Source organism: Saccopteryx leptura, chromosome 9 (assembly GCF_036850995.1).
Source record: "Saccopteryx leptura isolate mSacLep1 chromosome 9, mSacLep1_pri_phased_curated, whole genome shotgun sequence".
Taxonomy (NCBI): Eukaryota; Metazoa; Chordata; class Mammalia; order Chiroptera; family Emballonuridae; genus Saccopteryx; species Saccopteryx leptura.
In genome coordinates, this window is record NC_089511.1 from 23,647,900 (window position 1) to 23,762,826 (window position 114,927).

At 45.1% G+C, this 114,927-nt stretch overlaps 3 protein-coding genes and 2 non-coding genes across 5 annotated transcripts; 1 reads left to right on the forward strand and 4 right to left on the reverse strand.

Moving 5' to 3' along the window:
* Positions 1-2,878: 2,878 nt before the first annotated feature.
* On the reverse strand, positions 2,879-51,547 carry SF3B3 (splicing factor 3b subunit 3). Its single transcript, XM_066349756.1, has 26 exons — positions 51,429-51,547; positions 49,413-49,550; positions 46,625-46,951; positions 45,742-45,914; positions 45,126-45,267; positions 42,612-42,724; positions 40,343-40,480; positions 40,093-40,196; positions 35,116-35,281; positions 32,131-32,226; positions 27,275-27,347; positions 21,247-21,398; positions 20,897-21,052; positions 20,058-20,213; positions 19,037-19,180; positions 15,782-15,904; positions 14,915-15,069; positions 13,285-13,459; positions 11,969-12,174; positions 11,724-11,880; positions 10,587-10,712; positions 7,157-7,369; positions 6,025-6,123; positions 5,287-5,430; positions 3,773-3,877; positions 2,879-3,288 (listed from the first exon to the last, which is right to left on the reverse strand). The coding sequence occupies exons 2-26, from the start codon at positions 49,480-49,482 to the stop codon at positions 3,148-3,150; spliced, it is 3,654 nt and encodes a 1,217-aa protein (XP_066205853.1). The 5' UTR covers positions 49,483-49,550; positions 51,429-51,547; the 3' UTR covers positions 2,879-3,147.
* On the reverse strand, positions 40,718-40,806 carry LOC136381680 (small nucleolar RNA SNORD111). Its single transcript, XR_010747156.1, has one exon. It is a non-coding gene; the product is annotated as a small nucleolar RNA SNORD111 (small nucleolar RNA).
* On the reverse strand, positions 46,258-46,337 carry LOC136381679 (small nucleolar RNA SNORD111). Its single transcript, XR_010747155.1, has one exon. It is a non-coding gene; the product is annotated as a small nucleolar RNA SNORD111 (small nucleolar RNA).
* Positions 51,548-51,820: 273 nt separating the features above from the next.
* On the forward strand, positions 51,821-84,690 carry COG4 (component of oligomeric golgi complex 4). Its single transcript, XM_066349758.1, has 19 exons — positions 51,821-51,991; positions 53,939-54,021; positions 54,713-54,827; positions 57,559-57,733; positions 60,111-60,304; positions 63,271-63,376; positions 63,884-64,041; positions 64,722-64,777; positions 68,859-68,992; positions 69,922-70,040; positions 70,603-70,769; positions 72,776-72,941; positions 78,123-78,185; positions 81,488-81,604; positions 82,208-82,300; positions 83,118-83,201; positions 83,416-83,517; positions 83,788-83,916; positions 84,126-84,690. Exons 1-19 carry the CDS (start codon positions 51,821-51,823, stop codon positions 84,258-84,260), a joined length of 2,367 nt encoding a protein of 788 aa, XP_066205855.1. The 3' UTR covers positions 84,261-84,690.
* Positions 84,691-86,174: 1,484 nt separating this feature from the next.
* On the reverse strand, positions 86,175-104,186 carry FCSK (fucose kinase). Its single transcript, XM_066349757.1, has 24 exons — positions 104,030-104,186; positions 100,334-100,438; positions 99,865-100,016; positions 99,684-99,734; positions 98,791-98,916; positions 98,433-98,505; positions 97,631-97,728; positions 97,174-97,254; positions 96,302-96,421; positions 95,966-96,137; positions 95,090-95,202; positions 94,321-94,422; positions 94,033-94,203; positions 92,981-93,045; positions 92,215-92,585; positions 91,089-91,299; positions 90,689-90,855; positions 90,379-90,600; positions 89,883-90,026; positions 89,629-89,748; positions 87,453-87,640; positions 87,270-87,369; positions 86,577-86,800; positions 86,175-86,401 (listed from the first exon to the last, which is right to left on the reverse strand). Exons 1-24 carry the CDS (start codon positions 104,049-104,051, stop codon positions 86,315-86,317), a joined length of 3,285 nt encoding a protein of 1,094 aa, XP_066205854.1. The 5' UTR covers positions 104,052-104,186; the 3' UTR covers positions 86,175-86,314.
* Between the last annotated feature and the right edge of the window lie 10,741 nt (positions 104,187-114,927).

The following is a 114,927-nucleotide window of genomic DNA, read 5'->3' on the forward strand; positions in this document are numbered from 1 at the left end:
ATACAGAGAACCCAGGTTCGAAACCCCGAGGTCACCAGCTTGAGCATGGGTTCTTCTGGTTTGAGCAGTTCATCAGTTTGAGCCCAAGGTCGCTGGCTTGAGCAAGGGGTCACTTGGTCTGCAGTAGCCCCCCCCTCCCCCGTCAAGGCACATATGAAAAAGCAATCAATGAACAACTAAGGTGCCACAACAAAGAATTGATGCTTCTCATCTCTCTCCCTTCCTGTCTGTCCCCCCCCCCAATCTCTCTCTCTCTCTCACACACACACACCAGTATTATATGCTATAAAATTAAAAGGGCTTCAAATGGACTAAATGCAAGTTTTCCTCCCAACTCTTGTGGATAACGTTTCCCAAACAACCCTTATCAAAGGACGAGGCATAGTTCCTACTTATCTCAGTTTCCCATCAGTCTGTGGATTTACTCAAATAAACCTATCACATCCTTCCACAGGAACAGGGGGCATCCATCCTCTTTGGCACTAAGCCTGCCTCCCACAGCCTAGTTGTTGACTGGTTTCCTGAGTGCAATACCACAGGCATGTGGTGATCTCCCCACACCTAAGCCATGATTACTGAGTTTATAAACTAGTCTGTACCATTAAAAAAAAAAGTGCCTGATCTGTGGTGGTGCAGTGTATAAAGCATCAACCTGGAATGCTGAGGTTGCCGGTTAGAAACCCTGGGCTTGCCTGGTCAAGACACATTCAAGAAGCAATTACCAGTTGATGCCTCCCGCTACTCATCCTCAAGTTTCTCTAAAATCGATAAAATCTTACCAACAACAAAAAATGTCAATTCCTGATTCCAGAGATTGAGTTTTCCTTTTTTTTTTAATCTTTTTTTTTTTTGTATTTTTCTGAAGCTGGAAACGGGGAGAGACAGTCAGACAGACTCCCACATGCGCTCGACCGGGATCCACCCGGCACGCTCACCAGGGGCGATGCTCTGCCCCTCCGGGGCGTCGCTCTGCCGCGACCAGAGCCACTCTAGCGCCTGGGGCAGAGGCCAAGGAGCCATCCCCAGCGCCCGGGCCATCTTTGCTCCAATGGAGCCTTGGCTGCGGGAGGGGAAGAGAGAGACAGAGAGGAAGGAGGGGGTGGGGTGGAGAAGCAAATGGGCGCTTCTCCTATGTGCCCTGGCCGGGAATTGAACCCGGGTCCCCCGCACTCCAGGCCGACGCTCTACCGCTGAGCCAACCTGCCAAGGCCGAGTTTTCCTTTTTTAAAATATATTCCCCCACTATGACAGAAAGCAGAGGGTTGCAACAAGCTGCTGCTTCTCAAACACCTATGCTGTTTCTCAGACTACTGCATGTCAACACTACACAATCTTAACAGACTAAATGCATCAGGCTGTGCAAATGTCATTTAACAGTACTGAGTCCTATGTAAACCCATGAGCTGAGAAAAAAAAATGTTATTTAGGGAATCAATTCCTAGCAAAATCTAAGTCTCTATTAAATGATCTGAAACCAAGTTATGATTAAAGGCACACAGCACACAGGAGATAGCACCAGGAACCCTCTGTGCACTGGACTATGGGCTGTTCAGGGTCAAGATTATATCTAATCACCTCCATTCCTGATTTTAACCCAGTGCTAAGCAAGAAAGAATCTACTCAATGGTAGTGGCTGAGTGCATCCTCATGAAAGAACCACTGAGTTAGGCCTTGGCCAGATGGTCAGTGGCAGAGTGTCAGCCCAGCATGTGGATGTCCCAGGTTTGATTCCCAGTCAGAGCACACGGAAGTGAGCATCTGCTTCTCCACCCCACCCCCTCTGACTCCTCTCTCTTCCCTTCCCACAGCCATGGCACCAGTGAGTTGGCCCTCTGTGATGAGGATAGCTCTGGCCTCTGCGTCAGGTGCTAAGGAAAGCTGTTGCTCAGCAACAGAGAAACACCCCAGATGAGCAGAGCACTGCCCCCTAGTGGGCTTGCTGGTGTCTCTGCCTCCCAGTCTCTCACTTAATAAAAGAAAAAATTTTTGCTCTGTGAAGTACTAATAGCAGTGAGCTCAGATTTTTTCAGGTTCAATGAAGCTGAGGAGACTGCCTAGAAGATTAAGGCTTCCCACAGAGCTGGGCAGGAGGAAGAAGGTTGAACTCTTACATGTGGGCTAGAAAATTTCCTAAACTGGGTCACTTCAAATTTACAGGCTACCAGGGCAACTTCCTCATACCACAAAGGCCCTCCAGAACCTGCCAAAGATGTCAGCTGCTGACAGGCCACCCTCATTATCCATGTGCCTTTAACCAGGTTCTACACATACTGACTTGATTCCCAGGGGCAGGTTCCTATTTGGGTACTTTGGTAGTTACTGATCTTCCCTAGCAGTCATATGGCAAAAAAATCATTGCAGAGGCTGTAGAAGTAAAGAGAGCACCTGATAAGACTACCCAACTGGAATTTATGCCAGATTCTTCCCTCTAGACTCTAGACCTCAAAGCAGAAGGAAGCTTAAACAGGGGAGGAAAAATCAGCTACCCTTCCTCAAAATACAATGGGAAGAGGCGTGGATCACCACACGGTTATTACTAAGATCAAGTTCATCTGCATTGCGAAAGGACTAGAGATAACCAAAATAACCATAATGCTGGAAGCAGGAAGCCACAGGGTGCCAGAAATCCACGTAGAAAGCTGGAAGGAACTCGGTTCTTCTTGCTCCAACTTGGACTCAATTCTCCCACCTACATTCTCATCCCTAGAAAAGACACATGGACACCAGCTACCTTAAAAACAAGGTTTGTATTTCTGGTTAGTTCCAGAGCAGCAGAACTCAGGAGTTACGCTACATCCAACCTGGTCTCCACCTCAGCTTGCCTCCCTCCCTTCCACAGATGTACCATTGTACAAAACTTTATTTACAAGAAAACTAATTAAAAATTAAGGTCGTGTTCAAAAGTAGACATGACAGCCAGAAATATCAATGCAAGGGAAGCTTTGGGGACTAGGGAGCACTGTATTCCACACTGGGCCTGGGGCAACACATTATGTACCAGGCAGGGAGAAGCACAGCGAACCTCAGTGCCAATTTCAGGGAAAACCAGTCACTCTATGAGGAGTCTACTTATCCAGACACCCTTCTTCTGACATATGGGGAGCACAAAACAGAGTCTCTGACAAGCCCCAGAGGAAAAAGAATGGCTCAGAACGCATAACGGGTCCGGATGTCCTCAAGCTTCTTGGACACCTCAGGAGGTGTTCGGTCCAGTTCTTCAGAGACATTCTTTTGTTTGTTGGGCTCCATGGAGTTGAACTGCTCACAGAGGTCTCCATCAATCACATTCTAGAACACGGAAAAATGAGAGCAACAGAAAAAGGTTAGGCCTGACCAGGTGGTGGACGCAGAGGATCCAGGTTTGAAAACCCGAGGTCGCTGTCTTGAGCAAGGGTAGTTACTAGTCTGCTGCAGCCCCCTGGTCAAGGCACATTATGAAAAAGCAATCAATAAACAGCTAACGTGCCAAAATAAAGAACTGATGCTTCTCACCTCTCTCTCTCTCCCTTCCTGTCTGTCCCTATCTCTGTCACAAACACACAAAAAGAAAAAGGTTTAGGGTCAGGCTGAGGGTGGAGCCTGTAGGCTAGCAGGTCCTGGATGGGGAAGAACCAGGCAACACTGAAGGACAGGCTGGGTAAGAAGCTGGAAGCCAGCGGGAGCCATGCAGGTAAGAAGTGGACAATTCTGACTTAAGGGAGGGAGTAAAAAGACCAAAGGAATATGGGCTGAGGATTCCCCCTTTCAACCCACATGTCTAACAAAGACCTACCTTAACAGGGAAATAATAAGAACGAAAGCTGAGGTGGTCTCGTCCACAAAGTGGGGGATGCTCAGACCGCAGGTGCATTTCTACATGCTGGAAGAAGTCATGGTCCTGATGGATGAAACAAAGAATTTGTTACTAAAAGAAAAAATTTCCCCTGGCCAGTTGGCTCAGTGGTAGAGTGTCAGCCTGGCGTGCGGGGGACCCGGGTTCAATTCCCGGCCAGGGCACACAGGAGAAGCGCCCATTTGCTTCTCCACCCCTCCCCCTCTCCTTCCTCTCTGTCTCTCTCTTCCCCTCCCGCAGCCAAGGCTCCATTGGAGCAAAGATGGCCCGGGCACTGGGGATGGCTCCTTGGCCTCTGCCCCAGGCGCTAGAGTGGCTCTGGTCCCAGCAGAGCGACGCCCCGGAGGGGCAGAGCATCGCCCCCTGGTGGGCAGAGTGTCGCCCCTGGTGGGCGTGCCGGGTGGATCCCGGTTGGGCGCATGCGGGAGTCTGTCTGACTGTCTCTCCCCGTTTCCAGCTTCAGAAAAATACAAAAATACAAACAAACAAACAAAAAAAACAAAAAAAAAGAAAAAATTTAACTACTAGTCTATGGTTTCCAGAAGCACAATGAACAGAGAAGCCATTGATTTTTACCATGTAAACAGATGTTCATTTATCTAAATCACTCCTATGATGACCACAGGTTTTCCTATGACAAAATAGCTAAAACCTGAAAGAAAATCTCCCTGTATTGATAGAACACACAAGAACACTGTATGTAAAGAGTGGTTTGTGAAGTCAGATTCTTGATCCCAGCTTCCTTGGCTAGAATGACATAAACCAAATTTAGCCAATCCTACAATCGACTCTAGGAGGCTGTAAGTATCCCAGTTTTTACCATCCCATCTTTCCTAGTCTGTGGAATTTGGTTCTGGTACTTTGACTTCTGATTAACCCTATACCCACATCAGCCATAAAAACAAATGGAGCCCTGGCCAGTTGGCTCAGTGGTAGAGCGTCGGCCTGGCGTGCGGAAGTCCCGGGTTCGATTCCCGGCCAGGGCACACAGGAGAGGCGCCCATCTGCTTCTCCACCCCTCCCCCTCTCCTTCCTCTCTGTCTCTCTCTTCCCCTCCCGCAGCCAAGGCTCCATTGGAGCAAAAGATGGCCCAGGCACTGGGGATGGCTCCTTGGCCTCTGCCCCAGGCACTAGAGTGACTCTCTGGTCCTGACAGAGCGATGCCCCGGATGGGCAGAGCATCGCCCCCTGGTGGGCGTGCCGGGTGGATACCGGTCAGGCGCATGCAGGAGTCTGTCTGACTGCCTCCCCGTTTCCAGCTTCGGGGAAAAAAAAGAAAACAAACAAAACACAAAAGAAACAAATGGCTTTCGATAGGGAACAAAATCTAATCAAAACAAAACACCCCACCAGGATTCCCATGTCCCCAAGCACAAACTGATTTGCCCTCTTAGATTTAGCACAGAGAAACCACCTTGGGAAGGCAAAAGCTGGAGCAGTGTGGGAGAGTTCACCTCATGAGATGTGAAAGGAACAAGGATGCCAATTCCTCCCGACAAGGTGGTATAGACAAGTGATTCTGAGCCTCCTGGGATCAACGTGGTCTTCTGTAAGGACAGCACTGTTTCCCCTACGTGATAGTTCATGATCACCTCTGCCTACAAGTCAAAAACAGACCAGTAACTGTGTGGGCCCTCAGGAGCCTGTTCTAGCTTCCTAAGGGCAAGAAGTGCCTGCAAAGGGCAGATTTCCTCACCTTTCAAAATTCAGAATCCATAAATTACTATAATTTATTTTAAAATGTTCTTAACGTTTAGAGCTTAATGCACTAACAAACATGCTGACATTAGGTCGTTTTGGATAAACAATTACAATGGAAAATTTTGTTAAATTATCAAGTCTGCAATTAAGAAAAAGGGAAACCATAAAAAATGATAAAAATAAAACAGCAAGCACTAGGCTTGCTCTCCAAACTTAACCTATTTTTATAAGTTCAGATATACTCTACTAGAGAAGTACATCCCTATAAGAGAGTCAGGCCCAAGACCCACTCAGAGAAGAGCTGGATAATATCAAGAATGAACCTGTAAAATCATCTTTTTCAAGGAACTTACTATTATTGTCCAAGGAGATTTTATGCTGCTAAAATGTCTCAGGAAAATTTTTAATCCTCAGTCATAAATATGGGATAGTGAGTGACATGTCATAAAATGAACCTGATGCCTCTGCTTTGGGTCCCCTTGGAATCTTACCTTCTGAGAGGCCCCATTGAGCAAGCCTCGGTCCCACAGGGCTTTGTTTCCTGTGGGATCCTCATCCACTTCATCATTGGTATTAGGTGGGAGCCTCACCTACAAGGAAAGGACAAATCACAGAGCTGAGTCGTGCACCTACTCACTTGGAATACCAAACAACATGTCTGCCCCAGGTCCTTGCAAGCAAGGCTAGGGACATCAGCTTTGGCAAAGGCCTGAGTCCAAGTCTCCTGTACCTGTGTCCAAACAATGAGAAACTCAAAACACCCAAGAGCAAAGGTCTAACATAGGAAGAGCAAAAACAAAGACCACAGAATATAAACAAGAAGTCACCAGCCTTAAAAACTTTAGAAAAATGTGAAAAATATTAAATATTAGCTTAAACTAGCCTATTATTATTAAATCATGCCCCACAGGGAAGAGGAACGTGAAAAAAGGGCAGAAATCTAAAAAACTAACATGGCTGCTTGACCAGTGGTGGCGCAGTAGATAGTCAACCTGGGACATAAGGCCCCAGGTTTGAACAACCGAGGTCACTGACTTGAGCACAGGCTCATTCAGCTTGAGCGCAGGGCTGCTGGTTTGAGCAAAGGGTCATTGGCTTGGCCTGAGCCCCCCTGGTCAAGGCACATATGAGAAGCAATCAATGAACAACTCAAGTGCCACAACTACAAGTTGATGCTTTTCATCTCTCTCCCTTCATCTCTCTATCTCGCTTAAAAACAAAACAGAAAACAACTGATAAGGCTGCCTGGTCTTGGTAGTGCAGTGGACAGAGCATAAAACTAGAATGCTGAGGTCACTGGTTCGAAACCCTGTGCTTGCCAGGTCAAGGCACATACAAGCAATAAATGAAAAACCAAAGTGAAACAACTATGAATTGATACTTCCGACTTTCCGTCCTTCTCTCATCTCTCTCTCTCTGTAAAATCAGTAAATAAAATCTTTAGAAAAAACTGGTAAGGCTTAGAGAACACAAAGTTTTCTTTTTAGAGCCAGGCTTAGTAGGACTGAATTTTATACTTGTTTTTACTTTCCACATCAGAGATCATAGTCCTGTGTCTTTGGCTTAACCACACTGAGCCAGCATTTGTACACATCATTATAACCCAAGTGAATATAAACTCACCACACAAATGTTGCCAAACTTGTCTGCCCCGGCTACAGTATCATAATCGAGAAGGCTAGCTGTAGTGACCCACCGGGGGTAGGTGTCATCGGCAAAGATGATGAGCTGGTTCTCATTACGCTTGTAGCGAACCCAGATGAAACTTTCTTGGACATCAGACACAATTACCCTGTTCCCAATAGTCTGGATCCCAGAGATGTAATTGGCGATATGCTGGAAAAAAACAAGAACAATGGGTATAACCTTTAGGTTCAGAACCCATAAACTCTAAGCTTTCCTTGAATGCAACACATATAGGGTCTGTAGAACGGCATTCATTGAAGAACAGCAGTCATCAATGAATTTCTAGATGAGGAAAACAGCTACATGGTTTAATGTAGTATCACATAAAAATTTCCCCCAATGCATATGTTTACACTATACTATAGACTATTAAATATACAATATGTCTAATAAATGATGTATATACCTTCATTTAAAAAATACTTTATTAGTAAAAACTGCTAACCATCTGAGCCTTCAGCAAGTCATAATCTTTTTGCTAGTGGAGAGGGTCTTACCTTGATGTTGATGGCTGCTAAGAGTGGTGGTTGCTTAAGGGTGGGTGGCTGTGGCGATTCTTAAATAATACAAGGAAGTCTGCCTCATTGATTAACTCTTCCTTTCACAAACAATTTTTCTGTAGCATGTTTGACAGCTTTCTGCTCACAGAACTTTTCAAAATCAGAGTCAATTCTCTGAAACCCTGCCACTGCTTTAACAACTAAATTTATGTAATATTCTAAAATCCTTTGATGTCATCTCAACAATCTTCAGTGTCTTCACCAGGACTAGATTCCATCTCAAAAAACCCACTTTCTTTGCTCATCCATAAAGACGTAACTCTATGCATTAAAATTTTATCCTGAAATTACAGCAATGCAGACACATCTTCAGGCTCCACTTCTAATTCTAGTTCTTTTGCTATTTCCACATCTGTAGTTACTTCCTTAACTGAAATCTTAAACCCCTCAAAGTCATCTAGGAGGGCTGGAATCATCTTCCAAACTACCCTTAATGTTGATATTTTGACCTCTTTCCTTTAAATAATAGCATCAAGAATGGTGAAGCCTTACCAGAAGGTTTTTAATTTACTTTGCCCAAATCCATCAGAGAAATCAGTATCTATGGTAGCTATAGCCTTACAAAATATATTTCTTAAATAATAAGATTTGAAATTAAAAAGAATCTTTTAAAAAGACTCAAAAGTTGAAATTACTCCTTGATCCATGGCTGGAGAATGGATGTTGTACTAGCAAGCATGAAAACAATATTAACCTAAAATAAATAAATAAATAAATAAATAGATAAAAATTCTTGTACATCTCCATCAGGGCTTTTAGATCAATGAAGAATATTATTTTGAAAGAAATCTTTATTTTCCGAGCACTAGATCTCAAGGTGAGCTTAATAGGTTCAGTAAACCATGTTATATATAAACAGATGTGCTATCATCCAGGCCTTGTTGTTCCATTTAAAGAGGCAGAGCAGATGTAGCATTATACTGAAAGGACCTAGGTCAGTGGTGTCAACCTGGTCCCTATCGCCCACTAGTGGGCGTTCAGCTTTTATTTTCATGGTGGGCGGTAGCAGAGCAACCAAAGTATAAATAAAAAGATAGATTTAACTACAGTAAATTGTTTTATAAAGATTGATTCTGCCAAACAGTGAAAATCCGACATAAAGTACTTGGTAAGTAATTATTATTATATGCTTTAACTTGCTGTAACTCTGCTTTATAAATTTTAAAAAGCAAAGTTACTTCCCTACTTTATAAATCACCATTACTAAAGCAGGCAGTAGGTATAAAAAGGTTGACTACCCCTGACCTAGGGTCAATGAACACTGGCTTCAATTTATATAGTTGGCAGCTGTATTAGCCTCTAACAAGACAGCCAGCTTGTCCTGTGAAGTCTGACCCCAGGCATTGACTTCTACCACACAATGAAACTCTAGCAGGTATTTTCTTCCAGTCTAAGGCAGTTTCACCTACACTGACAATGTGTTTTGTGATAACCACCTTCATTAATTATCTTAATTAGATCTTGATAACTTGCTGTACTTTCCCCATTAGCATTTTTATGTTATGGAGACAGCTTCTTTCCTTAAACCTCATAACCAACCTCTGCTAGCTTCAAATTTTCCTTTTGCAGTTTCCTTACCTCAGCTTTCAGTGAATTGAAAAGTTAGGGCCTTGCTCTAGATTAGGCTTTGGTTTAAGGCAGCGGTTGGAAAACTCATTGGTCAACAGAGCCAAATATCAACAGTACAACGATTAAAATTTCTTTAAACTTAAACTATATAGGTCAAATTTTTTAAACTTAACTATATAGGTAGATACATTCCTTATCGAGGTAGCGCCTGCACGTGGTATTTTGTGTAAGAGCCACACTCAAGAGGCCAAAGAGCCGCATGTAGCTCACGAGCTAAGGTTTGCCGACCAGGAGTTTAAGGGAAGATTATGGCTGGTTTGGTCTTCTATCCAGACTCTAGAACTTTCTCTGTATCAACAATAAGGCTGTTTTGCTTTCTTAACATTTGTTCACTGGAGCGGCATTTTAAATTTCCTTCAAGAGCTTTTCCTTTACATTTACAATCTAGCTATGTGGCACAAGAAGCCTAGCTTTTGTCTTGTCTCTGCTTTTGACATGCCTTCCCTGCTAAGCTTACTCATTTTTAGCTCTTGATTTAAAGTGAGACATGTAACTCTTCCTTTCACTTGAACACTTAAGTGGTTATTGTAGGGTTATTAATTGGCCTAGTATCAGTATTGTTGTCTCAGCGAATAGGGTGGCCTGATAAAGAGGGAGAGATACAGAGGAACGAGCAGTCAGGGGAGCCATCAGAACACCCACATCTATCAAGTTAGCTGTCTTATATGGGCATGGTTCATGGGGCCCCAAAAGTTACTATAGTAACACCAAAGATCACTTATCACAGATTATCATTAATAAATATAACAATAAAAAAGTTTGAAACATTCCAAGAATTACCAATATGTGACACTGAATCAAAAGTGAGCAAATGCCGTTGGAAAAATGGCATGGATAGACTCACTCAACACGGGGTTGCTATAAACGTTCAACTTGTAAAACATGCAATATATGTAAAGAGCAATAAACAAGGTATGACTATAGAGGAAATATATACCCAAATCTCAGTTAAATTCCTTATAAAAGCAAGCAGGACAGAAATCTGGTTCTTGGTCTGAAGAAGGCAAGAAACCCATCTACTCATGCCCTTCTCAAACCTCAAAGGTCTAATTATGAACCTAGAACTGGATGATTACAAGAGCTTCATAAAGACCTATTTTAACAGTAACTGCCTACTACCCTGCCAATGCCTCCCACTTCCTCACCAGAGATCTGGGGCTCTCTACCTTTATATTTACCTTGTTCTCACATTTTCGGAGTAACTTCTTCTTTCCCAGGTCATAGACTCGCAGAAGCTTTCCCACACCAATTAATACTCTACCCTGGAATGGGGCAATGGCAGCTGGGACCTCTTCCACCGGAGTCTACAGAGGAAAAGCAGGTAATGCAGCTATTACAACATATACTAGTCCCACCCTCCTCGATCCAAAATGCTGTTATACAGGCATCTGCCAGGAAGACACACACAAGTGATCATCTTTTGCGCATCAGGAAAACAAACCAAATATAAAACTGTTTATAAAACAGGATGTTTAGATAAACAAGTCCTCACATATCACACTTCACCCAAAAAGTGGGTCAATGCCACAATGTAAAAGAGGTCCTGGTGCCTGATAAACGCTGACTCACAGACCATGCTAATTCACTGGCACCATTAACTAAGAGCGAAACCTCAGTATCCGAGAAGGGACTACAGTTTGTGGAGGGATGGGAAAGAGCTAGTGAATCTTAATTGTAGGGAAGACACAAGTTTAGCACAAAGACGGGTCTATGAAATAGTTACTTCCTAAAAAATACTCCCCTTGTGGGAAGGCTGGAGGAGCCACATTCAGGTACTGATAATGTGGAGGAGACAACAGGAATTTTTTCTTTTGTTTTGAACTTGTGGTAAAATATACAAAATATAAAATTTACCATTTTAACCAGTTTTAAGTATAAAGTGCAGTGGCATTAAGTACATTCACATTGTTGTGCAACCATCACCGTCATCCAATCCCAGAACATTTTTTATCTTTCCAAAGGGAAACTTAATTATTAAATAGTAACTCCCCAGAGAACACTGACTCTTTAAACTACTGAATTTTGATCATAAATTGCTGCCTGCTTAGTAAGACTAGTAAACAAGGAGCCAATTCAGTGGGCATCTATATCCCCACTGTGGATGGTTAGCACACAGGCTTACTGTGGGACTCACAGGCAGCAAAGCTTCACTGGAGTATAAAATCCCCAGGAGCATTTTCACGTGCTACCAAGAGATGGACTGGAATCAATGAATTGGCTCCCAAAATGGTCAAAAGACCTGACTCACAACTTAAGCAAAAGTGGGAGAGTCTAGTAGGACATGAGATCCAAAAGAACCACTGGACGGTTCCTACCTTGTGTAAAAACTCCAGTTTTTCCCCATTGTTCACAAGCTTGTAGGTATAGACAAAGCCTCCTGCTACAGAACGGGGGTTCAGTATCAGGTCTTTGGCCACGCCCACCAGCACATACCAATCATCACCAGTGTTGGAGAACCTGCAAACAGCCACACTGCACAGAGAAAGCAGGAAGTCGTTAGTCACAGCCCAGAGAATTCCCACTCCAGCCTCCAAAATCCTGGATGTTCTAGACTCCTTACCTGAAAGCAGCCTCATTCTGTTCCAGCTGGACAAGGTCCAGTGTGTTGCCCTGAATAGGATTCATCACTCGAATCACAGAGGCCCACTGCCCATTGCCAGCCTTGGGAGCTCCAAAGATAGACTCAGGGAGGTTTTCATTGAGGAATGCTGCTGCCATCTCTGCAGCTAGCTCCCGCTCATCCTCTCCTGCTGCTTCCACCATTTCCTAAATCCAAAAAACCAAAGAGGAGTTGGTGTGTTCAGAGGTGGGTGCTGAGTGAAAGTGAGGAAGTACCAAGCACAGCTCCAGAGGCAGTCCATAAAGTAGCACAGTCTAATGACCGAATCAGAATTTCCCCAGATGAAAGCATTAAAGGGAGAGGCATACAACAAGAAGAGGAAGGAAGATCACCAAAGGGGAAACTAGTACTTTATTTATTAATGCCAAAAAACAACTAATATCAGCTGTGGCGAATAGCTGACTACTTGTCTGAGAAACATACAAATGAAAACACCATTTTTCTACCTAACCCATCCTACTTCCCCTGCTAAATCTACTTGTCACCTCTCTTCCAGACCAGCTCCAGTTATACATGGTTGGGGATACTTGTCTTTTGCTAGAAAATGATTTCTCAAAGGAACTAATGCTGTGGGGAATTTGAAAGATACCTCCCTTGGGCCTGAAACCAGAAAACATAACACACTGTTTTGGAAACTTACAGACTAAAGAAGTCTATTCCAGAGAGGGGGGCTAAATATGGAACAAACCCAGGTCAGTGTGTTAGTCCTAAGTCACAAGAAAACCTCTAGCCTGACCAGGTGGTGGCGCAGTTGATAGAGCGTTGGACTGGGATGCGGAAGACCCAGGTTCGAGACCCCGAGGTCCCCAGCTTGAGCGCAGGCTCATCTGGTTTGAGCAAAAAGCCCACCAGCTTGAACCCAAGGTCACTGGCCTCAGCAAGGGATTACTTGGTCTGCTGAAGGCCCGTGGTCAAGGCACATATGAGAAAGCAATCAATGAACAACTAAGGTGTTGCAATGCGCAACGAAAAACTAATGATTGATGCTTCTCATCTCTCCGTTCCTGTCTGTCTGTCCCTGTCTATCCCTCCCTCTCTCTGACTCACTGTCTCTGTAAAAAATAAATTAAAAAAAAAAAAAGAAAAAAAAAAAGAAAACCTCTAGAACAAAGAACTTTAACAAAGGACTCTGCCTTAAGGACCCAAAAAGAGCCTGAATATAACAAAAAATAATCAACGATTACAGGGGTTTACACTTTTCAACATAATTTCACATAAACTTCTTTTAATTAAACCCTGAAGGTCAGTCTCATTACCTCTGCCATCTGCTGCTTCCGCTGAGCTTTAGTAGCCTCAGTGTAAGCATTGTGATCAGTCTCAATGATGATAAGGTTGTTACTCTCAGGGTGAATGACAAATTTCCTGGGTGTGTACTGCAGTGGAAAGGCTACTTGATTAAAGACAGCGCCTAGCTTCTCCAACGCCAAAATCCTATGTTAAAAGGAAAGGGTGTTAATAGGTTACTTATTCAAAACCTAAAAACTGAAGTTGAAATGGTCCACGAATGTCATAGGAAACATATCAACCTGTAAAGCTCTAATGTTGGCATTAGGCAACGTGAAACAATAGACTCCTAACCTAGAAGATTCTGCAAAGGAGACAAGACAGGGAAGGGCTCTCCACTTTGGCAATAGCCCCCCACTGTTTCATGGCAATTCTAGTTTTCACCAGTAAAACCCACATTAGAACCCTCAAAGGAATTTTTATCATTCAAATAATAATGTGATAGTAAAGTTAAAATTTCTACTTTATTACTGACAAACCATAAAATGAAAACAATGAATTCCAAAATTGTGAAGCACTGTAATTACCTGAAGATATGTGGTATTTGTGCTGATGGTGCTTTATAAAATTAAAGTAAATGGCCCCCTGAACAAAAATCACCTAAGCTTCATGAAATCCATGACTCCATTCTGAACAGCCAATAGTTATGACCAGAACATCAACAACATGGGTGGCATTAAAAGGTTAAATGAGCCTAACTGGTGGTGGCACAGTGGATAGAATTTGTCAACCTGGGACACTGAGGTCCCAGATTCCAAACCCAAAGGTTACTGGCTCAGCTGAAGCCCCGCTACCAGCTGTCATGGCACATATGAGAAGCAGTCAATGAACCAGCAAAGCGCCACAACTATGAGTTTACGCTTCTCATCTAAATAAATAAATAAGAAAACAACCCCCAAAACTTGAGAACGGCAAACTAAAGAGGTTTTCTTTTACCAACTTGCAATAAAAATAATGCTCATTCCAATATTATCAGTGTAAACTATAGTCTGTCAACTTGCAAAGGCCTAAATAATTTATATTGTGGTTAAAATTTAAGATTTAACAAGATATCTTAAATTTAAAATGCAAATCACAAGACAGAGTTATGAGTGATTGTGCTCTAAAACTAATTCAATGGCATTGCCTGGAAAACAAGAACCTTACATCCTCAGAAGACTGAACTGTACTAATTTTTAAAACTTGACCCTAGCCAGGCCTGTGGTGACACAGTGGATAGAGGTTCAATCAACCTTGAATGCTGAGGTTGCCAATTGGAAAACCCTGAACTTGCCTGGTCAAGGCACACAGAACAAGCAAGCACATAGACCAAACAACTCAAGTGAGGCAATGAGCTAATACTTCTCGTCCCCCACCCATAAAAATCAATTTAAAACAACAACAAAAACACTTGACCCTAAAAATCTAATTAGGAGCTAAAACTCCAAACACCGAAACTTGGCTACCAGGTACTTAAATTCTGAGCCAAATAAAGGTTTCAATTTCAACATACTAGTCGGCTCTTTTCCATCTCTTTATAACTTTTTCCAACACTCGGGCAAAACCACAGTCCAAGGCCTTGGCAGAAGGCTTCCCAATGGACTTTAACCATAGAACACTTACCTCAAGGTATTGGTGGAGATAGCTACAATGCCCTCAGGACACTGTTCAGAGGCAAAGCCAGATGCAAATTCCAGGGTCTCATAAGACAGTGGGGTGAGATGGAAACGAGATTGGTAAGAATAACTCAACCACGAGCGGCTTGACATGGCCAACACCTAAGGAAAGAAAAATCACCTCCAATAAGCTGAAAAATACTCAAATGTAGTATGCTGAGCAAAGACCCTATCCCCAAATTTCGGACTGCAGAATATCCCAATGAATTTTAGAAACATAAGGTCACCTTAAGAAAGAGGCCTAGAGAATAAGAATAGGCAGTATGGCTTACTATTGCTGAAAGTATATAATCACTCAGTCCCTTGAGCCTGTTTCCATGTGTGCAAAATAAGAATACTATCACAAGGCTGGACAGTTGCAAGGATTAAACACGGTAATGAGTAAAGAACTAGCACAGTATCCAGAAACACTAACATCCTTAGCTTTATAAAGGACGTCTCTCACATTACACAGAAAACCAGGATACTGACACAAAGTTGATCATGGGGAACTGGTACCCTAGATGGAAGGTCTTCATCCAGCTAATTCTCAATCTGCTCTATTTGCCCAGTTTGAGGGCTGAAGGGACCAATATCCCAACTTACCTATAGCCAAATCATTAAACAGCGCTGTGAAACCCCAGATAAGCAGCTCTGGATTAAGGGCCCCAAAATTTTCAACATAAATGAAATAAAACTACCAAGATAGAGCTAATGTCAATCTAACTACATACTGGTGAATTAATGAAAGTAAAGCTTATACCAAGGAGATTTAATTTATCTGATGCTACTAACATCCAAACATACTGTCTGCCTGCCCCCTTTCATTACTTACTGCCTCCTGGCCTTGCATCCGAACACGAAAGAGTTTCACAGGACGGGAGCCCAGGTACCTAGTGCGGGTGTCAGACAAATCCCCAGTGACAGGGTCCAGGACAGTTCTCAGCAGCACACCATTCTAACAAAAAAGAGAGGGGTGGATTAAGCTTACCCATGATGGAGGTTCCCTTGGCCACTTTATAATTTCAGAGAATATGGAAGAAAATGACTTGGTTTAAAGAATATCCTACTAATCAGCCAGCAATTTACTCATTCTCTAAGTCACTTGCTCAAATTGTTATCAAGCATACATTAAATGAAAAAACACTTATTTTTTACTGTATATCCTTAAAACATTTTTTTTTACCATGTATATTAAATTCTTTATAATTAAAAAATATATGCAGTTAAAAATAACCAGAACCTATTGTGGTCTCTAAATACCATTTTCCCTAAAAATAATAAAACTCATAAAGGAAACAGCTAATTCAGGTTTGGGGCAAGAATATTCCAGATGTACGTGGGGTACTTTATTGTGCCTGAAGAAAAGGTAGCCCCCAAAGACAGTGGGGTCATGTTAAAAGGACAAAAGACCCAACTTCAAATGGGAACTCCCACTCATCTAAAATGAGTTATTGAATATACAACAAAAAAGGAAAAAGACTGCAGTAGTAAATAAGTAAAAATATGCAAGTTCACATTATTTAAATAATTCCATGCCTGACCTATGGTGGTGCAGTGGATAAAGCATCAACCTGGAATACTTAGGTCACTGGTTCGAAACCCCGTTTTGACTGGTCAAGGAACATATGGGAGTTGATGCTTCCTGCCCCCCCACCACCCTCCACTAAAATGAGTGAATGAATGAATGAATGAATGAAATAATACAGCTCTACTTCACCAGTCTTCGTTGAATACCGCTATGGCATCAACTCCTTATTCTGAAAATAGGTGAGCTAAAGAAAAAAATTAAAACCCGGTCAGATAGCCTGGTTGGTTACAGCATTATTCCGATGTACAGGGGTTGCCAGTTTGATCTCGGTTCAGGGCACGCAGAGGAATACATTGATGTTCCTGTCTTTCTCTCCCTTTTTCTCTCTAAAAATCTTAAAAAAAAAAAAAAAAAAGATTTATCCTTTCCCTATATGAACTGTATTTCAAGGTGAGCAAAGATATGAAGCAAGTTTTGTCTTTAGAGGAAAGTTCCAGCTAATAAAATAAAGTATGAAACAGAAAATCATCATTTCCCATTTCCCTAATGAAACACTGAATGTAGGCAATGTGTATCAATGGCTATTGATGGGGAGCTTCTAAACAAATCATTTAAAATAGAAACATTTTTTTTTAAGAGGGAGGGAGGGAGGGAGGGAGGGAGGGAGGGAGGGAGGAAGAGAAGCATCAATTCGTAGTTGCAGCATGTTAGTTGTTCACTGATTGCTTCCTCATGAGTGCCTTGACCGGGGGACTCAGGCTAATACAGATTTTGCTCAAGCCAGTGACCTTGGAATCATGCCCACGATCCCACACTCAAGCCAGCAACCCCGGGCTCAAGTGGATGAGCCCACACTCAAGCTAGCGACCTTACTGTTTTGAACCTGGGTCCTCAGTGTCCCAGGTTGATACGCTATCCACTGTGCCACCACCTGGTTAGGTTAGAAACATTAGTATCACTGAAAGTGGGATTAGATGTTATATGCCTCTTGATATAATATAATAGAAATAGATAGCACCGCCTATGGGGAAAAAATAATTAAATCCAAATCTAATCAACATATAGATCTGTGTTGTCCAATACTATAGTCAGCAAGCCACATGAGGCTAGTCAGACTTAAGATGTCCTGTTAAGGGTAAAGTACAAAATAACAGAATCCCAACTTAGCCCAAAATAAAACAAAATCTTACTAATTTTTATATTGATTAAATAATTATTTCAGATATACTGGATTAAATAAAGCATTTAAATTACACATGGGGCTTACATTATATTTTTAATAAATAGCATGGTTTAAAATCTACCCATTAGTTTGTAGAAAATAAAGAGGACAGAAGAACACTAGCCACACAAAAGAAATGACTGCCAAATTCAAGTGGGAATTTCTATAAGAAATGATCTGGCTTCTCAAAAACTAAAAATGCCCTGACCGGTTGGCTCAGCGGTAGAGCGTCGGCCTAGCGTGCGGAGGACCCGGGTTCGATTCCCGGCCAGGGCACACAGGAGAAGCACCCATTTGCTTCTCCACCCCTCCGCCGCGCTTTCCTCTCTGTCTCTCTCTTCCCCTCCCGCAGCCAAGGCTCCATTGGAGCAAAGATGGCCCGGGCGCTGGGGATGGCTCTGTGGCCTCTGCCTCAGGCGCTAGAGTGGCGTTGGTCGCAACATGGCGACGCCCAGGATGGGCAGAGCATCGCCCCCTGGTGGGCAGAGCGTCGCCCCTGGTGGGCGTGCCGGGTGGATCCCGGTCGGGCACATGCGGGAGTCTGTCTGACTGTCTCTCCCTGTTTCCAGCTTCAGAAAAATAAAAAATAAAAAAAAATAAAAAAACCTAAAAATAAACCCAAACTTTGCACAGCTTTATGTAAATGCTGAGTAGAAACAAATAAAAAGACATTTTTGGGTAAAAAAAGAAAAACTGGAACATGGACAAAGCAGCAGATGATACCAAAGAATTACTATTGGATTTGCTTTAAAATACTCCGGAAAAGAGAGGGCGGATAGATAAAACAAGAGCAAAACTGATAACTATTAATGAAAACTGGTAATGGGTACATGGAAGTTCACTACATAAGTCTAACTCTGTGCATGTTTATGACAATTTCTAAATTAGGAAGTAAAATTAAAAAGCAAAAAGTACCAGGGCTAGGTTATTTATGTTTGAGTAAATAATCATTAAAAAAAGAAATGAAATCCCGACATTATCTGATCCTTAAGTTCATGCTTTCCACGCCACGGAGAGCTCAGCTGCTTTGATAACAGGGAACACGTAGGCGTCCCTTATTGCTAATGGAGCCCATTATGAACTGTGAGGTATATGTTTCAAAAGCTGCATATCATTAGAACTACAGGTGACTCAAAGACCCCATCTAGTTCTGACCCAGAGTAGTGAAGGCAAAGCATTTTTATCAGACTCTTTATGAAAATGCTTTCTGCTAATCCTAGTATGCTCCAATTAGAGCTGAGAAAAGGGTAACACAGAAAATGCCTATACTGAACAGAGGAGTGCATGAAGCCTAAATGAGGCATGATATCAACAACATGCACCCCTGGATATCTTACCTGTAGTCCAATATTCAAGTACAGGAAGCCAATAGAGCCCCTCTCACCCAGCTCATCCTGCTTTTCAGTCCCACCCATTTCTACGATACACAAGGATTCAGGCTGGGCTGGGAGAGCCTGCATGCTCAGAGGTTGTAAACAGTCCTAGGGGAGAAAGACAAAATAAAACATGAGAAATAGCTAATTTTGGAAAAAACCTACCCAGAGAAATCTACTTCGAGGAGTAAAGAACTTTCTTGTGCACAGGGAAAACCCGAGGAGTGAGTTCTAAATAGGTAGAGGGTCCTAGCTAAACTGAATTTTAAAATAAGCTCTGCAGAGGATGGACAAAGTGGATAATGGGATAAAAGTACGTAAGCAAAGGGCACCTCTCCCAAAAGTCATCTAAGGCCCTGGAGCCTGTCCAAGCCCTTTAATTTATTTTTAAATATAAATGAGAATCAAGACTTAAGCCAAAGAGGCCCTGGCCGGTTGGCTCAGTGGTAGAGCGTCGGCCTGGCGTGCAGAAGTCCCGGGTTTGATTCCCGACCAGGGCACACAGGAGAAGCGCCCATCTGCTTCTCCACCCCTCCCCCTCTCCTTCCTCTCTGTCTCTCTCCTCCCCTCCCGCAACGAGGCTCCATTGGAGCAAAGATGGCCCGGGCGCTGGGGATGGCTCCTTGGCCTCTGCCCCAGGCGCTAGAGTGGCTCTGGTCGCAACAGAGCGTCGCCCCCTGGTGGGCGTGCCGGGTGGATCCCGGTCGGGCGCATGCGGGAGTCTGTCTGTCTCTCCCCATTTCCAGCTTCAGAAAAATACAAAAAAAAAAAAAAAAAAGACTTAAGCCAAAGAAATATTTTGTAGCCTCAGATCATCAGCACTAAAACCACTGCAGAAGAGTTCTGAAACATGCTGCTACAATATCCAAAAACGACAGGTTTAGATTTCAGGGACCAGCCCAGCTGATCTCAGAGACAGACATCAGGAGTGGCCAGGTGCTCAGGGTCCAACTGGAAGATCCTTGAAATAGAAGTTGACACTCACTGAGGGGTCCAGAGAGATGATTCTGACAGTGTTGTCTACCAGTCCCACAGCCAGGAAGCGAGACCGCTGCTCTCCAGGAGGTACATTGGCCAGACTCATGCACACCACATCTGCTGACATCTCCTTCCGCTCTGTGTACTCGTTTAGCTGTCCTGACTATAGGAGTAAAGACAAGTGAAGTAACAAACCGTTTGAACTCACCCCCAAACCATGGTTCTAGGGAATGAAGGGGGAGTTCCTTTTTGCTTCCTCTCACCCTTCTTACTATAATCAATGACCAAGAATTTCTCTACTTGAGATCCCAAGAATGAACTCTACAGGGTAACAGGAAGCAAATTACTGACAAGAGAATCAAGAGAACTTTGACAAGTACCACAAATTCCTAAACCAACATATCTCCCAGGAAACAAAAAAATATAGTATGTAAAACTGTTATCTGTTCATGAAAATACTTTGAATGAAAGAGAATTCAAACATCGAAGTTAAATACAAATCTCAATCACAGGTGTAAATAGACTATATAAAAAAAGTGAAATAAAATATCTGAAATGGATTCAGATTTCAGAAATTAAAATGTCAAATATTTGGTGGAAAAATAGTTTGTGAAGAGCAGGAGAAACAAGTGCTTCAGTGCTAAGATGGAATTTCATTACTCCAATTAGAATTAAGACACAAACTTACCCACCCCCTACTCTCCTGTAAAGGGCCAAAATGGCTTGTGGACACTTACCCTTCTCAATTCTCTTTCTTGTAAATATAATCTAGATACCTGCACTAAAACTCCCATCTTTACCTCTGGATCCTACACAAGTCCCATAGTAAATGATAAAATAACATACGGGATCCATCTCAAAATAGACCAGCTCTCCTCCGGTCAGCGCAATCACCACTTGTCGCTGGTTCACTGCACATTTCACAATGGTTTTCTTCCCAGGGGTCTTCCACTCATTGACTCTCTTGTCTGCTCGTATGTGCCGAATGCCATCAGGATACACCTACATAACACAAAGAAATGTCACTTTAGCAATTTGAGCATTTCTGAGCACTGAGCCTCACATCTATCAGATTTGTCATTCCTGTCTGATCTAGAATCAATGCACTTGCAACACCAGTTGGGTCAATGATAAGAGTTAATAAGACCCAGGCAAAGAAAACTTAAGGTGAGCCAGTAAGATCTGAGAATCCTCACCTGCACCAAGGCATCATCTCCTAACAAGGAGCAGGACAGGGTTGGAGTGGTGCCCAGGAACCCAGAGTCAGTCACTTCCTCCACAGTCTCTCCGATAGACAACACAAGCGTGGCATTCACGAAAGACACAATGATGTAGGCATCAAACTCATCTGAAAAAGGAAAGGAAAGGAGCTGGTCAGTTAAGAACTCATTAGTTACAAAGCTAAACGAGACACACAAAGTTTTCTCTTCAGAAACCTTCCAAGCACCGCTATGTAGTCACCACAGTGTTGTGACAAACAGCACAGGATGATCCAAAAGATAATTGAGGGTCATATGAGCCTACAGATATACTCTGCTTCCTTAAATGCCTGAATACATTGATTAGATATTCTCACCTATAATACCTCTGAAAACTAGTATTTTCTTGAGACATTAGCAAGAAAAATGCAGGGACAAAGCAAGGGAATAGAGGCGTGAAGAAATTTTGACTACCTTTATATATATTCAAGCTAAATTTATTTGTGCCAGATGCCAATCATAAGCTATTCTAAAGATACTCCTTATAACCAGAAAAGGTGCCTAGCTTCTTCCCAATGAAACTTATGTGGAAACACAAGACCTAATGAATAAAACAGATTACTTAAGCCTCCATGAGACTAAGTCATCCTAGGGTTAGAAAGTGAGAATCTTAGGATGTCCCAATAGAAATAATTAAGAGCACTAGATAACCAGGAAGCAGGATGGAAAAACTGTTTATATTGTCAGTCCTTGACCTCTCCAGTTTTCCACTATTTAAAAATATAACTATTTAGTGTCATAAGCAATCGTATCAGGATTTGCTTTTCATTTAATGAAATATAGTTGGATAAACAAACACTAATGAGCTTCTCAAGAAGTCAGAGGACCTGAATTTTTCAAGCAACCTCAAGTTTCTCACGCAGATCCCATCATTAAAGGCCATCCATTTCCCATACATTCCACCCTACAACACAAAACAGCTTTTGTGCATCTCCCACATTTGGCAAAATGTCTAGCATCAAGTTTAATAAACACTAAATAAAGGAACACACATATTTTTTTAAAGAGTCAAGATCTTCATACTTTTACATTGGACCTTTCTGTTATCAGTTCATCTTTTTGCCCCTCACACAGAAACCAGGTAAATAACAAAAAGAATGACAGGCAAACAAGGTACTAAACTTGGGAGTGGCTACCTTACTCTTAGCAAAAGCAGCTGTAGAACCTTGTTTGCCTGAGCCAAGCCTTTGTCAGAGCTCGATGACATAAAATTGATCCAATCCACCCACAAACAAGACAGTTTGGGTTTGAATAATCCCAAAATGGTTCAGCTGAACTAAAATTACTGAATTACTTCAGCAGAATCAGTGTTATTTCTTTAAGAAAAAAAATACACGCACACACACATTAAAAAAACACATAAAAAATGCATTCCCCTGGCCGGTTGGCTCAGCGGTAGTGCGTTGGCCTGGCGTGTGGAAGTCCAGGGTTCAATTCCCGGTCAGGGAACATAGGAGAAGCACCCATTTGCTCCTCCACACTTCCCCCTCTCCTTTCGCTCTCTCTCTTCCCCTTCCACAGCCAAGGCTCCAATGGAGTAAAGTTGTCCCTGGCACTAAGGATGGCTCCACGGCCTCCACCTTAGGTGCTAGAATGGCTCCTGTGAAAATGGAGCAACGCCCCAGATGGGCAGAGCATCGCCCCCTAGTGGGCATGCTGGGTGGATCCTGGTTGGGCACATGCGGAAGTCTGTCTGACTGCCTCCTCACTTCTAACCTCAGAAAAAAAAACCACGCTTCAGAACTTGATCAGGCAGTGGTATAGTGGATAGCAAGTCAGCCTGGGACACTGAGGACCCAGGTTTGAAACTCCAAGGTCACTGGCTTGAGTGCAGGCTCACCAGCTTGAACATGAGATCATAGACATGACCCCAAGATCGCTGGCTTGGCTGGAGATCGCCAGTCAAGGTACTTATGAGAAAGCAATCAATGAACAACTAAGGTGCTGCAACTATGAGTTGATGCTTCTCACCTTTCTCCCTTCCTGTCTGTCTCTTAAAAAAAAAAGAAAAGCTTCAAAGTAAGACTCCTGTCTCGTAAAACTTTTTGTTTCAGTTAATAATACATGTGTGGGCCGTGGATGGTTGGCTCAGTGTTAGAGTGTTGGCCAGGCATGTGGAAGTCCCAAGTTCAATTCCCGGTCAGGGGACACAGGAGAAGCAACCATCTGCTTCTCCACCCCACCCCCACCCCAATCTCCCTCACTCTCTCTTCCCCTTCCACAAGCAGCCATGGCTCGAATGGTTCGAACAGAATTGGCCCTGGGTGCTGAGGATGGCTCCATGGCCTTGAGACCTTATGTGCTAAAATAGCTCGGTCAGCGGAGCTGGAGCTGCAGCCTACCTGGGCAGAACATCACCTGAGAGGGGGCTTGTTGGGTGGATCTTGGTCACAGCACATGCAGGAGTCTGTCTCTGCCTCCCCAACTCTCACTTAATAAAATAATAATAATAATAACAAATGTGGGTACTGACTGGTAGGTAGCTGAAAAGTAAGGATTTGAGATCTTTCCCAATAGGTATAATCTAATGGCTAAACAAAGAATCCAGAGTAAGGATTCAATTTCCAAATCACAAGGCATTCCAGTGGATAAGCAGATAACTGGTTTTAGATTATTTTGTTGTAACTGTCAGTATGTATCAAATGCTTTGGGGACACCTTATAAAATGAAATTGTAAGACAGTACTGTTCATATTCATAATGAGTCATGACAGTTGTCCCTAAAATGAGTATCTTAATAACATACAGCAAGTCCATAATCAGTTTCCACACTACACCAAACTTGGAAACTTTATGTCAGCTCTCAGTTTCCGAACTAGAAATTTCCAGTGTGTAAAAATAACAGTAATTGCTTCATTTTAACAATACATAAATATTATGTCCTTTCCCATGTTCTCATTATTGAAACTTAATACAGTAAATGTGCCAGAGTAAATTAAAACCAAACAACAAAGGGCTCTAACTAGCAAGAACTTCTGGCCTCTTCCTTCAATCATGAAGAAAAGGGGGCTTCTAGAGAAGAGACCCTACACAATGTTTAACTTATATGTAAGAGAATGGGGGGAGGGTGGATGGGGATTACCTGGGTCCTTATCTTCCTTTTGACCGAAGGCCCCACGGCTCAGATATAAAACAGAATTGCTCAGTGGGCTTAAACAGGGCAATTCAACAAGCAGTAGAATGAGGACTAACATATGAAAGCTGCTAACATCACAGATTTTCTCAAAATATCCATTACCCAGTGAATACCAAGCACACTGTAACCTCTACCTTTTCGTTTTATGGCAAGGAGGACCTGCAGGAGATTAGTTCTTGTGTTTTGAGGAGGTTATAGGTTAAAAGTTGGATATTAGAACAAAATTAAGCTTTAGTCAAGGTAGATAACTACAAACTATAAATATCCTTATTGCCTTTATTCAGGGATTACAAGCTTCATAAGAGAACATCAGTTCATACCACAGTGAAGAATTTATTAGGGTATGAGAATGCATCTTTGCCTCAGTGAACTAGACCTTCTACATGTCTCAGTACTGGTGAAGCACCCCAACAGAGTAGATGCTTTCTTCTGCCCGCTCCTATAGAAAGTGGCTGAATAAGCAGCCCATTCAAAAGGATAACATGAGTGACCATCCTGATGATTTAAAATCCCTCATTCTCGTTTTATATTCAGACTACTCATTACTTGTCTTGCCTCATCTTATATTCAAAAAAGGGTAGGGAGCTTTCTTCAGGGCCTGGTCTTTCCATTAGTATACCTGGAACATACAAAACTCCAAGGGAGTATGAAGTTAAGGTTAGCTACAGGCTCTTTCAGCTTAAAGACAAACATATTTTCCACATTCTGTGGGAGAAAATAAGACAAGTTGATTCCTGCCTCTACCCATTTAACATACAGGCAGATGGGTGTGCATCATTATAATGCACAAAGGCATCCAACTCCAAGTTACCCTTCAGAAGATGCCATCAGGGCAGCCTCAATACTTTGTGTTGGTCCCTCTCCCTGGGTAAACTATAAGAACCCATGGCAGACCCTAGCAGTAGGTACACACCTGTGGTGATCAGCACCTTCACCAGCCACCTGTGGAAGAGAAAAAAAGGCTTGGTATTGGTAGTGTGCATCACCAAGTACCAGCCAAGGTTAGTAATTGCCTGCAAGACTGCAGCATGTGTAGACATGTGGGACGTTCACTCGAAAGTAACCTAGGGTATCTGGAAACAGACTGAACACAGAGAACCTGACCTGTTTTCATGGGTGATAGCCCAAATGACGGTTTCTAAAGAGTACATTTTATTGAGATGGAGTCTTTTCCTAGATTTTGGTACTCAGAGGAGAAAATTTTTCAGCTACAATCCACCATGCACCACACTTCACTAATTTACCAAACACTGTCCAAAAAGCCTTCCCTGATTCTCAAACACATTCCCATTCCTCTCCTCCAATCTCTCCTTGGCAACATGTTTGTGCCTTCCAGCACATCAGAAGACATAGTAGTATTGTATACTTGTCTTCTTTAGACAGCAAGTGCTCTGAAAGTAGGGACCTATCTTAATTACTCTGAGTACATGGTGGGCACTCAAAAGACTGCAGGATGAGACTACAGAACTCATCCTAACAAATCAGCAAGAACCAGACTTCTACTGCAGGGTCAGTCAAGTGAGCACTGGATTGGAATTCAGGAGACAGGGCCTTCTATTTCTATTACTTTGGTGAACTAAATTGGGACAGTCAACCTGTGATTCCCTGCCTTCATAAAAGTGAAGATAACTTTTCTGTAAAACTAAATCTATTTTAAAATAGTTTAAGTAAAACAAACAAGTTAAGGGGGGGAGCACACTACTTTTTATCTCAAAGGATCTTTCTAATTCAAACACTCTAGCCAATGTTTTCAAGAGTCATAAAGTCAATCAGCCACCAAGATAAAGGTGATTATCAACACTGACCAGTTTCTTTATAACATTACATGTAAAGAGGAACTCTTTCAAGATAATCTTGGCTAAAATGCACCTACTAATTTCCTATTAACCTTTTTCCTTCTCAACTAAGACTTGATTCCAATGCCTACATGAAAAAAAATTCAACAAAATGTGTTTTCTGAGATTTCCCTCCCACACATTTCCCAGTTCCCTTAAATTTGTTCCACACAACCAGAACATCTCAATATCAGGAATAAAACCAGCTGCTTTTTTGGAAAAGCTTTGTATACTGGCCAGGGTGATCTTACTCACCCGTCCTACACTCCTAAGGGAACACAAGAAAAATGAGGTCAGGAACAGAACTGACCCACAGATCCAAAGTAAATTAAAGGGAAAATGGGAACTGAGTTTTATTTCTAAGGAACTGAAATTCAATTGTCATAAGACTTTCCTGCTGTTACACTGCTATGCATTTTCATACAACTTTCAATATTTTAGGATGAGGTGACCATTTTTATCTAGGAGCTCAGACTCCCTCCTTCCTCTGACCCTTTTCTACTCATTCTAAAATTCTGATCCCAATCAATCTCTGCTTTCCCTAAGCGCAACTATACCCACTGATCAGGACTAATTAACAAGCTTTACCAAATCTCCTAATGTCTAGAATAGCTGTCAATTTTACTAAGAACACAGTTGAATAAAAATGAGGCAAAAATGTTCCCTCATACCATACCTCTTACACAGACTGAACCAGTGTCTTACAAGTGAATACTGTATAGTCAAAGAACATAACACATGAAAACTCTATGACACCAAGGGTATATATACTGAATATTAACAACCTCCCTATGTATCTCTTACCCATGTGTATAAAAATAGGTGAAAGCATCCAGAGTGGGAGTGCCTCAAAACATGGTATCAAGCCAAAAAAAGTTTCTAGTGTATGGTGCTAGATAAAGTGATATAGAAATATTATGAATGCAGCCTCTTACGCCTCCTATTGCCAATAGCACCCAGACCTTCATTTTGACGCCTGGGAAAGGGTCGCTTACCTTCAATGTGACGGCGCACTGTCCAGACAGCATTGGGGTTACCGGGTAGTTCAGAGACAGCCATTTCTGACACCTGACAGGAGAAGAGATAAATCACAGATCCAGTGAGCATGGAACTCAGCTCCCTGCTTACAACTACACTAGATAATAAAGTACCAAAGGCAGTGCTCACAGTGTATGCTGGATTTAAAAAATGAAGCCATCTAGTCAAAAAAGAACATAAAAATGAAAGAGGGCCTGACTAGGTGGTGGTGCAGCGGATTGGGCGTCGGACTGGGACACGGAGGACCCAGGTTCGAAACCCCAAAGTCACCAGCTTGAGCCCCAGGTCGCTAGCTTGTGCAAGGGGTCACTTGGTCTACTGTAGCCCCCCAGTCAAGGCACCATATGAGGAAGCAATCAATGAACAAGTAAGGAGCTGCAACAAAGAATTTATGCTTCTCATCTCTCTCTCTTCCTGTCTGTCCCTATCTTTCCCTCTCTTTCTCTGTTACAAAAAAAAGAAAAAAAGAGGGTGGAAGTATTGGCAATACCCATGCCAGACTTTAGCAAGAATTGATGAAATGCCTGGGAGGGTAGTTGTTGCATCCAAAACTAAATGCTTCCTTTGGGTGTGGCATGCCTGTATCCTACTCCAAGAGAGCATGTAGAAATGAATCACGCCATCTGAGTCAGCATTCCATTTCTTTCCCTAGATCCCAAAAGCCAAATCTCATCCCTCTTCATGGACCAATTTAAATGTTACATCCTTTAGGAAAAAATCTTCCCTTATCCTCTTGGCTGACAGTCATCTCTCCCTCCTATAAGCTCTCACAGAAATCACAATCACACCTCTTAGGACACTTTTCTAAAAAATGATGAGGAAATGTCCTTCCCACTACATTTTTATGCTCCTTAAGGTCAGAGTCAAGAATCTTGTCAATGTCCTACAGGTTCTCAAACATTAGAGTAGACAAATTTTTTTCTGTAAATCTACAACTATTATAAAATAAAAATGTTAATACTTTTAAATGACCAAGAGACCATAAATTAGCTTACTATACTGTACTGTGTAACTACATTTTGAAAATAGAACTAAAATATATTCATCAAAGATGTTACTATTTCCTTAGTTTACTAATATAATAGCAGGAATACCTGATCATATGGCAGAATCCTGGAAATCTTCATCATCAATAAAGTATAACTATAGACATGCTACATCAGTGGTAGTCAACCTGGTCCCTACCACCCACTAATGGGCGTTCCAGCTTTCATGGTGGGCAGTAGCGGAGTAACCAAAGTATAAATAAAAAGATAGATTTAACTATAGTAAGTTGTTTTATAAAGATTGATTCTGCCAAACTCAGCAAAAATCCGACATAAAGTACTTGGTAAGTAATTATTATTATATGCTTTAACTTGCTGTAACTCTGCTTTATAAATTTTTTTTTAATTAAAGATTTTTTTTTATTTTATTTATTCGTTATAGAGAGGGAAGAGAGAGAGAGAGAGAGAGAGAGAGAGAGAGAGGAGAGCAGGAAGCATCAACTCCCGTATATGCCTTGACCAGGCAAGCCCAGGGTTTTGAACCGGCAACCTCAGCGTTTCCAGGTTGACGCTTTATCCACTGCGCCACCACAGGTCAGGCTGCTTTATAAATTTTATAAAGTAAAGTTACTTCCCTACTTTATAAATCACCATTACTGTGGAACCGGTGGGCAGTTAGAAAATGTTATTACTAACAAAGATACAAAAGTGGGCGGTAGGTATAAAAAGGTTGACTACCCCTGCGCTACATTCTACACCAAATGTAGTACCTGGCATGACCCTGTTTAATGGAGATCACAATTTAGCCAGACAAAATATGATTATATATAAAAGATTTAAAAAAAAATTCAATTAGTTTACATTCAATATTATTTTTATTAGTTTCAGGTGTACATTATAACAAAGACTGCAGAACTGGAAAAAGTGGCAGTAGCAAGGAACCCCAAAACAATTTTTAATATTTTTAAGTTTTTAGGTGCGAGGGGAGATAGTGAGACTAGACTCCCAAATGCGCCCCAGCCAAGATACACCTGGCAACCTGTCTGGGGCTCATGCTCTAATTAACTGAGCTATCCTCAGCACCCTGGGCTGACACTCAAACCAATCAAGCCACTGGCTGTGAGAGAGGAAGAAAGGGGTAGAGGGAGGAGGAGAAAAGCAGATGGTCACTCTCATGTGTGCCCTGACCTGGAATCAAACCAAAGACATCCATACACTGGGCCAAAGCTCTCTATCCACTGACCAGGGCCTCAAAAACAATTCTTGAGTTCTTTATTTCTTACACTGTACTCAAAATTTTCTGTAAATGCATATATGCACTTTTGGAGGAGTGCTAGCTTTCATCAGAAGCTCAAAGGAATCCAGTAAATCATAACTAATCAAGAACTATTATTGGTCTAGCCTCATCAGTGGTGGCACAATGGGCAGAGCATCAACCTGGGACCCTGAGGTCTGAGGTTCAAAACCCTAAGGTCGTCCCCTTGAGTGCAAGCTCACCAGCTTGAGCACAGGATCACTGGCTAGAGCAAGGGATCATTGACATGACCCCATGGTCGCTGGCTGGAGCCCTTCTGTCTACCGACAAAGCACATGAGAAGCAATCAATGAAAAATTAAAGTGCCACAACTACAAGTTGATGCTTCTCATCCCCCTCCCTTCCTGTTGCTAATTAAAAACAAAAATAACATCGACAACTATTAGTCTAAATTTGGTTTGGATCACTGAAAATTTGGTAGTTGATGAGTATTTTGACAGTCTAAAATTTGAATTTCCTGAAGAGCAATATTATAGCTAACATTTACTGTTATGCCAGATCTTGAGCTAAGTGCTTTATGTGCAATATCTTAAGAAATTCACACATCAATCCTTTAAGGCAGGTGCCATTAAGCCCATTTTTCCAAGAGGAAACAAAAGCTTAGTAATAGCTATTAATTGCTTGAGTCAGAATTCAAAACCAAGGTCGTCTTGGCTGTACCCCAATAAAAATCTATAAAAACAGGTAATAAGGTTTATAGTTTGTCAAACCCAAGCTCTGAAAGCAAACTGCATAAAGATTTTCATCTACTTCCGCCTGGAGTTCAAGTAAATGCCCACAGGGGGCGCTCGACACAGACAGGGCAAGACCATTTCCTGGGCAAGACCCATAAGGCCTGCCTCTCTGGAGACCCTGAGAGCCCCACAGTGCTAGCTCTTCCCTATGTGGTTACATTATGGTCCCCTTTATGTGGCTCGTGAACACAACTTTCTCTAGTCTCCTTTTCTAAAAACCCTTTATTATGCCATAATCTTGCTCTAGTTAGTGAATGTTCTTAATGTTGCTGTTTCAAGATTGGAATTTTTTTAAATTTATGAAACACACAAATATTCTTAAAAAATCAAAACACACACACACATCCACATAGACACACACGCTTTGCTATGTGGCTTCTGATGTTTAAATTCTGAAAATAAAAATTAAAACTTCAAAAAAATAAATAAGATATCTTTAACTACTATAAAAAAAATAAATTCCAAGGCATCTGCTAAAGGGTCAACTCTAAAATCAAAAGGAGGCCCTGGCTGGTTGGCTCGGTGGTAGAGCGTCGGCCTGGCGTGCGGGGGTCCCAGGTTCGATTCCCGGCCAGGGCACACAGGAGAGGTGCCCATCTGCTTCTCCACTCCTTCCCCTCTCCTTCCTCTCTGTCTCTCTCTTCCCCTCCCGCAGCCAAGGCTCCACTGGAACAAAGATGGCCCCGGTGCTGGGGATGACTCCTTGGCCTCTGCCCCAGGCGCTGGAGTGGCTCTGGTCGCGACAGAGCGACGCCCCCGAGGGGCAGAGCATCGCCCCTGGTGGGCATGCCGGGTGGATCCCAGTCAGGCGCATAGGGGAGTCTGTCTGGCTGTCTCTCCCCATTTCCAGCTTCAGAAAAATACAAAAGAAAAAAAAATCAAAAGGATAAGAACTTGAGAGGGTAATTTTGAATTTTGAATGTTGATGTCACCTAAAAAGTCCAACAGGCCCTGGCCGGTTGGCTCAGCGGTAGAGCGTCGGCCTGGCGTGCGGGGGACCCAGGGTTCGATTCCCGGCCAGGGCACATAGGGGAAGCACCCATTTGCTTCTCCACCCCTACCCCCTCCTTCCTCTCTGTCTCTCTCTTCCCCTCCCGCAGCCGAAGCTCTATTGGAGCAAGGATGGCCCGGGCACTGGGGATGGCTCCTTGGCCTCTGCCCCAGGCGCTAGAGTGGCTCTGGTCGCGACAGAGCGACACCCCGGAGGGGCAGAGCGTTGCCCCTGGTGGGCGTGCCGGGTGGATCCCAGTCAGGCGCATGCGGGAGTCGGTCTGACTGTCTCTCCCCGTTTCCAGCTTCAGAAAAATACAAAAATAAAAATAAAAAAATAAAAATAAATAAAAAGTCCAACAAATGAAGGGTTCATTAAATATACTCTGATCCATCCCTGGTGGAAAAGTATAAAAAATTAAGTATGATGGAACTTAAGAGCACATAGCAATAAGAAATAAATATAATAAGATATAAAAATATATACCCAGTATTAAAAGTTAAAAATGTTAATTAAGTATCTGAAAACTTTGAAGACCAAGACAGAAGGAAATGGAGCAAAATGTTCCATGCAGATTTCCTAATTTCCATGTTAAGCGTTGTCAGCCTGGAACTAGCAGACATGTTTTCCACCTTTTACCCCCATTTGCCAGTTTTAAAAAATGTTGTGCTAACTCGTTAAGAAATAGGAAGTTTAAACTCTATATAAACTTTATAGTAAAGCCACAGGCTGCTTTATCAATGCTTCCTTCCAAACTCTAAAGATGATCTAGAAATTCCAATTTTACCTCAAGTCCATGCCTCAAGACTCTCAGAGATGACCGGGGTCCTCTACCACAGGCCACATACAGCTGTGGAGTGTCTTCATTCGCCAGATCAGCTATCTGCAGGGGAAAAAAAGTTTACTTGTGCCACGTTTTCACTGATCCCTGATTATTCTCAGGGAGCAAACCACTTTTTAGTTTATAAAGCTTGTATGTTGGCTACTGGCCTGGAGGGCATGAAGAAAAAGCCTGAATGTTCCAAAAAACAAACCAGTTGGAAGGCTGGTTTTACCAAGTAACAAAAAGCTGTACTAGTTAAGTTAGTGAAGCTTTTTTTTTTTTTAGTTAGTGATTAAAAATGTTATATAACCTCCAACTGAAATTTAGCATTTCCTTCCAAATATAAACTATAATCTTATCAATATCTGTGACTTGACCAGTAAAACTGCATTTATTCCTATAATTTTAAAATTCACAAATACTTCAATTACTTCCCACATCACTACTATAAAACTATTTATTGGCCCTGACAGTGGTGCAGTGAGTATAGATAGCGTTGACCCAGAACATCAAGGATGCTAATTCGAAACCAAAGGTCACCAGCTTGAGGCACCAGTCAAGGCACATAAAAGCAATCAATGCACAAGTAAATGGAGCAACAAGTTGATGCTTCTCTCTCTCTCAAAAAAAAAAAATGGTATTAATTAGGTCTGTGACTGCACATGATCACAGATGTCCCTATGATATAGCTGACCTAAACAATTTAATGGGCTATGCACCTGGCTGTTTGCTTCCAAACCCCGAAGATGACCTAGACCAAATGGAGGAGGTATGTTCTCGTACTGGCATCCCAAACATCTAGTTGCTGGTTTCGGTACTATTTATTTGTTGATCAATATATTAAAACTGACCAGTCATTTGTATTATAGTTTTGTCAAACTGGACAGTTAAATGAAAACTTTTGACTGCCTAGAAGGCACTGCACCCTATTTTAAGATGAGGGAGCATGTTAGCTGAGCTTATATGACCTTAAAACAGTGATCTCTTAAAAATTTAGCTCATCTATTTTATTTATTTTTTATTTGCTTTTTTAAAAAGCAAAAGAGAGACAGAGGGACAGAAAGGGAGATAAGAAGCATTAGTTCATAGTTGCAGCACCTTATTTGTTCATTGACTGCTTTCTCACGTGTGCTTTAACCAGGAGGCTCCAGCCAAGCCAGTGACCCCTTACTCAAGCCAGCCCCCTCAGGATTTTGAATCTGGGTCCTCAGCACCGCAGGCCGATGCTCTATCCTCTGCGCCACCACCTGGTCAGGCTAGCTCACCTATTTTAAATATACTATCTTATTTAAAGCCTTAATAAAAAAGCACATACATTCACTTTTTTCATAACTTAGTATTTTGCTAAGATAGAAAATTTAGAGAGGGGATCCAGATACCTCAACTGGCTAAGAAATCCACAGCACAAAAAAAATGCATATAGCCCTGCTGCTAATACCTCAATTCCCTCTTAATTTTATTCTTAAACTACCAACTATCTACACAATTATTTCCTCAAATTCCAATGAAAGAGGAAGAGAAGCCAAATTAGAAAATACTTATTTTCTATTGTCCTGAAGACTGATCCTTTCTCAAAAATAAAAACAGGCCCTGGCCGGTTGGCTCAGTGGTAGAGCATCGGCTGGGCACGTGAATGTCCCAGGGTCATTTCCAGTCAATGCACACAGGAGAAGCTAGCATCTGCTTCTCTACCCCTCCCCCTCTCATTTTTCTCTCTCTTCCTCTCCTGAAGCCATGGCTCAATTGGAGCAAGTTGACCCTGGGTGCTGAGGATGGCTCCTCGGTCTCTGCCTCAGGCACTAAGAAAAGCTTGGTTGCTGAGCAAAAGAGTATCTGCCCAGATGGGCAGAGCATCACCCTCTAGGGGGCTTGCCAGGTGGATCCTGGTTGGGGAACGTGCAGGAGTCTGTCTCTGCCTCCCCTCTTCCCACTGAATAAAAATAAATAAATAAATAAATAAATAACAGTAGTAGTTAATTTCAGAATGATCAATTTCACCAGGAAAAGTACCTGAATGCCAACTTGTTCCCCCAGCACTCACTAAACAAACCTCTGTCCCACTAGAAGTGTGATCAAGTAGACAAGGTAGGAGATCCCTTATGGTCACTCACACCCCAGTAATCTAGGACACAGAGGCATGGTAAAATTCCTGCTCAACTGAGCACCAGTAGTAGGGGATGCAACCCCCAGCCACCCGTTTCCTTCTTGAGGATATGATTAAAAATTCCTGCTACTGCCCGATTCCAGTATCTAGAGTATTTTGAGGAAATGAATGTTAAAAATATGACAAATACAGGTATTCATAGACTGTTAAGTGATAAAAGGCCAATTTCTGAATACTATAAAGTATATGTGCCCATTCACATAAAAAAGAAAAATATGCCTGATAAAGAATCAACCTGGAATGCTGAGGTTGCCAGTTCGAAACCCTGGGCTTGTCTAGTCAAGGCACATACAAGTAATCAATGAACAACTAAAGTGAAGCAACTATGAGTTACTATTTCTTGCTTCACCCCTCATACTCCCATAAAAATCAATAAATAAAGTCTAGAAAAAAAACGTATTATACATGTTTGTTTGTCAGATGTGTATGCTTATATGTACAGAGACAACGCCTGGAAGCAGTCACAAGTTGTCAACAGGAGCAAGCTCAGTGGAGTGGGCGGTTGAAAAGATTAGGAATAAGACTTTTAACCTTTTGTATGATTTCAATTTTTACCCTAAATATGAATTTTATAATTAACAGCAAAAAAATAACCCCAAGAATTTATGTAATGTTTTTTAGTTCCCCAACTTCTACTTTACAACTCTGGTGATTCTAGACATGCTGACAAACCTGACGCTTAGACTAGACCTTAATTTAACTGGATTTAAAACTTTAAATTCGTTCAACTCAAAAACAATTGGCTGGCACTGCTCATTTTGGAGGTAACTGGAAAGGACCCACACCTGGCAAAACAAAATGGGAGAGAGGCTGTCCAACTCATCGACCAGCACTAGGTTTTTGAGTGGTCTTGGCTGAAAGAAGAATGTGTCTCCTTCTTCTAGAGGCATGGCAGATGAAAACTCGGGTTCTTCGTCATCATCTCCAAGATGTGCAATTTGATATAAGTAACTGTGGAGAAGCAAGCACGACATTAGTTAAAACATTTCTGTCTGAAGGTAATGATTGGCATCGATATTAATGCTCATAAAAGCACTTTATAAGTATCTAATACAAATTACAGCATGCATTTTTTAAAATAACATGCATTTTTTAGCCAGCATCTATAGTTTAAAATCTCTGCTTATCTGAGTAAAGTTTTCCCTTTCTTTTTTAAGAGTATAAAGCATGAAAAAAGCCTGACCAGGCGGTGGCGCAGTGGATAGAGTGTCGAGCTGGGATGTAGAGGACCCAGGTTCAAGAACCCAAGATTGCCAGCTTGAGCCCAAGGTCGCTGGCTCGAGCAAGGGGTCACTCGGTCTGCTGTAGCCCCCCAGTCAAGGCACATATGAGAAATTAATCAATGAACAACTAAGGAGCCGCAATGAAGAATTAATGTTTCTCATCTAATCTCTCTCCCTTCCCGTCTGACTCTCCCTATCTATCCCTCTCTGACTCTCTCTCTCTGCCAAAAAAAAAAAAAAAAAAACATGTAAAAAATAAGACTAACTGAATTCAAACTGGTATAATGAAAAAACCCTTAGCATCGTAGTGGTTAAAAGCACTGGGCTTCCACTGAAGTGCTTGGGTTTGAAGCCCGTCTCTTCCTCTTATTAGTAGCCACATTACTTTTAGGCTTATTCAGCTCTCTGTACCTCACTTGCCTCATTTATAAAATGAAATAATAGTACCTTCTTACAGAATTCTGAGTACTTATAAACAGTGCATGGCACCTAATAAGTAACATGTTAGTCAAATACGATAAAATACAAATAGAAGAAATCCAAAGAAAATTTATAACCATTTCCGATTTTAATAAAAAACCAGGCATATCTGTCAAAAAACAAAAATTGATGGTGACTTTACAGAAAAAAGTATGCAGACATTATTATTCTCCAAACAAAACATAAACATGTCCAAAGACAATAAACAATAAAATCTGTCCTCTGGCTAATAATGCTTATTAATGAAACGATTCAAAATCAAACCATAAAAAAGAAAGCAATTTGAGAATATTCTATAACAATGTCATCATAACTTGAACAATGAACTTTAGGGAAGCAGCTCAATTAAAATAAAACATCAAACAACTGATCATGTTTATTCTTTAAGTATTGTATCAGACCCTCAATACAGAGCACTTTGAACAATATCCAATACAGCTTTTTAGAAGCAGAATGACTAAATCAGTGTCTGAAATACAGAAGATATTCAATAAACCTCAGCATTTAACACTTTTGGTAAACATATCAAATTCTATACTAAACTATGAAAAAGCAAAAAGTTATTATCCTTGAAAATTTTACAAAAAGCAGTAAGAAGAGAGGACACACATAAAAAATATGGGGGCCCTGGCCAGTTGGCTCAGTGGTAGAGCGTTGGCTTGGCATGCAGGAGTCCCGGGTTAGATTCCCGGCAGGGCACACAGGAGAAGCGCCCATCTGCCTCTCCACCCCTCCCCCTCTCCTTCCTCTCTCTCTCTCTTCCCCTCTGGCAGCCAAGGCTCCACTGGAGCAAAGTTGGCCCGGGCACTGAGGATGGCTCTATGGCCTCTGCCTCAGGCACTAGAATGGCTCTGATTGCAGCAGAGTGATGCTCCAGATGGGCAGAGCATCGCTCCCTGGTGGGCATGCCGGGTGGATCCCGGTTGGGTGCATGCAGGAGTCTGTCTGACTGCCTCCCCGTTTCCAACTTCAGAAAAATACAAAAAAAAAAAAAAATTTAATATGAACTCCTTATTTAGGCCCGGTGCCTATACGTAGATAATAAAGAGCACCTGTCAAAGATACTTTCAGTGTGGCCCTGGCTGGTTGGCTCAGCAGTAGAGTCAACCCGGCACGTGGAAGTCCCAGGTTCAATTCCCAGCCAGGGCACATAGGAGAAGCGTCCATCTGCTTCTCCACCCTTCCCCCTCTCCTTTCTCTCTGTCTCTCTCTTCCCCTACTGCAGCCAAGGCTCCATTGGAGCCAAGTTGGCCAGGGCGCTGAGGATGGCTCCATGGCCTCCACCTCAGAAGCTAGAATAGCTCTGGTGATAACAGCAATGCCCCAGATGGGCAGAGCATTGCTCCCTGGTGGGCATGCTAGGTGGATCCCAGTCAGGTGCGTGTGGGAGTCTGTCTGCTGCCCCCCCACTTCTCACTTCAGAAAAATACAAAAAAGATACTTTCAGTGTCTAGTAACAAAATAATAGAGGCTATCTTCAACACAGAAAAGGTTGCTTTGGCTAAAATCTCAGTAAAACAATTTGAGACTACTGTGTAGAGTTGTGTTTTAGAGCAGTGGTCCCCAACCCCTGGGCTGCGGACCGGTACCGGTCCGTGGGCCATTTGGTACCGGTCTGCAGAGAAAGAATAAATAACTTACATTATTTCCATTTTATTTATATTTAAGTCTGAATGATGTTTTATTTTTTTAAAATGACCAAATTCCGTTACATCCGTCTAAGACTCACTCTTTTTCTTTTTCTTTTTTTTTTTTCATTTTTCCGAAGCTGGACACGGGGAGGCAGTCAGACAGACTCCCGCATGCACCCGACCAGGATCCACCCGGCATGCCCACCAGGGGGTGATGCTCTGCCCATCTGGGGTGTTGCTCTGTTGCATCCAGAGTCATTCTAGCGCCTGAGGCAGAGGCCACAGAGCCATCCCCAGCACCCGGGCCATCTCTGCTCCAATGGAGCCTCGGCTGCGGGAGGGGAAGGAGAGGGGGAGGGGTGGAGAGGCAGATGGGCGCTTCTCTTGTGTGCCCTGGCTGGGAATTGAACCTGGGACTCCTGCATGCCAGGCCAACGCTCTACTGCTGAGCCAACCAGCCAGGGCCAAGACTCACTCTTTTTTTTTTTTTTTTTTACAGAGACAGAGAGAGAGTCAGAGACAGGAACGGAGAGATGAGAAGCATCAATCATTAGTCCCTTGTTGTGATTGTGACACCTTAGTTGTTTATTGACTGCCCTCTCGTATGTGCTTTGACTGCGGGCCTTCAGCAGACCGAGTAAACCCCCCCCCCCCCCCCCCCCCCCCCGCTTCAGCCAGCGACCTTGGGTCCAAGCTGGTGAGCTCTGCTCAAACCAGATGAGCCCGCGCTCAAGCTGGCAACCTCAGGGTCTCGAACCTGGGTCCTCCGCATCCCAGTCCAACGCTCTATCCACTGCGCCACCGCCTGGTCAGGCCCGAGACTCACTCTTGATGCTTGTCTCGGTCACGATACATTTATCCATCCCACCCTAAAGGCCGGTCCATGAAAATATTTTCTGACATTAAACTAGTCTGTGGCCCAAAAAATGGTTGGGGACCTTCTGTGTCCTTCAAATACCATTCCAATTGAAATGGGGAAATGTGACTAAAATAGCTGTTTTCTTGCAGGCAGCTGGTTGGATGGATGTTCATGGGACAGATGATCAGACAATTTTGAATTTTAATAAATTTTTATATATATATATATAAAAAAAAGGTTGGGGACCATTGCTTTAGAGCAAAGACTTTGGAACCAAGTTGTCAGAGTTTGAATTAGATTTAGTTGTGTGATCACATTTCTTTTTTTTTTTATTTATTTATTCATTTTTAGAGAGGAGAGAGAGAGGGAGAGAGAGAGAGACAGAGAGAGAGAGAGAAGGGGGGAGGAGCTGGAAGCATCAACTCCCATATGTGCCTTGACCAGGCAAGCCCAGGGTTTCAAACCGGCGACCTCAGCATTTCCAGGTCGACACTTTATCCACTGCGCCACCACAGGTCAGGCCATCACATTTCTTAAGTTCTTTGTAACCCAGTTCCCTAAACTGTAAATGGGATGGGTAATGGCACTGCATCATTGGGAACAACAAGCATTATAATTCTAGAATGCTTACAACAAATGCTAAATTAGTGTCTGATTGATAAGTAGGTTGTTGTACAGATTAAATGAGCTAACACCACAGCACGTTTTATAATCAATCACCACTCTTAGTCTCTCAAATTTCAGCAGAAGCAGCAGCAATGAATAATTTCTCATAAGATCAAAAGCATCTCGACTGACCAGTGGCAGAGCAGTAGCAGATAGTATGTCGACCTGGAATGTTGAGGTCACCAGTTCGAAACCCTGGGCTTGCTTGGTCAAGGCACATATGAGAAGCCAACTACTATGATTTGATGCATCCCGTTCCCTGCCTCCTCTAAAATCAATTAAAAAACCCCATCTCACTCTGACAGCATCCCACCTGCACACTATATTTTCTTTTTCTCTCTGCCCTAAGAACTTCTACCTCATGGGAGGCTGCCCCAGTCATAGGATGTGCAGGAGTCCATGCCCCAGGGGTAACTTTCAGCTCACAATAGAGAAAAGCTGATGTTGATAACCTTCAGAGAGGCAACTCTGAGAAGCACTCTGCTTGCTTCATGCTCAATAGGTCCTTCTGGAAGTGAGCTCCCATTGCCCACAGCACGAACCTCAATAATACACCCTTATATATTTGCTTTCCTTTTCCTCTTTAGATTTGTACAAGCTAAGTGTTTGTGGAACATCTGTTTAACACTAAGTAGTTCAATGAATATTTATTCAATAAAGTTTCCAGCAAAAACTTCAGGAGATCACTTCTAAAGCGATGCAGCCACCCACAGGTATAGATCAAAGCCACTGAAGTAGAGAAAAATAATTAACAGAAAGAATGTAAAAGGAAAGGAGGGCAAAACTTTTGTTTTGAAGAAACTAAAACATTCTATGAAAACCTCTCTGGCCCTGAAGCCACATCTCCCTCCTGTACTTATTATAGTAATCAGGGTGAACTAAGATAATAAAAGGATTACTCACTGGTTTCCAAATTCTGATGCTACAAAAAGGAAGCCTGTTTTAAGCACACACATGGCAGCAGCAACAGGTACAGTATCAAAATACTTGAGCCGGATCTCAGTAACCTAGAGTGAAAAGAGAAAAAGACTATTGCGTAGGCAAGTGAAGGTAAGCTGGGCCACGAAGGGAGCCCAGTATCATGAGATAGTGTAAGCACAGTAGCAAATTCAATACTGTAGTCTTTGCCCCCCTCTAACTATGGTCTGCTTACCATATCTTCATCTGTCTCTAAAGTGATCTTGAAGATATCTCCCTGCTCAGTTTGGGCCAAAAAGAAGAACATTGATTTGGTCTTATGGGTGGCAGAGCAGACAAAAATCATTCCTCTTTCAGGGTCATCCAGGTCATTCTAGCAAAATCAAATATATAACCAACATCTTAGAAATGAGTACTTATACTGGAATTCACCTTACCAACAAAGATTATACAAGCTACCCATGGCCTAGAGGCACCTGGAGCCTCTATACAAGCCTTGACCCATAGCAGCCTGCTAGCCATGACAATAAAACACAATACCTAAAAATTCTTCTCTGCTATACATATATAACAAAGGTTGAATACCAAAAATAGCTATAATTCCACTCTACATCCTAAATCAGGTCTGTAAGGCAAAAATTATCTCCAGAGAAAAATGTTAGAAAAGACAAAGTTTTAAAAAGTCATAATTTTATACTGTAGATTAAACTTATGCTTCCACAACACTAAACCATCAACTTCCTTGATTCCTAAGAAGCATTCCCTTTGCTTTGATTTTTGGATTTTTTTGTGTTGCCAACATTTTGTATTTTTCTCATTGAATAAACTCTTCAAAGGCAAAAATGTTTTGTCTTTGTAGCCCCAAAGCCAAGTACAGTGCTCGCCAGTTATATGTTCAATAAATGTCTGATCAACCAAACTGAATTATATTTTCTAGCCCTTACCAAGAAGATTTTTACTTGCCAAATTTCTTTTCAAGTTTTCTAAAATTGATGGGCTTTCATTCAGAAACCATGTATTAGAGAGAATAACTCCTGAAAGGTTTAACTCCAGGCTATAAATTAATATTAAAAAGATAACTAACCTGAAGCTGAAAGGAGATTGAGGAAGCAAAGCTGAAACAAGATTTACTATGTGGGCCCTGGCCGGTTGGCTCAGTGGTAGAGCGTCGACCTAGCGTGCAGGAGTCCCGGGTTCGATTCCCAGCCAGGGCACACAGGAGAAGCGCCCATCTGCTTCTCCACCCCTCTCCCTCTCCTTCCTCTCTGTCTCTCTCTTCCCCTCCCGCAGCCGAAGCTCCATTGGAGCAAAGGTGGCCCGGCGCTGGGGATGGCTCTATGGCCTCTGCCTCAGGCGCTAGAATGGTTCTGGTTGCAACAGAGCAATGCCCCAGATGGGCAGAGCATTGCTGCCTGGTGGGCATGCCGGGTGGATCCCGGTTGGGCGCATGTGGGAGTCTGTCTGACTGCCTCCCCGTTTCCAACTTCAGAAAAATACAAAAAGATTTACTATGTTGATAACTACTAATGCTGGGAACACAGAAGGTTATATTCTACTTTGTATATAACTAATAATTTCCATAGTAAACTGTTACTGGGGAAAAAGACCTTTACCCAGTCTGAAAGTTCACCACCAGATTCCAAACAGGGCATGAAAAGAAAAAAAAGTACCTTTACAGCGAAGAGGGCAGAAACACACCAACCTAACAGAATGATTTAGTATCACCAATGAGACAAACCAACATTATACGCCCCTAACATGATTTAGTGGGAAATATATCTCCACCTACATAATAAACCTATTAAAAATATTAACCTGGATACAACCATGAGGGGAGGATTATGGGACAGACTATATGAAAACTAGCCCAGCCTTTTAAAAAATGTCACTATCATAGAAGACCAAAACAAAATTGAGAGGAAAATAAAAGAGACTAAAATTATTGCATTACACAAAATGGTAAATTTGAGGGGCATGAGATTGGTAGTGTGGTTATGCATGAAAATATCCTTAGCCTTAGGAGCCACATCTTAGACTCTCATCTGCAACTTACTTTCAAATGGTTTCGTCTCAAAGTTTAGATGCACATGCACATACATACACATAAGGGAAATGCAGTAAAACATAGTGAAAGGCACACTGAAACCCATCATCCTCACCTTAAATTTTTCTGTATGTTGGAATGGGGTGAAAAAGACAAGCAGAATGAAAGACAATTTATCTCCAACAAATATGCCTGGCTCTTTCAAACTAGAGACATTTAGGAATTTCAAATTGATCATGCCTATAGTTTCCTCTGAAATGAAAATTGTTAGTTTTTAATTCCCTTTTCTTATAAAATTTGTTTTGCTTTTACTAACATATCTCACCAGCTTTATTAAAAATGACATTTACAAAGAAACTAAAATTTGATAACAGATCAACTAAGAGAGTACACTGTAATTACAAAGTTGTTTATTTCAAACATAAATATTTTCCTCTTTCAGCAAACAAAAAGACCTTACTCGTCTCCTGGGAATTGGACAGCGGATATCCGGTTGGTCACCAAAGTTCTTGTAAGTGATATAGTTTTCAGAGCAGATCAGCACTCCACTTGGACCATCTGACCCTCCTGGAACTGTCAGAGAAAATAAAAGTTAGCAATAATTTGACATAACCATGAATTACAACTTAGCTTTGAATTCCTTCTCTCCTTCAGCACAACTTAAAGGTACGGTATGTCTGAAACTGAAAATCATTTCTAGTGTTGCTTTTCCCTGAAAGTTACACTAGACAAAAATGGAGCCCAGTTCAGGTGATTCAGCCTGTCCAGATATCTGATAATACTGTACATCTAAATTTTTTGCTCCAAGCCCAGAACTTATTTCTCTGTTTCAGACCTACAATCTAACCACATGAACATGCCACCAGCACCTTCACAACCCAATGTGTTCACAAACTCAAGTTCCTTCCCAAACCTCTTCTACTTCCTGGGGTCTGTACCTTATGAAATGCCACCAAAAGACCAAACCAGAAACCTTATTGTTATCCTTCAATTCTCTCCCCTCACACACCCCTACTGACTTTATCTACTTAGCAGCTCTCATGCTACCAACCTCTTGTTTAGTGACAACAGCTTCCTGACCAATCTCCTGGCTTACAGTCTTAATATCCTTTATTCCTTTAGCCAAAATGTAAGTAAGTACAGGTATACCTCATTTTATTGCACTTTGCAAATACTGAATTTTCATCATCAAGGTAAAGACTTAACCTCCATCAGCAAAAAGAGTACAACTTGCTGAAAGCTCAGATGGTGGTTAGTTTTTTGTAGCAATAGTTTTTTTTGAGCAATAAGGCATTTTAAATTAAACTATGTTCTCTGTGGAGACATGCCATTGCACACTAAACAAACTACAGTATATGTAAACTAAACTTTTATATGCACTGAAAATAAGTTCATGTAACTCACCTTTATTGCACTTGCTTTATTGTGGTGGTCTGGGACTGAACCTGCACTATCTCCAAGTGATTCCTATAATCTTCAGGTTATTATTTCCCTACTTAGAATCCTCCAGTTGCTACCACTTTACCACAACCTCTACCCCAGTCCTTTAGTATAATGATCCAATCACAATAAGCTTTCAGTTCTTTGAATGCACCATGTTCTTTCTTGCATTTGGGCCTTTTGTATGCTATTCCCCTCGTCCAAAATGGAAAATCCTCCTCCACCTTCACTTTACCTAGCTAATTCCTAACAAATCCTCAGGTCTCAGCTTCTCCAAATTCTTCTCTAACAAATTCCCTTTCTGGGTTAGAGATTCCCACTCTGCATTGTCAGGGCATTTAGCACACTCAACAAATTTCTTGTTATTTATACACATTGACCACTAGTCTTAATCTTGCACAAAGGGAAACACTGCATCTAATTTGCCCCAGGCCACAGTAGACTGTCTTTGCACATACTGACTGCAGACACTCAAACATTTGCTGGAAAAAATGAAGCTATCCTCATAAATGAAAGGTGTGGTAATATGTTATAGCAAGTAATGAGATGTTATCTATTTTCCAAAGTTCTTCTCCATAATCTTCCCATTAAATCTTCTAATAAGATTTAATGCTCAAAGACAAAGGCTTATTCTCCTCCAAAATCCCCTATCAACAGTTACATTTCATTTTAAATGTCAGTCCAAGTGCAAATGGCTCAGAACAGAAAGAATTCAATTACTGTCTTCCCTGGCCTACCAAAATTTAGATGACCACAAATACAGGTGTCTTCCTTTAATTAAACTGATACTGATTTTCTAATGGTGAACATTTTTGAGCTCCTACAAAAATCTTACTTAGCTATGATGCGTTTAAAGCAGTGTTGAATTTGATTTGCTAAACTTTTAGATTCCTGTACCTATAATCACAAGCACAACTAGCCTGTAAACTTTTGTTCCTATCCTTCCCCAGTTTTGGCACTGAAGTTATATTAGGCTCATAAAGTCATACATTAGTTTTAAGTCATTTTCTGGTCTCTGGAGAGATTTAAGATCTCTGAAAATTCCGGACAAGTCTTTTGGGAAAGAAATTTTTGACTACTGGTCCAACTTCTTCGGTGAGTACTAGTCTATTCAGGTTCTTAACTTCTTGGATCAATTTTTGTAAGCTTTCAAAAGCATTTCTAATTCATCTAAGTTTTTAAGTTTATGGACACAAGTTTTTATATTTCTGGGTTTGTCCATTCATTTGTTTTTTCAAAAACCTAAGATTTTTTACTTTTCTTGACAAGAATGAAAGACTAGTCAAAATATCATAGCAACCAATAGTAATCAATACTTCAAACAGCCTGCTCTCTTCCATCCTTTCTCCCCTGACCCCATTAGAAGATAAGAGTTATAATCACCATGTGAACTTTTAAGTTCCCCAGAACAGACAAGTTACTCAGGCTTACTTAAAATAAAATAGCTTCCAGACCCTGTTAAGTAAACCCTCCCAAGTTTGGGCATAAAATGGACCAGGCAAAATGGTACAGAGCAGCTCTCAGAGAAAAGTACCTGTAATAAGAAAGTTGCCATGCTCCTCCAAAGGTTCACTGTATTTTCGGACCACATGATTTAAACCAAGGTCTAACTCATAGAAAGTAAGTGTCTGCTGGGTATTAGCTGCTGCTTCCCCCGTCGGGTCATTGTCTGCTTCCTGTAGAGGAGTACAGGGACGCGAAGACTAATCAACACCATAAAATCACTTTTATTCGAGCTGGAAAGGACATCAGGGTTCTTCCATTTTACAAACAAGGAAGCTTAGGCCCACAGATGCCAAATGGTTCGCCAAAGTTCACACTACCAGGTAATGGTAAAGTTGGCACAAGAACCCAGGCCTCCTAATTCTGGTACCAGGTTCTCTCATCTAGAAGATGCTGCCTTCCACTCAAGGAAAAGAAATGGTATGCTCCACCTTTTGCTATTTCCTTGCAGAAAAACAAATTCCAAATATAGTTTTACCTCCTTTTTCAGGTAGCCTTTCTCAACAACTACCACGTTTTCACAGAGAGACTGATCGGGTAAGAGCAAAGTGCTATTATATACTCAGGTAAGCTCTGAAGCATTTCAAAGAATTTCAGTAAGAGCTGGAATCACACACACACACACACACACACACGATCCCCATTACCTCATAATCCATTTCCAGACAAGCAAACATTGGATTTTCAAATCCCACATCTACTCCGACCACATGATACACTAAAGTGTTTGCTTTGTGGGCCTCCAAGGGAGATGAAATGGTAAGCCGAGCTGCAGCATCTCTGTTCAAGATATATACCAACTTCTGTTTCTCAATGGCACCTGTAGTTGGAGACAGAACACACAAGATTTCCAGGTAATGAAAAGAGAAGCTTAAAGAGCAGCTAGATTCTCATCACAATTATTTATAAAAATTCTTAAAAACCAGCCCAAACTCTACAAGTATACTAACTCGGGACTTGCTTACTATTACTAAAATAGACAACAGTATTATTTTATCCACCTTCTTCCTATAGGAATAGTATTCCAATAACTCTTCAAAATAGTCTAGTGTGCCCTAGACTTAATGGCAATGGCAAACTAAACAGTAATTCCTGAGATTGCCATCTTGATTCTTTCAATTAGATCTAGTGATTTTGTGACTTGTCAGAGGGCTGCCCTCTAGAGGCCTGATCAGAAACACAGATTTTTCTTCAAGACATTTGTCAGAGAAGAGACATGAATGTGAATCATCACTTCAGGCTAATGAAAGCAACCATACTAACATAAAAAGCATCTCATTGTAGTCTTTCTGCTACAGATAAAGTAAGAAGTAGAAAAACACCCATTTCCAACTAATAGTAAGATAGGTGTGTTAAGTCTCTCTCCATTGTTTTAAAAGGAAAAGCAACCTTTATAACCATGAAGTTAATCCACGTATAATCCAAACTTTACCCGGTTATGATTAGCACACTGCCAAGATAATAGCACTGTTAACCCAAACTGAGCATCTAAAATAGTCAAAGATACACTCAATAGAGCAAGTCACTCACTAATCATAACAGCTCGCCCTTTGGGATCCACAGCTAAGAACTGTCCAGGAACAATGCGGCGGCATCCACTCTTGCCAAAGGTTTCTTGGTGAATTTTCTCAAACATATTCTTGGATGGCTGGTACTCCAGGATAACAATCCGACCTGAATCACTGCCAACCACAATGTAGTCTTTGGTGCCACCTGTCAGCCTAAAGGCCATAAGAGACCGAATAACACCAAATACCTCCACAGTTAGTAGGGTGTGTACTTTGCCAGTGTTGGGATCTGGGCGAAGCAGCTCCAAGATCTTCCCACGAGAAACAACAATTTCCTGTTGCTTGGTTCCTAAATTGCCAATATAAAGACCATGAAAATTAGAACTAATCCAAAAAGTACCCTGGATGAATCATAATACCACTAAAGATAGATAACTAAATGGGTTGGGGGTTCAGTATTTCAAGTTAATTTATTCTATTTGAAAAGATACTGAACTGAAACTAACAAAAATGGTAACAAATAAAAGTATTTTTTAGATGGTTAAACAGTACCTAACTAATGGTGGCAGTGGGTAAAGCGTGTACCTGGAATGCTAAGGTAACAGGTTTGACACCCTGAGATCGCCAGCTTCAGTGTGGGATCACAGATATATAACCCCATGGTCGTTTGAGCAAGGGGTTACTGGCTCAGCTGGGGACCCTCTCTGCTCCTGCCACTCCCCAGTAAAGGCTCGAATAAGAAGCAATCAATGAACAACTAGAGTGACACACCTAAGAGTTGACGGTTCTCATCTCTCCAAACAAAAAAAAAGGTAAATAAAGTGGTTACACAGGTTACTTTCTTAGGAATTTCATTTTTACTTATTCCATTTAGTTGTTTACTCATTGCTTCTCCTACGTGCCCTGACCAGGAATCAAACCCGTGTCCTCGGTGCACTGGGATGACACTTCATCCAGAGTCACCTGGCCAGGGTCTCTTTATTTTTCTAACATTTGCCATCAATCTGCAAAATTGAGCACTATCCGTAAATAGTATTAATGTATACTTAGCATCTAAGATTAAAAACCTCCAAAGGCTCTTTCTAATCCATCTTTAAAGCCATTGCTCTAAGAAATCATATTAACATTTTCTGCAGTTTAATGTAGTATCTCAAAGAACTTTAAAACATGTCATCTAAAATATACTGTTTACTTCTAAACTCACACCTAACAAGGTTCACTTGTGGCCCTGGCAGGTTGGCTCAGCGGTCGAGCGTCGGCCCAGTGCGTGGGATTCCTGGGTTCGATTCCCAGTCAGGGCACAGCAGAAGCAACCACTTGCTTTTCCACCCCTCCCCTTCCCTTTTCTCTTTTTCACTCTTACTTTCTCCCCCATTCCCCAGCCATGGCTCCACTGGAGATTTGGCCCCAGGCGCTGAGGATGGCTCCATGGCCTCACCTCAGGCACCAAAATAGCTAGGTTGCTGAGCAAAGGAGAAGCAGCCCCAGATGGGCAGAACATCGCCCTCCCTGTAGGGGGCTTGACGAGTGGATACTGGTTGGGGTGCGTGCAGGAGCCTATCTCTGCTTTCACACCTCACTTAAAAAAAAAAAAAGGTTGGCTTGCTTTCATAACTGCAATCAATACCTCCAAATGCATAACAGTCAACTTGTTTCCATCTACATAATTCTACCTGGATGAGTCGTCATCAATTTTAAACTAAATAACTAAGTTCCCCACTGCCCACACTCCCTCTAATCTCAACTAATCAGCTATCAATATTACTATCATTTTCACTGCCATCTAGGATGAAACTCATATACAGGGGGTCCTCGGGTTATGACAGTCTCGACATATGACATTTCGAGTTTATGATGCTCACTCCCATAAAAACTTAAAGAAATTGAGAAGTTTTGGCTTACACCATTTGCACTGTACTTTTTTTATGCTTTGTCATTTTTTCTGTTACTACAGTATATTTATGTCCTTTTCCTTTTTCTGTGGCTTTGTTGTGTTTTATGTTCTAGATTATGATTTTACAACTGTGTTAGAATAGGTAAGTGACTTAGACTAGGGTGTGTTTTGACTTACATCAAAATGTGGGTTACATCTCTGTCATAGAAACGGATCTGTCGTAAACTGAGGACTCCCCACCCCGGACTTCATTTTCTATCTCATTGTCAGGTCTTCATTATGTTAATGGATTCCTACCCTATCTTATAACCCACTCTTACCCACCCCAATCCATTCTCATTTGCTCAATGCTATCACTTAATCAGGCTGCCTTACTTGCCAAAAGTCATGTGGGTATTTGATAAGATCAAGTACTCCAAAGCGCTGTGGAAACTGCAAGGCATTATAAAAATTAGTGTTTTCTAATGATTAAAAAACTTCCTATAATTTTCAAAACTCTGAATTTGAAAAGTATAAAGTATAAAAGTAGTAATATTAAGAATGTTAGGCCCTGGCTGGTTTGCTCAGTGGATAGTGTCGGACCAGTGCAGATGTCCCAGGTTCAGTCCCCAGTCAGGGCACACAGGAGAAGAGACCATCTGCGCCTCTCACTCTTCCCCTTCTCTTTTTCTTCCTTTCCCATACCCAGAGGCTCCATCGGTTTGAGCGTCAGCCCTGAGTGCTAAGAATAGCTCGGTTGGTCTATTGGTCTCAAGTGCTGAGGTTAGCTCAGTTCGTCCAAGCATTGGCTCCACTCAGGGGTTGCCGGGTGGATCCTGGTTGGGCACATGCAGGAATCTCACTATTTCCCCTCTTCTCACTTAAAAAAAGACCAAAAAAAAGTTATATTCAGAAAGAATGTAAATGGACAACTTACCAGAGAAGTTGCCGTGAATGGCAAAGCTGATACCAGTGGCTCGCTGCAAGGTCAAATTGTACAGGAACATGGTGGCTACAAGGCTGAGCTGCCCACCACTGCACAATCCAGGCGTTGATTATACGAAGTCAAAGCAAGCTAAGAGCACATAAAGGAAAAATAACAGCTGGGAAATTGTTTTAACAGACATTTCTGTATAGGAACTTCTAGTTAAAGGTAGCAGAAACAATAAAGGCCTATAGAGGAACAACGTATTCATAGAGTACTTTCCATATGCCAGGTATATACTTTACTTCTAATCTCACAAGAAACCTGTAACTAAGTAATAACAACAACACTCATTTAATGGATGAGAAAAATTAAGAAATTAAGTCATTATATCTGAGGTCACATTAACAGGTGGTAAAAATGCTGGGAACCATTAATGCATCATACACTGTATTTACTTTTTTGGTCACAGTAAGTAGGTCTACTTTTACTTGTATTTGAATAGGTTACATGTTCAGAAGTACTGCAAAAAGCCCTCCACTCATTCCCTTTCCACCCAGTTCTCCTGCCCAAGGGAATCAATTTCACTAAGTGATAGTCTGTCCTTGCAGACATTTTCTATCTGAATGAGCAAAAAACATACCTTAATACTCTATTTTATCTCCTTTTTTTAAACTAAAGATTGTGTACATTAACATTATACTGCAACTTATTTTTACTATTTTATCCTGGAGATAGCAATAAAAGGACTTCTCATTTTATTTTACTGCTTGTTACAAAGTATTCCACTGAATGGGTACATTCAACTTCATTTAGCCAATCCCTGCTGATAAAGATTTAGGTTGTACCCAATGTCTTGCTACTATGTACACTGCTGCAAAAATCTCTCAGATATACATCATTTCTATATGCATGCCTATGTCTCTATGAAATTTGATAGCGCCAAATTACCTTTCAAAGAAACACCAATTTACATCCCCAACAACGTGTGAGTCCGTTTCACCACAACCAGACCTCTGCTCTAGTTATAAAATTTCAAACACAATTTCAAAGTTGCAAGTATCAGCAACAAAAATGATAATGAAACCCCTTATCTGTGTTAACACGTGACCCATATTATAGAATATATACATGTTAAAGGTAAACAATTGTTTTTTTCCCCCTAAAAGCAGAGAAAACCACAGGCCATTTTTGAACACCGGAAAAGCACCCTCCAAACCCCTTTTCGTTCTTTATAGCCGAAAACTTGGCCTACACTTCAAGTTCCTTTGTAACTGATGCCACCCATTCCTGTCTTTGGAATTCATTTTTTCCAAACCTAGTTGGATCCACATTCCCCAGCTATTCTTTTATCTTGGGGAATAGACGAAGGTGCATTTCGGAAGATCAGCCTAAAACTACAAGAACTATATGCACAAGAAACCATCAACGGCCAAAATCTGGTAAATATTGTGACTTCCCCTACCTCTCTCTCTCTCTTGTGACTACTAAAAAAACAACCTGCTTTTGCTCACTCCATCTCGCCTCATGTGCCCAATGAACATCATCGCATTTAAATACCGCAAAGCCTTCCAGATAGATAATATTGCCTATTTTGCAAATGACAAAACTGAGGATCAGAGAAGGAAAGAAGCTGACCAAATACCAAAACGCAGATTTAAAACAGGGTCTTAGTTCCAAAAGCTGTTTTTGTTATTCACGCTTTTAATACGTTATGGTCACCCTCCCACCCTTTTTCACACCTGCCCCAAGTCCAAAGGGGTCCCAGGGCCTAAAAGCTATTCAATCCCTAAAAATTTGTTTTTAGGAAGGAGCCAGGTCTCCTTTCGACCTAGTAGACAAAAAAAAGGGAATAGTTCCTGGTGGCCGCTTTCACGCACCACGCGTTCCCTACGTCCTGCTCCTTGTTCCTTGCCTCTCAGGCCTAGGCTGAATCAGACACCCCCTAACAAAACCCCAGTGCACACTCCTATCTGGCTTCTCTCTGCCTCTGTGAGCCGGGGGAATCTCGGGAGGCCGCTTCTTTACCCTGCAGCCAGGAGGATGATGTAGATATCCAACGGATGTCGAGTTCCTTCAAGGCCTAAGCTAACGCCAATGCCAACATGCCGGAGTCCGCCATTAGCGCTTAAGATAGGGACCTTCGGTTGGCGCGGGGCGGAAAAAGGCACCAATCGGTGCCTAAAGAATATATATACATCATTTTTTTTTAATGCATCGGTTTTGCAGCCACCCAGCAGCAAAAATTAATTATACATACCTTATGACCGTCAGTTTTTCCAGAAGAATAGAAAGTGGAAAAACTTTTTAAAGTACAGTACGTAGAGATTTAAATAATGAGTTCATCGGGCACTTCCTTGGGCAGCCCCAAAGACCTGCGCGCCAACGAGGAGGGGACCTCGCGAGGCCGGAAACACGGAATGATGATCAAGATGGCGGACCACAATACCGCGCAGGAGGTGTTAGGGGTATCTTCGCTGCCTAAGGGAGTGGGAGGAGGCCGCTCCTCCGAAATCTCCACGGAGTTTATTCGCTCCCTGACAGAACTGCAGGAGCTGGAAGATGTGTACGAACGGCTCTGCGGCGAGGAGGTGGGAGGGCTGAATCTTTTTCCTGGAGCATCCGGGGGCAGTGGGCGTAGGAGCTGTCAGTCGGGAAATCCGGGCTGTAGGAAGCTCTCCTGTTCCCGAGGGAAACAAACAAAAAAAAGCACCTACTGGAGAAGCTGGAGTGTGTAGTTGATTGTGGTTCTTAGGACCGGCAATCTCCCTCCATTCAATCTGATGCCCCCAAGCTTGTTTTCCCTGTTATGTGGAAGATCCGTCCCACCCCCCTTGATTTCCGTGGCTCTTAAAAGACTGGGTATTTCCTTTTCTACGCGGGAGTCCAGTTAGGTTAAGAGTATGTGCCAGCTTGCCTGGTTCTCACTATAAAAATAAAGGCTCTCTTGCATGGGTTTAGCAGTTTGAAAACTGAAATGCTTTCCACCCCATTATCTCATTTAAGCCTGCAGTCATTGCAAATAAGGGTCAAGCGTTTTTAAAACTATCTCTAGTAGAGGATGATTTGGGGGTGTAATTTTAGCGTTTCGGTTAAATGCAGAACTTTGTAGAAACGAGATTGTAAGACTCAGGCACAACTGACAAGTCATTTATCTCTTGTACCCCTGACATTGTGTCAGAGGAAGAGCGTGAACTCTATTCTCTTTAGGGTTCCTTTCAGCTTACAACGTTTAATCTCCTTTCAGCTGCCTTTACAACGTGGTGCTGTCAGTACATTTTTGAATGTCAGTTGCGTTCCTTGCCAGTCAAAAGAAAGAGATATAAACCCTGATCTAAAAGTTTAGTAGCAATTCCCTAAAACCAAACGTTTAATAAGGTTGAACACACAAGGCAATTGAAGCCTTGGGGAGGGGGAACCGTTGACATCTAATATTTTCAACTTTTGCACCAGTTTTAGCAGTTTGATACTGTCCAGCAAGATACAATTTATGAAATTTAGACTTTGTTTTTAGTGAGAGAAACAGGGACAGACAGGAAGGGAGAGATGACAAGCATCAATTCTTCATTGCAACACCTTAGTTGTTCATTGGTTGCTTTCTCATATGTTCCTGGACCAGGGGCTCCATTGAGCCAGTGACCCCTTGCTCAAACCAGCAACCTTGAGCTTCAAGCCAGCAACCATGGAGTCAGGTCTATGATCCCCTGCTTAAGCTGGCAACCCTGTGCTCAACCTGGTAAGCTCTTGCTTAAGCTGGTTGACACTGCACTGAAGTTGGTGAGCCTGCCCTCAAGCCAGGGACCTCAAGGTTTTGAACCTGGGTCCTCTTCATTTTAGGCCAATGCTCTATCCACTATGCCAGTGCCTGGTCAGGCAACATTCAGAGCTCTTGAATTAGCATTCCTAAATTTGCATTCATTGAGTCACTTGATACTTTAGGAGGAAAGTAAGTCAGTCTTACAGACAAAACAATATTAGTTTTGTATTTGATGACTGTCAAAATGAAATTTCTGTCTGGATCCTATTGAACTGTTATTGAACCATAAGCCACATACTTTGATAAGTACTTTATGTTTGTTATCTTGTTTGGCTCACACAATTGTCTATAGGGTATGTATTACTCTATTACATAGATGAAGAAACTCAAGCATAAGAAGGTTACACTAATTAAGATAATGCAGTAAGTGGCTTGGCTGAGAGAATTATACACTAAGAGACATTTTGTCACTTCTACTTTGGAAGTTTCATTTGTTTAGCCATTATATTTTAAAGGCATTCTGTGTTAGGCACTATGCTAATGATATTTAATAGAGGTTTTTCTTTGTGGTGTTAATCTGTTAGATGAACTAAGATACACATAAGAATCATTATACAGTATGATAATTGCAAGAATTGTTGCATGCTCAAGTCCTTGAGGAGTTTACTGGAAGGAAAGGAGACATTTGAAATGACATTCACCCTTTAGCTAAGTGATTGGATTAGATAACTCAGGGTTCCTTCTGACCATTCTGATGACAGGATATTTCTGTGTTTTTCAGAAAGTGGTGGAAAAGGAGCTGGATGCTCTTTTGGAACAGCAAAACACCATTGAAAGTAAAATGGTCACTCTCCATCGAATGGGGTGAGTCTGTTCATGTCACAAGAGCCATTCTAAATTCTAACAGGGTCCACTAGATACGTTATTTTCCTAAATTTTTATTATATAATGCCAATTAGGTATGAAATATAGAGGAGCATTACCTCAAGGTAAACTGAATGCCTAAGACTACAGTTAAGTGGTTTTCAAAGTGTCTTTAACCAGCAATACCAACATTGCTTGGAAATTTGTTGGAAATGCAAATTTTAGGGCCCCGCCCCAAACCTACCTAATCAGAAACTCTTGGATGGGGGCTCAGGAGTCAGTACTTTAACAAGCATACCGAGAGGCTCTAGTGCACAGCTTAAGTTTGAGAACCACTGTTTACAAATTTTGTGTATTTGCTAGTCATTAAAATTGCTATTTGATCTCATCATCCTCTTAGATTGTTGGTTAGTGCATTATTTATTCTCTAATTCTTTGGCAATACCTGTTTAGGGATGTTTTTAGTAGTTATAGAAGTTAATTTTTTATTAAGTATAGGCCTGAATTTATAGTAAAACACTCTTTGGGGGGAAAAGCTGTTAATAGAGTGATTTAAGCTAAAAATTGTGGGGAGGTACAAAAGAAGTAGAAGACATAGTCTCTCCATCTGCAAAAACATTTTTTCCATCTCTTACTCCTTTCTACTCTCTGCCCCTGTGGATATATGTGTGCTGACATTGTGTATCTCTAGTCCCAACCTGCAGTTGATTGAAGGTGATGCAAAGCAGCTAGCTGGAATGATCACTTTTACCTGCAACCTAGCTGAGAATGTGTCCAGCAAAGTTCGTCAGCTTGACCTGGCCAAGGTAATCCCATTATGCTGTTGATGTCTGAGTTAATAGAGGGCAATAGAAAAGCAACCACATTAGAAATTAGAATAGTACCATCCAATAAAAATCTAACACAAGATACCAAACTAGACACAGATATCATAAAAGAAAACTCCAGCCTGACCTGGTGGTGGCGCAGTGGATAGAGCGTCAGACTGGGATGTGGAAGGACCCAGGTTCGAGACCCCGAGGTCGCCAGCTTGAGTGCGGGCTCATCTGGTTTGAGCGAGGCTCACCAGTTTGGACCCAAGGTCGCTGGCTCCAGCAAGGGGTTGCTCGGTCTGCTGAAGGCCCGCGGTCAAGGCACATATGAGAAAGCAATCAACGAACAACTAAGATGTTGCAATGCGCAATGAAAAACTAATGATTGATGCTTCTCATCTCTCTCCATTCCTGTCTGTCTGTCCCTGTCTATCCCTCTCTCTGACTCACTCTCTGTCTCTGTAAAAAATAAATAAATAAAATTAAAAACATAATAATAATAAAATAAAAGAAAAGAAAACTCCAGACCCACTTCTTTTATGAATATAGACATGTAATTCTCAACAATACTAACAAATCAAATCCAATAACACAGAAAAAGGACTATAATATGAGCAAGTGGGGATGCAGAGTTGATTTCGCATATGAAAATCAATGTATTATACCATATCAAAAGAATAAAGGACAAAACCACATGATTATCTCATAAACTCGAATAAGAGTATTTCACAAAGTTCAACAACCCTAATAAAAAAAACTCAAACTGGAATAGAAAGGAACTTCCTCAAGCTGATGAAGGGCATCAGAGAAAAGCCCACAGATGACATTATACTTCTTGATAAAAGACTGGTTGCGCCTGACCTGTGATGGTGCAATGGATAAAGCGTTGATCTGGAAAACTGAGGTCGCAGGTTCAAAACTCTACACTTGTCTGGTCAAGGCACATATGGGAGTTGATGCTTCCTGCTCCTTCCCCCCTTTCTCTCTCTCTCTCTCTCTCTCACTCTCTCTCCTCTCTAAAATAAATAAATAAATAAATTTTTTTAAAAAGACTGATTGCGCCTGACCAGGCGGTGGCGCAGTGGATAGAGCGTCGGACTGGGATGCGGAGGACCCAGGTTCGAGACCCTGAGGTCGCCAGCTTGAGCGTGGCTCATCTGGTTTGAGCAAAAAGCCCACCAGCTTGAACCCAAGGTCGCTGGCTCCAGCAAGGGGTTACTCGGTCTGCTGAAGGCCCATGGTCAAGGCACATATGAGAAAGCAATCAATGAACAACTAAGGTGTTGCAATGCGCAATGAAAAACTAATGATTGATGCTTCTCATCTCTCTCCATTCCTGTCTGTCTGTCCCTGTCTATCCCTCTCTCTGACTCACTCTCTGTCTCTGTAAAAAAAAGACTGATTGCTTTCCCCCTGAGATTAGGAGCAAAACAAGAATGTCATTTCTCTTCACCATCATACTGCAACTTCTAACCAGGGCAGTTAGGCAAGAAAATGAAATAAAAATCATTCAGAGTGGAAAAGAAGATACTTAACACCATATATATACTTTAAAATTTTCTAGTAGCCATATTTTATTTTTTATCTTTTTTTTTTAAGATTTTATTTGTTGATTATTTTGGAGAGGAGGGAGAAAGTGGCAGTGGAGGGGGCACGGAAAGCATCAACCTGTACTAGTTGCTTCTTGTCTGTGCCTTGACCGGGCAAGCCCCGGGGTTTCAAACCGAAGACCTCAGTGTTCCAGGTCAACACTTTATCCACTGCGCCAGCACAGGTCAGGCTCTAGCAGCCATTTATTTTAAAGTAAAATAGAAGTAGGTGAAAATAATTTTTAAAATATGTTTTATTTAACTCATTGTACCCAAGAAACCACTTAAATATGTAATTATTATAAAATGGTATTAGTGAGATATTTTATCTTTTTTTTTGTACTAAATCTTTGAAATCCATTGTATATTTTGTACATACATATCTTAATTCGGACTAGCCACATTTTTTTTTATTTAAAAAAAAAAGTTTATTTAGAAAATTACATTTAAAGGGGTGACATTGATCAATAAGAGTTTATAGGTTTCAGGTGAACATTTCTATAGCAGCTGAACTGTTGATTATGTTGTATACCCATCACCCAAAGTCAAATCATTTTCTGTCACCATATGCTTATTCCTCTTTACTCTCTTCTCCCAGGGCTAGCCACAGACCAACTTTGCTCAAATGGAGCCTTGGCTATGGGAGGGGAAAAGAGAAAGAGAAAGAAAGGAGGGGGGAAGGGTAGAGAAGCAAATGGGTGCTTCTTCTCTGTGCCCTGACTGGGAATTGAACCCAGGACATCCACACACCGGGCCAATGCTCTACCACTGAGCCAACCGGCCAGGGCTGATTCATATACTTTTAAACTTGGTTTACAGCATCACACTTCCAAAATGTCAAATACATTTTGATTCTACTATACATTTAACAGTATAAGCCAAGTATAAATATGGATTATCCCTGTTTATGAGTTTCATTAGTTGAATGATCTGGTCACATAAATTAAATTGCATGATACTTGTCAGTGATCTTGGTCATCAGCAATAACAGTTTTGTTAGTGGTAGTGCTTTCGGGTTTAGTGAGAGCCAAGAAGGACCTGTGGTTAACCAGATTCAGTCCCTGAATCTCCCTACCTCCTGAAGAGATATTTTTGAAAGAACAGGGCATTGTTTCTGAGCACCAAGCCTTTTACAGAACCGGCTCTATCAAGCTATTCAGAGAGCTGATGATATCTTGGACCTGAAGTTCTGCATGGATGGAGTTCAGACTGCTTTGAGAAATGAAGATTATGAGCAGGCTGCGGCCCACATTCATCGCTACTTGTGTCTGGACAAGTCAGTCATCGAGCTCAGCCGACAGGGCAAAGAAGGTCAGTATCCCAAACTCCTGATTCCTAGTTAGGTTACAAGCATCTGTAATCTGAACTAGGCACACTCAACCAGGAAAAGGTTCTTAGGGCCCTGGCCGGTTGGCTCAGTGGTAGAGTGTCGGCCTGGCGTGCAGAAATCCTGGGTTCGATTCCCGGCCAGGGCACACAGGAGAGGCACCCATCTGCTTCTCCACCCCTCCCCCTCTCCTTCCTCTCTGTCTCTCTCTTCCCCTCCCGCAGCCCAGCTGAGGCTCCATTGGAGCAAAAGATGGCCCGGGCTCTGGGGATGGCTCCTTGGCCTCTGCCCCAGGCGCTAGAGTGGCTCTGGTCACGACAGAGCGATGCCCCAGATGGGCAGAGCATCGCCCCCTGGTGGGCGTGCCGGGTGGATCCCAGCCGGGCGCATGCGGGAGTCTGTCTGACTGCCTCCTCGTTTCCAGCTTCAGAAAAATACAAAAAAAAAAAAAAAAAGGTTCTTAGGAAATGTCTGGCAATAGACCCTATATGAGGCCTAGACCATCGTCCCAGGGCAGTGTTGTTCCTAGTTTATGGAAAAGGAAATTGAATCCAGATACCTGTTCTCTGACCAGTGGGCTCTTTCACTTTCCCATATTGCCCACTTAAAAAAACTAACTTCTTCCCCTGGCCTGGGTAGCTCAGTTAGTTAGAACATTGTCCCGATATACCAAGGCTGCGGGTTCATTCCCCGGTCAGGAGACACATAAGAATCAACCAATAAATGAAACAAAAAAATCAATGTTTTTGTCTCTCTCCTTTCTCTCTAAACTCAATTAATAAATAAATTTTTTTTATTAAGCTCTTAGCCTCATATTTTAGGTCTTCCATTTTAGCCTTTTTTTTTCTAGCCTTCTTTCATACTATTCACTCATACATCCACTCATTGTGGAAATATTTATTTCTTTTATTTGAGACAGACAGACAGATGGGAAGAGAGAGAAATGAGAAGCATCAGTTCTTCATTGCAGCACCTTAACTGTTAATTGATTGCTTTCTCATATGTGCCCTGACCAGGGGGCCCCAGCCAAGCCAGTGACCCCTTACTCAAGCCAGCAACCTTGGGCTTCAAGCCAGTGACCTTTGGACTTCAGCCAGCAATCATGGGGTCATGTCTATGATCCCATGCTCAAGCCGGTGACCCCACCTTCAAGCTGTTGAGCCTGTCCTGAAGCTGGATGAGCCCATACTCAAGCCAGTGACCTCGGGGTTTCACACCTGGGTCCTCAGTGTCCCAAGCCGATGTTCTAACCATGGTGCCACTGCCTGGTCCAGCATGCAAATATTTCTTGAGCTCCAAATGCCAGGGCATATATAGTTGACCCTTGAACAACATGGGACAACAACCTCCTGCACAATTGAAAATCCTCATATGATTACAGTATTACTTAAAATACTCTGCAAATACACTTTATCTTTCTGTTTCTATTCCTTTATTCATTACATTCCCTTTGCCTGAAATATATGTTCCTCCTGTTGAGGTATCAAGATCCTGCCCATCTTTGAGAGATGGTATGTCACCTTTAGGAAGCCTTTCCTGATTACTCAAACAGAAATGTGATTTGTGAGCATCTTTATTATGGTATCTATTCTATACCGAATTTTATTAGTTATTTCTGCACAAAGCTTATCTCTTTCACTTGGTTATAACTTCTGTGACAATTATAGCTTATTCATCTTTAAATTTTTTCTATTGATATGAGAGGGAGGAAAAGGAGGGAAAGGGGAAGGGAGAGAAAGAGCGAGAACCAAGAGAAAAAAGCATCAACTCATTTCACTTAGTTATGTACTGTGGTTGCTTCTCACACATGCCCAGTCTGGAGGTTGAACCTATGACCTTCACGTGATGGTGCTGTATCTATCTATTGAGCCACCTGGCTAGGGCTAGCTGATTCATCTTTTCCTTTTTTTTTTTTTTCAATGAGAGAAGGGAGGATAGACTCCCTCATGAGCCCAAACCATGATCCACCCAACAACCCCTGTATGGGGCTGATGCTCAAATCAGCCGAGCCATTCTCAGTGCCTGAGTCTGACTCTTGGACCAACGGAACTATCCTCACGAACCAATGGAGCCACTGGCTGTGAAAGGGGAAGAGAGAGAGAAGGGGGAGGAAGAGGCAGAGAAGCAGGTGGTCACTTCTCATGTGTGCCCTGACCAAGGATCAAACCCAGGATGTCTGCTGGGCCAGTGCTCTATCTACTGAATGAACTGGCCAGGGCCTAATTCATCTTTCAATCATCCATATTACTAGAACTGTACAATGTCTTGCACACAGTCAATGCTTAACACGTTGTTGTTGTTTTTAATGAAAAGTGGTACACAGACTAAGTGGCATTAATTTTCATTTTCCCCATTACCTAGGGAGCATGATTGATGCCAACCTGAAATTGCTGCAGGAAGCTGAACAGCGTCTCAAAGCCATTGTAACAGAGAAATTTGCTATTGCCACTAAGGAAGGGGATCTGCCCCAGGTGGAGCGCTTCTTCAAGATCTTCCCACTACTGGGTTTGCATGAGGACGGATTAAGCAAGTTCTCAGAATACCTTTGCAAGCAGGTATGGCCCCCCCATTGCTTGGCAGGATAATGGTATGGTTCTCTGTCTATATATTAGGGCACTGCATAGATCCAGTGTCTGTGGATACTTTCTCACCTCTGGATTTGACTCCCCTTTTCTGCTCTAACTATAGCAAGACTGGATGCATGCATTCATTCAGCATTTATCTATTGCCGGTCTACTATGTGTCATGCATGGCCTAGACATCTGCTGATGCATGTTTATTTCCAACAGATCAAGTTAAAGTATCAGAAAGTTAAAATGCAAATTCTCTGACAAGTTGACTCACCCTTTCCAAGCTGTGAGCCAGGAACTGGCTTCTTTTAAGAGCATTTGGAGTTTTTGGTTAGTGGTTTTAAGACTTCATACCTGGGTTGAGTCTCAAAATAAGCCACAGTGCCTGACCAGGCAGTGGCGCAGTGGACTGGGACACAAAGGACCCAGGTTCAAAACCCCAAGTTTGCCAGCTTAAGCGCAGGCTCATCCAGCCTGAGTGTGGGCTCACCAGCTTAAGCGCAGGGTCACTCGCTTAAGCGTGGGATCATAAACATGACTCTGTGGTTGCTGGCTTACGCCCTAGGTCGCTGGCTTAAGCAAGGGGTCACTCTGCAATAGCCCCCCAGAATTGATGCTTCTCATCTCTCTCCCTTCCTGTCTATTCCTGTCTTTCCCTCTCTGTCTCTGTAAAAGAAGCAGCAGCAGCAGCTAGCTACAGTTAAAGTCTTTCCCAACCTTAGGTGGAGAGAAACAAATACCAGCAGGCATGTCTGTCAGAGAAGGTTGTTGTTTTCTTTATTTTTTTTTATTTTTTAAGATTTTATTTATTCCTTATGGGGGGGGGGGTGAGAAGGGGGAAGGAGCAGGAAGCATCAACTCCCATATGTGCCTTGACCAGGCAAACCCAGGGCTTTGAACCGGCAACCTCAGCATTTCCAGGTCAATGCCTTATCCACTGCGCCACCACAAATCAGGCTGTTTTTTATTTTAATTATGTGTCAGTGCATCCTGTACCTCACCCCCAAATTCTGTATAACGAAACACTAATACGCTGTTAAGAAAAATAATATAGTTCCATGTGTGCTGATATATGCACTCTCTAATATATGTGGTTTATTAAGTTAAAGTATGCTACTGTTGGCCCTGGCCGGTTGGCTCAGTGGTATAGAGCGTTGGCCCGGCGTGTGGATGTCCCAGGTTCGATTACCGGAACATTTGTTTCTTCACCCTTCCCCCTCTCCTTTCTCTCTATCTCTCTCTTCCCCTCCTGCAGCCAAGGCTACATTGGAGCAAAGTTGGCCTGGGCACTGAGAATGGCTCTATGGCCTCTGCCTCAGGCACTGGAATAGCTCCAGTTGCAATTGAGCAATGGCCCAGGTGGGCAGAACCTCCCCCTGGTGGCCTTGCCAGGTGGGTCCCGGTCAGGCGCATGGGGGAGTCTGCCTCTCTGCCTACCCACTTCTCACTTCAGGAAAAATACCAAAAAAAAAAAAGTTTGCTACTGTTCTTGTTTAAAATGAATTGCATGGCAGTAAAGATGAATGCTTGTATAAGCATGGGATATTTTTGGAAGATTTAATAGTAATCATCTCTAAAGATGGGAATTATATCTAAAGACATAGATAAGAGGAAGAACTAACTTTTCACCAAACACTTCTTTATTCCTTTTGAACATTTCAGTGTTTGTGTTTTATCCATTCTAGAAAAGTGAGTAAAAGTAAAACTCAGGCCCTGGCTAGTGGCTTATTGGTTAGAGCATCGGTCAGCATATAAACGTCCTGGGTTCAGTTTCTGGTCAGGGGACACAGGAAAAGTGGCCATCTGCTTCTCTCCTCCTCCTTCTTCCCTTTTTCCCCTCTTCTCCTCCCACAGTCAGTGGCTTGATTGGTTCAAGCACAGCCCCGGGTGCTGAAGATAGCTCAGTTGATCTGAGTGTGGCAGCCTCAGGCACTAAAAATAGCTTAGAACTCAAGCATCGGCCCAAGATGGGGTTGTCAAGTGAATCCTACTTGGGGTTGGGGCACATGCAGTAGTCTGTGTTACTATCTCCACATCTCTCAATTATAAATAAATTAATTAATTAAATATAGCTGTTTATGGTACCTTTTTAAAAATTAATACTTTGCCATCTGGACCATCTTTAAAATGACTTCCACTTTTAATCCTTTAAAAGTTTCTTCAACAGTGCTCAGATTCCTCATCCTGCTCAATAAAATACCATTTATGATAACTTTGGTTTTTTTGTTTTGTTTTGTTTTTTGTGGGTTGTTTTTTTTTACAGGGACAGAGAGAGAGTCAGAGAGAGGGATAGATAAGGACAGACAGACAGGAACAGAGAGAGATGAGAAGCATCAATCATCAGTTTTTCATTGTAACACCTTAGTTATTCATTGATTGCTTTCTCATATATGCCTTGACCTCGGGCCTTCAGCAGATCGAGTAAACCCTTGCTGGAGCCAGCGACCTTGGGTCCAAACTGGTGAGTTTTGTGGTTTGTTTGTTTTTGTTTTGTTATTTTTGTTTGGGTTTTTTTTTGTTTTTTGTTGGGTTTTGTTTTTTGCTCAAGCTGGCAACCTCGGGATCACGAACCTGGGTCCTCCGCATCCTAGTCCGACGCTCTATCCACTGTGCCACTGCCTGGTCAGGCTTTTATGATAACTTTGAATTATACTTTACGATGATTTTTGAAATTGGGGACTTTGTCCCTTGACTAATGGAAGTACATATTTTCAAGAGAAGAAAAGCATTATTTATACCTCTGAATAGAAGAACAGCTACCACTGTGTTCAAGTTCCTTGTCTTGTCTGAGGCTTACACAGCACAGAGCTCTCAAGGAAAGTTCCGCTGTGCTGCCTAGGCTGTCACGCGTCAGGGGAAACATGGGAAGAGGAAGGCAGTGGGAAAACTGAGGCTAGCCTTTGGTGTGAGAAATATGTATATGTGCATTTTCTTTTTCTTATTTTTTTCAGGTGGCCAGTAAAGCTGAAGAGAATCTGCTGTTGGTACTAGGGATGGACATGAGTGATCGAAGAGCTGCAATCATCTTTGCAGACACACTCACTCTCCTGTTTGAAGGCAAGCTTTTCTCCACTCTAGGGAGGTTATAGACCTTAACCTACCTAACACCTGTGTCCTAGCTTTTCTTCTCCCCATCAACCTGATGCCTTTAAATGAATCCTGTAATTTACTGTATACTGGTTTGTTGGAGAATTAACTTCCTGATTCATCATCAGATTAGCAAAGATTGGTTTGATCCTCTCTAGCCCTCAAGACCAAACTCTAAGAATAAATTTAACCCTAAAATACATCACTGGGAAGAGAGCAGTGCTGATTTTTAAAGATGTTCCTGTAGAAACTAGCAATATAATAGGAAGAGCCTGCTGGTATACCAAGCATAGAGCATATTTAACAGACAAGTTTGTTTAGCAACTTCCAGCACTGACAGGAATCATTTGTATTCATTTTGGGAGGTGAAACACCCAGAAGGGGTTGAGTTAAACCTTGGGTCAGCTTTGGCTGGAAAAGAGTTTACTTTGTGGGGAAAATATTTGGAATCCAACCCTCTTACTTTCTCCTCTCTAGGGATTGCCCGCATTGTGGAAACTCACCAGCCAATAGTGGAGACCTATTATGGGCCAGGGAGACTTTATACCCTGATAAAATATCTGCAGGTGGAATGTGACAGACAGGTAGAGAAGGTGGTAGACAAGTTCATCAAGCAGAGGAACTACCACCAGCAGGTAAGCAGGGGAAGTTCCAAGGTTTGAAAATAGCATTAACCAGGGACACCTAATGGAATAAACTTGGGTAGGGGGAGATGCAGACAAGAAAAATGAATGCCGAATACAGACTGGCCTGCATCTTGCCTATCAGGACTTGAGGTCCTGATGTTCTCAATACAGTGATGATGGTCTCAGTACAGGATGGAGAAGGAACTGAAAAGGACTTCATGACAGGAACACTATAGCAACAGTAAGCCAGTTCTCATAGAATGTGCAACTGTGTTTTCTGGTGATTTGAGACTTTTATTTGTGAAGATCCTATTAGGTGTCAAGTGATACATCTCATGTTTCTCCTTAGTTCCCTTAAGAACTAAAGGTAACTTTTGCTTTTTCAGGGCTTTATTTCTCCATTCCATTGAGCAGAGAAAGAGCAGGACTTAGATTTAGTAGTCCCATGGACTCTAGACAGGAGTCCATTGGAACACTATTAACATCATTGTTAAATACAACAATAGAGGTGAGCATTACCATCTAAATCAAAAGTAAACCTTTGGCTCATTGTCCTGAAAGGCTACTTTTGGCTTGGCTGTTAAACAACTAAACCTAAACATTCTTGTATCCTAGAAGTTTGGAGTGACTAGCAAAAGGCAGATAGGAGGAAGTTGGGGAAGAGCATTCTCATTTGTGATGTTTTACAGTTTCGTCATGTCCAGAACAACTTGAGAAATTCTGCAACAGAAAAAATAGAACCAAGGTAATCCTCTCTTTTTCAACCCATAGGTGTTTGGATTGGCAAACAGGTGTCATTCAGAGACTACATTTAGAATGTGGTTTATGTTTTTCTTGTTCTTGTTTTTAAGAGAGAGTGGAAAGGAGTTGGAAAGAGAGAGAGAGAAACTTCAGTTTGTTGTTCCATTTATTCATGCCATCATTGGTTGGTTCTTGTATGTGCCCTGACCAAGGATCAAACCCGCAACCTCAGCATGTTGCAATGATGCTCTAACCAACTGAACTACCCAGCTAGTTTTTAAAATGTTGTATTTTTTACTCTTGGAGGTTTTTTTGTTTTACTTTTGTTATTTTGATTTTTTAAGTGAGAAATGGGAAGGCAGAGAGACAGATTCCTGCATGCACCCTGACCAGGAACCACCCAGCAAGCCAACTAGGAGGCGGTGCTCTGCTCCTCTGCAGTCGCTGCTCTATTGCTTGGCGACTGAGCTATTTTAGTGCTTGAGGTGAGGCCATAGAGCCATCCTCAGTGCCCAGGACCAACTTGCTCCAACTGAGCCATGGCTGCAGGAGGGGAAGAGAGAGAAGGAAAAGGGATAGAGAAGTAGATGGTTGCTTTCTTTGTTTTCCCTGACCGGGAATCAAACCCAGGATTTTCACACACCAGGCAGATGCTCTTCTACTGAGCCAACCAGCTAGGGCCAATTCTTGGTGTGTGTTTTTTTAAGATTTTATTTATTGATTTTAGAGAGGAGGGCAGAGTAGTGGGAAGCATCAACTCATAGTAACTGCTTCTCTTATGTGCCTTGACCAGGCAAGCCCAGGGTCTAGAACTGGTGACCTCAGCATTCCAGGTCAATGTGTTATCCACTGCACCACCACAGGTCAGGCAACACCTGGTTTTCTTAAATAGAATATGTCATACAAACAAGACATACATATAACATGTGTGGTTCATAAAGAATAATGGATCATTATCAATACCTTTGAAGTCCCCAAAGTAACTTTCCTTCTCTCCCTCCTCCAAAGGTAACTATTACCCTAAAATTTTAGGCTTTTAACTTTTCTAATAAAAATAACATATGCTTATCAAAAGGAAGTCCAGCCTGACCAGTGGTGGCACAATGGATAGAACATCAACCTGGGACACTAAAGTCCCTGGTTTAAAACCCAGAAGTCACCGGCTTGAGCATGGGCTGTTGGCTTGAGCTTGGGGTCACTGGCTTGAGCATGGGATCATCAGCATGATCCCAAGGACACTGGCTTGAACCCATGGTTGCTGGCTTGAGCAACGGGTTGCTGACTTGGTTTGAACCTGCCCCCATCAACTCCTCCCTCATCAAGGCATGTACAATAAGTAATTAATGCACAACTAAAGTGAAACAACTACAAGTTGCACTCACTTCTTTCATGTCTCTCCTCTCTCCCTTCCTCTCGCACTAAAAAAATAATAATAATAAATAATAAAAGTACAAAAAAAGGAAATTCAGACATTTTAAAAATGTATTCATTCATTCAGCACATTTTTATTGATTACACATTACCTGTCCTTGGCACAGAAAATATGGCAGCAAGCAAGGTGAGCAAAACAGTCCTAATTCTCTTTTTTTTTTTTTTTAGAGAGAGAGAGAGAAAGAGTCAGAGAGAGGGATAGACAGGGAGACAGGGACAGACAGACAGGAACAGAGAGAGATGAGAAGCATCAATCATCAGTTTTTCGTTGCGACACCTTAGTTGTTCATTGATTGCTTTCTCATATGTGCCTTGACCGCAGGTCTTCAGCAGACCGAGTAACCCCTTGCTGGAGCCAGCGACCTTAGGTCCAAGCTGGTCAGCTTTGCTCAAACCAGATGAGCCCACGCTCAAGCTGGCAACCACAGGGTCTCGAACCTGGGTCCTCTGCATCCCAGTCCGACGCTCTATCCACTGCGCCACTGCCTAGTCAGGCCTAATTCTTTTTTTTTTTTTTTTAAGTGAGAGAGTGAGAAACAGGAAAGGGGAGAAGTAGCAGCAACTAGTAGTTGTGGAACTTTAATTGTTCATTGATTGCCTCTCATATGTGTCTTGACTGGGGTGCTCCAGCCACGCCAGTGACTTGGGTTTCAATCCAGTGACCATGGGGTCACGTCTATAATCCCATGCTCAAGCCAGCAACCTTATGCTCAAGCTGGTGAGCCTGCACCCCAGCCAGATGAGCCCACACTCAGGCCTGATGAGCCCATGCTCAACCTGTATGAGCCCACACTCAAGCTGGCAACCTTGGGGTTTCAAACCTGGGACCTCAGCATCCCAGCTCAGCATTCTATTCATGGCACCACCACCAGTCAGGTCCAAATTCTTTCTTTGTGGTATCTCTGGTCTCTAGTGTTTACTGTATGCCAAACACTGTTCTAAGCACTTAAATATTAAATCAGTTATTCCAGGTTTTCTCAGCCTCAGTACTGTTCACGTTGGATTCTTTGTTATGGAAGACTATGCATGCATTGTAGGACATTTAACATCCCTCACCCTTACTAGATATTGGAAACATCCTCCATTTGTGACAACCAAAAATGGCTCCAGACACTGCCCAATTTTTTCTGAGGTTTAAAATCACCCTCAGTTAAGGATCACTGAGTTTATCCATAAATGTTTTTTATTGATAAGGAAACCAAAGCCTAGAGAGCTTAAGTGGCTTGCCCAAGGTCATATAGCTAGAAAGTGGCAAAGCCAAGAAAAGAATCCAAGCAGTCTGACTCTAGAGTTCATGCTGTTAATCACTATGATATATTAAGTGTAGGGTACAAGAAAACATGGAATAAAGGGATATAACCTATGCTGATGAACTTCAAGGAAAAATTCCTGAGGACATGGCCTTAGATCTGAGACCTTAAGAGTAGTAAATAGGAATAAGAGGTGAAAAGTGTTCCAGGTAAGAGCAGGGAAAATATTTGCAAAACACCTTCTGTGTTTGAAAAAGTGAAAGAAGGACAGTGTAGAGAGTTGGGGAAAACCTGATATGAGATGAATCTGAAGAGGTTGTTAGAGTTAGGCCATTCCAGGTCTGTGTCCTAAGAACAACGGAATTATTTATTTATTTATTTATTTTAGCGACAGAGAGAGGAACAGGCAGGAAGGGAGAGGGATGAGAAGCATCAATTCTTCATTGCGGCACCTTAGTTGTTCATTGATTGCTTTCTCATATGTGCCTTGACCAGGGGTCTACAGCTGAGCCAGAGACCCCACGCTTAAGCCAGCAACCTTGGGCTTCAAGCCAGTGACCCTGCACTCAAGCTGGATGAGCCCGTGCTCAAACCGGTGACCTTGGAGTTTCAAGCCTGGGCCCTCTACATCACAGCCCAAAACTCTATCCACTATGTCACTGCCTGGTCAGGCTGGAAATCTTTATTATGATATGACCAGATTTATGTTTTGAAAAGATCTTTTGGATTTCAGTTTGAAAAATGGATCCGTTTGTGTATATAAACTGAAGTAGAGCTTCAACTTCATTTTTTTAATGTACATATCCATTGACCTAGCACAATTTATTGAAAAGACTTACTTTCCTGTTGTCTTAACACTCTCCTTGGAAATCTGTTGGTCATAAATGTGAAGATTTCTGGATTCTCAATCTATAGATCTATTCTTATGTTAGTACCACACTGTCTTGATTGCTGTAGCTTTGTAGCAAATTTCGAAATTGGGAAGTGTGAGTCTTCCAACTTAGTTTTTGTTTGTTTGTTTGTTTTAGATTGTTTCAGCTATTCATCTGGGTGGATGAATGGGTCTGGGACAGTTTAATGGTATGCCCCCAAATCTCATCACAGCCAAATAAAAAATTGAGGAGATGTGATTTCTTTCACATGAGGCATAGATAATTTTTATGCAAACTGCTAACAAAAACACATCTCTCAATCTCTTATTTAGCCCTAGCTAGATTTTAGGGAGTAAGTGAAAGATATGGTTGACAGCCGTTTCTGATTATAACTGGGTCAGCAGAGCCAGGATGACCATCTGGCAGAGACCTTGTGGACCTAGTGGGGAGAGGTATTTGGGGCTGGGTTTGCCCTGCAACTATCTTAGAGAATCCAGCGTTCTCCTGCTTATTTCTGCTCCATGTGTCTCAGGGAACTGGACCCCATCTTGACTGAGGTCACCCTGATGAATGCCCGCAGTGAATTGTATTTAAGCTTCCTTAGGAAGAGGATCAGCTCCGATTTTGAGGTGGGGGACTCCATGGCCTCAGAAGAAGCAAAGCAAGGTAAAAGGCATTTCTGATATTCCTTGGAAAGGCTGGGGTTTGGCTGGCCCTACTGTTTCATAGTGAAGCCACAGATCTCTTTCTAAGGAAAAAACCATGCCCTCTCCGGATAGCTTGGTTGGTTTGAGCATTGTCCCAAAGTGCAGACGTTGCTGGTTTGATCCCCAGTCAGGGCACAGACAGGAACATCTGTATGTGTTTTGCAACACATACAGGAACAGATCTTCTTGTCTCTTTCCTGCTCTCTCCCTTCCCCTCTCTAAAATCAATAAAATAAACATTTATAAGTAATAATAAATAAGGGAAAAACTGGGACTTGTTAGCGTCGGGGGGGGGGGGGTGTCTATGGCCAAATTGTCTCCCAGGAGAAAATCTGGACTTAACCAAATTTGGAAATTGGACTGGTCTTTGAAGCCATCTAATCATTTACAGACAAAGGCTAATGCCCAGAATGATAAAAATTACTTTCCTCTGTTCTTTTCCCCACACCATGCTTTCTTACCAGCATTGGTTTAAGGACTGGTGTTTAAATAGGTGGTATGTGCACATGATAGGTAGATATACAGACAGATGGATTAGATAGATGATAGATAGATAGATAGATAGATAGATAGATAGATAGATAGATAGATAATAGATAGGTGATAGATAGGTGATAGATAAATAGCAAGAAAGGAAAAATATACATAACTTCATAAAGGAACTTTTAGAGTGATAGAAATATTCCAAACTGGATTGTAGCAATTGTTGCAAAATATAAAGTTACTTAAATAATTATTGAGTTGTATACATACAAAACTATGATTATAGCTATGTAAGTTATGTTCAAATTTGGAATAAAAACTAGAAAGGAGCCTGAAGAAATGAAAATGGTTGATCTAGTTCCCTTGAGAAAAAAGAGTGAGTATTCTTTCTTGGCTGTCCCCTAGAGCACCAGAAGTGTCTGGACAAGCTCCTCAATAATTGCCTTTTGAGCTGCACCATGCAGGAGCTAATTGGCTTGTATATTACCATGGAGGAGTACTTCATGAGGGAGACTGTGAATAAGGTAGGACAGAGGACACGTCTCTTTGGAAATGGGCCCTTTCCTGTCCAAGAAGCCAGGCTGAGGGAAATGACTGAGGCGTGTCACGTTTCTTGGTCTTGCTTTGAGAATACCCTTACATGCAGACTGAGTGGCACCACTTTGTTTAGTTAGCTTTGGAACTGTCGCACTCTTCATAAATCCAGGTGGGGCTTCTTTCCCAAGGATCAAAAAAGAACACCTCAGCTCCTCAGGGAATCTACTTGTTCCCTGCCTCCCTAGAGGTGTGTGGGTAAGGAGTCTCAGGGAAAAGGGTCGCTCCTGGTGTCCTGCATCCCAGGTAACAGTTGTCTTCAAGGCAAAGGCCCTAAATATTTTTACTTAATTTCTTAACATAGTGACCAGTAGGGAAGTGAGCTATCTTAATAAGGAAGATCCACACCCAACTCTGACCAGAACAGACTGTCTGGGGGAAAACATGGGTAAGGTATAGAAAATGAAGCAGAGCCAGAGCCTATTTCAGAACCATCTCAAACACTGACATGCAAAACTGGGACCCTTACTGGATGCTTTGCCTTTTGGATAGGCTGTGGCTCTGGACACCTATGAGAAGGGCCAGTTGACATCCAGCATGGTGGACGACGTCTTCTACATTGTTAAAAAGTGCATTGGGCGGGCTCTGTCCAGCTCCAGCATTGACTGTCTCTGTGCCATGATCAACCTCGCCACCACAGAATTGGAGTCTGACTTCAGGTATGGTTGACGCTTTCTCATTTCTAGCAGGCAGAAAGGTCCTAATTGTGATTGATTACTGAGGCCCATTTATTTCTTCCCTTTTTTTCTTATAATAGTTCAGTTCTATACATGATACAATCTCTTATCCATAGCACAACATTCTTGGCTCCAAGCAGCTATACAGCCATATGTCCTATGAGCCAATTCTATGTTCCCTGGACTACATTGGAGGTGGTGTCATTGGCCCTCAGACCTACAAAAGAGACCAGGAAGTTCAGATGAAGGCGATAGTTGTAATGTTAACACTCATAGTTACCATTACTACAGACCAGGCACTATGCTGATTGCCTGCTCATGTTTAGTCCTAATAACAACCCTATGAGATAGGAACTATTATAGGAACTATTAGCTCTATTTTATAGGTGAGGAAACTGAGGCTTAAGGAAATTCCGGCCTGACCAGGCGGTGGTGCAGTAGATAGTGGCAGACTGGGACACAGAGGACCAGGTTCAAAACCCCAAGGTTGCCGGCTTGAGTGCAGGCTAATCCGGCTTAAGTGCAGGCTCACCAGCTTGAGCTCAGGGTCACTGGCTTGAGCATGGGATCATAGACGTGACCCCATGGTCTCTGGCCTGAGCCCAAAGATCACTGGCTTGAAGCCCAAGGTTGCTGGCTTGAGCAAGAGGTCACTCACTCTACTATAGTCCCCCCACTCCCCACCCCGTCAAGGCATATATGAGAAAGCAATCAATGAACAATTAAGGAGTTGCAATGAAGAATTGATGATTCTCGGCCGTGGGCAGTTGGCTCAGCAGTAGAGTGTCAGCCCAGCATGTGGAAGTCCCGGGTTTGATTCCCAGCTAGGGCACACAGGAGAAGCGCCCATCTGCTTCTCCATCCTTCCCCCTCTACTTTCTCTCTGTCTCTCTTTCCCTCCCACAGCCAAGGCTCCATTGGAGCAAAGTTTGCTCAGGCACTATGGATGGCTCCATGGCCTCCACCTCAGGCGCTAGATTGGCTCTGATTGCAACCGTCCCCTGGTGGGCATGCCGGGTGGATCCTGGTTGGGCACATGCGGGAGTTTGTCTTCTGCCCCCCTCCCACTTCTCACTTTGGAAAAATACAAAAAAAAAATTGATGTTTCTCATCTCTCCCTTTCTGTCTGTCTGTCCCTATCTGTCCCTCTCTGTTTCTGTCTCTGTCACAAAATAAAAAAGGAAATTCCATCCCTTGTCAAAGATACCACACCTTATACGTGGTAGGATATGGACTGGAGTCCCAAACTGACTTTCTCAGAACCCATTCTCCCAGTTTTTCTCAACACGACAAGTCATTAAGCTGTACTGCTGAGTTTGTTAGAGCTCAGTGGTCATAAGTGAAAGCTTCATAGGAAGTCAAGAATTAGCTATTCGCCCTGGCCGGTTGGCTCAGCGGTAGAGCGTCGGCCTAGCGTGCGGAGGACCCGGGTTCGATTCCCGGCCAGGGCACACAGGAGAAGCGCCCATTTGCTTCTCCACCCCTCTGCTGCGCTTTCCTCTCTGTCTCTCTCTTCCCCTCCCGCAGCCAAGGCTCCATTGGAGCAAAGATGGCCCGGGTGCTGGGGATGGCTCTGTGGCCTCTGCCTCAGGCGCTAGAGTGGCTCTGGTCGCAACATGGCGACGCCCAGGATGGGCAGAGCATCGCCCCCTGGTGGGCAGAGCGTTGCCCCATGGTGGGCGTGCCGGGTGGATCCCGGTCGGGCGCATGCGGGAGTCTGTCTGACTGTCTCTCCCTGTTTCCAGCTTCAGAAAAATGAAAAAAAAAAAAAAAAAAGAATTAGCTATTCTTCTCTGTGTGCTCTTGTCACCAGTGCCCCGAGGGGCATTGACCTCTCTCCTACCCTGGCTGCTTTATAGTCCTCTCAAGGATTGGTTATAACCCCAAGAGAGCAACTTGTGCTGCTGTCAGGATAGGAGGCCTTCTGGAGGCCAGATTGAGCACTGTCAATCCTCAATTTACCCCTATGCCATTCTGCCCCCCTCCAGGGACGTTCTGTGTAACAAGCTGCGGATGGGCTTCCCAGCCACCACTTTACAGGACATCCAGCGTGGGGTGACTAGCGCCGTGAACATCATGCACAGCAGCCTCCAGCAGGGCAAATTTGACACAAAAGGCATTGAGAGCACTGACGAGGCCAAGCTGTCCTTCCTGGTAGGTAGCCCCACCTACTGGGAGCTGGGTGGGTTTATCTCGAGAGGGTAAACTATGCCCTCTAAGCTACAGTATAACCTTCAACTGGAGACTTTTCCTCTAGTGTCTATGTAGGAGGAAAACCCCTTTAAGGAAAGCTCTTCCTAGAAGGTTCTAAAGCCATTTCTAACCCAGGCACCTATTTCTGAGGAGCCTGAGCCGGAACAGGCACTGTTCCCTGCCTGGAAGTTTGGATGTCTCGGCTTTACGGAGTGCTTGTCCTTAAGAGCACGATCCAGCTGTTCCGGGGCTCCACTGAGTATCGAGCGTAGCGTGCATCTGCCACAGAACCAACTGCAGTATCTGTGCCAGGCCCCCAGACAGCTTCTCTGAGGACAGTCCCCCAGCACGGGTGGGGGCCAACCCTGTAAGCCTACCAGCACTGCTTTTCTAGCACGCTTCTTAGGCTTTCAGCTTTCTCAGAAAGGTGACCTATTAAAGCCCTTAGCTGCCCAGAGTGACATATGTGGTGAAGCAGTGAGTCTTCCCAGTTGAGGGACAGCTGGTGAAGGAGAAGTACGGGAGGATGAAAGGGCTTACACAAGGAAACAGCTAGTTTGTGATGAGCCAGAAAGAACACCGATGAGTCCTGAGCTCACATTCGGGCCTCTGGCACTTCCTGTCTTGGCATGAATGGGAACAGCACTGTCAGAGGGCATTCTGCCTCACCCTTACATTGGCCAGACGCTAGTCTTGGCTCCTGAGGGGCAGAGGCTGAAGGAAGCATCCAACAGCAGAGCTTCAATCAGTACACGGAGGGGGGCTCTGAGTGAGCACCCCAGTGTTGGATGCAAAACTGCATGCATAGATTTTTTCTGGAAGCAGGGTGCTTAGCTTTTCAGACTCTTAATTCCCAAGAGTTCAGAGCTGTTACTTTCTTAGACAGAAACCTAAACATAGTAATATCTACCCCATCCTTGTACAAGGGAACCCACAGTGACTAGTCCTCAGACAGATCCAGTATGGAGGCTCGTCAGGCAGCCCCACTCTTTTCCTGTCATTGCAGATATTTTCCCTGGGCATGGGTTCTGTTGATCTGGAATGTCATGGTTGCCAAGAAAGAGTATAGCTCCAAGAAGCTATTGCCTCTGAATATGGTGCCTTTGGAGAACTTTGCCAAAATGTCTGGCTTCATATGATCATGGATTGACTTAAATTTTTTCATTTTGTTTACACTCCATTTCATTCTTTATAGAACTTATTTTATTCTTTCATTTCTTTGTTCAGAAACGGCTTCTTGTTACCTACTACAACAAAGTTTGACATCCTTCTCTGGTGGTTGTTGAAGGCCCTCTGAATCTGAGCCATCCTGCCACTCTAGTCCTATTTTCCACTACTTGGTCTGCAAGTCCCCATCAGACTAATGGCTGCATTCGTGCATTGGCTACTCCCATTTAGACAGTTTTATTGTTTGAGGGCCAGAAGATAAGGCCAATAAGAAAAGTGGTGCTGCCTGAACTGTGATGGTGCAGTGGATAGAGTATCAGCTTAGAATGCTGGGGTCTCTGGTTCAAAACCCTGGGCTTGCCTGGTCAAGGCACATATGAGAAGCAATAAGAGTACTACGAGTTGATACTTCCTTAAATTTTTTATTTTTTATTTTTTTTACAGAGACAGGGGGTCAGAGGGATAGACAGGGACAGACAGACAGGAATGGAGACAGATGAGAAACATCAATGATTAGTTTTTCATTGCACGTTGCGACTTCTTAGTTGTTCATTGATTGCTTTCTCATATGTGCCTTGACCATGGGCCTTCAGCAGACTGAGTAACCCCTTGCTGGAGCCAGCAACCCTGGGTCCAAGCTGGTGAGCTTTTGCTCAAGCCAGATGAGCCCATGCTCAAGCTGGCGACCTCGGGGTCTCGAACCTGGGTCCTTCTACATCCCAGTCCAACGCTCTATCCACTGTGCCACCGCCTGGTCAGGCAAGTTGATGCTTCCTGATCTTCCCTCCTTCCCTAGTTCTCTCTCTCTCTAGTCAATAAATAAAAACCTTTTTTAAAAAGAAAGGGCCTGACCAGGCAGTGGCACAGCAGATAGAGCATTGGAATGGGATATGGAGGACCTAGGTTTGAAACCCTAAGGTCTTTGGCTTGAGTATGGGCTCATCTGGCTTGACTGTGGACTCGCTGGATTGAGCGTGGGGTCACTGGCTTGAGTTGGGATTATAGGCATGACCCTATGGTCACTGACTTGAGGCCAAGGTCACCAACTTGAGCAAGGGGTCACTTGCTCTGCTGTAGCCCCCTGGTCAAGGCACATATGAGAAAGCAATCAATGAACAACTAAGGTGCTGCAACAAAGAATTGATGCTTCTCATCTCTCTCCCTTCCTATTTGTCTGCCCCCATCTGTCCCTTTCTCTCTTTCTCTCTCTCTCTGTCTCTCACAGAGAAAAAGAAAAAAGAAAGGTGATGCTGAATGCTTGGTGACAGGTTTCTAGTTTTTCTGATATCAAGTACTTATAATGACATCACTCTCACCACAGAGCCTATCTCTTTTGTCACCATAGTTCATAGGTTCTCAAGATGAATTTCCCCATGATGCTGACGTATCATTCACCATGAGTTGGGATAAGCCCAGTTCTTCAAAATAAGGAAATTTTGAAGTGAATACCATTTGAACCCAAATCCATTTTCACCTCATGACATTACTCTTGGGGCCCTTAACACCTCAGAAATATTTATGTTGCCATCTTCATCCTCGAGCTGTCATGACAGTGCAGTTAGTGCCCTGGAAGCTAGCGATGTTAGCAGCGGTGTGATAATGTAAGGCCTGAGTCCTATCCCCCCACAGCAGAAGCAGCCTCAGCACTGTCAGCAGTGCTGCTTTTCAGTGTCGGCTGCCAGACATTGATAACAGATGCAGTCTCAGGAGACGAGGGACCGTCCTAATCTCAGCCCCCTGGGGCTCTGGATTTTTCTTTTCTTTTTTCTTTTTTCTTTTTTCTTTTTTTTTTTTTTTTGTGGCAGAGACAGAGTCAGAGAGAGGGACAGATAGGGACAGACAGGAAGGGAGAGAGATGAGAAATATCAATTCTTCGTTGTGGTCCCTTAGTTGTTCATTGATTGCTTTCTCATATGTGCCTTGACTGGGGGCTACAGCAGACCGAGTAACCCCTTGCACGAGCCAGCGACCTTGGCCTCAAGCTGGTGAGCTTTGATCAAACCAGATGAGCCTGCACTCAAGTTGGCGACCTTGCGGTCTCGAACCTGGGTCCTCCACATCCCAGTTCGACGCTCTATCCACTGCGCCACTGCCTGGTCAGGCGATTTTTCTTTTCTTTAACTTTATTTTTTCCATTGATTTGAGAGAGAGAAAGGAAGGGCAAGGAGGGAGTGAGAGAGAAACATCAACTTGTTTTTCTACTTAGTTCCATTTAGTTGTGCACTCATAAGTTGCTTCTCATATGTGACCTGACCAGGGATCAAGAGACGATGCTCTACCCACTGACCCACCCAGCCAAGGCCTGGGATTTTTCTTTTACTCTGAAATCCTGAAGCTCCTGACTCATCTCTTGAAAATTGGCTTCTCCCTACATCACCTCTGTTTTTCTGGTCATGCTATAAGCACACCAGTTCATAGGCTATGTGATTCTCTCAAACTAAGTTCCTGCCCCACACAGCCTCTAGGGTAGTATTCCTTATCCATAGCTGTGCTCATGTGGCATTCATCTGCTTTAATCCTGTCACCCCATTGGCCACAGGACAGCAAAGCTCCCAAGTCCCAGCTCTGCAGCCCCACCTCTTACCCTTCTTCTGCACTTGTCTGTGCACTGACTGCTGATTCCCAAATACCTTTTGGAGTTTCCTTCCTCTCTGTATTTGCTTATGTTATTTCTTCTCCTTAACATATCCATTCATTCAACAGATGTTTACTGAGAAACTTTAGGCACTGTTCTCTTTTCTAGAGCTGCCTGCTAGTCACAAGTAGCTGTTTAATTTTTTTTTTTTTTTTGACTGGGGATTTAACTGGCAACCTCCGGTCTCTGGAATGAACTCCAACCAACTGAGCTATCCAGCCAGGACTTGACTTTTTTTTTTTTAAGATACAGAGAAAGGAAGAGAGAGAAGCATTCATTTGTTGTTCCACTCATTCATTCATTGGTTGCTTCCTGACCAGGGATCAAACCCACTACCTTGTTTCAGGATGACACTCTTAACTGACTGAGCTAACTAGCCAGGGCCTGTTCTAGCCTTTTAAATTCAGCTCTGCCATGGAGCTTTCCTTGAGTGCATCAGACTAAAATGTTTTTTCTTTCCTCAAAATGGCCTTAGCAGTTTGTGCCTTAATTATCACTTTGTCACATGCTGCTTTTTATGATTGGTATTTCTGCACCTAGCTTAAAAGTCCATTGAATTATGAGAGAAGGAGCCTTTGGCCTGAAGTGGGGAGACCTGAAATCTAATCCTGGCTCTAGCCCTGTGGCTTGTCACTCTCTGAGTTTCTGTCTCTTTACCACACTTTGTTTTTCTTCTTGGTGTTTATCACTACCTGACATTATAAAATACGTATATTTATTAGCAGACTTCCCTTCTGGGATATAAATTCTATGAGGAGGTGAATGTTGTCTGTTTTGTTGACTGGTTTCTCCGTGGTGCCTAGAACGGTGCCTGGCAGGTAGTGGGCGCTAAGTAAATATTTGTTAACTCTTGACTGACCTTGGTGAATCATTTTACCTTCTGAAAAGCTTTGTTCCTGTCTATGAGCTGGCTTGATGATGCTTGTTTTTCAGAGGGTATTTGGATGAGGAAGTGCCTCCTGAGTGCCAGGCTCTCAGGAAGTATTTCTTTAATGAGTGTCAGTCTTTGCTGACCACTGACCTGGACTTGGAGGTTTGAAGCCTCAGGATTTCTCCCAGACCTGTGTGCATAAACAAGGCAGGAAAAGACCTGAATACTTACTTGGGTCACAACCTCTGAGGTCAGGTTGACTTGTGTCTGGGTGTCAGACACAGGAGAAAGGATGAGTCTGGTTCACCATTCTGCCCAACTTGAAAGCTGAGGGTCCTGCCTAATGACGGTACTATAGGCCTTCCTTACCCTCATCTGAGCCTCAGGAGTGCAGCTGTCAGCCAGTCTGGCACTGGAGTAGGTACAAACCAGTGAACAAGAAGTCACATTCTTTGTCTTCATCTCCCAGGTAACTCTGAACAACGTGGAAATCTGCAGTGAAAACATCTCGACTCTGAAGAAGACGCTGGAGGTACAGAGGAAATTGCTTGTCAGCTTTCAGCCGCAGCAGCCTCCACTGGCTTCACTTTGAGAGAGAGCCCTGTACATTCATCCTAGTGGGGACTGTGGCATTTCCTAGCTTGAGCCAGCTTTCCTGCAGAGCACTTGAGGGGATTCAGTAGTGTTTGACTAGTAAATCAAGAGGTAGCAAGGCATCTCTGGCCAGTGTGAGGAGCTCTGGCCCAAGATTTGGAAGATCAGAATTCAGATTAGACCTTCCAGCACATACTTAGCCTGTGACCTTGAACAAGTCCCTTAACTCTCAAAGCTTTAGCTCTATCATCTATTAAATGAGGCACAGATCTCCATCCTGCCCTACTTTCAGTTTGTTGGGTGGCATAGTAAAACAGGGTTGAAAACACTATAAAAATGGTAAAGCTCTGTATAAATGTAAGATATTAAGAGATAGGGTCATCAAACCTTGTACAAAACTGGTTGCTGTTACCATTTTTTAAAAGAAAGCTGCATAGGCCCTGGCCGGTTGGCTCAGCGGTAGAGCGTCAGCCTGGTGTTCAGGAGTCCCGGGTTCGATTCCCGGCCAGGGCACACAGGAGAAGCGCCCATCTGCTTCTCCACCCCTCCCCCTCTCCTTCCTCTCTGTCTCTCTCTTCCCCTCCCACAGCCGAGGCTCCATTGGAGCAAGGATGGCCCGAGTGCTGGGGATGGCTCTGTGGCCTCTGCCTCAGGCGCTAGAGTGGCTCTGGACACAACAGAGCGACACCCCAGAGAGGCAAAGCATTGCCCCCTGGTGGGCATGCCGGGTGGATTCCGGTCGGGCGCATGCGGGAGTCTGTCTGCCACCCTGTTTCCAGCTTTGGAAAAATTAAAAAAAAAAAAAAAGAAAAAGAAAGCTGCATAGTATAGTAAAAATTGTTTGCACTTGGAAGTCAGATACCCTGAGTTCAAATCTCCACCATTGACTACCTGTATGGCCTGAGGCAAGTTCTGTAAACTTCCTGAGCCTCAGTTTCCTCAATGTAAAACAGGAAATGATTTCTGCCCTACAAGGTAGTTGTGAGAATTGAATAAGATAATATGAAGCACTTCGTGCATGAGAGGGATACAGTGGTAGTAAATTGTATTAATAATTACAAATAACAGCATGGAGCAATCACTTTAAGTGTTAAAAGACAAGGGACCCAGCTTTGCCTCTGAGAAAGGAGAGAGGCCAGGACCCTGCTTCCCTAGTAGCGCTTGTACTAAGGAAGCTGCTTTGTTGCAGAGGCACAGGTCTCAATGTACAGACTAATGGTAAGTGTTGGCTTTTGGGCTGGACAGACTGACGAGGCTGGGGCCAGCACCCAGGGAAGAGGGCCCAGTAGCTGATGGGGTTTCCTCATCCGTATGATAGGAATAATAATAATAGTACCTACTTCATTTATTTATTTATTATTTACATTTTGGTAAGAAGAGGAGAAATAGGCAGACTCCTGCATGCGATCTACCAGGATCCACCCCGGAAACCCATCTGGGGATGATGCTCAAGTACCAAGCTATTTTTAGTGCCTGAGGCTGACGTGCTCAGACCACTTAGCTATCCTCAGTGCCTGGGGCCATGTTAAAACCAATTGAGCCACTGGCTGTGGGAGGGGAAGAGGGAGAGAAGCAGATGGTCATTTATTTTGTGTGCCTTTAATGGGAATCGAACCTGGGACATCCATATGTCAAGCCTATGCTCTATCCACTGAGCCACCAGCCAGGGCCAACACCTCCTTCTTAAGATAGGTACTTTGGCCTGACCAGGCAGTGGTGCAGTGGATAGAGCATCAACCTGGGACACTGAGGACCCAGATTCGAAGCCCCGAGGTCACCAGCTTGAGCGTGGGATCGTAGATATGACCCCATATTGCTGGCTTGAGCCCAAAGATTGCTGGCTTGACCAAGGGTCACTGGCCCAGCTGGAGACCCCTGGTCAAGGCACGTATGAGAAAACAATCAATGAACAACTAAAGTGCTGCAACTATGAGTTGATGCTTCTCATCTCTCTCTCTTTTCCTGTCTGTCCCTCTCAATGTCTGTCTGTCTCTGTCTCTCATGCTTTAAAAAAAAAAAGTACTTTAATAAACATAAAATGCTGCCCTGGCTGGATAGCTCAGTTGGTTGGAGCGTCATCCTAATATGCAAAGGTTGCAGGTTCGATCTCCAGTTGGGACACATACAGAAACAGATTGATGTTTCTCTCTCTCTCTCTCTCTCTCTCTCTCTCTCTCTTTTCTTCCCCCTTCCTTTCTCTCTAAAACCAATAAGTAAATTTTTAAAAATTAAAATAAACAAAAATAATAAAAATAAAATGCTTAGAACAGGGTCTGGCACATAGTAAGCAGTTAGTCCTGGCTGTGATCATGACGATCTTCCTTGAGTAGCCGGACTACAGTATTTAAGAATCAGAAACTATCGCCTGACCTGTGGTGGTGCAGATAAAGCATCGACCTGGAATACTGAGGTCGCTAGTCGAAACCCTAGGCTTGCCTGGTCAAGGCACATATAGGAGTTGATGCTTTCTGCTCCTTCTGCCCTTCTCTCTCTCTCTTCTCTCTCTCTCAAATGAATAAATTTTTTTTTTTAATTCTCTAAAGAGAAAAAAGAAACTATAGCCCTGAGTAGCTCAGTTAGAGCGTCATCCCTTCAAGGTTGCAGGTTTGATCCCCAGTCCCGACACATACAGTAATCAACCACTGAATACTTAAATAAATGAAACAACAAATTGATGTTTCTCTCTCTCTTCTTCTTCTTCTTCTTTCCTCTATAAAGTCAATAAATTAAAATAAAAATCAGAAACTATAACAATAGCTAGCATGTCCTTAGTGCCTAGTATGTGCCAGGTGCTGGGCTGAGCACTTTTTGCATCATTTCATCCAGCTCTCACAACAACCAAGGAAGCAGGAATTTGTGTTCTCACAGACAATGATGTTGAAGTTCAGAAACTTGAAATCACTTGATCAAGGTCACTCAACTATAGGTGACTGAGCCAGGATTTGAACCTAGAAATGTCTAGCTCTAAAAGTATGAAAAAATGTCTGGTATATGTGTTTCTTATTCACATCCCCTGACACAAGCACCCCCAGATTACTAAGAGGGAAGTGGAAGCCAAGTGGCTGGCCGCCAGGACAGAATCCAGGTTTCTGAAAGCCAGCCAGGGCTTTTGCCTAGGATCAGCGTCAGCTGTTCCCAGAAAAGTCTAGAGTAAAAGAAATGGCTGGTTGCATGTTGCTGCCCTCCTGACTGCCCCACGTCCCATGCTCAGAAGCCTGAAAACTGGGTGTTCTCCCCTAGAGTGACTGTACCAAGCTGTTCAGCCAGGGCATTGGAGGGGAGCAGGCCCAGGCCAAGTTTGACAGCTGCCTTTCTGACTTGGCTGCTGTGTCCAACAAATTCCGAGACCTCTTGCAGGTAAGCCCCAAGTTCAACTACTGGCTGAATCCTGTGCCTATTTGTTGCTCTGATAAGATTGTTACTTACCATGGGCTCTGTGTATAAAGAAACAGAGAGAAGGAATGAGGGAATAGCATGCAAGCGACTCAAATTGTGTGAATCCCTTGAGGCTAAAGGCCCCATTGGTTTTTCAGCAGTGTGGCTGTCATGTTGACAAGCTAGCATTCTGGTCCATAAGCATCTCTGCTTGGTCCCCACTGTGCCATGAGCCCTCAGAAAGGTGCTCTGAGGAAATGGAACCACATGGGTACTCACACCTGATGCTTGGCCTTAAGTCACAGGTGCTGCCTAATACGGGCACTCAGAAATCTCTTCTTTTGAGAGTACAGACCAACCTCTAGGCCTTATCTCTAGCCTGAGCCTGAATTGGCACAGATCTAGAAAGGAACTAGTTGTTCCTGGCCTCTTTTATCAGCATTATCTGTTACACGTCAGACAGGGCCTGCAGATAGTCTCAGAGCTGGAAGAGTGCCTGGCAGTCAAGGGATAAAGCAGGAGAAAGAAAAGGGAAGGAGGTGTGCACCTTCTGGGTCTGATGTGTCTCCACCTTGTCCTCTGCAGGAAGGGCTGACAGAGCTAAACAACACAGCAATCAAGCCGCAGGTGCAACCGTGGATCAACACCTTTCTCTCTGTTTCCCACAACATCGAGGAGGTCAGCCCGACCACAGGCAGCCGACAAGGCCAGGATTACCCCCTTTTCCCATAGCCCCCCGCTGGAGAGCAATGGAACTGTCTAAGCCAGCGATTTTCAACTGACATGCCACAAAAATTTTCAAGACATGTAATACCTATTTAGTCAGGGGCACTGACCTCTTTTCCCTTAGATTGTCATAAAAAAATGACAACAGTCAATACAACAGTAGCCATCTGGTGTGAATAAATCAAAATTATACCTTTTTACTTTTTTTTGGTCAGAATAGCCAAACTTTTTTTTTTTTGTATGCCACAGAATTTTAGTAATTACTTTCTGTGTGCCATGAGATGAACAGTGACAATCACTAATCTAAATAGACTAGTCCTTAACTGTTTCTCAGGTCCACTTCCCTTGTCCTCATAGCCAAGTTCCTCCCAGGAAACAGGTTGCTCCTGCAGTCAGAAGGGCTCAAAAATATTTAAAGGGAGTTCGCCTCTTTTATTGAGGCTCTTCTTGCTCTATCCAACATAGACTTAGCCTTTTTTTTTCTAACCTAAGGATTTTATTCCTGTAGCATGTGAGCTGCAGGAGTGAATAAAATGCCAGGAGCTTTGCCATGTTGTATGGGCCATGGCTTTAGCGCAAGGCCTTTTGCCAGTGGGAAGTGCAGAAGCAACAGCAGACACTGCCCACTGGGTGTCCAAGCTGGTTTTCAGATGGATGAGTCAGAAGCTATAGGGGAAGAAGGGCCTCTTCTATTAGAGGGGTGGAAGTGGAGTGGGGTTAACAGTTCTTGGAGAAGCCCCCAGTAACCCATCTTGCTTCCTAACAATAGGAAGAATTCAACGACTATGAGGCCAATGACCCTTGGGTACAACAGTTCATCCTTAACCTGGAGCAGCAAATGGCGGAGTTCAGGGTGAGCAGGGGCTCTAGAGACCAGCTTTTGCAGTTACCCACCTCTGCCCAAACCCACCACCTATAGCTCCTCATCACTCCTGCTGGGAACCCTGAAAGCCCTTCCAAGTCCCACTCCCCGATGGCCTAATGTAACTGTCCCTACCCCCCAAAGACTCCACTGTGTAGGCAGGGGGTAGGTGGGACTCCCACTGATCCCTAACCTCTGTGTGTAGGCCAGCCTGTCTCCAGTCATCTATGACAGTCTGACCAACCTCATGACCAGCTTTGTTGCAGTCGAATTGGAGAGAGTAGTGCTGAAATCCACCTTCAACCGGGTAAGGTCAAGGGAGCACAGGTCCTCAGCTGTGTTTTTTTTTCCTCTGAGATGAGTCTGGTCTGATTTGCGTCCTGTCTGCTATTCCCAGACCCTGCATACCTAGGCTCAGTCCTGCCCTGACTTCTGAGGTCTTAGAGCTGATTGGAGCCACAGGGTTCACCTAAAGCCCAGATGGCCCTGCAGCCCATCACTGATGGAAATTGGGGGCCAGTCTGATTGACAGGAGGGCCAGGCCTTGAACAGTGACTGGGCTTGTGTTCCCCTGCAGCTGGGAGGTCTGCAGTTTGACAAGGAGCTGAGGTCGCTTATTGCCTACCTTACCACAGTGACCACCTGGACCATCCGAGACAAGTTTGCCCGCCTCTCCCAGATGGCTACTGTCCTCAATCTGGAGCGGGTATGTGGGGCCCCCTCAGCCTCCCCAGGGAAAGGTGTCTGAGAAGAGAGGCATAGACCAAATTTGGATACCAGCCACTCCCTCAAAACACCAGCGACCCAGCCCTACTGGGAATCTTCTCAGACATTGCTGCTCTGAATCTGGTGGGGCCCAAGGCCTTACCTTGGGATGGTTCCCTCCTTGCTGAGTTGTCTCTGTTCTTCCCACAGGTGACTGAGATTCTAGATTACTGGGGCGCTAACTCTGGCCCGCTGACATGGCGCCTTACCCCTGCTGAGGTACGCCAGGTGCTGGCTCTGCGTATAGACTTCCGCAGCGAGGACATCAAGAGGCTGCGCCTGTAGCTGCCAGGGTGAGCCGACCTGGCCCGTCACATTTCAGGGCCCATTCCCTGTGTGGCCACAGCCAAGGAGCTGAGCGAGGCTGTCAGGCATGAGGAGAGCTCTGACAGCCCAGACCGTTCCACTCTTGGCAGCAGGGAAACGAGGCGTTGACTAACTCCACTCTGTACTCACACCTAGCTGGGTGGTGCTTTGGGAGCAGCCTCTGGCACCAAGAGATGGGTTCCCCTGGGATCCTAATTAAGTGGGACAGTCAACACAGACCAGCCTTCTGCTTTGTGGTCATGCTCTCATCCCTGGACACTGCAGCAAACTGCCTCCTTACGAGCCCTAAAGGAATTGAGTGCATCTGAGGACCTAGGGAGTTAGGTTTACTCCAAGAAGTGCATGTGATGTTTCTGACCACCCTGATTAAAGAGACTCCTTGGAGAGATGCCAGTGTGCTGTTTTCAAGGCGGGCTGGGTGCTACAGGGAAAGGCAGGTATACCAGCTGCACTGAAATGTAAAGGCAAAAGCCTAAGGCTTAGTCTCCCCCCACACCCAGAGTAGTGGGCGCACAGCTGCTGCCAGGACCCACATGACAGCTGGCACCTCATCCAACCCTGGACCCTCATCCCCCTCATGGGCCCTCAGCACCAGAAGCTGGATCGTCCCCGGGGCACCTTCCTACAGTACCGAAGAGGTTGGAATTCCTCCTGGCAGAACAAAAGAGATTTTGGAGGACAACCTTAAAGAGCCAATTGAATTTATTCCAAGAAGGTCATAGTCCTAAAAACCTACTGCCCACAGGCTCTGGGTCATATGGCACAGTCTGTTACTGAGGAAGGCAGCGATTGGCTATAGACCACACTGGCTCACTACCACAGACATGGGTGTGGACTCCTAGCCCTTCTCCCTCTACCCTATCAAGTCAGCCTCAGAGTGAGTATTGAACATTAAGTCTGTATTTAGGCAAAAGCCTGTCCTCCAAAGAAGGGCACAGAAAATGCTTCAGAGGGTACTTCAGGGTCCTCCTGGAGAATGAGAAAGTCAAGGCCCTACCTGGGCCATGGGATTTGTAAAGGCCACATGGAACACTTGAGCTTAGGACCTTCTTATGTCCAGAAGGAGCAGAGGCCAAACCTAGGCCACTGTCAACCAGAACAGTCCTGTTCCCACGCATGGTCTCTGCTTCACCAGGCTTTAGAGGGGTCTAGGCCCAAACTCGGGTCAAGTTCCTTTGGGAGCAGATTCATAAAGAGGTGGGTGAGGAGCCCTGGCCAGATGGCTCAGTTGGTTAGACCCCTGGTCAAGCTGTGGCTTGCGAGCCACATGCGGCTCTTTGGCCCCTTGAGTGTGGCTCTTCCACAAAATACCATGTGGGGGCGCTACCTCTAAGGAATGTACCTACCTGTATAGTTTAAGTTTAAAAAATTTGGCTCTCAAAAGAAATTTCAATCGTTGTACTGTTGATATTTGGCTCTGTTGACTAATGAGTTTGCCGACCACTAGTTAGACCATCGTCATGAAGCACAGAGGCTATTGGTTTGATCCCCAGTCAGGGCACACACAGGAACAGATCAGTGTTCCTATCTGTCTCTGTCTCTCCATTCCTCTCTCGCTAAAATCAATAAATAAGATTTTTTTAAAAGCCTGACCAGGCAGTGGCACAGTGGATAGAGTCAGACTGGGACACGGAGGACCCAGGTTTGAGCCTCAAGTTCATTGGCTTGAGTGCGGGGGTCGCTGGCTTGAGCATGGGATCACAGACATGACCCCATGGTTGCTGGTTGAGCCCAAAGGTCACTGACTTGAGCAAGGGGTCACTTGGTCTGCTGTAGCCCCCCAATCAAGGCACATGAGAAAGCAATCAATGAACAACTGAGGTGCTGCAACAAAGAATTGGTACTTCTCATCTCTCTCCCCCCCTCTCTCTCTCTCTCATGTGCGCGCGCTAAAAAAAATAAAATATTTTTAAAAAAATGGTGGGGAGTAGGAGGCTGAGTGCTCTGAAGGGACATGCCGCAGAAGGCCCAGGTTTTCTCTTGCAGAGGGTCAGGCCTCATGGGAACAGGCATCAGGTTGACGTCTCACTCTCCAGCAGCTGCAGGCTCAGGCCCTGAGTGTCCACTTCTACCAGGTGGATGCTGTAGTTCCCAAGGCCCTGAGAGCAAAGTACAAGAGGTGTTTAGAGGGCTTTGGGCAAATCTCTGGCCTTCTGGAGGCTGAACTGAGGCTGCAAGGGCAGGAGACTTGGAGCTGTAGCCCCCAGTTAGCCTGTGGGCCACAGTGAAAGCTCCTGCCTCCCACCAACTACCATAACCGACATCATCACGTACCTCAGTCTTGGCCAGCAGGGCCTCCAGAGCCTCCTTTTGCCTTGGCTCCCTGGTCAACAGATAGAGAAAGCCCCCACCGCCTGCTCCTGCCAGGCTCTGTCCATGCACATGGGGGGCTAGGACATCCATCATTCGCCGCACAACCAGGGGCTCACAGCCTGGAGCCATGAGCTTCTTCTGCTCCCAGTACAAGGTCAGGCACTGGCCCAGCAGAGACAGGCTTCCTGGGGTAGGGGCAGGGAAGGCGGTAGCGTGCCTGAGCCAGAATACTGTCAATGCCCATTTGTCAACAAAGTGCCAAGAGGCACTACTTAACCAGGAGCTGGAAACAGGAGTAATACAGACCACCTCACAGGGTTGTCTGAGGACTAATGTGCACTGAGCATCTGGCATGGTGCCCAGCAGTGTTCAGTACACTGTGTACCAGTCACTTGGAACCCTGCTTAGCTCTGACTCCCTGGCACTCAGCTATGGGGCCAAATCTCTTTCCCCACCTGCTTCTTGGAGGGTGGGGCTGGGTACAAGTATTGCCCCGACACACAGCTCCCACCTAAGTGAGATCCTAGGGAGGACAAACAATGGTTTCAGTCCCTGGGGCCTAATACCTGGCGCCTGTATGCAAAGGCCCCTGGCCTCAGACCCATGGGTGACAAGATACTCCTGGTGCCCTGCCCTCAGGAAGAAGCACCTCACCTTGGCGGAAGGCTTCCGCGCATTTCTCTGTGTTCTGCACTAGGCTGTGGGCATTCTGAACGACAGCAGGCAGCCGGGCATACCAGCTCCTCAGCACATCCTGCGGGTGGGGTAGGAGGGGCACAGTGAGGATCTGGGCCCTGCTGAGCCTTCTTCCTCCCTCCTCCTGGGGCCAGAGCCCACCTGCAGCAGATTCCGAGCCAGGCGGGTCTTGCCAGTGTACACCAGGAGCAGGTGGTCATTGAGTGTCTGGACAAAGCCCTCCGGTACAGTGATCTCTTCCACCTCCACCTTCAGTGGCAGCTGAGCCCGGGAGCGCCCCACTTTGATGCCAGGCATTAGGCCACCCACTTGGTCCTGCCAGCCACCTCCTGTGTGCACATGGTCCATCTCTGTTGGAGCCTGTCTGGCCCAACTTCCCTCTGCCAGCCCAAGCTCCTGGCCCCCTGCATCCTGGCAGGGATCAGTGTGGGAAGACAGCTTTCCCCAGCTCCAGCTGGGCCAAGTGAGCTGTCCAACTCTGTCCCCAGCCTTGGAAGCAGGATAAGCCCAGCAAGAAAAAGGACTTCACTCCAGAACCAAGCTTGGGATGCACAAGACCAAGTTGCATTGCAGACATGATGTATAGCTGAAACTGAGGTAAACCACATCAAAGGATAAGACCTTGCACTTACCTCTCCCCCAAGGAAAGGTGATATAGGACTTTCCCCACAACCTAACCAACACTGTACCCTATCTTTTCTTCAAATAAGCTTTCAGCATCTATTACCAAACTTGAAAGCGCTTGTTCATATATTGTAGCTCTGTAAAAATAAAACGATGTGGTTCTGGGATAGACCATTGCTATTTGGAGAAGGGTATACAAAGATTTTCTTTTTTAAGACTTGATGTTTTTAGAGAGAGGAGAGAGAAAGGCAGTGGGGGAGGAGCAGGAAGCAGAGTAGTTTGCTTCTCATATGTGCCTTGAGTGAGCAAGCCCAGGGTTTTGAACCAGTGACCTCAGTGTTCCAAACCATTGCTCTATCCACTGTGCCACCATAGGCCAAGAAATAACAATTTAAAGTATAAAATACAGGCCCTGGCCAGTTAGTCGGTTAGAATGTCGTACCAAAACACCAAGGTTGTGGGTTCGACCCCCTAGTTGGGCACATACAGAAAGCAACCAGTGAATATACAACTAAATGGAACAATGATTTTTTTCTCTCTCTCCCTTTTCCTATCTCCTTTTTTCTATCTCAATAAATAATAAAAACGTATAAAATGCAATCCTATTCGGGGTACATGTGGGAGTCTATCACCCCACCGCTCCCCTCATTATATATATAATGCAAACAGCAGGAGGTATCTGAAACCTTACAACACAACCTGTGGCTAGTGTCAGGCCCCAAATGTCAAGAACTCCTTAGTTGCACCCCTCTCCTTCAGGGCACCTACTGCTTATAATTATACATTCATTTAAGCAGCTGTTGATTAATGTCCGTCCCTAGCAGACCATATAACTTTGGAGAGCCAGAGCCCAGGGCCCAACACTGAGTGGATACTCAACAGTTGTCAATTGACCGAATGAAGGATCTGAAATGGTACCTCTCAGAAGGAAATGGGAAAGGCCTCCCCATCTGCCTCTCTTGCTAATGACTACCTGTTATGGGATATGAGTCATTACAACAAAAGGAGGAGGAGCGGGCTGCAAAGTGACCAAGAAAGATAGCATAACTGGCATCTATGACATCTTTGTGACAGTTTCCTGCCCAGAATCACGATGGGGACGAAGCCTGGTACATGGGTTACCACATCACCCTAGGATCAGGCCAGACAAACCTCTCACTGCTCCCCATTGTGCATGGATTCCCAGGGGCCATTGTGGCAAGAGGAGAGAGAAACCTGATGCTAACAACATTCTACTATGGTCACAGCCATATTCTGAGCCCTCAGTGCCCCCCATATGGCCAGCAGGAAGGACCTCCCACAAATGACCGTAGCCCAAGGAGGGGCAAGTTGGTTGGAAAGACAGGCTGAAGGTCCTGTCCTCTACTCCAAACCCAGTCTGCCCAACCCCACCCCAAGGGCAGTCCTGGATGGTGACAAAATCATTAGGAATAAACATAAGTATAGGTACCTAACACACATGAAAGCTATAGCACAGAATGTGACACTTAACAGGTGCTCCTAAAACATCAGCTCCTTTGAGGTAGAATAGAAATATTTCACGTTGAAAACCACCAGTAGTCAGAGTGGTAAGGAAGCTCTAACCATTTGAAGGAGCAACACAGTTATGTGGCTCTCTGCAAGTGCAGGGGAGCCCTCGGAAGCTCTTGGGAAAGTACCAGGGACCTCCCTCCCACCAGGGGCAGTCCCATACCTGTGGTGAGCACCTGCTCCAGGTGTAGCACTGCATGGATCAGGGCCTCAGTGCTCACCATCCGGCCTGCGGCCCGCTGCAAGGCCGCCAGGGCAGTGCCTGCCAGGATGCTGCTGGTGCCTGCAGGGCAGGGAGCAGGGGGCTCAGGCATGAAACAGTTCTGCCCAGCCCAGTCCTGCCCCCCCCCCCCACTGCAGGCAGAGGCAGTGAGGAAGATGGAGTGGTTGGCAGCAAGGGGAACAGGACCTACTCACCGAGACCAGAGCCGTGGGGCAGCTCAGACCAGGTGTGCAGCTCAAAGCCGCCCCCAAACGTGCGCAGCAGCTGCTCCCTCAGCGAGAGCTTGGAGCTGATGTACACAATCTCCGCACAGATAAAGGCGGCCTTCAGCAGGGCCCCTGCGGAGGGACCAGCACCCGGCAAGGAATTTGGTCTCCAAAGGCAGAAGCAGACATACCACTTCATCTCCACTATTTCCCAGCCCAGCATGGGGCTCATCTAGGGGACAAAAGCCCAGCAGCAGTGCAGACCCCATCCCCAAAAAGACCTCTGGGATCCCCAACCTGGGCAAATGAGCTAGCTCTACCTCCTGCACCTGCACGTCCATGGGCAGGGTGACCTCAGGGCTCCTCAGTCAGACTGGCTCGCCCTCAGGCCAGGCCCCGTGGCCAACACGGTTTCCAGGGTTCTGCCCTACTGCCTAGGTAGCTGTGTTGCCATCCCTACTGGCAGACGCCTGGGTGCCCTGACCTGGAGCATGGGGCTGGCAGTAATCCTGCAGGTCCTCCAGGCTCCGGCACACTATCTTCATGGCCATCTCGTCCCGCCGAGGCCCCACGGCCAGCCACAGCTCAGGCTCCGAGATGCGGCGAGCCCTGGCCCCAATGGGCCGGCGACCGTCCACCCGCACAGCCAGGCCCAGCACTGCCCCACCAAGCTCATAGGCAAGGGGGGGCGTGTCGCTCCAGCCTCCTGCAGCAGTTGAAGAAGACCAAGCTGGTCACAGGGATTGCCAACCCAGCTCTGGGTGGCTACCCTCAGCCCCCTCCAAGGGGCTCACCGGAGAAATCCACACGGGCAGGGCACTCGGCCACCACCCACTGCCCAGGTGCCGGCAGCGCCGCGGGCTCCGTGGAGACAAAGTTTTGGGCTGACATCACAGCCTGGCGGATCAGGATCTGCCCAGCTCCCTCATAGTGGCGAGCTGCTCGCACTAGTAAGACTGGCCTGTCGAGAGGGCAGGGAGAAACTGTGGCATGGAGCCCCAAGCTGGGGACTGACTGCCTAGCTTTGGGGATGTGACTGCCCTGGGTGGCCTGAGGGCACCCCATTCCACCCCACCTCTCTCTGGGTTTCCACCTATAAGGAGAACCCCTGGGAGTTAGACTAGGAAAGGAGGCAAACCGCCCTGCCTCCTTTCCCAGGGGCTTCTCAGGGGTTCTGACATCATTAGCACCTACCTGCTCAGCCACTTGTCCCGCTCCTGGGCAAGTGCCTTCACACCCCCAGCCAGGTCTCCACACTCCAAGTATGAGAAGGGCCGAATCCACTCAGGATTGGCAGCTGGCCCACTCCGTAAGCCACCTTGGCCTTCTGCCATGCAGCCCAGCACATCTGCCACACAGGCCAGTGCCCGGGCCGCCACACCTGGGTCTCCTGTGCCAGCCGCCACTGAGGGACCAGAAGCCAGGGGTGGTTAGGGGTGGTTGGGGGGTGGGACCCACGGAACCCGCCCCCCCCACCCCCAGTGCCCTCTTTCCCAAGAGACTATTCAACAGTCCCCAACATTCCAGATCCCTCACACCTCCTCACTTTGCCTAAGATGCAGCCTTGCCCGTGACTGCTTGCTGCACTCCTCTGCCTCGCAGCCCAGCCCGGCTGTGCCTCTTCACCCCACCCAGGATGCTCAGGAGCGGTTAAGAGCTCAGACTCAGGTGTCAAACCAACTGGTTCAGTCTTAGTCCCACCCCCAACCAGCTGCGTGCTGTAGTTGAAAAACTTAAATGGGGATCATTTTCCACAGTCACAGGGACCATTAATAAAGTCCCCAGCCAGCCTGACCTGTGGTGGTGCAGTGGATAAAGCATCGACTTGGAAATGCTGAGGTCGCCGGTTCAAAACCCTGGGCTTGCCTGGTCAAGGCACATATGGGAGTTGATGCTTCCTGCTCCTCCCCCCCCTTCTCTCTCTGTCTCTCTCCTCTCTCTCTCTCCCTCTCTCTCTCCTTTCTAAAATGAATTTTAAAAATAAATAAATAAATAAAGTCCCCAGCCAGTGTGCTTGAGCCCTTAGGTAGAGCTGGCCACATTCCCCTGGAGCTCTGACACCTACATCTCTGTACCCAGTACAAAACATAGAGAGTTTGCTGATGCTCACAGGACCCAGAGGCTCAGGCCCAGGCCTCGCACCAGACTCCCTACTGACAAGGATGCAGCTTCCCAGAAACCTAAAAGCAAACCCCACTGTTTCTCACCCCTCCTTTGAAGTCTCACGGCTCTCTAGTACCCTCAGGACAATAACCCAGAGGGCAGGTAGAGCAGGTGATGCTGGCTCTGGAGTCCCAGTACAAAGACCATGCACACTCACCCTGGTCCAACGTGGCCAGCAGGGGCCCAGGGCAGCCCTCACGGACAGCAGCCCGGACCAGGGGGCACAGGCTGAGGTCCTGCTGGGTCTCCAGAACATTGCACGCCTTTTGCAGGGCCTGGTGGAAGAATAGGTCCCGGCGGGAGGCCAGTGTGGCAGCGCGGTCCAGACATGGCTGCAGCTGCTCCCAGGACAGACGCCAGGAGGCTCGCCAGGCACACAGGGCCTCGCCCCCATCCTCCTGGGGGTCTAGCATCCACAGCATGTCCCGGGGCCCCAGGGCCCTCGATGGGTGGAGAACAGGAAAGAGGCGGGCAGTGAGAAGGCAACGTTCTGTGGGGGGCGTGTCTGGGTCCCACAGGTCCCAGTTTCTGAGGGGGGAGAAGGCACATTAGCAGGAGGGAAACAAGGGCTCCTGCTTCCTCACCAAGCCCTGACCTCCTGTAAACTGGGGGGTGCCTAATTCATTGGGGGCAGGACAAATTCCTCAAGGTGGCACAAGCAGGCAATTTAGGAAGAGGGGCAAACTGCCCTGCCTCCATTCCCAGGACTCTGAACAAAATCCCAAAGCCTGAGCACAGCCAGGGATTAGGAGTTGTCCAGGGGAAGGAGCTGGGGAGGATCAGCCTCCCCAGAACTGCACCAGGCTCCATGCACTGGTGGGAGGGCAGGTGCTGCTCTTGTGTAGAGGCAGAGACAAGCCTTGAAGAAGTGGCCGCCCTGGCGCCCGGGGCCCACAGAGACCCATCGAGGCCATCAATCTCACCGAATGCCCGTCTTCTGGAAGAATTCACTCCAGGGCATGTTGAGATACGTTCCTGTCCCCTGTCTCTGCGGGAAGAGGAGGAAGCAGTCAGAGCTTCAGGGACCACAGGAAGGGTTAGGGACACGAAGGCCAGAGGGCTGGGAGCTGCTCAAGAAGAGCCAGGAGAAAAGACCTGCACATATGAGAACAAGTTCTGTAACACTATGTCAAGCCCTGGAGCCTCAGCACTCCTGCCCACATGCCTGGAACCTGGCACAGAATCCTGGTCTAGGCCCAATCCACTATCATTGGCTCTGCAGCCCAAGGTGGGTCACCTCCCGCTCTGACCTGTAAAAATGGGGATAAAAATTCCCACCCATACTGCCTGGCAGAGCAGATGAGGAGGGAGGTAAAGGCATGGTGGAACTCTACTGGCTCTAGCCCAGGGGTCGGGAACCTATGGCTTGCGAGCCAGATGTGGCTCTTTTGATGGCTGCATCTGGCTCGCAGACAAATCTTTAATAAAAAAAACAATAACGTTAAAAATATAAAACATCCTCATGTATTACAATCCATTTATTTCCTACTGCTCATGTTCATGGTTGCAGGTGGCTGGAGCCAATCACAGCTGTCCTCCAGGACAACACCAAATTTTTATTGGATATTGTGTAATGTACACGGGTCGTTGTATGGCTCTCACGGAATTACATTTTAAAATATGTGGCATTCGCCTGGCCTGTGTTGGCGCAGTGGATCAAGTGTTGACCTGGAACGCTGAGGTCACCGGTTCAAAACCCTGAGCTTGCCTGGTTAAAGCACATATGGGAGTTAACGCTTCCTGCTCCTCCCCTCCTTCTCTCTCTCTCTCTCTCTCTCTTTCTCTAAAATGAATAAATAAATAAAAAATGTGGCATTCATGGCTCTCTCAGCCAAAAAGGTTCCTGACCCCTGCTCTAGCCTGTCCTGCAGACCAGTACCCAGATAGTCCTGCAGTGGAGTGGGAGCTGGGCTGGGACCCCCGGGCTCCCCAAAGCCTGAAGATAGGGGTGAAGGGGCGCAGCACGGGCACCTACTTCCCAGCTGTCCAGACGGCCAGCAAGGGTGAAGGCTTGAACAGGGTTGCCGTAGAGCCGCACGTGATGCCCCTGCAGCACTAGGTTATGCAGCTCCAAGCAATGTAGCACCTTGGATTGGGCCGTGTCCAGGCCACTCACAAAGCAATTGGCACCGATGTGAATGGGGCCCTGGCAAGGAGAAGGGCAGGCATCCTGAGTGGGCAGTGCAGCGCCAGGCAGCCCCAACACTCACAGGACCTGGCCCCCACAACCCTGCCCTCCCTCTGTCGTGCTCTCAGGCCTTACTTGGAGATGGCAGTGCTGTAGAACACTCCCAGGACCCAGTCGGACAGGGCCCTCCAGCAGGCAGCTGATCACGGAGCTCCCAGCCCCGAGTAGCTGTAGCTCCTGTGAAGCCAGGGAGAAGATTGTGAGGGCCCAGGGCCAGGGGTTGCCTGGATCCTCCCCCATAGCCAATGCCCATCAGCCAGCCAGATACCTCCCGATACCTATCCTGGCCCCTGCCTCAGGCCAACTCCCACCTCACCCTGTTCCTGCTGTTCCTCCAGGGGCATGCTCTGCCTGAATGCTCCTCCAGAGCAAATCTATGCTCAGTAATGGAGGTCCCACAAATGACAGCCCCTCCAGAAACCTCTCCCACCAGTCTGAGGGCCACCTCTGAACTCTGTTTTGCCCCCTTTCTCAGCACCATGGCACTAACCCAGGGCTAGCACCTCAAATGTGCCTGTCTCCCCAAGCAGACCCCAAGGAAAGGGTGTGGGTCGTCTCTCCTCAATCAGGCAGACCTGGATGCAGAATCCTGAATTGGCCACTTATTGATTCTGTGGCTTTAGGCAAGTACTTAATCTGCCTGAGCCGCCACTGCCACTGTCTCTTTTCTTTTTATTTTATTTTATTTTATTTTATTTTATTATTATTTTTTTTTTGCCACTGTCTCTTTTCAAATGGAGATAATAACAACTACATTCTCAGGTAATCTGTTCCAAGCATGGCCTACTCCTTCCTTTACTAGAGGCCCTTATTCAACCTATTCGAGCACCTCTGCTGGTCTTACCTCCACCTGTGAGTGCACGACCTGGGCCCCAGGAGCCCCAGGAAATGTGAGGCTGTGCAGGAACTCGCTGGCCGAGTTGGTCATGTAGCTGTAGTTGCCATCAGGGATATATGCTATAAAGAAACAAGCACTGACCCCAACCCGATACCTGCTGCCACTCTGGCCTCTATCCAGAAGACACATCTCCATCCAGCCCTGGGAGGGCAGGCATGGCACTGAGCCCATTGTGCCAATGGGGAAGCTAAAGTCCAGCGAGCCTCAGCAACTTGCCCAAAGGCACACAGCTAGAAAATGGAAAGACTGGGACTGGAGCCCAGGAATGAGACAAAAGGAAGGAAGTTGTCTGAGGGGGAGAGGGTGTCAGGGCTCTGGGTTAGGAGAGGGTAATTATCTGGTACATGCACTAGGCCTATCTGGTCTAGGAGCCTGGGGACCAGGCAGGAGGCAGCCCCATTTTGGGGCTCCTCACTCCTATATGGTCTCCCCACCCCAAAAAGCCAAGAGGCAGCCTGACCAGGCGGTGGCGCAGTGGATAGAGCATTGGACTGGGATGCCGAGGACCCAGGTTTGAGACTCCGAGGTCGCCAGCTTGAGCGCGGACTCATCTGGCTTGAGCAAAATAAAAAATGCTCACCAGCTTAGACCCAAGGTTGCTGGCTCAAGCAAGGGGTTACTCGGTCTGCTGAAGGCCCGCGGTCAAGGCACATATGAGAAAGCAATCAATGAACTAAGGTGTTGCAACGAAAAACTGATGATTGATGCTTCTCATCTCTCTCCGTTCCTGTCTGTCTGTCCCTATCTATCCCTCTCTCTGACTCTCTCTCTCTCTGTCCCTGTAAAGAAAAAAAAAAAAAAAAGCCAAGAGGCAGCACCCACCCATGGTAAGGGGCTGATCGCGAAGCTCCCTCCACAGTTCGGCCCGGGCACCCTGAAGATAACCGGCGACGTCGGAGTCACTTTGCCTCATCTCCGGGGGCCGCCCTACCAGGAAGTCCTCCCTGTTCACGTTCCGGGCCATGCATAGCAGGATGTCGAAAAACAGAGACAGCTAGGGCAATGGTAGAAAAAACAGCTACTGGGGGGTTCCTAGGCCAAACTGAGGCAGTCCCATCCCCAGAGACACTGACCCTAAGAGAGGAAGGGGCTATCCTGAGGTCACAGTGTCAGGGTCTCTCCCCCAGGCCAGGGTCCCCAGTCCACTCTCCCAGTCACCTGGACAGGCCGGGCTCCAGAATCCAAGCCCATGTAGGTGCAACCATCCAGGGGTGGGCTCACATGGGTGGCCAGAAGGTGCTCAGCAGTCTCCACAGAGAAAAAGACGACCCCGGAGACCTGGAGGAGCCCCCATGGAGGTCAGAGTGGGAGAAGGGACCCTGGGGTCAGATTGGGCTTGAGTCAGGGAAGACGCATGAAAATGGGCCACAGAGCTCTGGCTGAGAGCTCTGTGGATCAGTGGGTTGGCGCATTGTCTGGATGTGCCAGGGTTGTGGGTTTGATCCCCCATCCGGGCACATGCAAGAAACAACCAATTAATGCGTGAATGAGTAGAGCAACAAATTGTTGCTTCTTTCTCTCTCTTTTCCTCTCTCTCTAAACACAATAAATAAATTTTTTAAAAAAGAAAAGGGTCACACATGGCTGGTTGCCACACCAGGCAGGGTCCCTCATCTTTTGGGCCATTCTAGCACCCAGATTCCAGACTTACTAGGGTGGGGCATCTCGTGAACAGGGACCTTCGGGGACGCCCCTGCAATTTTTCAGGCCTCCTCCCAAAACTAGTTCTCCATCACCCCCATCGTCTCATCCCAGATCCTTACCCATCATTCCTATCCTTGTCGTTCATTCTAGAAGGATCCCCTAAGTTGGATTCCAGACTTCCAACTGCATTCCTGAACTTGCTCACACTCTGGTTCTAGCCTTGCTGGTTCAGGACAAGACCCCTTCCTCAGATTGGCTCTACCTGCTTTGACCACAGATTCTGGTTCTATCCTGCCCTGGAACTTTCTAGAAGGAGCAAGCAGAAAGGCAAACCCTTCCATTTCCATGAGGTCCCCAAAGTCCCTTAATCTGGGCAGCAGCCATACCAGTGGCACCCGCCCGTCAGGCCTGGCGCACCGCTGTATCTCCTCCTCGGTGCCCTGGTAGTAAATGTCTAAAACAAAGCCCTGTGCGCGGGGGAGAAAACAGAGTTAGGGAAGGGAGCCAGGGACGATCAAGAACAGGGATACAGCAAAGGTGTTTTCCAAATGAAAACCTAGGACAGGTACCAGCATGCTCCTGGGAAGCACTGTCTCACGCCAATAGAGGGGCTTCGCACGCCCTCCCAGCCCAGCCTGAGCACAGAGCCTGGCACAGGTTCCATGTGCAATTCAAGTTTGTCATAAGACTAAGTGAGCACAAGAGCTGCTGCCATGGAGGAAACTCCTCCCCTGAATCCAGATTGTACCAGAAAGTCCAGGGCAAGAGGCTGCCCGGAGCACAGGACCGGGAGGCCATCCCAGGCCGGCTCAGATGACCATGCCACCACCCCAGAGGCACTACCTGGGAGTCCGTTAGGTAGACACCATGTTTCCGAGCGTAGGCCGTGCTCCCTGGAAAGGCGATCACTCTGGCTCCCCGGAAGCTGTCCCAGTTGATCCCTGCGGGTGGGGCAGTCAGGAGGCTCCCTGGGGTTCCCAACCCATGGCAGGGGGTCCCCAGCCAAATAAAGACAAGAGCTCAGGGCAGGGGCATCGGGCACCTCTAAAAGGAAAACATGGTTCCTAAGCTAAATGGACAATCCTCTGGGAGAATGACAATGCCTCCCCTCCCAAAGTTCTCCATAGCCCGGTGGAGCAGGAAGGACAGTGCTGGTGTCTCCATTCTATAGTCTGGAAGACTGAGGCCCAGCAGCAGAAACCTTGCCTCTAGGTTTGGGCTTCATCCTCCACACCCTACAGCAGGGGTCCCAAAACGATAGCCCCTGAGGCCATTTATCCGGCCTGCCGCACTGCACTTCCAGAAGGGGCACCTCTTTCATTGGTGGTCAGTGAGAGGAGCATAGTTCCCATTGAAATACTGGTCAGCTTGTTGATTTAAATTTACTTGTTCTTTATTTTAAATATTGTATTGTTCCCGTTTTGTTTTTTTACTTTAAAATAAGATATGTGCAGTGTGCATAGGGATTTGTTCATAGTTTTTTTATAGTCCGGCCTTCCAATGGTCTGAGGGACAGTGAACTGGCCCCCTGTGTAAAAAGTTTGGGGACCCCTGCGCTACAGCTTCCCTTCTGAATAGGGCAGTGGGCCAGGCCCAGGAATGGGCCTATGGCAGGGGAGGAGACGCCAAGCCTTCTCGGGCTCACCTGGGTTGGGAGGAACAGACAGCAACATGTCGGTGCTGCAGACCCACACACCTGGCGGGGAGCCTGGGCCCAGCTGTGGGAGAGAGTGCAGCTGGTGGTCTGGCCCAGCCAGCCCAGTCTCCAGCTGTCCCTGTGCTCTAGGGAGACTCTGGCTGCTGAAGAAACAGGGGCTTCCCCTGACCCTCCTGCCCACCTCTTGGGGCCATACCTCCCCTGGTTTTGCCAACATTAGTTTCCTGAAGCTCTACCTCTAGGCATCCCCAAAGCCATTTTTCCTGGCATCCTGTCTGAGCCAGGACAGACTAAAGCTGGTGGTGCAGTGAGAGGGACAAGGCCCCAGGGCACCTGCCAGCCTCACCTGATAGCTCATGATGTCTAGCAAGCGGTCCAAGTTGCAGACCACAGCCTCCACAGGTGCCTGGGGGTCCTCCACAGGGAGGCAGGTGAAGGCCCGGCCACAGTCATCGAAAGGGAAGTCTCGGCCCTAGAGGGGGAGCAGGGAGAGAGCCCTTGGGGCAGGGAGCCTAGGGACACCAATGGGCTGTGCAAGGATGGACAGTCATCGAGCTAGAGGACTTTTCAAAAGCGTTTTCTCATGTAATTTTTTCAGTTACCTGATTATAGTAAAAAGTTAGAAAATGCATATATGCAAAAAAGAAAAACAATCCCTCAGGAATAATAACCATTCCCCTCATTTTGAGGTATATCCTTTCAGACTTCTATTCAATCTTTAAATTTTTTTAATTTTTTTTTTTTTTTACAAAACTGAGATTCTGAAAAGGTAGACACAATAGAACACACACACACACACACACACACACACACACACACACACTGGGAAACTAAGAGTGGGAACACTATGAAGCCAGGTCTCGCTTTAAGCATTTAAAAGATCATCTCAGCACATCCACATGAAGCAGGAACTATTGCCATCTCTATTTTACACACGTGGAAACTGAGGCCTAGAAAAGGTCAAGTGACTTGCTCAAGGTCACAGAGCTGGTTATGTCTCTTTCCAGTCAATGCATAGAATTAGATGGACATATTAATCACTTTCTAATATTCTACCAGGAGGATATGCTGTTTACATTAAGGCAGTTCCCTATTTTTGAACATTTGGATCAATCCTGATCCTGATTTTTCTGGATTTGCACAATAAACACCTTGCAAACACACCCCTTAAGTCCTATCCAACCCCGAGATCAATGGTTCCAGCCTTCTGCATGGCATCCTGTCCAGCATTTTACTAACCATGTGCAGGATGAGGATCCAGGCCGAGTGTAGGACATCAGATGTGACCACCTGTCAAGAATGGAAGAGCCCTGTTGACACAGGCCTGGGCAGAAGGCAATTATGGACGCTACCCTCTTGTCTGGGGAAAGACCCCAACACAAATCCACTCAGGTACCAAAGCAACGATGTGAACACTCACCGTGAAGCCTGCCCGGGCACTCAGGTGTTCAGCCGCCACCAGCAGGGCGTTGAGGGTGGCTCCTCCACTGCCCACACGAGTCTCGGGGTCCTCCACAGCCAGTAACAATGTTCCGGCGGGGACCTGCTCCCGTTTCTGCCGCACTTCCAGCTCTACGGTCAGAACATGAGTGGGACCTGCCCCCAGCCTCCCAGCCCTGCTCCCAAGCACCTAAAGTAAACCTACTGATATTACTTTATCTTCTTTGGCTCAGAAGCTTTTCATGTAATAGCTCATTAGATTTTTGCCCAACCCTGTGAGGTAAGTATAATTATTCCCATGTTACAGATGAGAAAACCAAGTCTCAAGGAAGTGACATGATGTGACATGGCTTGGAAGCAGAATCTGGGTTTGAATCCAGGGCTGCCTGGCCCCTGGAGTGAGGTGGGGGTTCTGCATTATGACAGAGGGGGGGAGGAGGGCCCCCTACCTCTCTGGAAGACCTCGATGCTATCTTTGTACTGGCATGTCAGGATGATAACCGTCCAGTCAACCCCCTTGGGCTGCTCCATTCTGGCCAAAGTTGAGGGCATTCCTGAAGCAGAGAGAGGGGTATACATGAATTTTTTAAAATCATCATACCTTAAAAATGATTTTATGGGCCTGACCTGTGGTGGCGCAGTGGATAAAGCATTGACCTAGAAATGCTGAGGTCGCCGGTTCGAAACCCTGGGCTTGCCTGGTCAAGGCACATATGGGAATTGATGCTTCCAGCTCCTCCCCCCTTCTCTCTCTCTGTCTCTCTTCTCTATCTCTCTGTCTCTCCCTCTCCTCTCTAAAATGAACAAATAAAAACTTAAAAACAAACAAACAAAATTTTTGATTTTATGAATTTTAATACATGCATAGATTCTTGGGGTCACTGCCATCTCCTGCATGCTACCCCTTTACAGTCACTCTTCCTTCCATCCCGCACCCCTGACAACCACCAATCAGTTCTTTATAGCTCGAGTTGGAAGGTAATTTAAAAAAAATATTTTATTGATTGATTTTACAGAGGTGAGGGGAGCAAGAAGTATCAACTCATAGTTGCTTCACTTAAGTTAGTCACTGGTTGCTTCTCCTACAGGCCTTGACTGGGCAAGCCTCGGGTTTCAAACCAGCAACCTCAGCATTCCAGGTCCGTGCCACCACAGACCAGGCTGGAAGGTAATCTTTTGAGATTAGCTTCTTTCACTCAACATAATGCCTCTGAGATTCATCCAAGTTGCCTGTGCATATCGTAGTTCTTTCCTTCTTCTTCCTTTTTTTTTTTTTTTTTGCCAAGCAGTATTCCATTGCATGGACCTCCCACAGTCTGTTTCTCCATCCACTCACTGAAGGACATCTGGGCTGTTTCCAGGCTTTGACAGCCCTGAATAGAGCTGCTATAAACATTCATGTGCAGATTTAGCATGAACATAAGACTTCATCTCTCCAGGTGGATACCTGGGAGTGGGATTGCTAGGTCATGTGATAAGTGTGTCTTTGATTCTTATTCTGGGTGTATATGATTTCCTCTGGAAAGGAAGTAAGGGGAGCAGGGAGGGGTAGACAGAGGGTCCCGCCGGCCCCTCATCGTTCAGTCATTGGCTATGATCTGGGAAGAGGGAAGGCCTAACTTCCCAGGCTAAAGGAAAGTCCCTGGAGAATGGGACAGTTGTGGGAGGATGTACCAGCCTGTTTAGGGGATCCAGGCAGGGTGCCAATAGCACCCACTACAGGGACCTCCCTGAGGCTCCACGCCTAAAAGAGGCTGCAATTCCATCTGCCAGCCATCTTTCTCCAGGGTACTCTGAGCAAGTGAGGGGAAGATGAGGCCAAAGCTACAGGTTCACCCCTCTTGTCTCCCCCAAGCCTTCTCTTCCTACCAGATGAAAAACCAGTCTGACACCAGAGCCCCTGGCCTCCCCAAGACCTCCGCAGACAAGTCCCCAGGAGTGCCCTGGCATCTATCTCTGGCAGAGTCCTGGCTGCTGTCCTAAGAAGTAGCCCACCCCTACCTTTTCCCTCAAGCCCCCAAAGCTCACTGTCAGAGATGGTGGAGCTAGCCGCATGCCTTCCCAGGGGCACCTGGAACACAGGTCCAGTCCATGCCCAGGCCAGAGCCAGCAGGAAACCTCAACCTAAGCAAGTGTCTTGTGTGTGTGTGTGACAGAGACAGAGAGAGGGACAGATAGGGACTGACAGACAGGAAGGGAGAGAGATGAGAAGCATCAGTTCTTCGTTGCAGCACCTTAGTTGTTCATTGATTGCTTTCTCATATGTGCCTTGACCGGAGGGCTACAGCAGACCAAGTGACCCCTTGCTCAAGCCAGCGACCTTGGGCTCGAGCTGGTGAGCCTTGCTCAAACCAGATGAGCCCGTGCTCAAGCTGACAACCTCGGGGTCTCAAACCTGGGTCCTCCGCGTCCAAGTTCAAAGCTCTATCCACTGTGCCACCACCTGGTCAGGCTAAGCAAGTGTCTTCTCATACCAGACTCCTCTGCCACCAAGCCTACGGTTAATGTTGACAGACACCACCACAACACCCACACTCCCATGGGTTTTCAGGTAGAGCCTCCACCACTAACAAAAACTGCTCTGTTCCCTGCTCAGCCCAGGAGGGAACTCCAGAGGGGAAATCTGAGCTAGAAATCCTGGCCAGGCACTGAGGGCAAAGGCATTCCCGAGGATGCCCAGCTGGCCTTCCCAGTAAAGGGCGGCGAGGGATTCCAGCGCCGCCGCCAACTTACTGTGTGATCTTTGGCAGCCCTAACCCTCTCGGGCCTCCTGAGGCAGGCAGTGTAATTGACTGATGCCTGCAGCTTGCTCACATGGAGCCCATGCTTCCCACCAACTGCTCCTAACCAATGCTTCAGCACTGCAGCGACATGAAGACAGACCCATTGCAGCAATCTGGAGATCCTCTGACAGGCCATCTTGGCTCCAGGATTCCCCACCCATCCAACAGAAACTGTCTTAAAACCTCACTGCCATCTGATACCCTTCTCCCCCATCCCTCCTCCCTCTGGTGTTCCTTCACAGGGAGCAGACTGACAGCTTTCCCTGCATCCTGCAGCTCCCTCCCCTTTTTCCCCTCCCCTTCCCCAAATTTAATTCCAATCTTGGTCTAGGCTTCTCCAAGACCCGAACCAACAGCAACACGGGGAGTACAGTATCTTCTTCTTCTTGGTACCTTAAAAGGAAAACTCACTGTATGAACCTCTGACTTAATGTGTAGGAAGCACTATTTTTATCCTAAAAAAAATAGATAATGAAGAAACTGAGGCACAGAGAGATTAAGTCACATGCCCAAGGTCAGACAGCTAGCAAGTGGCAAAGCCAAATCTGACCCCAGACACTTTTGTTCCAGAGTACATTCTCTTAACCACGACAGTGAACCTACTGTAGGATTGAAAAATAACGAAAGGAGCAAATATATGTAAAGTGCTCCATATAGGTGGCAATGAAGTGGGGATAACATTAATAATAACACCAAGGAGTGAGTTCATCCACTCTGACCCATGGTTAAGACATAATGTGTTTTTTCCTAGTTTTTTTATTGCTTGATTTTTAGAAAGAGAGGAAGGGGGGAGAGAGAGAGATAAGAACATCAATCTGTTCCTATATGTGCATTGACCAGGGATCAAACCAGCAACTTCACTCCGAGAAAATGTTCTAACCAACCAAGCTATCCGGCCAGGGCAAGACATGATGATTTTTCATTCTCACAACACCCCTGCAGGGTAAGTGTTCTGTCCACTTTACAGATGCTAGTAGATGCGACAGCTATGACTGGAACCTGGGTTTCTCTGATTCTTATTCAAATGATGGTGATAAAGATATTTGGTATCAGGCAAAGATGATGAAAGGAAAACAAGGAAGAAATGTCCCAAGAAGAGCCCAAAGGTCTGAGCTCAGTCTTGATCTCAGCATAATGACCTGGAGACATGGGCTGATGACTGGCCATGGCCAGAGAAAGGAAAGCAGCCCGCTCAGGACCTCATTCCCCTAGAGACTGGGGCAGAGGAACGGTTCTGGGCTGGGAATCAGCCCCCAGGCCTCTGTCCCCATCTCTGCCTCTTCCTGTGTGATCCTGAGCAGGCTAATTAACCTCTCTGAGCCTCAATTTCCTCATCTGAAAACTAGGGCCAACAATACCAACCTCCTAGGCCTGTTGTCAGCATGAAATAAAATGTAAAATATGCAGCACACAGCGGGAACTCAATGAATGGTAGTTCTCTCCAGTAGGAACAGGAAGCAGGAGAGTTTAACTTGGCCCTGAAGCCTGTAGGAATGCAGGCTCTGAAATATTCTCTGAGTAAAAGATGCCTCTGAAGAAGAAAAAAAAATCAGGGAAGGCCTAGGGAAATCAAGCAAGGCTAAGGAGCATGCCTTGCCAGATCAGACAAAGGTATGTTATGATAACACAAAAGGTAGAATGATACTTGTAGCTAATACTTAGGGAGTGCTTTTTTCAGGCACCAAGCCAAACGCATTATAGTATCAGCTCACATGACCTATTCTGTATTCTTCCCTATGAGCTGGATTTTATTGCACTCACAGTAAGGAAACTGTAGCTTAAAGACATGAAATAGTAGTCTGCCGAAGGTCATACACAGCTAGTACAGGCAGAACAGGTGTTTCTAAGCCTAAGGTCCATGTTCCTAACTACCCTGTAAGAACAAGACATCTGTTCTGGGGCCTCTGTCCTCTGCAATACCTGACATCTGTACAGAAAGCTTAGAAGAGAAAATAGTCCTCGCCCTGGCCGGTTGGCTCAGCGGTAGAGCGTCGGCCTAGCGTGCGGAGGACCCGGGTTCGATTCCCGGCCAGGGCACACAGAAGCGCCCATTTGCTTCTCCACCCCTCCGCCGCGCTTTCCTCTCTGTCTCTCTCTTCCCCTCCTGCAGCCAAGGCTCCATTGGAGCAAAGATGGCCCGGGCGCTGGGGATGGCTCTGTGGCCTCTGCCTCAGGCGCTAGAGAGGCTCTGGTTGCAACATGGCGACGCCCAGGATGGGCAGAGCATCGCCCCCTGGTGGGCAGAGCGTCGCCCCTGGTGGGCGTGCCGGGTGGATCCCGGTCGGGCGCATGCGGGAGTCTGTCTGACTGTCTCTCCCTGTTTCCAGCTTCAGAAAAATGAAAAGAAAAAAAAAAAAAGTCCTCTATTTAATATTTTCCCACTTCGAACAGAACTTCATCGACTGAGACCAAGTTGAAATATTTAATGTGCTCAGCCCATGCTGCACAAAATTCAGATAGGGAAGGGGATCCAGGAACAGAATAAAATAGTAAGGCTTCTTCATGTGCTGTTTGAAGAAAGTTAGGGCAAGGATCTTGCGTTTTAGAGCTTTAATGGGAAAAAACAGGCACATGAAGGGATCTGACTTGCCTTGATTGGGATTAAAATCACAGTGTAAATTACACAAAAGGCAAGTACTGTACAGTAGCCCCCCTCTTACCCACAGGGAATAAATACATTTTAAGACCTCCAGTGGATGCCTGAAACCGAGGATAGTATGAACCTCACATATACTAAGCTTTTTCTTATATATACATGCCTATGTAGACTTGCTTTGGATGATTAAACTTTCTCCTTAACTAATTCCTTGCTGGAAATGTGACAGCAGCTTCTTCACCAGGCACAGCCTCTCCAGTAATATTTATATTTTTCAGTCCAAACCTCTTCATGAATCTGTGTAATGACCCCTTACTTGCAGTAAATTGGCTTGGTGTCACTCTTTTCAGGGGACTCTTTTTTTGTTTGTTTGTTTTCCAAAGTTAGAAGTGGGGAGGCAGTCAAACTCCTGCATGAGCCAGACCAGGATCCACCCAGCAAGCTGACCAGGGGGCGATGCTCTGCCCATCTGGGGCATTGCTCCATTTCTGCAGGAGCCATTCTAGCGCCTGAGGCGGAGGCCATGGAGCCATCCTCAGTGCCTGGGCCAACTTTGCTCCAATGGAGCCTTGGCTGCGGGAAGGAAAGAGAGAGACAGAGAGAAAGGAGAGGGGGGCAGGGTGGAGAAGCAGATGGGCGCTTCTCCTGTGCGCCCTGACTGGGAATTGAACCCGGGACTTCCACATGCCAGGCCAACGCTCTACCGTTGAGCTAAAGGGCCAGGGCCTTCAGGAGACTCTTGACTGAAGTCTTCGTATAGGCTCAATGCTTTCTGGAGCAACACGTTGCCATTAATTAGAGTACATTTTCTGTTCATGTCATCAACCCACAAATGTAATGCCTTTTCCATCTTAACTCTTAGTTAAGTGCTTCACTTATCACACACTGTGGCTGTAACTTTTGCAGTTTGAGGTTTGACAGCAAAACGCACAAATTTCTTTTTTCCCTTCACAATTTCACGGATAGAAGATTCGTTCTTACCTTAACAACCTCAGCATATGATTTTTTTTTTCTTTCCTTATTAAGTTGAGGATCTTAACCTCAACTTAATAGGTGAGTTGAGAACTTTCACCTTTTCACTTAAAGAAAGCATTTTATGGCCTCTCTTTGGGCATATCTGAATTGCCAGCATCACTACTCTTGTGCTTTGGGGCCATTATTAAGTAAAGTAAGGGTGACTTGAACTGTTCTACCTAACAGTGGATCTGATAACGAAGAAGGTTACTGGGTGACTAACCAGCTGATAGAATGTACAGCCTGAATGAATGGGACAGGGGGATGACTTACGCCCCAGGCAGGAGGGGCCTGGTCCCAGGAAATTTCATCAGGCTACTCAGAACTTAAAACAATTAAAAACCTGCACTGTTTATTTCTAAAATTTACATTTAATATTTGCAGGTTGAAGACCTCAATTACTTGAAACCGTGGAAAACAAAGCCGCGGATGAAGTGGGAACCAGCCTAATTGAGATTTGTGCATTGTGCCGAGACCGCATGGGCGCGCACACTGAGGAAGGAAAAGCAACCTCAATGCAAAATCAGCAGCGCCGGCATCCAGCACCCCACCTGCCTTTGAGTTGAGGAGCCTCTGGAGTCCGTATACCCTCCCTGTCCCCAGCGTTCCCAGGTCCCTGCAACAGGACCTGCCGACACCCCCTACAGCCAGTGGGCGCCCAAGGACGCCAGCAGATCACGGAGACTCCCTGCCTCAGTCCTGCCCCTCCGGGAGGACGGGCCAGGAAAATCGAGGTGGGGGATAAGGTGTGAGAAGCGGAAACTCGCGCGGACCACGTACCTGCCTCCGCCCGGTGTTAGGCTCAGCGGGCTCTTTAAGGCCGGGCTGCGCGTCGCTTCACGGCGCACCCTGGGAAATGTAGTTTCACTCCTCCGCCTGCCCTGGCTCGTCCTCTCCGAAAAACCAGTTCCAAGCAATCGCATGGGCAAACGGATATAGTCAGGGCAGTGCTTTCCGAAAGGTCAATTTTCCTATCCAGAAAGAAGGTGAAGCGAGAAGGCGGCTCCGTCGCCCGGCAGAACTACAACTCCCTGGGGAACCAATGAGTCTTAAAGACACAGGCTCGTTTTCTGGGACTCGAGATTTCAGGTTTGGGGTTTGTTTAACTTTCTGGCCGGGACCTGACGGTAGCTGCTTCCCCCACGCCCCCCCCCCCCCCCAAAAAAAATCCGGGGAGGGAAAATCTTAGATGTTGCCGGAGCGTGAGCGGCTGCCGTCGGATTAGCAGCCGGCGCTTTCAACACGTGGGTCCTTCCTGAAGAAACTTTCTATCTCTGCAGTGGGAAGAGAATCTGGGGAGTTTTTGGATACGTTTGGAATGGCAGCATTGTTTATAATAGCGGAAAATTAGAAATACTCTCTCTTTAGGGTACTGGAGAAATAAACTAGACACATCCATGCAATGGAATACTGTGCAGCCGTTAGAACCAAGTAGAACTTCACTTACAATAGGAAACTGTGTTCAAAACAATTTGTTAAGGAAGAAGAAGCAAGTCGTAGAACCCTATATACGGGAAGCCACCCGTGTCAAAAATAATATATATGGACACACAGTATGTGTAGGAACAGGACTGGAGGGGAGCACATTCCTAGCACAGACTGCTAGGAACGGGGAGAGGCAAGGGAACTTAAGCTTTGTCTATATTGTTTGAGTATTTTCTTACAAGAACGTATTTTCCAAATCTATTGTCATTAATAGGGAGCCTGAGAGTCCCTGCCTTCAGTGTCAAAGGGGAAGGAGAACCTACTTTGGCCAGTCACTTGGTTACTCTGAATCTCCTTGTCACCGTCTGTAAAAAAAATGGGTTAATAATAGTATCAAATGCTGAGATTGTTGTGAGGATAATATATGATATATGTCTGCTTGGCTCCATAGTAATTTTTTTTAATTTTTTTATTCATTTCAGAGAGAAGAGAGAGAGAGAGAGAGAGAGAGAGAGAGAGAGAGAGAGAAAGGTGGGAGGAGCAGGAAGCATCAACTCCCATATGTGCCTTGACCAGGCAAGCCCGGGGTTTTGAACCTGCGACCTCAGCATTCCAGGTCGAGACTTTATCCACTGCGCCACCACAAGTCAGGTCTCCATAGTAAATTCTTGGAAAATATTAACCATTTGACAAGAGAAAAATTCTGAGGTGTCCTAAATTAATTTATGGCAGGTCAGAGGGTGGGAAGGGGCATGAGTTTAATCAGTTAACAGAGTCACAGGCCAAAACCAACAAAAGACTGCTCACATTCCTGAATGTATGTTAAAACTTTTAATCAATTTCCAGGGGGCTTTCTAAAAAAAAAATAGTGAACCACTAGCCACCACCTATTCCTACTTACGCATAAGCTTTCTGGTTTGTTGCCCACAACCAATCCAGAAGTAGGAAATGTTTCTTCCTTACTATGTACCTATCCTAAAACTGCTGTCGCTTCACCTTTTCACAACCCCTCTTTAAATGCAGCCACTGTTGCCTGACCTGTGGTGGCGCAGTGGGATAAAGCGTCGACCTGGAACACTGAGGTTGCCGGTTCAAAAACCCTGGGCTTGCCTGATCAAGGCACATATGATGCTTCCTGCTCCTCCCCCTTCTCTCTCTCTCTCTTTCTCTCTATCCCCTCTCTCTAAAAATCAATAAGTAAAATATTTAAATAAATAAATGCAGCCAGTGTTAATTCTTTCAGAACAACTTACATCTTTCTTCCCCACTGTATAAAGGATTCCCTCCAGCTCCAGGATTGTGGGCATGTTTTTCTCCATCTGGCCCTGCTACTGGTGGTTTACATTGTGTATATGCCAGGACGAAGGCATTTTTCTGGCTAGCATATAGCTCAGTAAACCCTTTCTTTCAGAAAAGCTTTCAGCTGAAAAGGTTTTTTTTGCTTAACATATCATTATGATTATGTTTATAGTTGTTATTCCCATTCTGCCCAATAAAGCAGGGTCTTTGGTTTGTCCTCTAGAACGGTGCCTAGGACATTGGAGGTGGTTAAAACAGTTTGTTGAATGAATGAACAAGCAGTGCCCTGCTCAGCATCCACTACCACCTCTTCGCCTAAATTTTTCTCCTTCCCTCAGTCTTCTCCCACTGGAGTCATTACCCATCTTCACTTGGCCCAGGTCTCATCCTCCTTCCCACACTTCAGTGCCTGAGCTCTCTTCTGTGAACCCAGGAGGCCTCCCAGGAAAGTGATGAGCTAGCTGCCTCCCACGGCTGCTGTTCGCATCAATGCAGATCCCATCTCTGCAGTGAAGTAGGAGGCAGGGATACCTGCAGCTGCAGCTTTGGCAGGGTTCAAGGAAAACAACGTGCCCCAAGAAGCTCAGAGGCAAAGGGCTTTACCCCACCTCTAGGGCAGGCATGCTGGAAGGGTAGGGTGTGGTTCCAAGGCCACTTGCACTTCTCAGACTGAGTGAGGCAAAGACTCCAGGAACGTTTTTGCTAAGATGAAGCCCTCAGTGCAGTCTGTCAGCAGCAGACACATGAAGTTCTCTGCCCCGTGTGTAGTCCCACTGTCTGGGGTACAATAGACATAGCCATAAAAAATGTTCTGATATCATATAGGGTAGAATCTAGCAGTTAAATAATAAGGGTCTGAAAGCAGACATCCTCCCCAGTTCCCATCGTTTTCTTTTTTTTCTTTTTTTTTTTTTTGGTGGCAGAGTCAGAGAGAGGGATAGATAGGGACAGACAGACAGGAAGGGAGAGAGATGAGAAACATCCATTCTTTGTTGTGGCTCCTTAGTTCTTCATTGATTGATTTCTCATATGTGCCTTGACCAGGGGGCTATAGCAGACCGAGTGACCCCTTGCTCCAGCCAGCGACCTTGGGCTCAAGCTGGTGAGCCTTGCTCAAACCAGATGAGCCTGCGCTCAAGGGGTCTCGAACCTGGGTCCTCCACATCCCAGTCTGACACTTTATCCACTGCGCCACTGACTGGTCAGGCTCCCATCGTTTTCTTAATGTTTGAGCAAGCCCCTGCATCTCTTTGAGCCTCAGTTTTTGTATCTGTAAGAATACAATGGTAGCCTGACCTGTGGTGGCGCAGTGGATAAAGCGTTGACCTGGAAATGCTGAGGTTGCCAGTTCGAAACCCTGGGCTTGCCTGGTCAAGGCACATATGGAGTTGATGCTTCCTGCTCCTCCCCCCCTTCTCTCTCTCTGTCTCTCTCTCCTCTCTCTCTCTCTCTCCTTTCTAAAATTAATAAAATAAAAACAAAAATTAAAATAAATAAATAAATAAAAAAAGAATACAATGGTATGTACCTAATTGGGTTGTTGGAAGGATTCCATGAGCTAATGCACATAAAGGGGTTATCACAGTGCCTGGCCCGAGCAGGCACCCAACTTCCTTATTAGTAAACAAGCATGCTGCCAGTGAGTGAGGTTCCAGGAAGCCTTCTTGAAGGATGTCCAATCTGCAGGGCCCTGGATGAAATATTAATATATAGCTGCTGCCGGAAGCAGGAACTTCCCTTGGGAGCCAGGACTGCCCACAGGGATATCTTAGGTTAGGTTTCCTAGAAACAGAGCCTGAGACAGGGGTTTTAGTGCAAATGATTTATTAGAGGAGAGGGAAGGAAGAGAGGTCAGGGGAAGAAGCTAAGCAAAAGTGTGGCTTCATCTAAGTCTTGACTCAGTCTGATACTACAGTGTGTTCTGGAACATAAAATTCACCACAAGGTTTATCCCTCTCATAAGCAAAGGAGCTGGACTTGGTACCCCTCTTCAGTCATGCATGGGCTGGAGGCCACTGGGTGGTGGGAAAGGGAGGATCATAATTTCCCAGGCATTCCTGGGCGAAACATGGGCTATGGGGACTAAGGACGATCCTCCGGAGAAGGGTGAAGCTGTGAGCCATTAGCAGCCAATAAAATAGCTGGAGAGGCCCTGGCCAGTTGGCTCAGTGGTAGAGCGTCGGCCTGCCGTGCAGAAGTCCCGGATTCAATTCCCAGCCAGGGCACACAGGAGAAGCGCCCATCTGCTTTTCCACCCCTCCCCCTCTCCTTCCTCTCTGTCTCTCTCTTCCCCTCCCCCAGCCAAGGCTCCACTGGAGCAAAGATGGCCCCGGGCGCTGGGGATGGCTACTCGGCCTCTGCCCCAGGCGCTAGAGTGGCTCTGGTCGCAACATAGGGACGCCCAGGATGGGCAGAGCATCGCCCCCTGGTGGGCAGAGCGTTGCCCCTGGTGGGCGTGCTGGGTGGATCCCGGTCGGGCGCATGCGGGAGTCTGTTTGTCTCTCCCCGTTTCCAGCTTCAGAAAAATACAAAAAAAGAAAAAGAAAAAGAAAAAAAAAAGAAAAAAGAAAAACAGCTGGAGAATGGGTGTTACCATCCCTGTAAAAGGATGTCACCAACAGCACTTACTACAGGAGAACTGGCAAACAGCTAAGAACTAGGTGAGGAAAATGGAAAGAGGATGTTAAACTCTCCTGTTGAGTCTTCCAAGGAGAAAATGAAACATTTGGTATGGTTTTTAAAAAATTAAAGCACAGACTTGAAAGAATGACCAAGCAGTGAACCCTCTCTGAGAGCTATTAAGTGTACTTTATCATTAAGTGGCCCCTCTTCTGTTAAGCCCTACCATTGCCATTAACAAAGAGCTTGCGCAATATTTTCCAAAGAGTGCTTCTATAGACCGTTAACAAGTGTTGCCACGTTAACAGAGAGGGTGCAGAATCGTTAAACAAAGGTAGACAGGTTTATTTTCTTTTTACAACTTTAAAAAGTCAATATGCTATATAAACAAAATGTAGTGTATTCATACAATGGAATATTATTCAACCATAAAAAAATGAAATACTAATACATGCTTTCCCACAAATGAATCTTGAAAATATTATGCTCAGTGAAAGAAGTCAGATACAAATGACCATAGATTGATTGTACAACTTCATTTATATATAAAATATTTAGAATGCAACAGTGTGGTAATTGCCAGGGAGAGGGGGTAAGGGGATGTGGAAGAGGATGTAGGAGGGATAAACAGTGATGGATGGAGACTTGCTTTGGGGCGATGGACACACAGTATAGTGTACAGATATTGTGTTGTAGAACTGTGCCCCTGAAACCTATATAATTTTGTTAACCAGTGTCACCCTAATAAATTCAATAAAAAAGAAAAAATATATATCTAGAGTGGATAAATCCTTTGAGACAGAAAACATTAGTGGTTGCCAGGGGCTGGGATGGGGAGATGCGGAGTGATTGCTTAATGGATACAGAGTTTTCTTCTGGGATGATAAAAATGTTTTGGAACTAGAGATATTGATTGTGAAATATTGTGAATGTACTAAATATAGTAAATTGTACGCTTTTATATTTTTTAAGTTATTGATGAGAGAGAAATTGATTTGTTATGCATTTGTTGGTTAATTCTTGTATGTGCCCTGACTGGGGATGAAACCTGCAACGTTGGTGTATCCAGATAATGCTCTATCCCACTGAGCTACTGGGCCAGGGTCTGAATTGTATGTTTTAAAATGTTAATTTTAGGCCCTGGCCGGTTGGCTCAGTGGTAGAGCGTCGGCCTGGCGTGCGGAAGTCCCAGGTTCGACTCCCAGCCAGGGCACACAGGAGAGGTGCCCATCTGCTTCTCCACCCCTCCCCCTCTCCTTCCTCTCTGTCTCTCTCTTCCCCTCCCCCAGCAGAAGCTCCATTGGAGCAAAGATGGCCCGGGCGCTGGGGATGGTTCCTTGGCCTCTGCCCCAGGCGCTAGAATGGCTCTGGTCGGGACAGAGCTACGCCCCTGATAGGCAGAGCATCGCCCCCTGGTGGGCGTGCCGGGTGGATCCCAGTCGGGTGCATGCGGGAGTCTGTCTGACTGCCTCCCCGTTTCCAGCTTCAGAAAAAATAAAAAAATAAAAAATAATAAAAAAATAAAAAGTTAATTTTATGTTATGTGAATTTCACCTCAATTTTTTTTAATTTTTTTAATTTTTTATTTTTATTTTATTTATTCATTTTTAGAGAGGAGAGACAGAGAGGGAGAGAGAGGAGAGAGAGACAGAGAGAGAGAGAAGGGGGAGGAGCTGGGAGCAATCATCTCCCATATGTGCCTAGACCAGGCAAGCCCAGGGTTTCGAACCGGCGACCTCAGCATTTCCAGGTTGACGCTTTATCCACTGCGCCACCACAGGTCAGGATCACCTCAATTTTTAAAAAAAGGCTCTGTGCTTGTTGCTAATGGGGTGCTAGGAAAAATACCTATATACATAGGCAACTGTAGACTAACATTAAAGCATTTAACAACATGTTAGATTAGGGAATCATTTCCTAGAAGAGCATCTTTCAGGATTTGAAATGTAGCACAACTTGAAGAAGGCTGATCCAGTGTATGGGACACTGGTGGGAAGTGGCTCCTCTGAAATGAGGCTACCTAGGACCTGAAGGATGGGGCACAGATGGATGATTTTTGTTTAATCAGCACCTATTTTCTCCTTCTCCTCCTCCTCCTCCTCCTCCCCTTCCCCCTCCTCCTCCCCTGCCGCCTTCCCCTTCCCCTTCCCCTTCTTCTTCTTCTTCTTCTTCTTCTTCTTCTTCTTCTTCTTCTTCTTCTTCTTCTTCTTCTTCTCCTTCTCCTTCTCCTTCTCCTTCTCCTTCTCCTTCTCCTTCAGAGAGAGACAGAGAGACAGATAGGAAGGGAGAAAGAGGGAAGAGAGAGATGAAAAGCATCAACTCATCTTTGCATCATCTTAGTTGTTCATTGATTGCTACCCATATGTGCCTTGACCGGGGATGGGGGGCTCTAGCTGAGCCAGTGACCCCTTGCTCACACCAGAGACCCCAGTATAATTTTTTTAAATATTTTTTTTGAAAGAAGAGCCAATTTTTTTATTTTTTTATTTTTTTTACAGAGACAGAGAGTAAGTCAGAGAGAGGGATAGATAGGGACGGAGAGAGATGAGAAGCATCAATTATTAGTTTTTCATTGCGCGTTGCAACACCTTAGTTGTTCATTGATTGCTTTCCCATATGTGCCTTGACCGCGGGCCTTCAGCAGACCGAGTAACCCCTTGCTGGAGCCAGCGACCTTGGGTTCAAGCTGGTGGGCTTTTGCTCAAACCAGATGAGCCTGCGCTCAAGCTGGCGACCTCGGGGTCTCGAACCTGGGTCCTCTGTATCCCAGTCCAACGCTCTATCCACTGTGCCACCGCCTGGTCAGGTGACCCCAGTATAATTTTGATGATCCTGCACTCAAGCAGGCAACCCTGTGCTCAAGCCTGTGATCTTGGGGTTTCAAACCTGGGACCTCAGCATCCCAGGTCAGCACTCTATCCACTGTGCCACCACAGGTCAGGCTGTCATTTTTTATTTTAATTCTTCTGCTATTTTGTATGTCCTTTAAGAAACTGCTTCTCTGATCTGTGCATCAATTCATCTACCAGAACAATGGTCTCTATCAATATAATTGAAAAGACAATTTCAAAAGCTTGGTATTTTTTTTTCTGTATTTTTCTGAAGCCGGAAACTGGGAGAGACAGTCAAACAGACTCCCGAATGCGCCCCACCGGGATCCACCCGGCACGCCCACCAGGGGCAATGCTCTGCCCACCAGGGGGCGATGCTCTGCCCATCCGGGGCGTCGCTCTGTTGCGACCAGAGCCACTCTAGCGCCTGGGGCAGAGGCCGAGGAGCCATCCCCAGCGCCCGGGCCATCTTTGCT

Bases quoted from the DNA above. Each gene is read 5' to 3' on its own strand.
- SF3B3 (XM_066349756.1), bottom strand. From the start codon at position 49,482: ATGTTCCTGTACAATTTGACCTTGCAGCGAGCCACTGGTATCAGCTTT. The intron at 45,268-45,741 runs GTAATGGGGATC...ACTCCTCTACAG, and splicing joins GTCTGGAAATGGATTATGAG to GAAGCAGACAATGACCCGAC. The intron at 27,348-32,130 runs GTAAAATTGGAA...TTCTCCTGTCAG, and splicing joins TCTTGAGGCATGGACTTGAG to GTGTCAGAAATGGCTGTCTC.
- COG4 (XM_066349758.1), top strand. From the start codon at position 51,821: ATGATGATCAAGATGGCGGACCACAATACCGCGCAGGAGGTGTTAGGG. The intron at 64,042-64,721 runs GTAAGCAGGGGA...GATGTTTTACAG, and splicing joins AGAGGAACTACCACCAGCAG to TTTCGTCATGTCCAGAACAA. The intron at 64,778-68,858 runs GTAATCCTCTCT...CATGTGTCTCAG, and splicing joins ACAGAAAAAATAGAACCAAG to GGAACTGGACCCCATCTTGA.
- FCSK (XM_066349757.1), bottom strand. From the start codon at position 104,051: ATGCTGACAACAGGCCTAGGAG. The intron at 99,735-99,864 runs GTGAGTGTTCAC...CATTCTTGACAG, and splicing joins GTGCCCGGGCAGGCTTCACG to GTGGTCACATCTGATGTCCT. The intron at 87,370-87,452 runs GTGGGCTCTGGC...CCCCACCCGCAG, and splicing joins TGGCTCGGAATCTGCTGCAG to GATGTGCTGAGGAGCTGGTA.